The sequence below is a fragment of the Mobula hypostoma genome, chromosome 20, assembly GCF_963921235.1.
Source record: "Mobula hypostoma chromosome 20, sMobHyp1.1, whole genome shotgun sequence".
In the NCBI taxonomy this organism is placed as follows: domain Eukaryota; kingdom Metazoa; phylum Chordata; class Chondrichthyes; order Myliobatiformes; family Myliobatidae; genus Mobula; species Mobula hypostoma.
The window spans coordinates 12,436,505-12,580,683 of NC_086116.1; the positions used below are offsets into that span (position 1 = coordinate 12,436,505).

At 39.4% G+C, this 144,179-nt stretch overlaps 1 protein-coding gene across 6 annotated transcripts; it reads right to left on the reverse strand.

Annotated features, from left to right (window-relative positions):
* Window positions 1–28,441: 28,441 nt before the first annotated feature.
* On the reverse strand, window positions 28,442–109,953 carry aebp2 (AE binding protein 2). 6 transcript variants are annotated; one of them, XM_063072400.1, is made up of 9 exons: window positions 109,315–109,953; window positions 88,695–88,899; window positions 82,439–82,546; window positions 80,181–80,367; window positions 74,191–74,315; window positions 57,620–57,687; window positions 41,362–41,475; window positions 32,432–32,521; window positions 28,442–29,818 (listed from the first exon to the last, which is right to left on the reverse strand). In XM_063072400.1, the coding sequence occupies exons 1-8, from the start codon at window positions 109,926–109,928 to the stop codon at window positions 32,470–32,472; spliced, it is 1,473 nt and encodes a 490-aa protein (XP_062928470.1). In that variant the 5' UTR covers window positions 109,929–109,953; the 3' UTR covers window positions 28,442–29,818; window positions 32,432–32,469. The 6 variants fall into 6 exon arrangements, 4 of the variants coding, with proteins under 4 accessions (XP_062928470.1, XP_062928471.1, XP_062928472.1 ...); XM_063072402.1 differs by lacking the exon at window positions 28,442–29,818 and adding an exon at window positions 36,259–36,404 and having other exon boundaries at window positions 32,463–32,521; XM_063072401.1 differs by lacking the exon at window positions 32,432–32,521.
* Window positions 109,954–144,179: the final 34,226 nt, after the last annotated feature.

Here is a 144,179-nt window from a genome sequence, read left to right on the forward strand (position 1 = left end):
CTTCTAGGGAAGACACAGTTCATCGATATCTTCATTATTCCCCTTAACAGTCGTGGATATCTCTTACTGGCATTAATTTTATCTCTCCTAAAACACAAATATCCACAAGGTGGCCAAGAAGCTTGGAGTGAAAAGCATAGCCATGAGAGTTCAGTCATCAGCTAGAGCAGGATTAAAAAGAACTTTTCCTGCCCATCTTCCTATGTTCATCTGTTTGTAACCTTAAACGATAAAATGAACAATAAACTGAAGTCTTCCAAGTATGTTTACCATAAGTGCATGATCACAACTTTGCTCTTAGCCAAATTCAATCAGGGTCCTTGGCTGGAAAGAGACCTTGTATCAGGATAAGGTTTCTTCTAATGCTTACTTGGATTTACTTTTTCCCTGACGGAAGCAACATAGGAATGTATGATCGTGCAGTAACAAGTATAAGCATAGTTCACAAAAATCTCTCTGAAAATGGTCTTGGAGAATACTGCTCACTTGAAAATATCAAATAGAATAAATACATACCTGAGATTTGAAATCAGAATCTAAAATAGGTCACTCAAAGTAACAATTTATTTTGGAGAAAATGGCATATGAAATAATGCTCCTGTGGCTCTTCTATTTAAATTGTTTTTAATTCACTACAGAAAATATTCGGTAAGACTTTACAATCAAGGCCATCTCTTTATTGGTTAACACTTCCTTGCCCTTCTGGCAGAATAAAGCTACTTTTAAATTTGTTCCTGACCTGTTTGTTTAGACCAGGGGTTCACATCCCGGGGTCCACAAACGCCTCGGTTAATGGTATAACATGCTGCAAGGTTTCACTGCTAACGTAATGGCCTCTCTGTAATGTTTCACTGTTGAGGTAATGGTTTCTCTGTAGCAGCAATGTTTGGGTTATGACTACAGATAACAGAGTTTTGGAATGCGGGGATATCCAAATGAGAGAAATGTTGTTCCTTCTTGTGAGTCTGGAAGAGAGATTTTTGCGGTCTTTTGCTGGGGAGAGATGAGGAGAGAAAACAAAAATAGAGAGAGCTGGTAGACCACTGGACGGAGTGGACTTGGAGCGCGGGTCCGAAGAGCAGCGACGATCGGAGGAGGTCGATGGTGGATGACCGGTTTATCAGTGAGCTCCAACATTGCGCAATAGACTGTTTCATCAGAATGGGCCCTTTTTTCTTTTTTTTTTGTTTTCTTTTCTAACCATATAGTCAAAATAAGAATTATAAAGCTCAATCGTTTAATCGCATATTGTGTATTGTTTGTTATTTCAGGGTACTGATTTGTAACAGGGGACACATCGCGCAGCATCCACCCAAACGAGATTTCTTAAATTTGACCGGGCCGGGGGCTATCACCCCATATATTAAGCCGCCAGCCGAAGCAAGAGTTACAATTGTTAGGCTCCGTGGCATAAAGAAGTTTGGGAACCCCTGCTTCAGACAATTTCTTAAGTGATTGCCAATATTTTAATTTTGTTTTAAAACAATTCTACACCACTAAATAACTGAACACTTAAATTTCTCATCATAGCACCTCTCTTGGAATGGATCTACAATCAGCAAGTGCTGGATAGAAGTTAAGAAATAATGACAGTGGATATCAGTAGCACTAAGAAATAAGAGAGGCTGCTTGGTGCAAAGGACATTGACAAAACTTAGAAGATCAAAATTGTTCAGGATGAAGCAAGGTGTTTAATTAACATCTCACTGTGCTAAGCATTCATTCTACAGAGGCATAGGAACTATGGGCATGCACAAATTTGTCAGAGATGCACCAATTTATCAGAGATTCTCCGACAGCATCTCCTGGCAGGAGCATAAAGACACCACAAATTCAAGATTCCCTGTCAAATTAAAATTTAAAATAAAGTCTATTATGCATTTTAGGTATGCTTATGTAATAAATAATTTAGTGCTGTGAAACAGCACGCTTCATATGTGCATCACTGGAGTGAAAGAACTGTGTGAGTAAAGAGCTTGTGGGATTTAAGGGACACTGCAATGTATCAAAAGAAATTTCTATGTGAGAGGTAACACCTTGGTGCCTCCTTTTCAAGACAATTCATGCCCTAATATGTAACTTTGTAGTGCACTCTAATGACAGAACTTAAAGTGTCTTCAATTTGAGCTGACAGATTAGAACGTATCAGTTATTTACTGACATTTTGACAGCAATTGAAGGAGCCCCCAATGTCACGGTCTGCATTGACTGAATTTGACAGTACAGACAGTAATTATTATAGAAAGTTAAAAATCAGTAATCCAAGAGATGACAATAGCAATGAAGTCCCAAAGGTGAACACAGAGCAAACTGGTCCAGTAAATGTGAAATAGACTTGATAGCTGAGACATCGTGACAAAACACTTCCAATCTACTAGCCCATCTATAACCACCCCAACCCTTCCAAATTCAGCAACCGTGTATCTAATTCCCTGTTGGAGACAAGAACACAAAACACCCATAGCCATTAAGGGAAAAGTACCACTAAAAGCTATCACAACTACTCTACTAACTTCTACAACTCCATACTACTTCAGGTGAAATTGTATGTTTATTTGGAAAGTGATACTGAGCATGAGGAGAATAATTAACAATATTGTGGCTCCTTTCATTTTGGAGAAAGCCCATTGCTTACTGTGTGAAGAAAGTTCAAATGCAAGCTTAGTAGGGCAGCGATGCAGCTGGGTGACAAAGGGCATCCACAGTGCAGGCCTCCACTCTGGGCTTGAAGGCATGCCCAGCTATCGAGCCTGGAGTTCAGTGCCCAGGGGTTGATACCAACGATTGGAAATCCAGCTGTCCAAGCCCAATGACTGAAGCCTGAAGACTGGAGACCTGTCGGGGGGGGTTGGGGGTCAAGAGGTATGTGTGTCTGTCCCTCCATGTGACACCTCCCCCCTCCCTGTGTGTACATGCCATGTTGATGGCAACCCTTGCAAGATGCCTCCAGTAAATCCCTAGGCTGTGCTGGCTATTAACGCAAATGATGCATTTCACTGTATGTTTCGATGTTCATATGGCAAGAAAATCTGAACTGAACTATTCATTAATGCTAAACACTGAATAAGGTATTAAGACCAAAAAAGTAGTAAAATAATACCTGATGCAACTGTAATTCATTTTAAATTGGCCTTAGCTCAACCCTTTGATTGCATGCATGCTCAATAACTCAGCTAACTGAGGCTTCGCCAATTAACTTTCACTTCAGATCTCTCATTAAAGTTGATATTGAATGATGAGGATTCAGCAGAATCCATTGGGTCTTTTCCCTTTGCAAAACATCCTTGCAAATTGAGTGGCCAGCCTGTGCGCCAGTGACATCCACAAGATCTTATCCTTACGCACATTCAGCGATCAGCTCACTGAACTCCCTGTATTCTATGCAAAATGAAATCAGCGTCATAGATCTTTTTCTGAACAGTCACATCCAGGAATGCAGTGAAACCCGAAATGCTTCCAAGAAAAGGTATAGGATGCTGCTTTATTTGTGGCAATTCAAATTGTATCAATTGGCAAACTATAATATAAGCAATTTAGCTTGAGGCCACTTTATGAAACACGGTTCTTTTAAAAATTAACATTAAGCCAAACTAACAAAGATAGTTATATCATTTCTTTTCCTGGCTACTTGGAAGTTCCTACCCCTTTCCTCAAGTAAGATAAACAAAATTAATAAGCTGCATCCAATTTTATGTTGAAGGTTTTGATTTGGATCGGCCAGTTATTTGAATCCATAATTCATTGCACTATTAGCCTGTTTTAAGCAAATACTTGGCCAGTAATTTGTCACATTCCCTTCAGAAAACTCCTCTTAAATCCTCCTTTAAAAAAAATGAACTTCAGTGTTCAATTTTATGGGGTTTAGTGAATCATTAGACCAAGGATTTCTCACTCAATTGAGTGGTTACTTAAGTAAATCTGATAACTTTGATAAATTACTATTTACAGAATAGAATTCTCCGATCGTCTATGGAGTGATGGGACTAAATAATGCAGTGGTCTATGAAACTTCAACAAGGAACTGAAAAACTGCGTACCAGTCCTGATGAAAGGCCTTGCCTGAAATGTCGGCTTTTTATTCCTCTCCATAGACGCCGCCTGACCTGAGTTCCTCCAGCATTTTGTATGCTACAGTATTCTCGATTTCCAGAATCTGCAGAATCTCTTGTTTACCTTAACATCCATCAGCAAAACAAGTGAAAAAGCACACACAGAAAAAATTGCAGGCAAGATTACCAAGAGAACATCTTCTCAAGCATAACGCAAGACCTGAAAAAGAAGCCATCTTAAATAAAATCTGACATACTTGGATCAGAATGATAGATCAGATAATAGACCAATTTATGTAAAGGTAGATGCCTCGAGTAGGAAGATTGGTGAGGCATAAATGCAGTCAGTTGGATGGGTTGAAATATTTACTATAATGCAAGAATCAGGAACTAGGACAACGGACAAGCATTTATCTGTACTTGGAGCTACGATGTTGTGGTATTACAGATTTGCCTGTCACAAGGACAGGAATGGCTGTTGGATATTCTAGGGTTTAGATATTTCAAAAGAGACAGGGAGTGAGGTAAAAGAGGTGGAAGAGTGGCATTGCTAATCAGGGTTAGTATCATAGCTGTAGAAAGGGAGGATATCATGGAGGGCTTGTCTATTGAGTCATTGTGGATGGAGGTCAGCAAAAGGGAGCAAGCACTCTAATGGTCAATTTCTATAGGTGCTCCAATAGCAATAGGAACGCTGAGGAGCAGAGTTAGGTTGCTGTCATGGGTGACTTCAACTTCCCTAATATTGAATACACATCCTTAGTACAACAGGTTTAGATGGGGCAGAATTTGTTTGGTGTGTCCAGGAAGGATTCCTGTTACAATATATTGACAGGCTGACTAGAGGAGAGGCCATTCTGGATCTAGTTCCGGGCAACGAACATGGTCAGGTAACAGATCTCTTGGTGGGACACCATTTTGGAGACAGTCATCACAATTACCTAACCTTTAGTATAGCCCTGGAGAAGGATAAGAGCAGATGGTATAGAAAGTAATTTAATTGGAGGACAAGTAATGATGCTGATACGGCAGGTACTTGGCGTGTAAATTGGGAGCGGTTGTTCAGATGGAAATATACAACGGAATTGTGGAGCACTTGCCTGGGGTTCGGGATAGATTTGTCCCACTGAGGCAGGGAGAGGATGGTAGTGTGAAGGAACTGGCTGACAAGAAATGTGTAACACTTATTCAAAAGAAGGGCTTTGAGATTTATAAGGTAGCCAGGAAGAAGCTTAAGAAGGGACGTAGGAGAGCCAGAAGGGTCACAAGAAGGCCTTGGAAAGTAGGATTATGGAAAACTCCAAAAAGGTGTTCTACAAATAGATGTGAAGCAGGAGGATGACTAGAATGAGAGCAGACTGATCAGGGATAAAAGAGGAAATGTGCTTGGAGTCAGAGGGGAGCTCCTTAATGAGTATTTTGCTTCCATATTCCTCAGTGAGGGGAACTTGATGAATGTGAGGTCAGTGTAAAATAGGCTAACGTACTGGAATATGCTTAAGTTAAGAAGTACTGTTGGAAATTTTGAAAAACATTAGTATAGATAAGTCCCCAAGGCCAGACTAAATATAGCTTAAGTTACTAAGGGAAGCTAGAGATGAGATTATTGGGCCACCAGCAATAATCTTTATGTCCTCAGTGGCCACAGGAGTAGTACCAGAAGATCAAAGGAGTGAAATGATATTCCATTGTTCAAGAAAGGTTATGAGGATAATCCTGGGAGTTATAGACCAGAGGCGAGACCGTGCAGGCACATGACGTTAGCCAGTAGAGCGTGAAAGGTTGAGAAAGAAGACTGCCATATCCAGCGGGCAGCGGAGTGAGAGGCGGCAGAGTGATTGGGCTTTGGCTCAACGGGCTTAGGCGGTAACGGGAAGAGGTGAGGTAGGTTTACCTGAGTTAATTGCGGAAAGGAAGTAGTATGAGTGTGAAGCCAGTTTTCAGTGCTCGGTGTCAGATGTGGGAGGTCCTGGAGTCTCCCAGCCTCCCGGACAGCCATATCTGCACCAGCTGTGTCGAGCTGCAGCACCTAAGGGACCGAGTTAAGGAACTGGAGGTGCAGCACGATGACCTTCCCTTGGTCAAAGAGAGCGAGGAGGTGATAGAAAGGAGTTATAGGCAGGTGACCACACCAGGGCCATGGGAGACAGACAAGAGGGGGAAGGGGAAGAGTCAGGTACTCGAGAGTACCCCTGTGGCTGTATCCCTTGACAAACTCCTGGTTGAGTACTGTTGGGGGGACAGCCTACCTGGGGGATGCGACAGTGGCCATGCCTCTAGCACAGAGTCTGGCCCTGTGGCTCAGAAGGGTAGGGAAAGGAAGATAGGGAGCAGTGATAGGGGACTCTATAGTTAGGGGTTCAGACAGGTGATTCTGTGGACGCAGGAAAGAAACTCAGATGGTAGTTTGCCTCCCAGGTGCCAGGGTCCAGGATGTTTCAGATTAAGGATTAAGGAAAACCCCAAGGCATTCTACAAGCATGTGAAGAGCAAGAGGAATAGACGTGAAAGAATAGGACCTATCAAGTGTGACAGTGGGAAAGTATGTATGGAAACAGAGGAAATAGCAGAGGTACTTAATGAGTACTTTACTTCAGTATTCACTATAGAAAAGGATCTTGGTGAATGTAGTGATGACTTGTAGCAGACTTAAAAGCTTGAGCATGTAGATATTAAGAAAGAGGATGTGCTGGAACTTTTGGAAAGCATCAAGTTTGATAAGTCGCTGGGACCAGATGAGATGTACCCCAGGCTACTGTGGGAGGCGAGGAAGGAGATTGCTGAGCCTCTGGTGATGATCTTTGCATCATCAATGGGGACGGGAGAGGTTCTAGCGGATTGGAGGGTTGTGGATGTTGTTCGTTTATTCAAGAAAGGGGGTAGAGATAGCCCAGGAAATTACAGACCAGTGAGTCTTACCTCAGTAAGTTGTTAGAGAAGAGCCTGAGAGGCAGGATTTATGAACATTTGGAGAGGTATAATATGATTAGGAGTAGTCAGCATGGCTTTGTCAAGGGCCTGTCATGCCTTACGAGCCTGATTGAATTTTTTGAGGATGTGACTAAACACATTGATGAAGGAAGAGCAGTAGATGTAGTGTTTATGGATTTCAGCAAGGCATTTGATAAGGTACTCCATGCAAGGCTTATTGAAAAAGTAAGGAGGCATGGGGTCCAAGGGGACATTGCTTTGTGGATCCAGAACTGGCTTGCCCACAGAAGGCAAAGAGTGGTTGTAGACAGGTCATATTCTGCATGGAGGTCGGTCACCAGTGGAGTGCCTCAGGGATCTGTTCTGGGACCCTTACCCTTTGTGATTTTTATAAATGACCTGGATGAGGAAGTGGAGGGATGGGTTAGTAAGTTTGCTGATGACTCAAAGGTTGGGTGTGTTGTGGATAGTGGGGAGGGCTGTCAGAAGTTACAGTGGGACATTGATAGAATGCAAAACTGGGCTGAGAAGAGGCAGATGGAGTTCAACCCAGATAAGTGTGAAGTGGTTCATTTTGGTAGGTTAATTATGATGGTAGAATATAGTATTAATGGTAAGACTCTTGGCAGTGTGGAGGATCAGAGGGATCTTGGGGTCTGAGTCCATAGGACATTCAACACAGCTGCACAGGTTGACTCTGTGGTTCAGAAGGCATATGGTGCATTGGCCTTCATCAATCGTGGGATTGAGTTTAAGAGCCCAGAGGTAATGTTGCAGCTATATAGTACCCTGGTCAGACCCCACTTGGAGTACTGTGCTCAGTTCTAGTCGCCTCACTACAGGAAGGATGTGGAAACCATAGAAAGGGTGCAGAGGAGATTTACGAGGATGTTGCCTGGATTGGGGAGCATGCCTTATAAGAATAGGTTGAGTGACTCAGCCTTTTCTCCTTGGAGTGACAGAGGATGAGAGGTGACCTGATAGAGGTGTATAAGATGATGAGAGGCATTGATCATGTGGATAAGTCAGAGACCTTTTCCCAGGGCTGAAATGGTTGCCACAAGAGGAACACAGGTTTAATGTGCTTGGGAGTAGGTACAGTGGAGATGTCAGGGGTAATTTTTTTACTCAGAGAGTGGTGAGTACGTGGAATGGGCTGCCGGCAACGACGGTGGAGGCGGATATGATAGGGTCTTTGAGGAAACTTTTAGATAGGTACATGGAGCTTAATAAAATAGAGGCCTATAGGTAAGCCTAGTAATTTCTAAGGTAGGGACATTGTGTTGCCCTTAAGGCATTTATTTGACTTTGTTGGGTCTACGCTTTAAATGATTTGTTTGTAACTATTTTCTCGTCAAAGTTAAAGGCTGATAATTATGTTACAGTATAACAAAGATAAATTCATTGTCTATGGTATATCGCGGCATGTGATGACGTCACTTCCGGTTTCGCCGGGTCTTATGTGTTACTTTCGGTTTGGAGAAGGTGTAAAGGTGGGTGCCATGGGTGCAGCATGATCGCGGGGAGCTTACTACGACCCCTTCGCCCGCTACTCGGGGCGGCTGGAGACGCTCGCTAAAAGAAGAGAGCGCACGTGGTCTCCAGAATGAAACAGACGCTGTATATGTTTGTATTTTTTTATCAACAGTTTTCACCATACGATGTTAATGTGGAAGAGTGAACAGTAAATGGTTAACCTTACTACGACTCTGTCTTCATTGGCTCCAGTTTAACTTGCTGTTTAGTCAGAGTTTTAACACACTGCACAAGAACACTATAGTGAAAAGGCGAAATCTTCGGCATTTCGACAAGTGGTACGATGGCTTTGCGATCAAGCATCAAGCCGTTTGCATCCAGTGCCGAGAGCAGTAGGGCGTCAACAAGTGTGGCTGCCCTCGCAGGAGCTGAAGCAGAAGCCGCCAAGGTGCAAGCGTCATACGCTAACCAAGAAGCAAAACTGAAAATGGAAAAAGCTGCCAGAGAAGCGGAAAACCAGTTGGAAAAGGCAAGGATAGATACAGAGTTAGAAGTACTGATGCTACAACGAGAAGCTGATGCGGCCGCGGTGGAAGCACAAGAGTTGGAAAACACTGAAGAAATGCACGTTCTAGACGAAACAGGAAAATCTATGTCAGTAAGGGCCAAATTGGAACGCACCAGCGAATATGTCCAATCTCAAATTGACCTGCAGATTCATTCTCCCTCTCCATACTTGCCTGTTGGCGCCCCATCTCATGTGAAATCACAGGGAAGCTTTGTTGCATCGCGTCCACCTGGGGAAGACAACTCACAATTGCACCTTGCCACAAATTCAAGTATGAAAGGGCTGACTACAAACACTTCCCAACACCAAATTTATCAGATCTGGCGAGATCAGAGACAAAGGCTGAAGTCAGAACATCAAATCACATCATGAACGTACACGCTCAGTCACATGTTCCCCAACATATTCCCCCAGCTAGCACACCACCTGCGGCAGAACTCTTGGCACAGTATTTAGTGCAACAAGACCTCGTCAATTTCAGGACTGTACCAGTTTGACGATAAACCTGAAAATTACCATGTGTGGTACTCCCCATTTACCAGTGCCACCGGCGGAGTCCAGCTCACAGCAACCCAAGAGTTGGTCCTTATGACTAAATGACTGGGAAAGGAATCAAATGAACAGGTGAAACGCATACGCTCAGTGTACGTAAGCAACCCCAAGCTAGCCTTACACAAAGCATGGGAGAGACTTCAGGACTGCGATGACTGAGAGGGTGCTATTTCAATGGCTGGACAATTTTCCTAGGGTGTCAGCCAAGGACCACACTAAATTACGAGAACTCGAAGATTTACTCGTGGAGATCCAAGGTGCTAAAGAAGATGGCTATTTAACTGGCCTGTCGTATCTGGATACTTCACGCGGAGTTGGACCAATTGTGGACAAACTTCCATTTGGGCTGCAGGAAAGATGGGTGTCTATTGGCTCAGAGTACAAGGAAGAGAATGGTGGTCGATTCCCTCCCTTTGAGTTTTTTTAGTACGTTTGTATGCAATGAGGCGAAGAGGCGAAACGACTCTAGCTTCATGAATCAAGGCAACACCACAACTCACACCAAGCCAGTCAAACCCATTTTGAACAATTTTGTCATCAATAAACCCGTCTCAGTGCATAAAACCGAAGTCTCCGCAATCAACAATGACCCTAGCAAGAATTGTCCATTGCACAACAAACCCCACCCCCTCAAAAAATGCAGAATGTTTCGAAACAAACCTTTTGACGAAAGAAGGGCCCTTCTCAAGGAAAAAAGAATATGTTTTAAGTGCTGTTCCTCTACCTCCCACCTCACTAAAGAGTGTACGTTCCCCGTAAAGTGCTCGGAATGTAACAGCACTAATCACGATGGAGCCATGCATCCCGGCCCGTCACCGCAAACTGCCAAGGCTCCTCCGTTCCTACAAGAGGATGGTGGGGAGGGAGAGCATCACTCTGATACAACTATTGTCAGCTCGAGCTGCACCGAAGTTTGCAGTCCAGGTCAGTCGAGTCGTTTGTGCTCAAAGATCTGCCTCACTAAGGTATACCCTAAGGGAGCCAAAGACAGGGCCATCAAAGTCCATGTGATTCTGGACAACCAGAGCAACCGCTCACCAGTGAGACCAGAGTACTTGGAGTTGTTCAGCGTAAAGGGTAATCCATTCCCATACTACCTCAGAACTTGCTCTGGCATCGCAGAAACATATGGCAGGAAGGCAGAAGGCCTCCAGCTCAAGTCGCTGGATGGCAAAGTCGTCATCAGTCTCCCTCCACTCTTAGAGTGCAATGAGATCTTAAATAACCGATCCGAGATTCCGAAGCCAAGCGCAGTGATACACCAGCCCCATCTCCACCACGTTGCCAAGCACATCCCAGAACTGGATCGGGAAGCAGAAATACTCCTGCTACTTGGAAGAGATGTTCTTAGGGTGCACAAAGTCAGGCAGCAGGTCAATAGACCACACAACGTCCCCTTCGCCCAACGTCTGGATCTGGGCTGGGTGGTGATAGGAGAGATGTGCCCTGGCAACATACACAAACCGACAGTTAACACACTCAAGACTAACATGCTAGAGAGTGGCCATCATTCAATTTCTCAGCCCTCCACAAGTGTTGCATGTATCAAGGAAGCACAACAAAGGCACAAGCACAGTAAAGTAACTGAGAAGACACTGGGACAGTCAGTTTTCGCTCAAACTAAGCATAATAATAAACTTGCTCCATCGGTGGAAGACGTCATCTTCTTAAAAATAATGGACACAAAGGTCTTTAGAGACGAAGCGAACAACTAGGTCGCCCCACTACCATTCAGAGTACCGCGCCAGCGCTTACCAAACAACAAAGAGCAGGCAGTCAACCAGTTCACATCTTTACAATGTACCCTGAAAAGGAAACCTGAGACCAGTTACAGAGGTTGTTCTACTTCTACCTAAAGACTGATCTAGAGACTAAAGTTCTATACCATGTTTATAGTGACCTTACAAAGGTCAGGCGGGGAGTGCATTGCCCTTAAGGCATTTATTTGACTTTGTTGGGTCTACACTTTAAATGATTTGTTTGTAACTACTTTCTAGTTAAAGTTAAAGGTTGATAACTATGTCACAGTTTAACAAAGGTAAATCCATTGCCTATGGTATATCGCGGCATGTCATGACGTCACCTCCGGTTTCGCCGTGTCTTATGTGTAACCTCCGGTTCGGAGCTGTGAAGGTGGGTGCCATGCGTGCGGCATGATCGTGAAGAGCTCTGTTTCTACCCACGAAGAAACATTATAGAAGCAACGCCGTAAGTTCATAAGAATGTATTTGAAGTAAAAATATTAACGCGGTTTCTGTTAAGGAAGCGGTGGTTGGGGCGGCGTGCGTGCCGGCTTTTCAATTTCAAACGCAGGGTGGGCTCGGGCCCGATGGCAGTTTGACAGGATCCCCTCGCCCTCTACTCGGGGCGGCTGGAGACTCTCACTAAAAGAAGAGGGCGCATGTGGTCTCCAGAATGAAACAGACGCTGTATATGTTTGTATTCTTTTATCAAGTTTTCACCATACGATGTTAATGTGGAAAAGTGAACAGTAAATGGTTAACCTTACTACGACTCTGTCTTCATTGGCTCCGGTTTAACTTGGTGTTTAGTCAGAGTTTCAACCCACTGCACGAGAACACTATAGACATGTTCGGCAGAAATCTGTGGGCCGAAGGGCCTGTATTGTGCTGTAGGTTCCTATGAGTCTTGCATCAGTAGTGGCCGAACTATTGAAGAGGATTGTTAGAGATAGGATTTATGAACATTTGGAGAAGCACAGCATGATTAAGGATAATCAGGAGGCAAGTCATGCCTTATGAGACCGATTGACTTTTGAGGAAGTGACAAAAAAAATGAAGGTAGAGTGGTGAATTTTTAGCAAGATATTCGACAAGGTTCTCCACGGTAGGTTCATTCAGAAAGTCGGGGGCATCAGATCCAGAAACACTTGGCTGTGGAGCAGAGGAGGATGAGAGCAGACTTGAAGATAGATAAAATGATAAGAGGTATAGATAGAGCAAACAACCAGATTCTTTTTCACTGGAGCTAATACGAGAGGACATATTTTTAAGGTGAATGGAGGAAATTATGGGGGATGGTGGGGGGGGGGCGGAGAAGAAGAGGGACTGTTACAATTAAATTGTTCTGGTTTTTTTTTGAAAAACAGACTGACAGGTGCATGGAACAGACTGCCGAGGTGGTGGTACAGACATACACATTAAGGATATTTAGACTCTTAAACAGGCGGATCAATGAAGGAAGCATGGAGGGCTATGTGGGAGTAAAGCGTTAGATTGACCTTGGAGTAGGTTTAAAGAGTTGGCATAACACTGTGGACTGAAGGGCTGATACCATACAATACCGTTCCATGTTCAGTCTTAGTTTGTTATACATCAGGAACTGGACAACTGTCGGAAATTTACCCCAGTTGATGCATCCAGGTGCTTCAAATCTCAACATTTGCAAAATAAATTTCTATTTATTATCGTGCAATTTGTAACTAAATGATTTAACCTCAGCCACTACTGTTTAAGATATAATACGCTGTAAGCATTTAATTAATACATTGAATTTAAACAAAATGCCTAGCAAAATAATTTGTGCTAAGTAAAATAATTTTGATAAATCCACACAGTAATCCTTTATGATTCGCCTAAAATGGATAGTTTGGAAAATACAAAACAGTCAGAGTGGGCTTGGAACTAATACTTAAAATCTGTGTGTTTTCATTCAGTTTCCAACCTTTACAATACAAGTTTATAAATCCATTCAGCAATCAGGCAGCGTTTGTGGAATTCCAGTCGCAACAGCTTCAAAGAAACCAGACTAAGCACATTTGGAACTTTGAGATAGATACTAATGCTTGCAACACCATCATCTGTTCCATTACATTTCTTAGTTGTTAAGAAGTCTTCAATAATTCAGGATGTAAAGGGCACAACCTACAAGATATCAATCAGCAATTTAACAGCATGCCAGCATATTGTGCTTTCACTTCAATCACTTTCAATATGAATTGTTTGGTAATTGTTAAATACATCTTCTGTCACTGAATTTTTCTTATGGAAAAAGACTTGAACACAAATGCTACTGTAAAATACGAGGAATAAACTGATGGAGTTAATGGCATCTCTATGGGACTCAAATAATCCAGTTTTGCATTAAGGGAGAAATCAAATGCTGATGTTGTGATGTTATGAAGCCCTTCTATAACAGATCACTGTAGCTTTACTGTGAGTGACCTAGAACTGTGAAGGCAAATCTCCTCAGGCTCTAGGACTGGAAAGAAAGCAAGCATCTGGACTGTGGTGTCTGAAATGATTAAACATTTAAGGCCATCAGGAATGATGCACATCAGTTTGTGCATGACAGTAAAGCATCAAAGGACAAGGCTTTCTTTCTTCACATCACAGTCCCAGCAAAGCTTGTTGGGGGGGGGGGGGCAGCGAGGCAACTCAAGGTCTTCCAACTATAGAACCAAGCTCTTTCAAATGCTGTCAAGGTTACTTGCCTTAGTAGTAAATGACTGCCCCGTTGACAAGTTGACAGCATTATTGAATTAATGCTAACACAAGTTACTGCCTCAGATTCAATATTCTCCACCACAATGATTCAACAAACAATTTATATGCAGTTAACTTTAGGTCATATAGAAGGCATTGAAAAGTGTATAATTACAAAGGCACTTTGCCAGGAATAATTGATTTTGAGAAATAATTCTTCTTTTTGTTGTTGCAAAGACATGCTCTGTGTCAGGTGAAGGCAGCCACTGTGAAGCAGGAAGGAATTACATCTCACAAGTCGCAGCAGAATGCTGCTGGTCCTCTGAAAACATTATGCAAGATATTTCAGCACAATCAGTTAGGAACCAAATATTCACTACCCTGTGCATCAATTTTATTTGCAGCTCTCACAATGCAGTTACATACAACTCAGTCCCCTGCCGCATTCAAATAAGGCTCTGCCCAAGTGACTGGTGCAGTCATAAGGCTCAGCTTATTATCCTACATATACATCTCAGATTCCATTGTTCGCTATTATAGGGAGAAATTTCTCTTTTCTGGTGAACATTGAACCAAACTCGCGTTAATCAATGTAGAAATAGAATATAGCTCTCATTATTCTATAAGAATACAAAACCATGCCAGAATTTTCCAAAATTGTTCGAGGTGGCAACAAATCGGCATACAAGGGAGGTATTAAAAAATATGGTTGAGTGGTGCCACAGCAATATGCTTGCACTCCACATTACGAAAATCAAATGCTGATTATTGACTACAGGAGGAAGAATCCGGAGGTCCATGAGACAAACTCCTATAGATGCACGTGGACAATATATTAACTGGTTGCATCATGGCTTCGTATGGAATCACCAATGTCCAGAAATGGAAAAGGCTACAGGAAGCGGTGGACTCTGCCCAGTCCTCATAGGAAAACCCCTCCCCACTACTGAGCACCTTTTCATGCAGTATGGCAATAAGAAAGCAGCATACTTGATCAAAGACATCCACCATCCAGGCCATGCACTCTTTTTACTATCATCATCAGACAGAAGTTATAGAACCCTTAGGTCCCACACCACCAGGTTCAGGAGCAGTCATCACTCTAAAACCATCAAGCCCCTGATGCAGCAAAGTAGTCCAGAACCAGTACAGCGGTGGATAATTTCACTGAACACTACACTGGACTGATTTTATGACCTACACGCTCACTTTCCAAGGATTCTTTATAACTCATTCTCAGTATTATTTTTATTTGAATATTGTTTACTTCTTTTACACGTTGGTCATTTGTCAGTCATCCATATAGCCTCAAATAAGGAATGCTCCATTTACTTACATACAGAATTTGAAAAGATCGCACAATGCTCTATGTTTTCTCCTCAAAATATTCATTTTGTACTTTATTCTGCCTCAGGTAAGCGTGAAGATTTAGAGTGAACTATGGAAACAAAACTGGCTTTACAAATCACAGAACATGGAATCTTGTCAGGAGCAGGTTACTGTGGAAATCAAATACCTCCTGCCTCCAAGTAGCTTATATACCCTGCAAACCTCTTTCAAATCTCTTACTAACTCTTCCTTCAGTTAGTCCTGACGAAGGGTCTCGGCCTGAAACGTCGACTGTACTTCTTCCTAGAGATGCTGCCTGGCCTGCTGCGTTCACCAGCAACTTTGATGTGTGTAGCTTATATACCGTTATTATTTGCCTATTCATGCCTCTGTCTATATGCCTCTTTATTGTTGCTGTTATATCTGTTTCTACCACTTCCCTTAGAAATGCAGTACAGGTACCTCATCACCATCATCATCAGGTGCCGTGCCCAGTTTGAGCTTTGACTGCCATGGCCCACACACTCCTGTTTTGGGTCAAGTGGATCAATTCATTGGTATTCATTTCCAGTTCTCTGGCTGCTGTCTCCATCATCATTTGTCTTTGATTTCCTCTTGCTTTCTTCCCTTCAATCTTTCCCATAATTACCGTGCATCCTAATTCCTCTTTCCTAATCACATGTCCAATGAAGTTACATTGCCTTTTCATGATCTCATACATTATTTCCCTATTTGTGTTTGCTTTGCTCATGACATCCTCGTTAGATATTCATTTTGTCCATGATATTCTTTGCATCCTCCTCAAAAACCACATCTCTGCTGCTTCAATTCGTTTCCTCATGTTACTAGATATTGTCCAACATTCTGAGCCATATAACATAACTGGATAAACGTAACATTTCAGTACTCTGAGGCAGGTTGTCATGCCTAATTTAGTGTTGGTCAGTATATTCTTCATTCTCATAAAGGTGTCTTTTGTCATCCCTATTCTTCTTCTGATGTCCATGTTGCACCTGCCATCTGATGTCACTCAGCTTCCTAAGTAGCAAAATTTCTGCACTTATTTATGTCTTCTCCATTTATTTTCAGCCTGCAGAAAGGATTCTCCTTTTTGGATATCACCATACATTGTCTTTTTGCAATTGATAGATAGACCCATTTTTGCACTTTCTTCAACAACTATATCAATTAGGTTTTGTAGTTCTTCCTCCGTACTTGCAATTAACACAGTGTCATCGCATATCTAAAATTATTGGTTTTCACCACCAACTCTGATTCCCAAGATTTCTCTTATTTTTTGTAATATTGTTTCACTGTACACATAAAACAAATCAGGGGAGAAAACACACCCTTGTCTAACACCTCTCTTGATTTTCGCAAACTGACTCACTTCTCCAGCTATTCTTACAGTAGAAATTTGTTCCCAGTACAGATTTCTCTTTAGGCGGTCTTTCGAATCTAGATCTAGTGTTTCCTGTAATATTTCATCTAACTTTGTGCCTCACTTTATCAAATGCTTCTGTGTAGTCGATAAAACAAATCTCTTTGCACCTGAATAACTCGTTCTGATGGTATCCTTAACGTCAATATCGCATTTCTTGTACCTTTGTCTTTCACAAAACCACATTGTTCTTTACCTATTTCAGCTTGCATCTTACTTTTAGCTCTCGTCATCAAAATTCTTAGAAGTATCTTAGTGATATGACTCATTAAACTTAAGGTCCTATGTAATTCACATTCTATTGCTCCAGGTTTCTTAGAAAGAGTGATAAATACTGATTTTTTTCATCTCTTCTGGTATTATTCCAGTCTCATAAATGTCATTGATTAAATCAGTAAGTTTTTCAATTCTATAATCTTCAAGGACGATAATTTGTTCTATTACTAATTCATCAGGACCTGCTGCCTTTCCTTTCTTCATCTTATTTATAGCATTACAAACTTCCGATTTTAAAATACTTGGACCTTCAATGTTCTTCTTAATTTCTGGTTTTTCGCCTCAATTGTCTTCAAACAATTCCTGAACATGCACAGTCCATCTGTTCGTAATCTCATCTTTTTCCTTAATAATAGTATCATCATTTGCTTTCAAACATCCACCTGAAGAACAGAGGAGATTTTTACCAGTAATATTCTTGATTTGTTGATTTAACCTTTTTGGATCAGTAATAGGGATTCTTTCTAGTTGCTCACATTCCTGGTTTAACCATTCTTCTTTGGCTTTTTGACATAGGCTTTTAAATTTTTTTATCTAAGGACTTATATTCTATAGGATTTGCTTTTTTCAGTCTCCTTTCTTCCATTAGATTTTTGATTTAATCTGTCATCCATTTATTCTTTGTGCTTTTTTTCTTTTTTAGGAATCTCTGACTTTGCTGATCCTACCAAGACATCTTTCAGAGTTAAACTTAATTTCTACATGATTGCTATCATCTTCAACAGATTCTATTTCTAGACTTTGAAATCTATTCCTTACTTCAATTGTAAATTTTTGTCTTAAGTTTCCTTCTTTAATTAATTGCGAGTAGTCAAGGGATTTTTCAGGTTTTTGTTTCTTTAGTTTAAGTTTTACTTTTACATGACATATTACTGGATTATGGTCATTATTACAGTCTGCACCTGGATATATTTTGCATTGAGTTACTAAGTTTCTAAATCTTTGGTTTATAGTAATAAAGTCAATTTGATTTCTGGTGTTATCACCTGGACTTTTCCAGGTCCACAAGCGTCTTGGATGGTTTTTAAAGCAGGCTTTCATAATTACCTGATTATTCATCTTGCACCATTCTACCCATTTCTCACCTCTTTCATTTCTTGCCCCTAGTCCAAATTTTCTTATAGTATTTTCATCAGCATTTTGTCCTACTTTAGCATTCAGATCTCTCATGACAATAACCATATCTTGAGATTTGTATCCACTCTTTGTTTGTTCAAGCTCTTCATAGAATTTATCTATATCATCATTTGTTCCATCTGTTGTTGGTGCATATACCTGTATGATTGCTAAATCAAATAGTTGTCCTCTGAATCTAACAAGAGGCACTCTTTCTGATATTGCCCAATATCCTAAAACACTTTTTGCCTTGTTTTCAACCATAAGAATTCCTACTCCATTAGTATGGGATGTTCCACAAGAATAAATTGTGTTTTATTTCTATTCTGACATGTCCCAGCACCTGTCCAACAAACTTCGTTAATTCTCATGTTAATTTTTAGTCTTTCCATTTCATTTATCACATTGTCCAATTTTCCTGCTTGATATAGGGTTCTTACGTTCCAAGTGGCAATAATTTTCTTTTGTGTTACTTGAATTTTTATGAGCAGTAGCTTGATGACGGTCAGGGATCCCCTGCTGCCCAGAATCCACCCTACCGACTGAAGCAACTTCAGAATTGTCTTGAAGATCCTCTTTACACTGTTGTTGTGCGATACATTTTGAGTTTGACCATGGTTTTCTTAGCACATAGATTCTAGGAAACCTAGTATCTAGCAACGGTGGTTTACTATTGCCTTCCGTTGGGCGAACTGAAGAAATCCCCATTTCTCTTCCCAAATATCCATCTGCCTGTACTATAGCCGTTGTCATTTGAGGTCATAGCTTATCCGCCTTCTCCATCATAAGTTCTGTTACTGAACATGCCAGATCAGGTACCTACAATTCTTAAAACAAAACTTACCTCACACGTTTCCTCAATACCCCAACCAATGAAGGAGGAGTATGCTGGGCATTTTCTTGATCAATCTATCCACTTGTGTCACCACTTTCAGAGAACTATAGACTTGTACCATTACATCAATGCTACAGGACACCCTATTTAGTCACTCTTCCTTCAGTTAGTCCTGACGAAGGGTCTCGGCCTGAAACGTCGACTGCACCTCTTCCTACAGATGCTGCTTGGCCTGCTGCGTTCACCAGCAACTTTGATGTGTGTTACCCTATTTAGTGCATGTTCTCCCACTGCATTAGACCTCTCAAATTACAACTCTACACACTTGCTTTAAACTGTAAATATATGGAAATCCAGAATGGGAAGCAAAGCAACAAATGATACTGGATAATTCAAGATTTATTTCAAGACCTGAGGGATTTTCGACAAGACGAGGGGAGGTGGTGTCTGCCTACTGATCAACACTGCGTGGTGCTCGGACACAGTGGCACTGACAAGCTCCTGCAGCCCGGGCCTGGAACACCTGAAGTGAAGTATCTGCCACGGGAATTCACCTCGGTCATACTGACAGCGGTCTACATCCACCCACCCCCCCCCCCAAGCGGATGTGGAGTGTGCTCTTAACATACTGTATGCCAACATCAGTTAACTTGAGACCAGGTATCCGGAGGCTTTGCTCATTACAGCCGGGGACTTTAACCAGGCCAACCTCAGAGAGACGCAGCCAAAGTTATACCAACATGTCTCTTGCCCAACTGGAGGCCCGAATATACCTGACCACTGCTACACAGCAGTCAAGGATACCTACCGTTCCGTCCCACGACCTCACTTTGGAAAATCGGACCATCAGGCCGTACTCCTCCTCCCGGCTCACAAACAGAAACTGAAGCGGGAGGTCACGGTGTCAAAAGTAGTGTCGCGTTGGACAGAGGAAACGGATGAGGTCCTCCATGACTGCTTTGAATCGGTGGACTGGTTAGTATTCAAGGACTCGGTAGCTAACCTCGATGAGTATACCTCAGCTGTCACGGACTTTATCTGGAAATGCACAGAGGACTCTCGCAAGAAGGCTAGAGCTGCGGCTTTTAGGTCCGGGGATACCAGTCGCTACACGGAGTCCAGGCGTGAACTCTGACAAGCCATTAAGGGCGCTAAGAGGCAATATCGAGCCAAGTTGGAAGCCCAGGCTAACCAGAGGAATGCCAGTAGACAATGGCAGGGTCTAAATGAGATCACTGGGCGCAAAGAAAAGGCTGGGAATATCAATACCTGTAGCGCTTCTCCTCCTGACAAACTTAACATATTCTACGCAAGATTTGAACAGAAGAGGAGCGTCCCGCTCCCTCCAGATGAACCGGACCTGGTGGCATCGAGATTCATAGTCACCGAGGAGGACGTTAGAAGGGCCTTCCTGAAGATAAATCTAAGGAAAGCGACGGGCCCAGATGGCGTCCCGGGACGGGTTCTCCGGGCCTGTACAAGTGAGCTAGCCGGAGAAGAGCAAGGTGGCATGCCTGAATGACTATCGACCTGAGGCTCTGACATCAATTGCTATGAAGTGCTTCAAGCGATTAGTTATGGCACACATCAGCTACAGCCTACCGGTCAACCTCGACGCTTTGCAATTCGCCTACCGGAGCAACAAGTCAACGGCAGATGCCATCTCTCTAGCCCTACATTCCTCCTTAGAACACCTGGAGAATAAAGACTCATTGGCTACAGCTCTGCCTTTAATACCATCATTCCAAATAAACTGATTCCTAATTTCCGGAAACTGGGCCTTGGCTGGATCTTCACTCTCCTCACAGACAGGACCCAGGCTATAAAAATAGGGGACAAGCTCTCCCCTACAATCACTGAGCACCTGTACCCCACAAGGCTGTGCAGTCAGCCCCCTGCTGTACTCACTGTACATCCATGATTGTGTAGCCAAGTTTCCATCAAACTCAATATATAAATTTGCTGATCACACAATTGTAGGCTATATCTCGGATAATGAATTTGAGTACAGAGAGGAAATTAAGAACCTAGTGGCATAGTGTGAAGACAATAACCTATCCCTCAACGTCAGCAAGACGAAGGAATTGGTCGACTTCAGAAGGAGTAGCGGACCGCACGACCCCATTTACATCGGTGGTGCGCAAGTGGAACAGGTCAAAAGGTTTAAGTTCCTCGGGGTCAATATCACAAATGACCTGACTGCCAAGAAGGCCCAGCAGCACCTTCCTGAGAAAGCTAAAGAAATTTGGCCTGTCCCCTAAAACCCTCACTAATTGTTATGGGTGCACCGTAGAAAGCATTCTTCTTGGGTGCATCACAACCTGGTATGGAAGTTGTCCTGTCCAAGACCGGAAGAAGCTGCAGAAGATCGTGAACACAGCCCAGCACATCACACAAACCAATCTTCCATCCATGGACTCACTTTACACCACACACTGTCGGAGTGTGCTGCCAGGATACTCAAGGACACGACCCACCCAGCCAACACACTTTTCGTCCCTCTTCCCTCCAGAAGGCTCAGGAGCTTGTAGACTTGTATGGCCAGATTTGGGAACAGCTTCTTTCCAACTGTGATAAGACTGCTGAACAGATCTTGACCCAGATCTGGCCCGTACCCTCCAAATATCCGGACCTGCCTCTCGGTTTTTTTTTTGCACTACCTTACTTTCCCTTTTAAATTATACATCATAAATAGAAATTTTTGATATTTACTATCGATTTGTACTCCAGGGAGCACAAAGCGCAGAATCAAATACCACTGTGATGATTGTACACTCTAGTATCAATTGTTTGGCGACAATAAAGTATAAAGTATAATTCAAAATTGCCTGCTTTACAGAAGGGAGGAAAAAGTGAAGCTTGGATATTTTACACCTTTTTAAAGTGGTAGGAGACTAGAACAACATAAATTGTATCCCAGTAGCCTAAGAGCCTTTACCTCGGTGTCAGGAGCGAAGGATCAGTGAAGTTGACAGTCCATTTGCCTGAATTGACAAGCTGCATGTTCAAACCTCAGTCCACAATGCAGAACACTAATGTCTGGATTGATTCACTGAATGAGTTCTGCTACATCCTCGAGGCTACCTCTTACAAGAGATTTTGAAACTAACTCCTCTCTTAACAGATTGTTTTGGTCTCATTTACAATCTCATGGATAGCTTTATTGTTTTTTAAAAAAAACAAGGTTGATATTTAGCTCTCGGAAAACATTTACAAATAACGTGATAAAGACCAGAAAATAATTTATAAGTTGACTGCTATATTACCCAAATTATAACAGTGACTACTCGGTTGCTGCAATTTGGAATCATGCCAAAGGCACTCTCAGTGCATTCTTATTCCCATTGTGACAACAATGTGATATCCTGTTTCGGAGAATGGTATTTAAACTTGAATGATCATAGTTCAGGTCTTTAAGTATTGGCACACTATTCTGTGTAGAAAAACAAATTTACTTCCAAAATATATACCCAGTTGTTACAAGCACATTTTTTTAGTATTTATACTTTAAATACTTCCTGAGAAGTAGTTGCATCTGCCGTTGACCTATCGCCACAATAGGTCAATGGCAGATGCAATCTCAATGGCTCTTTACATGACTTTAGACCACCTGGACAACAGAAACACCCATGTCAGGATGCTGTTCATCCACTATAGCTCAGCATTTACTACCATCATTCCCACAACCCTGATTGACAATAAACTGGACTGGTCAAAGAACACTGAGGCCGTCTGCAAGAAGGGTCAGAGCCATCTCTATTTCCTGAGGAGACTGAGGTCCTTTAACATCTGCCGGACGATGCTGAGGATGTTCTACGAGTCTGTGGTGGACAGTGCGATCACAGTCATAGTCATACTTTACTAATCCCAGGGGAAATTGGTTTTTGTTACAGTTGCACCATAATTAATAAATAGTAATAGAACCATAAATAGTTAAACAGTAATATGTAAATTATGCCGGTAAATTCTGAAATAAGTCCAGGACCAGCCTATTGGCTCAGGGTGTCTGACCCTCCAAGGGAGGAGTTGTAAAGTTTGATGGCTACAGGCAGGAATGACTTCCTATGACGCTCTGTGTTGCATCTCGGTGGAATGAGTCTCTGGCTGAATGTACTCCTGTACCCAACCAGTACATTATGTAGTGGATGGGAGACATTGTCCAAGATGGCATGCAACTTAGACAGCATCCTCTTTTCAGACACCACCGTCAGAGAGTCCAGTTCCATCCCCACAACATCACTGGCCTTACGAATGAGTTTGTTGATTCTGTTGGTGTCTGCTACCCTCAGCCTGCTGCCCCAGCACACAACAGCAAACATGATTCATGTTTGTGGGCTTTAACCTCACCCAATTAGGCTGTAGAGCACCTATATTATGGCCTTGATTACGTAATGCTCTAACTGCCTTCTGACATGAGAACCCCCTTCCATTGTTTCCAATCAAATAAATTTAGAAACAGCCAAAGGTCAAGATTAGAGAAATAGAGAAACTGTTGTAAATTATTTACGTTAAAAATTAACTTACCCAATTTAAACAATTAACTTACCAGCACTTTCATTCATGTATTCTATCATTCTGCAAATAGTTTTATTAATACATGCTCTAGACATCTATTCATATGCTCTGTGGAGTAATGTTTTAGTTGATATATAAATGATTCTCAAAACCTTCTTCTGGCATTAGTCTGAAATTGATAAAGTCTGTTTTTATACTAAATGAAAATGCTGAAAGGGTCATAGTCTCCGGGTTCGTGGGTCGAGCCTATCGTCAATCCCCCTCGATGTGGGTTGACTTTAGGATTTATGGAGTCTATTATTAATTTTGTCTCCTGGAATACTAACGGTCTTAATCATCCTATTAAAAGGAAAAAAGTTTTTAAAGTGTTCCGGAGACTTAAAGCACAAATTTTATTTTTACAAGAGACCCATGTACGGAGGGGGGACAGACTACGTTTTTTTAAATTCTGGAAGGAGCAACAATTTCATTCGAACTCCAATGCTAAGATTCGAGGCGTCTCTATTTTTATAGATTCCTCAGTTACTTTTATACAACAGGATATTATTTCTGATCCGAATGGTAGATTTTTATTGGTTAGTGGTTTACTATTTAATAAAAAAGTAGTTTTGGTTAATGTTTATGCTCCTAATATGGATTGTCCGGAATTTTATAAATCATTGTTTAATCAGTTTCCGAATTTGAACGAGTTTTCATTGATCTGGGGCGGAGATCTTAATACCTGTTTGTCTCCAGCTTTGGACCGTTCAGCTCCTTTACGGACCTTACCTAATGAATCTGCAACTTTGATTAACTTTTTCCTTTCTGATTCTGGGTCGACGGATATTTGGCGTTTTCTGCATCCTCAGGAAAAAGATTTTTCCTTCTTTTCACATGTTCATCATTCCTATTCAAGAATTGATTATTTTTTTATTGATTCTCGTCTTATTCCTTCAGTGATTAAATGTGATTATGATTCTATAACCATTTCGGATCATGCTCCACTTAAGCTTTCTATTAAAATTATGGCCAATATACAAAATAATAGACAATGGCGTTTTAATTCGCTGTTGCTTCAGGATTCGGACTTTGTTAACTTTATGAATGAACAGATTGAGCTTTTTTTTACAATTAATCATACAGAGGATATCTCGGTTAACACTCTTTGGGACACTTTTAAAGCCTATATTCGTGGTCAGATTATTTCGTATTCTGCTGCTTTGAGGAAGAAACAGAAGCAGGAGGAGATGGCAATTGTGGACAAGATTAAAGAAATTGATAAGAAATATGTTATGGCTCCTTCTGAGGAGTTATACAAACAAAGAACTGAACTTCAAATGGAACACAGTTTATTACTATCGTCCTCGATTGTAAACCAATTAAAGAAAACAAGAAGTGAATTTTATGTTCACAGTGACAAAATTGGCAAGCTGCTGGCTAATCAATTGAAATCTAATTATGTTAAATCTCAAATCAATCAGATTTATGACCAAAATGATCGATTGATACTGGATCATGTGGGGATTAATCAAACCTTTTGTGATTTTTATTCTTCTTTATATCAATCAGAGTCTCCTCGAGATTCTAAATATATGAATGATTTTTTTAGATAAGTTAGACTTCCCTAAGATTTCACAGAATATGTCTTTTATATTAGATACTTCCATTACTATGGATGAGATTAAGAATGTTATTTTTTCTATGAATCTGGGGAAAGCTCCTGGCCCGGATGGGTTTACCGTTGAATTTTATAAATGTTTTGCTTCTTTATTGATCCCTTGGCTCTGTAGGGTCTTTGAGGCTTCTCTGAAACTTGGTAAACTTCCTGAATCTTTTAATAGAGCGTCAATTTCTTTAATACTAAAGAAGGATAAAGACCCTGCTCAATGTGCATCTTATAGACCAATATCTTTATTAAATGTTGATTCTAAAGTTTTTTCTAAGTTATTAGCAAATAGACTAGAAAAAGTACTTCCTTCTATTATTTCGGAAGACCAAACGGGTTTTATTAAAGGTCGTTACTCTTTTTATAATATTCGTACATTGTTAAATATTGTTTATACTCCCTCACAAAATGTTCCTGAGTGTGTTATTTCTTTAGATGCCGAGAAAGCTTTTGATAGAGTAGAATGGCCCTATTTATTTAAGGTGCTTGAAATGTTTAATTTTAGCTTGAAATTTATATTCTGGATTAAACTGTTATATCATTCCCCTGTAGCCTCGGTCCGTACTAACTCTTTAAACTCACCTTTTTTTCCTCTCTTTCGAGGTACTCGACAAGGCTGTCCTCTCAGTCCCCTATTATTTGATATTGCATTAGAACCTCTTGCAATTGCCATTCGAGAATCTTCAAATATTACTGGGATAACTCGGGGATTAAAGTCCCATAAATTATCACTCTATGCTGATGATTTACTGTTATATATTTCTAATCCTGAGAAATCCATTCCTGCTGTTTTAGAGTTATTAGCACAATTTGGTTTTTTTTCAGGTTATAAATTAAATCTTAGTAAGAGTGAACTCTTTCCGATTAATAAACATCTTCCCTTATATTATAAATTTCCATTTAAATTGATTGATAATTATTTTTCTTATCTTGGGATTAAAATTACTTGTAAATATAAAGATTTATTTAAGATTAACTTTTTACCATTAATAGACCATATTACTCAACTTTCATCTAAATGGTTTCCCTTATATTTAACTTTGGTCGTATTAATGCAGTTAAGATGTTTTTTTTGCCAAAATTTTTATATGTGTTTCAGGCATTACCAATTTTTGTTCCAAAATCTTTCTTTGATAAAGTTGACTCTAAAATTTCTTCATTTATTTGGCAGAATAAGAATCCGAGACTGGGTAAAATACATTTACAGAAAGCTAAGAGAGATGGAGGTTTAGCATTACCTAACTTTAGATTCTATTATTGGGCTATTAATATTCGACATATGAAATTTTGGTTACTTGATCAGGATATACAATCTATTCCTAAATGGGTAGCATTGGAACTACAATCTGTTCAGGGTTATACACTTGGCTCTATTTTAGGCTCCTCTCTCCCTTTTGATTCGAAACGCCTTAAGCAGGTCTCTAACCCGATAGTTAAATATGCTTTGCGCATTTGGTTTCAATTCAGAAAATTTTTTGATCTTAATCAATTCGGGTTAGCGATTCCTATTTTAGGTAACATTTTTTCCTCCCTCTTTTACAGATCGCGCTTTTCAAACCTGGAAGACTAAGGGTATTTTACGGTTTTTGGATTTATTTTTAGATGGTTCCCTTATGTCTTTTGAACAATTATCTAATAAATATAATTTATCAAGAATACATTTTTTTAGATATTTACAAGTTAGAAATTTCCTAAGTACTATACTTTCTTCCTTTCCAATGCTTCCTCCTACATATATTTTAGATTCGATAATTAACCTCAATCCATGTCAGAAAGGTGCATCGGCTATGATTTATAATATTATTATGAAACTTAGGAAAGCTCCATTTGATAAGATTAGGGTAGATTGGGAACAGGAATTGGGGCTCACCATTTCTGTGGATGATTGGGGGCAGATTTTACAATTAGTTAATACTTCCTCTATTTGTGCTAAACATTCCCTAATTCAATTTAAAGTGGTTCATAGAGCACATATGTCCAAAGATAAGTTAGCGCGTTTTTACTCGCATATTAATCCTTTTTGTGATAGATGTTCGGGGCAGATAGCCTCTTTAACTCATATGTTTTGGTCTTGTCCTACTTTGGAAACTTTTTGGAGAGATATTTTTAATATTATTTCTAAGGTATTAAATATAGATATCTCTCCTCACCCTATTACTGCTATCTTTGGACTTCCTAAAATTTCTAGTAATTTTTCCCCTTCAGCCCGTAGAATGATCGCATTTCTTACTTTAATGGCGAAAAGATGTATTTTACAACATTGGAAAGAGCTTAATGCTCCAACTACCTTTTTTTGGTTCTCTCAGACGATTTTATGTTTGAATCTGGAGAAAATTAGAAGCAACCTTTATGATTCTTCATTTAAATTTGAACAGATTTGGGGACCTTTTATTCGATACTTTCATTTAATGTAATACATACCCTTCTTGTTTTTTTTCACTGTTTTTAATGGAGGTCGGGATTGAGGACGTGATTTTAAGTTTAACTCTGTTTGGTTTCAAGTTAGCCCATTGCTTTGCTTTGCTTTTAGTTAGTTGCACGGTGGGTTTTTTTTGGGGTTTTTTTTTTTCTTTTTTTTCCATTGATATATATATAAAATTTAGTATACTATTATGTTATCTTGGTTTTTTATGTTTAAATTACATTGTTTGTAGTATTTTTTTTGGTATTGATACCTTCTGGAATTTTATTATATTTTAACATTGTATTAATGTTTATATGGTTTACCTTTTTGTATACTTATTCAATAAAAAGATTTAAAAAGAAAGAAAGGGTCAGAGTATGATTAAAGATCACGGGCTGCCACCACAGCATATCCTCAGGCCGTGTTGGTTGTTACTGCAAACACAATTCACTGAATGTTTCAATGCATGTGATAAGTAAAAGAAACTTAAAATATTAATTTTTAAAAACCTTCATTCTTTGAACCATTTAATGAAAAATTTGTAGCAAGTAACTGATTCATTTGAAGAGAATTTAGGTACTTACTCCTTTCTTACAAAAGTTGTACTGAAAGATTAGATGAGATGGGTGGGGATACAAGAAAGACTCCCATGTAATGTAGAGGGAGATCACCTTGGCTTAATACAATCTACATTCTACAGCATAAATTGGCCAACTCAGTTTAAGAGTTTCCTCTGTCATTGGATAAAGTGCATTCCAACTGTTTGTAATTGACCAGATTTCACTTAATAGTGTAACTATTTGATTCAAATTACACAAGTACACATCAACTAAAGATAACAGGAAATACAAAACCTTCCAGTTGGTACTTTATTATATAAAAAAAATAGCTGATAAAGCAGTGGCATTGATTTAGACGCAGAACAAAGCAGTGGATACAAATGAAGTGCTCGGGTGAAGATACGTTACATGAAGGGCTTACAACTGAATGAAACAAGGATCCTTTACAGAAGGCCTTTTTAAAGAAGCCTGCATTTGTCAATGAAAACCAGCCTTCTGTACAGTTTAAGGACAAAATCCAAGTCATGTTGATTATATCCTGAACAAAACTTTAAGACATGAGCAGTAGTATTAGACATTTGCAGCAAACTGCAAACGTCCATTTATACTTATAATTAGGAAAGGTGCTATTTTTTCTGGGATCCAAGGAAGGTTTGTTAACAGGTATTCTGCCAGTTCAAGTGAATTACATTATCCTTCAACATTTGTTCTACCATAATATATACATTTCAAAATTTGCTTCCATGCTTCTAAAAGATAAACCAAAATTAAAATCTACAGTACATTTTAAAGTATAAAAATATATTACAAATCTGCAGAAATATTTACAGGCAATTTACTATTAACTATATGCAACTCTTTACGCCTTCTGAAACTATGTCTAGGATGTTACAGAATATTCTAGAAATCTCATTTTCATACAAGTAAAAATACAGGCTCTTTTCATGTGTATACATAAGCATGAAGATTAACAACTATGCAAACAGTTGGTTAATTTCGACTCTAAGATCTTCTATGCAGCAAGCTTTGGTGCATTGAATTAAAACATTCCAGCCTTTACTCCCCCAGAAAATTGGCATCCTAAATTGGTGGTGGAAAGTAATCCACTTTCAATGTCCGAGATCAGTTCCATTTTTAAAGACTGATTTCAAGTTTAAATATTCACGTATCTTAAACTTGTGTCCTTTTACCATCAAGCTGTTTGAAAGATACAGATTAAAGAACAAAAACAATACAGTGCGTCCAGTTACATTGAGGCATTTCTCCATACGTAACAACCAGGGAAAATAATTCTCTGCATTTCAACAAAGAGCTACATGTTTTTTGTTTGGAAACCCTTGTGAAAATTGAAATCCTGAATTGAGATTAAAAAGCCTGAAACAGCGAGCAAACAAGTCTCTGGAGAAAGTTCCTCATTGCTCTTTCTCCCAATAGATGTCAAGCATTCCCTGTAGTTTTTTTCCATTGTATCGTCGAAAAGGGTGGTGTGCCAACCCAACTGAAGCTTCAGATCCATTCTCCCAAAATCTGCTTTTAGTACAATAACGAGTTAAGACTGGGGGAACAACTGATTCTAATGTGCAATATTCTATCCCAGTCTTGGCGGCTAAATTGAACACCATTTTGGTTCCTGGATCTGATCTTACCTCCTTTTCAGCCTCTTCTGTGGCATCGTCCTGTGGGAGGGGTTGTGGGGCGAATAGGAGGGGGAAAAAAAAGTTATTTTAAAAAGTAAAGAACTGCAGAAGAAAAAAGTCACTTATTGCAGGAACAGAAAATAATTGAACTTTTAATTGATTTTAAATTATTTAAATCAGTGTGTTGTTTTCTTTTATACACACACACATATACACACACACACACTATTAGATAAACTGTTCCCATACTTAAAATTGATTACTGATGCACACTTGTGCCTTTATCAATAGACTGCTTTGCTACAAAGTTGTTGATAATTGCATTCATTTAAAAATATAGTGCTTAAGCACCTGAATCACGAAGATACTGTTATCAGGAAGGAGCAAAGCAATGTACTGGATTTCTCCAGTAAAAGGTCAGCAAAGACAAAAAACCTCAAATGTTCATCTATGCCATAAACATCTGCGGATCAGTAACAAAACAAAAAGTTGGATTTTGTTCGTCATGTTGTAGTGTCACAAATCTTAAAGTAGAAATCAAGGGGGAAATGTGCAAAATAATGGTGAAAAGAAATGCAGAAAGAATATTTACTACTTAAAATTTCCATCCACTTTCCCCCAAAACCCCTCCCAGAAAAAGCCAAAAGTGACCACGTCACTACTGGGTTTCTCACGCTTTCCAAAATGTACAAGTGTGCATCCGACTCCAAAATAGTCAGTTTCCTGCTCATAATGAATAGCCTTTAATTAACAAAATGCAATACCAGAAATATCGAACCATATTGTAGTGGTCTCTTCTGAGGAAAGTTATTTATTTTCTTCGAGGAAAAGAGGTCTGACAAGAACATAAAAAGACTAGCTGTTCTCTTATGAAAAATTTTAGAAAACGGGATATGATTGTCTGGCCAAAGCACACTATTTGTGCTGATCTTGATCAAATTCAAAATTGTTCCCAGTTGGGTGGGGGGCAGAAATTACATCCTTGAATTTAACAACTTCTAAACCTTTCAGAGGAAGACTCGGTCCCTTACACTTGCTATATTCTTCAAAGAGACCATGACCATACTTAACTCCATCTACCTGCTTTGCTCCATACATGAAGCATATTCCAGCAAAAACTATGGTTTTAAACTAAAGTAAACGTAAAGACATCTACTTTTGTTTTGAGGAAGTTTCCTAAATTCTCTCCTGAATGGCCTGGCTCTGATGTTTCCTTAACAAAAACAACTTCTTCAGTCAGCAAAACTTATTCACCAATTATCAATTCATTTCAAAACACCAAACTGGGGCGGGGGGGAACAATCAAGAAATAAAAAGCTTTGTGTTTTGGAAACCTCTCCTCATGAACTACTCTTACTAACCTTGGTACAATTCTAGTGAAAGTAAAACACACAAAAGAACAAAATACTCACAAGTCAAACAGCTTTCCTGGAGAAAGAGAGCTACCATTTAAGTCAATGATCTTTCACAGGTACTGAAAAAGGCGATCAGTCTGAAAATGTTCACTGTTTCTCCCTTCAGAGACACTGACTGCCTTGCTTAGGATCCCTGTCAGAATTTCAAATTTCTAGCACCTGCAATACTTTGAGCATTTTGAATCTGTATTGCACTCTAACCATATTTTCATTCCAATGTCTCATAATTATTCATGACAGTACCTGACCAGTACCTTGAATCAAGCAAAATACATTTTCTTTAACATTTCAGCTTCCTAATAAGATTTAAATTTAGATTTGATTTGCCTCGCAGATATTTTCTGTATCCAACCACTATACATTTGACATCTGTGTCAACTGACGTTGAAATCTTTAGACCTCCAAAGGGGACCAGGTACAGAAAAGGAAAGGTAAAATTGGCAAAACCAAAACCTTGCTACTTGAAGTTTGGAAGGGGCAGTATTATGAAAAGAATGCCACCATCAAGATCATGGTTCACCTTGCAGTATTGTAATTTTCTGGTGTTTCTGCAAGACAGGAATCTAGCAGAGGGAGAAGAGTATTATAGAACAAGCTTTTGCTAAGCAATGCAAAAAAAAGGTAGGTCGCCTGATAAAGAACATATTTGCCATAGTCTAAAAGAATTATCATTCTGCCCTTTTAGTACAAACAGCAAAAACACAATGATTTCAAATCAGTACATCAGCATGACAGACTTTTTAAGCCTCAACAATGAACAAAAAAAAGAGCCTAGGATCAGCTTTTATACGCCTTGTATTCCCTTCCTTGAATTTATTTCACTAAGAGCTATTCAATTGCAAGTAATAAATACAAAATTGTTATTTTAAAATAATTAAATAGGCTGCCTTACAAGTTTTCATTATGCAAAACAATAAATGCAATCCAAAATCTCAAAGTTGATGTGGCTTGGGTCCATTTTGAAATTTTTTTTCTTTGATGTTGTTGAAACTATAATGTTATTTTCCTGTACTTCGATTTATAGGTGGCAAAGGGGTCAAATGGAAAATTCAAACAAAGGATAGATAAATATATATTACGATTCATTGAAGGCTGTATGTGACACACGGAATTTTGTAAAATACTTCTACTTTAAGGATTAAAAACAGAACTTCTCTGTAAAAAAATGTGACCTGCCTTTTGGGTACACTTGTAACAATACTAGTAGAATGCAGATCGAGTTTTATTTTAGCCCTACCTGTGCTGCTTCTTCTAGACTTATATGAAGTTTAGTTGTCATGTGTCAACCATGGAGCCATGTTCATAATGTTGTAGGAAGCCAGTCGGCCTGTCAGCACAAGTAAAAACAGCTCAAAGCCGAATTATTCAGAAGTACAATACACTGCTGCAGCACAAAATTGTACTATTTGATTTGCAGTGATTAAGACCTCATTCTATTTGTGACCCACTGAAAAGACAGGCTCTTAAAAGGATGCCAATATATATCATTTAATAAATCTCAAGGTTACGTAATCTAATGTAGCATTATTCTTAAAAAGTCTTTTAAGACAAATTTAGGTAACTATTGATAAAAAGCTTTAAGAAAACTCAAAAGCATTTCTATCAAGCACAAATGCAGCATTTTAAGTGCACAAAAACTATAATTAAAATAAAACAATAAATGTTCCTATCTATTGCAGGGGTGAAGCAGGAGACAGGTAAGATTGATGCTATTAAAGTGACATGCCCTGCTCACGATGAACTTCTACATACACAGCAAGTAGAAATGCTAGGAGTACTATGTTGCCCAGGATGCTCATCTTTCAGAAGTCTGTTTTGCAGTGTTTCCAGATCAATGTTGGGTGATGGTGTCACTGATACAAAACATCTTTGCATTATAATCAATGAAAACCAGTCTTTGGGAGAGTTCTTCGAGTAGGAAGCAAAAAGAAACTTGATTTTGCATTTAATTAGCAGTAAAAGGTTTACAAACAAAACATTAAAACATAAAGGAAATATGGGAAGGATGGGAAGAAAAAACATGCTTCTACTACTCGAAGGTTAACAAAAATTAGTGAAAATTTGATTAGCTCAGTTTCAATGTAACAATAACAGAATGTCAATGATCAATAGTCAGCAGTGGAAATCTGGTTTTCTCAGATCCGTTAGCACCTTGGTCAATAACTTAAGTTTACCTCCTGCAAGTCAAACTTAAATTGTAAAAAGAGATGTAATGTCAAGGGATTTTTGGAGCTGAAATGTTTAAGATAAGAGTGCAATAAGTGAGCATAATTATACATTGATTGCACATCTGAAATTCACATATCTTTGAATACTCTCCAGTATAATTAGCAAAATTCAATGAAATTTGTGAAGCAAAGTGGGTACACTGTTGAATTCATTCAGCACAACCAGCTGAAGAGTTAGGAGGTGCAAAAGTAACAAGCACCATGGCATCACGACTGGCTTAAGCATGTAATACATGCCCAGGGGTGCATCAGCGGATTTTTTTTTATAAACAGGCACAAGAATTGGGATAGTAAAAACAATGATACAAGGATCATAATATCAGCATTTGTAGACAGACTAAGTTTTTTTTTAAAAAAGAAAGTTTAAAAGGCAAATTTCATCTATACCCCAGAACATTCTGTACCTTGTTCAATGTACCCTGAACATTCTACACTTTCAGAATGCTCAGGAAAGTGCTTTCTGCACGGCTTAATAATACCAGCCTAACTTTTTTTTTTAAAAAGCATGCCTCCCACTTTCCTGAAATAATGGATACATGAATGTATTTTTTCTCTCCATCTTTGCTTTAAAAAAAAAACTCATGGAGCAGACTAGAAATGGAAAATGAGCCACTGTACATTATTTCCAAACATTTACAAAATTGCCATTACAGCCAACAAGATCACAGCTGATCCACCAGCCAAGCTGCTCTCAATTGCCAATCAAACAAGCTTATAGAAATCTATCAACCTCAGACTTGAAAATACTCAACTACTTAGCCTAATTTCAGATCTCTCCAACCCAAGGGTTCCCAAAGAATTTTGCAATACAAGTGCAGAACAAGGTCTGTAAACAAGAATGTTTTCACAAACAGATTTATTATAGTGATGTTGATTTTCGATAAATGTTTGTCAGGATAACAAAAATCGCTGAGGCATTTCTCCTCGTTTGTACCATCAGATGAAACAGATCTATTACTTAAAGATGGCACCTCTGACTGTGAAGCACTTCATAAGTGCATTTGATTTCTAACCTGGATTGTTTGTACTCAAGTCTCTGAAAGTGGACCTGAATCCACTGCATTTAGATTCAATGTTGAGTAAACACTCAGTTGGCCAAATCCAAATTTCGACCACAATCCATCAGGATATTCATACAAGACAAATTATTACAATTTCCAGTAATGGATTCCAGGCCTGTAGGAAAACCCAAGCACCAACTAGGAAGAAACACATCTCCTATGCAGCATCCCGATCTCTATTGTTTCATTCCCCCATTCCAAAAAGGTCATCTTTGCGATTTAGTTCCAAGACACTAACCTTGAAATGAACTAATTCAGGCATCAGATATTGTAGGGTTGGCAAATGTATGCACTTTGCCAGTCAGGCTATCAAGAGAAAAACAATGTGGGGAGAAAGATCAACGAGTTATCAACAACTGGCCAGTGGATGAGCATTCTAGCACTGAAGCAAGTTGAAGAGCCATCTTTACAGACTCTTCTGGAATGTTTTCTCTTCGGAAATGCAAGAAAGCAATAAAAAAAGGAAAAAAAGAGGCTCTTCAGCCAAACTGATCCACGCCAACCACGGCATCTTTCCTGCTGTTGCCTGTGTTTGGGACTCAAGACATTCACCTCCAGGTACCTAAACAAATGTCTCTTAAATTTTACATCTGTATCCACTTCAACCACTTCCTCTATTCCTTCCTTCCAGATCCTCACTACCATCTGCGTAAAAGAAGATGCTTTGGGTGTCTTTTAAATCTGCCCGTTCTATCTTGTATCTGCACCCTCTAGGTTTGGACTCCCAAACCCAGAGCAAAATCTCTTCTGTACCCTTTCCAACTTGACAATATCTTTCCCTGTATTAGGGTGACAAAATATTTACCATGTCAGCCAGCTTTCTTTTTCTTTACTAGTTTCTTATTTGTAAGCACTGTCTTTTGTTAATTTTTTTAAAAGTATTTTCTAGTTATGACACAATGTCAGTTTTATAAAATGTAAAAATATTTTGCAGGTGCAACTCAGTAAATAAATAAAATTACATTCTCTACCTACCATTTTCCATTCTGCTTGTATCCACGCATTAGTTTATGATTTTGGAAACTCGACAGTTTAATTTACTAGCGTGCTCAAACTAAAGAAAACATGAGATGTGACAGTATGGTTTTATTGACACCCGTCTAGCAAAACAAAAACCATGTTTTCAGATGACCATCTGAATTTTGCTCAAATATTACAAGTGCTTGCTTGGTTTGCCACATCCTAAGGCTCAGTGAAGGATCTGGTTTCTCAGGGAAGCATTCTTTCCCACATATTATAATCTCAGAATCAACCAAAGGGAAACCCCAAAGTGCGTCACACCAGCGCAGGTCTCATTCTTACTTCCTGCAAAAGTTAAGCATTACTCTCTGTAGAATGGACAAGATCAAAGATCGGATTTAAATTGCCATAAACAATTCAGTCACAAATCAACTCAGCCTGCATTTGGCCATAAGCACTTACCATATTTCACAAAATACACCATGCCAACACCGCCCAATCTTATTTCTACCAAGCAATTTCAGCCATGAGCATGTTTTCAGATTGCAGATTTGACATCCAGGCATGACTCCAGAACTGGTCACTTTTTTTTTTTCGGTGATACCCAACAAGTCCCTTACACAAATGAGAGTGGCCTTATCATGGCAGAAGAGGAGGCCATGGACCGACATGGCCACTGGGCAATTCCTCTTTTGGAAGATGGGAAGTTCTTGACAAAACGATCCCCCAATTTATGTCATCTATCACCAATATAGAGGTCGCATCACGAGCACTGGTTACAATGAACAACCCCAACAGATGAAGTGTTACCTCACCTGGAAGGTCTGCTTGGTCCCTGAATGGAGGTGAAGAAGGTGGTGAATGGACAGGTATAGCACCTCTGTGGCTTGCAGGGATATCTGCCAGGAGGGAGATTAGTGGGGAGAGACAAATGGACAAGGGAATCACTGAGGGATCTACCCTGCAGAGAGTGGGGGTGGGGAGGAGGTAAAGATGTGTTAGGTTCTTCCCCTCTGCCATCAGATTCCTAAATTGACATTGAACCCATGAAAACTACCTCACTATTGTTTTAACACTATTTCTGTTTTTGCACCTGTGACCAAGTTATCAGAAGATGCCAATAAGAGAGATAAGCGAGAGACAAATGGGGGAAACATTCAAAATGCTAATAAGAGAGAGACAAGAGGGATTAACCAAAAGGAGACACAGTTCCGAGTATTGTCAGAGACCGGTTGCTTTGAACCTGAACTATTTGAAGTTTGATGGACAGGCGATACCCCAACAGGGGGATAAAAGGAACAGGTTCGCTAAGGCAGGAGACACACCACGACACCACGAGACAACGAGACCCTGGAAGTGCGGTGTGCCCCCACAAGTTGGTGAGAGTTTTGGAGGTCTGGTCGCGGGACCAACCAAAGACACACAGGGTGAGACGGTACGGTCGGTGGGAACCTGGTGTGTGTGTCCACCCTTGCCTGGGTGTCGGGTTCACCGCAGAAGAACGATTGTATCCGGAACGGAGGGGTCACAGTCGGTGACCTCAGAAGACATTAAAAAGGGCTCGCGCTGAAAGCTAACCGAGGAATATCAAAGGTCTGTTGAATCCCATTTGAATATTAGCATTCGCTCTCTCTCTCTCTCTCCCCAACGGCACGACGGCGATTACTGCGAACTGAAACTGAACTGAAATTTTACCCCTAGACTGCGATAGAGCTTGATTGATCCTATTATCCTAGTTCTGTGTACATGTGTGTTTATTCATTACTAACCTGTTGCATTTATATCCTTACTATTAGAGTACTGTGTTACTTATTTCTTTAATAAAACTTTCTTAGTTCCAGTAATCCAGACTCCAACTAAGTGGTCCATTTCTACTGGTTTGGCAACCCAGTTACGGGGTACGTAACACACCATTTTAAATTTAATTATTTAATATAAATACATACTTACTGCAATTGATCTATTTTTTTTTCCTATCTCATGTATTGCTTTGTACTGTTGCACTAACAAATTTCATGGCATATGCCGGTGATATTAAAGATGGGGTGAGCAAGGATGTCTGCGAAATAGAGGAATGGGGGTGAGGGCAACAACAATAGTGGAGAAAAGAAAACTCCGTTCTTTGAAGGAGGACGGCTCTTATGACCTGGAAGCAAAAGCCTCGTCCTGGGAACAGATGCAGCTACAATGAAGAAACTAAGAAAGGGGAATAGCATTTTTAAAGGATTTCCGGTGGGAAGAGGTATAGTCAAATTAGCCGTGGCAATCTGTAGTTTATGGGGGGGGGGGGGGAAGAGAGAGAGCGCAAGAGAATATAAGATCAGGGTGGAAGTTGGAGACAAAGTTGATGAAATTGATGAGCTCAGCAGCACAAATACAATGATTAATGTAGCACAGAAGAAATTGGAGAACATTACCAGGACTACTCCACAGAGTCAACTTAAATCATTCAACAATTGGCATTGGTAAAACATGTTTACTTCTCGGAATGGTAAAGTTAGCAGTTGAAGGACATGAAATATACATTAGGATCTACTTATAACCCCCCCCCCAAATACTTTGAAAACTGCATAATTCCATTACTTTGTGCTTCAACAGACCGTAAAATAAAAATGGCAACAATGAGCTACTCCTCTCTACCTCCACTGTGCTTCAAATTTACCCTTTGAACTTTAAATGATCAAAAAGATCAAGAATCTGCACCCAGAAGGCAGCATTCCAAAAACTTGTAATTGTACCGAATACCCAGTGCAATATTTAATAATAACCTCCAATAATGTTATGTACCTGAGCCTCACAATGTCATTAGTGTATCTGACAAAGTGAAAATTCATGACAGAAGATCATTTACAATTATTTTTTACCACAATGCAGATTGTCATATTAAATGCGACTTTACCATTTTCTGTTGGTAGTTTATTTGCATGGACAAGGAGTATTTAACCAAGGTGCTAGGCATCTTAAGGATGTAATATCATCTGTTTACTTCCTTCAATAATTCATGCCAGGTGGTTATAGGCAGTACAAATGCAGTTTCTCTGGTCAGCAGTTCCTCAGAAATCAGATGGACTGCAGATTATTCTTCTCCACTTGAAGGATCCATCCAAGTGAAAGATAAACTGCTGAGTTAAAGGTTCTAGATCCTACCACTATATGGCAAAAGATGGATGACCCAAATAGTGAGACAGCATTCACTTTAATGGGTTCATTGACATTGACTAAAACTTAGCAATACTTTGTTCACTTGCAAATTCCAAAATTATTCTCTTGTGCTTTAAGCTATATTTAATATTTTGACCTTAGTAGTTCATAAAATAATGAGGGACAGACAAAGGGAGAATGCTTGAATTCCCCCCCGCCCCCCCCCCGGGAGTAGGATCAAAAAAAAACTAGAGGGCATAGTTTTAAAGTAAGAGTGGAAAATTTTAAAAGGGCCTGAGGGGCAACTTTTTCATGCATGTGCATATGTATGTGGATGAGGCTGGTTCCAAACATGGCAGTCAGGCGAAACATCAAATGCTCATCCATCCTACCAAGCCCCATAAAGAGTATTGTTCTCTACAGAACTTCACATACTGCATCACTATGGCCTATGAAGCATTATATTACCCACAACTAGTCTTGGGATGCTACAAATCAAATCAAAATAAACAATTTTTAAAGAATATATCAAATCATTAGTTAACTATGAAAACAACAGGAATTCTGCAGATGCTGGAAATTCAAGCAACATACATCAAAGTTGCTGGTGAACGCAGCAGGCCAAGGACAAACTGCAGCTACAAAGGCAGTTTTACATCCGACTCAGACCTTTTCCTTGGCCTCTCACTAACCTGAAAACCAAATGGGCTCACCAAAAGCTTATCCCCACAGCAACCAAGCAGGTATATTCCTTCAAATCTATCCATCTCTCATCCTCATTGCTATTTAAAACCTTTCTCTCATTCCCAAGTCAGATAAATGGTCACTTCCATGAAACTAACTGTTTCTCTTTCCACTGCCGAGTCTTTTGTTTTTCAGACTGAAGGCCAAGTATGCTCTGATCAACTTACAAAACAACTCTGTAACAACTTTCCATTATTTAAAAGGTACAGGATAGGAGTGTTATGGAATACACTCCCCTTGTCTAGACAAATAGTGCTATTCCAACACCATGTTTTGACCCATCCTGGACAAAGTAGTCTGCTTGACTGGCACTCCTTTTACATAAAAGGTATTCACTCCCTCTATTGCTGGCACTCTGGCCACAGCACATTTCTCAAATATTACAGCAATGAACCAAAGCTTTGCTATAAACACCAAAAAAGGACGACCACTAACTATTTAAATGAGAGGACACCACCCATCTTTCTCCAAGAAATAATACAACACCTCATAGGTTATTACTTTTATTTTATTACTGCTGCATTGAAGTTCTCTAGTTTCTTATCCAGCAGCCCTGTGACTGCCCCTTTACTTCATGGTGGCAGCCTACCAATAAATTCATGTCAATAAATTTTGGGCTTGCCTTCAAAAGTCCATATAAAAGATGCTTCCACTCAGTCTCGTTGCTTTACTCTCATTTCTGTGGGGTAAAAATGTATCGCAAATTTTAAAATTTGGTGTCTTTACTCCAGAAGAATGATAGTCAGTTTACTTAAGAAATTCTTTTGAAATGAAAGCTAAAATGCTGAGTATAACAATGGCAAGGTGTGCCAGCTACAAGACAGCTGACTGGTGCATTTTTGATCATAACTGCAGAAAATAGTGGTTACATTCTCAAATCTTCCAATTTCAATCTGCATGAATTCTAGAATTTATAAACTAAATATACTTAAATGGTAAAAGAGGTCCAAAAAGCTGTGAGCAGCATTTAAAATTGCTCATTCCTTTAAGTGCAAATCCTCCAAAGTTCCCTACTCAAATATTAAATGCCTGTAGACAATATTCAAACACCTATATTCACTACCCCAATATATAATTATAGCAGTCAGTTATTATTTCAGCTTCACAAAATAAATTTCACGTGGACATTGATGAAAATTGTAGGTGATATTGCAGAAATGTGTGTAAAAAAACACACTGGATTGTGGAAAGAATGCAGAAAACTTCAATGCAGTTTGTAAAAGGGTGGTGGAGAAGACAGGAGGAGCAATTGAGACACTGTAGGTTTAGGATAAGTAATCATAAATATTAAGGATGTTATGAAAAAGGAGGGGAGTCCATGGGGCTTGGAGGCTGCTGGATATGGCAGCAGGTGCAAATTAAATCAAATTTTGAATCAGTGAAGTGATTAGTGGAAGTTTATCTTATTAATTGCTACCTTAAATTTGAGGCACTTGTTGTTCCCAAATGTTTGAAATCCTCATTTTTAATCTGCTTGACTTGGTCATTCAGCACTTTTTTCCAGCTAAATTTAGCCAACAAAAAAACTGCAATCTAAAATATCAGAATGGGAAGCTTCATTGAAAAATGCTTCACATTGCCTTATCCTCTCACATTTCAAAGAAAATCAAATTGCCACCTCATTTCAAAACAGGAAATGCATGTTCCGCTGGATACAAATATGATACATCTTGAAATCAGGGTGATTTTAGTCCATTCAAACTCATTATGATATCTCCACATCATCTTCACTGATTATGAAAATGGAAAACAAATTTGCTGAGGTGCCCTCAAGGCAAATTGAATGAATTCTCACGAAGTACTCACATTTTACCCAGGAAATCAGATTACAGGTTTTAGAAAGTGATCCAAAACAAACTGCTCATACCAGAAGAGATGGGGAGACAGTAATTTGAAACGGAAAATTGGGATGTTTATCTGAACTACTGTTCCCTCAGGCAATACATACATTGGCACATCTTGCACCAAGAACACAAGTTTACTATACAAGGTACAATGAATTAGATGCATAGCTTAAGTTACTTCAACCGTACCGGTATATGTTTGGGTCAAGTAGTAAAGCAGCATCCTGTGGTAATTTTGATAAATGAACTGTTTTTGTCCTTAGTTGAGATCTGTCATTTTCATTCACCCATACATCAGGCAAACTGTAAAAGAAATCAAACAATTACTACAAAACAAATTGCTACAAAACATATTACTACACAACACATTAGCTTTGCCTAAATGCATAGTAATATACCTCAGTTGCATTATCAGACATCAGTTCTGCTGGCGAATTACCTCAGCCTAAGACCCCTATTATATTATTTGTTTTGAGGGCTTCCATCTTTCCATCAAATTTAACCATAATGTTTGCAGCTATTCAGCAGTGTTTCGAAATCATTCAAGGTTAGTGTTAAGCAAAACTTTAATGTTTAAAGTCAGCCTTGTGGGAACTGTTCACAACCACAAAATAGGGTCCTGATGTGCATGGTATTGACTAGAAATGTTAACCACCCTTTGGTGCCCACGGATGTTTTCGGACCTGTTGAGTTCCCCCAGCACCAATATAGATGGGCTGAAAGGGCTTCTTGACTCTAATTATTACCTTTCTGGTAATTTCCACAGACCAGCTACTCAGAGTCAAAGGAAGTGGTTTCAAGATAGAAATGGACATCACCATACTTGTGAGGGCTAACCATGAATTCTGGAGAATAAATAGAGTTTAAACATTCCCCTCACATTTATTGACTGGGAAAAATTAATTTAGCAAAGGCATTTCAGAGACAAGATTAAAACAAGGTTTAAAGTTGTAGTGCTTGTTGTGAAAGCAATACAAAGTTTTAAAAATCTGATTTTGTAACTGAAAGTAAACTGTGCGTTATATTCTGGTGACTGTATGGAACTCTGGTTTTTAAATGATGTTTTAAATATTAACCACTTGATTGGAAATTGGGGTAGATTTTAATAATAGCTTGGTTTACTGCATCCAAACTTAAAAGCACAGATTTAATGACTTGAGAAGGAGATTCAGCTCAAAGTATTTAAACTTGGGCCTTTACAGAAAACAGTGATTAAACTATTTTGATCCTTCACTGTTATGAATTTGTTTCAGCATCACAAACACTAATGATAAGATTTCAACTTAAAAGTAGCATGTACAGTGTACTTAAAAGAAGTTTGCCCACTTCTGGCAGAGGACAAAAGAAAGATTAACATCCAGTCACTGATTCAGTTCTCAATAAATCAATGATGGATAAAGTGGGAAATGGATTGTGATCGGTGGTAAGAACAGGGATGAAAAGCAGCTACAATTTATTTTTTAAAAAAGTTAAGGAAAACACTCCCCACCCCCCAGAAAATACAATAATTCACACACCCAGATCAGTAGCTTCAACTACAGTGTACTATAACTTGTAGATCTGGCATATGGGCAGTATCCTTATTCTGCCACTTGATGTCTCTGTAGTCCTTCCTGCAACACAGGTGTTCATGTGGCGGCACAAATGAAAGTAGTTAAGTAATTTTCATTGAACTTGCGTATATTGATTTTCACTGGAAGAGCATACACAACCAAAGTGAGGGGTCTGAGTTGAGGGTGGTGGACATCTAAAACCACAGACAACTGGAAGCTGATCATCCTTCCAAACTGAATGGAGATGATCTGTAAAATAATCCTGCATCTGCACGTGGTTTCCTCAATGTGAAATAGAACATATTAAGCATTATTCGCAGTAGGCTTCTTCTTCTTCTTCTTCTTCTTCTTCTACAACAACACCTAAACTGTCCTTTCACCTGAAAGTGGTTGGGTTCCTGGACAAAATAAAAGATGTTTCATTACATGCATTTGTAGAGCAAGATGCCATAAGAGTGGTACTGGCAGAGATGAAGAGTGGAAAAGCGGACCACAGCACTGTGAGCACCATGGAGCATAGTGGCTAACGCAATGCTATTACAGCTCAGGGCAGAGTTTGAAGTTCAATTCCAGTGTCATCTGTAAGGAGTTTGTATGTTTTCCCCTTGGTATGCGTAGATTTTCTCTGGATGGTCAGGTTTCCTCCCAAGTTGGAAGCTGTACCTGTTAGTAGGTTAAATTGGTTATTGCAACTTGTCCCATGATTAGGCTAGGGTTATATCGGGAAGGGGAGGGGGGGTGCTGAGCACTGCAGCTTGAAGGGACAGAAGGGGCGATTCAACGCTGTACCTCTAAATAAATAAATAAAATAATAAAAATCGGTTTCTTTGGCATGTGGGGGGGGGGGGATGACGAGCCTTGTTCTTACACCACATTATAATGCAGTTTGAGCAACTGCAGTACTGTGCTTCTAGACAGTCCAGTGAAGAGCAGGAAACTGTTCAAGATACAAAAAGTGGAGATGTTCAGGCTATGGTTCGGAACGCGTTAAGCAGTTCTCCAAATGCGCACCCTTCAAAAGTAATTAATACAAGATCACTGGTAAATTTGTAACATTAACTAGCTAGCCTATTGCTCCAGGAAACCAGTGATGCTCATGGACAGGCATTTCCTTCCATCCTTTCCTTGTCATCTTTGCATGAATGGAAAATGGAATGCATCTTTATCGAAAGTTACTGCTGACCCAACCTGGAATACCAAATGATAAAAGTGCAGACCCTTTCATCTACCAAGAGAACCACTGTTGCTTATGTTACAGCAGTTTGCATACCTCAGCGGGCCAGCACCAAGTTAGCATCAACTGCATAATGCTAGTGTTAAACAAATGGCTGCTCATCCAGATGGCGCCTTTATTAATCAGGTCAACCTTAAAACAGTATTTCCCAAATTCCATCCTACAAGGTCCAATACACACCGGTGCCTATCGGGCCTCCCCATGCCCTCACCTGGGATTGTCTTTACATCTGATCCTAAGTAAGGAAGGAGAAACCAATGATAGTGCAGCCTGAGGAAACCACCACCAGTCTTAAAGATTGTTTTTAGAGCACTGATGGGAGTCTGTTAGCACATCAGCTACATAGGACTCAGGCATCGATTTTTAGAGGAACACACAACCACAGTTAGGCACTACATCAAATTCTGCATAGAATATCATCACCACCAAAAACATCCGAGAATTCCTGAACCAGAAGTCATGGAGGATCAAACAGACACAAACCTGCTCGAAGCTTGTGATGCTGCTTACAGATCTAGTGATGCCAAAGTGTACAGTGAGGTCAGATCAAATCCTGGACATAAAGTACAGATTGAGACTTCTATAACGCCACCGATCCCCGATGTGTTTGAGAAGGCATCAGATCCATCTCAGATTACAAAGGAAAACTCTCCTGCGTATAGTGATGCCAAACTAGCAGAAAAGCTAAACTTCTTTATTCGCTTTCATATGGACAATAAGGAACCAGTGATGAGGGTCTTAACATCGGACAGAAGAAAAGCGCTGACATTAAACATACATGAAGTGAGGCGTATACTCCATAATGTCAACATACTCAGAGTAGTGGGACCAGATGGTGTACCCAGATGGTTCCACAAGGACTGTGCTGACCAGCTGGCGGAAATTGACAGGTATTTGGAACTTCTTGCTGCCCCAGCCTATGGTTCTGGCATGAGTCAAAGCAACAACCATCATACCAGTCCCTAAAATGTCAGCTGAAACATGCCTTAATGACTGCAGACCGATGGCACTCACTCCCCCATAGTTGCCAAGTGCTTGGAAAGATTGGTCATGTCCCACATCAGGGATGTAATTCCGGCTACCTTGGACCCGCACCAGTTTGCCTACAAGACAAATATTTAAACTGAAGCCATTTCTACCACCCTTCATACTGTCTTGGAACACCTGGAGCACCAAGACACCTACATCAGGATGCTTTTCATTGATTAGAGCTCAGCCTTTAACAAGCTGACTCTCAAGCTCCACAATCTTCAACCTATAATTGGAACTTGGACCTCCTCACTAATTGTGCGTAGATGGTACTATCAACTCCTCTAACCCTGAACACAGTGCCCTGCAGGGGTGTGTACTGAGCTCACTTCTCTACTCTTCACCTATGACTTATCAAACTTGCAGGTGATACAACTGTAACTGGCCTAATCACAAACAATAATGAATCTGCATATTGAGAGGAGGCGCTAAAAAATGGTCCGATTGATATAGGAACCACAACCGTCACTCTACATCAAGACAACAAAAGAAATGATAATTGACTTCAGGAAGGTAAGCTCCACTATTAATAAATGAAGAAGCGTCTCCAGTCTCAAGGTTTGAGGGATGAACTTCACCGAGGACCTCTCAGTCCGTCAACACACCTCGATAGTACAGAAGGCACAATAGTGACTATATTACTCGATGCACTTAAGGAGAGCTAATCTACCCCAGAAATTGCTGGCCAACATTTATTGATATGCGATAAAGAGCATACCGGCATATGGAATGACCTTGTGGTATTCTAGCTGCAGCAATACAAATCACAAAGCTCTCCAGTGGGTGATTAGTACAACTCAGCACATCATTAGGACTCAATGATTGGACCTGGAGACAATCCACAGCTCCCAATGCCTATGGTACGCTTGTGACATCATTAAAGACCCATCCCATCTCAGACACTGTCTGTTTAATCTTCTGCCATCTGGTAAGAGATGCAGAAACATCAAGACAGTGAGACTGAGAAACTGCTTCTTCCCAGGGGCTGTTATGCAGCTGAATAATGCTATATCCCTGCTTGCCAATGGGCTTGGTGTGTTATGGACTACTGCATAATTTTTTTTTAATTAAGCCATACTGCATGCATTGCAAATATCTGTTTTACACAGACTGGAGCAGCACTGCAATCTCATTGTCTTGAGCAACAACAAAAAAGATCTATTCTATTCTATCATTGTGTCCTCATGTCCGAGACCTGTCACACCCTACAAGGAGAAAGCAAATAAGGATGGTGGGATTGATTTTCTCACAATTTTCCATTCTTGGTCTTCACTAAGCAATTTCACTAAGTATCTAGATCAAAGTTTATGCCACCACAAGAACTACTCTGGATTTTCCAACTGTACACTTTTTACACTCCTGTACATGCACTGGCTTTCTATACTAACAGTGAGAGAACTGTTGTTGTTTCTGGAAAAAACAACTAAATTTAACTATTTATTACAGAGAAATGGCCCATCCAAACAGTAGGCTTGTGCTGGTGTGTCAAGTAAGTACTGGATCAAACAAATCATAATAGTTGTCCCCACTCTCTGATGCAATATCTCACTCTTCCATAAATACACCTTAGCCAGTAACCTTAACAACTTTTGCTGAAACTCAAAGGGAAAGTATATTCTGAACCACTTACTGAATTTATTAGTGCATAAAATTTCTGGTATACTGTTGCTTTTTACTGCAAAAGTAAAAATTCTACATTACTCCTAGCATGGTACCATCTCACTTCTCAGTCTTTCAAATAAGATCAAAGAACTGCAGATGCTAGAAATCACAAATGAAAACAGCAAACAATGGAAGCATGCAAGTTGAACATTTTGGGTTGAAGATTTTTCCCACAGATGCTACCTGACCTGCAGTGTTTCTGACTCGAGGACATCTGCAGATGGTGGAAATTCAAGCAACACACACAAAAAACACTGGTGAACACAGCAGGTCAGGCAGCATCTATAGGAAGAGGTACAGTCGACATTTCGGGCCGGGACTCTTCGTCAGGACTAACTGAAAGAAGAGATAGTAAGAGATTTGAAAGTGGGAGGGGGAGGGGGAGATCCAAAATGATAGAAGACAGGAGGGGAGTGGTGGACCTAAGAGCTAGAAAGTTGATTGGCAAAAGGGATACCAGGCTGGAGAAGGGAGAGGATCATGGGACAGGAAGCCTGGGGAGAAAGAGAAGAGGGGAGGGGAGCCCGGAGGGTGTTTCTGACTGACCGCTTCTTGACTTTCCAAAAGCTCCGTGCCAGTTAACAATTCACATTTAGTCTGACCTATGCTCTGATATAACTGAATTTCTTTGCATTCTGTCTTTTATACAAAGAATCGGACTGCAGTATCGTATCGTAAATGCAATCTACCCACAGTTTAATAAATTGGCTTTTTCCCCCCAGTTCTAGACCAATGGAAAGGAATTCAAACATTAAAAAAATACATACTTCTTGGCTTTATTAACTTGCATCACTGCTTCTACCAATTTGGTATTTGGAATTCCTGAAGTTTATGTTTTCTCTCCATTCAGACTTTTTCCAAGTCATGTATGACCTTATTAATCTTTTCAAAATGCAGAACAACAGTACAATGTGCAATAATACTTCATATAAAAGTCTCAAACACATGCAGTATCAAATCCCTTTACTTTCCAAACATATTTCTGCATTTCTGTCAAAAAATGTGAATTTCCCTTCCCAAAGCTGTCATTTGAAATCATTGAAATATAAAAATCATCTTCAAATGCATGACAATATTCAGCAATGTCTCTTGCACATTTACCAAATTCATTCCTGCTATCAGTTGTTATATTATTACTTCCACAACCAATCACTTAATACATGCATGCTGCCAAGATGTTGTTTTAATTTCTTTCAATGGACTGGCAGAACATCAGGAAAATGGGTGGTTTTCAAATCATCACAAGGAAGCATAAAAAAAGTAACCTCTTATCCAGAAAATTCCTTAAGGGAACCAGAACAATATGCTCTTTTATTAAAGTGTTAGAGCAGTATCAAACTAAAGGCAGTGTTAGCAATTATTCAAACAAAGAAATCAGAAGGAAAAACTCTGGGAGAATATCTGCGATGCAACTGATGAGAAAAGTGGTGTTGATCCACTTAATTACCTTCTGGAGCCTAGAATTCAGTGTTTCATCTTCTATGTTCCAAATATGTTTGTTAGCATCTTTCAGAAAAAAAGAATACGAAAGCAAAATACTGCTGATGACAGAAATACTCAACAGGTCAAACGCATCTGTGGAGAGAGAAACAGAGTTAAATTTTCAGGTCAATGACCCTTCACCAAAACTGGAGAAACAGATGTACATGATTTGAGATGCAGAGAAAGGGGCAAGGGGTAATAGAGAAGATTAGTGATAGGATAGCTCAAGGGAGAGATTAAATGACAAGGAAAATAGCACAAAACGAAAGAAAATAGCAATGTATAGAAACAAGCATCAGTCTGGAGAAGAGGTAAATGGGAAGAATAATCTGAAATTGAACTCAACGACAATCTGTAAGGTTGTAATGTGCTGAAAATAAGATAATATGCTGTTTCTTGAGCTTATGCCAAACTTTATTTGAGCAAAATGGGGGGGTTCCCAAGGACAGAATGGGAGTGAACAGAGAATTGAAATGACTAATTCTCTGTCCCTCTTGCAAGCTGACCTCTTGCCTCAGCTTCCCGCAGATCCTGTACAATGCAAGCTCGTTGAACAGCACCTCATCTTTCAACCGACACATTGCAACCTTCCACTTATGTTGAGTTCAGTTTCAGAGAAGCCTTTTATCACCATTTACACTGCTTCCACTATGCCTTTGTTTCTATACTTGTTCAACCTTTCGTCTTGCGCCATCCTTTTGTTACATTAATCTTCCCGCCATTCTATCCTGCATTGTTCTTCTCTTTCATCCTGTTCTCCCTTTGCCACTTTTGCTGCATTTCAAAGCTTATCTGCAAAACTTTATAGTTTTGATGAAAAGTCAATGACTTGAAACTTTTGCCTCTCCATAGATGCTACCCATCTTGAGCGTTTTCAGAAAGCTACCATCACAGCAAATCAGTGCACAGATTTACAGCAGGGCAAATATCAATACTTTAATCGTAATTTCATATTCAAAGCTCAGAGGTATTAGTAAGCAGGAAGGTGATCTCCAAGGAACAGGGTTATAGAGTTCCCACCATCACCAGCTCATAACATTTTAGCTGTAGAATCTCAGTGCAAACTAGTAAAACATAGATGAAGTTGGATTGAGGACAAATGGCAATGTTGCCTCATCTTGAAATGAATCAAATAATATGAAAGGTCACTTTTCAATGACAGTTAACATATGAGCAGCAGCATATGAAAAGCAGACAAGGAACTATGTGGATATCTTGTGACTCTTATGTTAGGATAAACTAGCTAGAAATAATAAACTATTTTACTCTGTATTTTCCAACAACTGCAGCACAGAAGCAACCAAAATGCTGAAACTGAGAAAGGTAAATTCTGAAAAGTGAATTTTAAATTCGTCTTTTATAATAGCCTTCTACATAGTACCATTATATTCCTGTGTTGTGTGGAGTTTGAATAAAATCTTCTACAATTAGAATGTTTAACTGAATAAAGAATACTTGTTGCAACTGCGACTTACATTTCAACTTAAAATATTCCTTGACAAAAGATGTGGTTAGAACAGAAAGCAAGCTTTTGTTATGCTTAAGTTTAAGGGTGGCAAATGATTAGAGACCAACTTGTAATCCATTCCTAATATCAATAACTTGGCCTGAAAATCAAGTGGTATGTAGGAAGAGGAGAAAAGTACAGTTGTGTAAGTAGGAAATTTCAATGACAGATGAAAACTCAGCTCAGAGACAAATTGTAATATTTATGACTCAATGTGTTGACAAACAGATCAGGAACAGTAATTTTAATACAAACATACCCAGATACCAAACAAGAGAAAATATGCAGATGCTGGAAATCCAAGCAACACACACACAAAATGCTGGAGGAAGTCAGTGGGACAGGCAGCAACTATAGAAAAAAGTACAAAGGGTCTGCCGAAGGGTCTCGGCCCAAAAAGCCAACTATACTTCTTTCCCCCATAGATGCTGCCTGCCCTGCTGAGTTCGTCCAGCATTCTGTGAGTAATACCTAGATAGCACCTGTCTAAAGGAAACTTCCAATCACAAGATACTGCAGTTGCTTCAGTAAATAAAAGAAAAACTGACTTAATATTCTTAAGTGCCAGCAATTTCATGCAGAACTAGAGGAAACAGCCAACCAACCCAATGCGTACACTGCCGACAAAAATTGAACTCTTTTTCAGGAGTTCTTTACCTTGCTCCATGGCATACAAAGGTTGGCAAGCCCTGCCTTAGATCATTCTATTTTTGTACTATGTATTTACTTTTGTAACTTGTAATAATTTTGTTAGAGTGAATATTTTAGGTAGATGATTTGTTTACATTTAAATGACTTTGGCCATCAGACTTCTATTTGACAAAGTAGTGTGGATTGAGTCCATAAAAATGCGCTTCCTAAAAAGGTGCGATTACCAGTTGATTCTGGCGCCGTAGTTTGACTTGATGCTGCAGTTTCAAAGACAGTATTATCTACATATTATAAATATTAATTGTCTATGTTAGCACGCAAAATGCCAAATAAATATATCGTAGACTACACTTGCATTCCTAAAGGCTATGGATACCAACCCAGACATGTTGGCATCAGAAGGATGGTGTGATATTTTGTCTGTAGCTTCAATAGGAAGCATTGTCTACAACGTTTTAAGTAGCGATTGCCTTTGTGTTTCGCAATATAAATATCGAGCCCACATTGAGCTAGCAGATCTTTCTGCGGAAAGCAACTCCATCCGTATGATGCCTGCTTGTTGTGTCGAATAAAGAAGCTGCTTTGTATCTACCAGTGACTCTGTCTCTCCAGTGATTTCATCCACGCTACAACAAATTTTATATCTTACACTACGGTGTTGCAGCAATACAAACTTCACGACAGTGATAATAAACCTGATTTTGATCCACTTCTCAGCCTATAGTTTTAGCATTATGACTCAGTCATCTGTTTAAAGTGATGAGGGATTCTGCCTCCACCACCAGGCAATTAGATCCATTCTCAGCAATCTTTTGCATGAAAGTATTTTAACTTGCCTTAAAACAATTTCCGTCCAAAGAAACAACTATTCTGTTCACTCCAAGACACTCAGTTTTGGATACTTTAATAAATCTAACTCAACTTTTAACCTGTTAACTGATATCCTCCTTTAGTCAATGACTTCGTTCCTCCATGTCAAATTGCCTGCATTTTCACTACCTACAACTGAAAATCATGCCTTCTGCATAGAAGTCTCAGGTGAAAACACAGCAACATGGAATTTGATTACAGTTTTCCTATCAGAAGTTTGAAAAACACTATTCAGAGTTGTCTCCATTTCCTTTCTAGCTGACATGTTGAGGCCTTGTGATGGATTTACTTTTAAAGGACACTCTATCTCTTAATCTGCTCTTTTATTGCATACAAGCCCATCAAGTTAACCCCTACTGTCACTCTCCACTTGCCCAGGTTCATATGCACCAATGCAGTCCCTTCTCACTGAGCTTGCAACTTGCCAAATGAAACAGTTTTAGTGCACTTTGAGTTATTTATTCTGTCTATACGTTTTTTTTTAAACTGCTTAGCTAATTTTAGGATCACTAACATTGTTACTACCTAGTCATAGAACACTACAGCACAGAAACCCTATTCGGTCTGTGTGCTAAACTGTTGTGCTGCTAGTCCCATTGACCTGCATCCAGACTATAGCCCTCCATAACCTTCCCATCCACGTATCCATCCAAATTTTTCTTAAATGTTGAAATGCAACCCGCATCCACCACTTCCAAGGCAGTTTATTCCACACTCACCACCCTGAGTGTAGATCCACCCCCCCCCCATGTTTCCCCTAAACATTTCACCTTTCACCCATGGCCTCCAGATCTAGTCTTACCCAAACCTCAGTGGAAAAAGCTTGCTTGCCTTTACTCCATCTATATGCTTTGTAATTTTGCATACCTGTAACAAATCTCCCCTCATTCTCCTATGCTCTAGGGAATAAACGTCTAACCTATTCAACCTTTCCCTATAACTCAGGTCAAGTTCTAGCAACATCCTTGCAGATTTTCTCTGCACTCTTTCAATCTTATTGATACTTTTCCTGTAGGTAGGTGACCAGAACTGCTCAGAATACTCCGAATTTGGCCTCACCAACGTCTTAAACAACTTCAACACAAATCCTCTATTCAATATTTTGATTTATGAAGATCAATGTGCCAAAAGCTCTCTTTACAACCCTATCTAGCTGTGACACCATTTTCAAGGAATTATGGATCTATATGCTCATATCCCTCTGTTCTACCACACTCCTCAGTATCCTACCACTCACCATGCAATTCATGATTTGTCCTCCCAAAGTGCAATACCTCATACTTTTCAGCATTAAATTCTAACTGCTATTTTTCAGCCTATTTTTTCCAGCTGGCCCAGATCGCACTGCAAGCTTTAATAGTAACACACATAAAAGTTGCTGGTGAACGCAGTAGGCCAGGCAGCATCTCTAGGAAGAGGTGCAGTCGACGTTTCAGGCTGAGACCCTTCGTCCTGACCTGGAGATGCTGCCTGGCCTGCTGCGTTCACCAGCAACTTTTATGTGTGTTGCTTGAATTTCCAGCATCTGCAGAATTCCTGTTGTTTGAAGCTTTAATAGTCTTCTTCACTGTCCACTACATCCCCAATCTTGATACCATCCACAAATATGCTGATCCAGTTTACCACATCATCCAGATCAATGATATAGATAACAAACAGCGGACCCAGCACTGATCCCTATGGCACATCAATTGTCACAGGCCTCCAGTCAGAGGTACAACAATTTATTACCGCTCTCTGGCTTCACCCACAAAGCTAATTATCTAATTCGATTTACTACCCCATCCTGAATGCCCAGCGACTTAGCCTTCTCGAGCAACTTCCCCATGCAGGACCATGTCAAAGGCCTTGCTAAAGTCCATGTAGACAACATTTACTGCTATTCCTGTATCAACTTTCCTGCTAACTTCCTTGTAAAACTCTAAGATTGGTTAGACACAATCTACTACAAAAAAAAAGCTATACTGACTATCCCTAATCAGTCATTGTCTATCCAAATGGTTATACCTGGTCCCTTAGAATACCTTTCAATAACTTAACCACCACTGACATCGGCTCACTGGTCTATAATTTCCTGGCTTATTCCCAAGAGTCTCTTAAACAATGGAACAACATCAGCTATCCTCCAATCCTCTAGCACAACATTTGTGGCTAAGGACGTTTTAAATACCTCTGCTAAGGCTCCTGTAAATTCTGCACTAGCCTCTCAAACCTATTATTTTCTCTCCTCAGAAATTTACCTACAGGCTTTCTTGACTGCCCCATTGTTCATGGCTTCAATATAAATGGCGTAAAATGTTGATTATTCTAGTGTTTTATCCTTCACAACTGTAAGTTTTATTAATCATTATGGCTATACTCGGAAAAACCTGAGATACTATCAGCCAGAAACATCTGTGTATAACACTTTACAGTAAAAACAGGTCCTTTAATCTCTCACCATTTCCACCTTTTTGCCACCTACACTAATCCCACTTGCCCATAATAGGTCTGTATCCCTTGCTAATTTAAGTACTTGTCTAAATGTCTCTTAAAACTTGTGACTATCTAATTCCAGCAAATCCTCCATCAGAAGGATCCAGATTATCAACAAATTTTTTTTAAAAAATCAAATCACCTGCAGAACTCTTTCCTCCCACCTTAAATCAGTACCTTCATGTTTTCATACCCCTACCACAGTAAAAAGATTCAATACCTCTTGCAATTTTACATACCTTGACCTTGTAACCCCCCCTCAGCCTCCTTCACACTAGCTGACCCAACTGCTTCCCAGAATCAAAACCATCCAATCTGAATGATGGTGAATCTCCTCTGTACATACCCCACCAACACAAACACATTCTTTCTACAGTTGGTGATCAGAAATGCACATAACACTCCATGTGATGTCTAACTGATGTGTTGTAAAGTTACAACAGAATGCCCCATCTTCTATATTAATGCCAAAACCTGTGAAGGCAAGCATACCAAAGCCTTCTTCACCACCTGCATTTGATTAAAACAAACTAAAGAGCCCAACTCCTATTTTGTTTCCTTTCCTCTGTCCCAAATACCTTTTTGCTGCTTTATAGATTTGTTTACTTTACCTTTCATGTGAAATTAATGCCAGGTTCCTATTTAACTGCTGAGATATAGATAGCATACAGTATAATATCCCCTTGAAAGAGGATCTCCTTACAACAAAGGATCCCAAACAAGGCCTTGCTTCACTCAGAATGGGTCCCATCATCAAAAAAAATTTCTTCTTGATGTATTCTTATCTGCACCAACCCCTAGTACCAGGAATAATCTCAGAATCACAATCTGGTTTATAAATCACTGACATTGGTTGTGAAATCTGTGGTTTTATGGCAGCAGTACAGGGCAAGACATGAAAAATTAGTGTGAATTAAAATAGGAAGTAATATATAAATAGGACAAAAGTGGAATAAGGGCTAGTGAGGCAGTGTTCATGGACTGTTCAAAAATCTGATAGTGCAGAGGAAGAAGCTGTTCCTAAAATATTGAGTGTGCATCTTCAGGTTCCTGTTGCTCCTTCTTAATGGTAGCAACAAGAGGGCATGCCCTGATAGTTGATAGTGAGGGTCCTCAAGAATGGATGTCATCTTCTTGCGGCACTGCTTTTTGAAGATGTTCTCAATGGTGGACTGAGCTGGCTGAGCGTACAACCCTCTGTAGCCTCTTTCGATCCTGTACATTGGAGCGTCCATACCAGGTGTTATGAAACCAGTCAGAATACTTTCCATGGTACATCTGTAGGAATTTGTTGGTCTTTGGTGACATACCATGTCTCCTCAAACTCCTAATGAAGTGCAGCTGCTAGTTTGCCTTCTTTGTGATTGGATATTGTTGGGCTCAAGATAGTTCACCCGAGATGCTGACACCTGGGAACTTGAAGTTGCTCACTTTTTCCACTACTAGCTCGTCAATAAGGACTGGCATATTTTCTCCCGACTTTTCCTTCTTGAAGATCACAATCAATTCCTTCGCCTTGCTGATAGTGCAAGGTTGTTGTTACGACACCACTCAACCAGTTGATCTATCTCGCCTCCTGTATGCCTCCTCATCACCACCCAAGATTCTGCCAACAACATTGGTCTCATTGGCAAATTTATCAATGGCATTTGAACTGTGCCTAGCCAACATTCATGAGTTTAAAGAGAGTAGAGCAATGGGCTGAGCATTCATCCATGAGATGTACCTTTGTCAAATGTCAATGAGGAGATTTTATTTCTAATCAACACTGACTGCCATCTCCCGATGAGGAAATCAAAGTTCTCGCTGCAGAGATACAGAGACCCAGGTTTTGAGGCTTGTTGATTAGTACTGAGGAGACGATTGTGTCGAATGCCAAGCTGTAATCAATAAAGAACAGCCTGAAGTAGGCATTGCTGTTGTGGTCCAAGGCCGAGTAGCATGACTACACTTGAGGTTCTATTTTTTAAATACAAACCCCATTTCCAGAAAAGTTGGGATATTTTTCAAAATGCAATAAAAACAAAAATCTGTGATATGTTAATTCACGTGAACCTTTATTTAACTGACAAAAGTACAAAGAAAAGATTTTCAATCGTTTTACTGACCAACTTAATTGTATTTTGTAAACATACACAAATTTAGAATTTGATGGCTGCAACACACTCAACAAAAGTTGGGACAGAGTCATGTTTACCATTGTGTTACATCACCTTTCCTTTTAATAACATTTTTAATCATTTTGGAACTGAGGATACTAATTGTAGTAGATTTGCAATTGGAAATTTTGTCCATTCTTGCTTGATATAAGACTTCAGCTACTCAACAGTCTGTGGTCTCCGTTGTCTGATTCTCCTCTTCGTGATGCACCATATATTTTCAATAGGAGATAGATCTGGACTGGCAGCAGGCCAGTCAAGCACATGCACTCTGTGTCTACAAAGCCACGCTGTTGTAGCCCGTGCAGAATGTGGTCTAGCAATGTCCTGCTGAAATAAGCATGGACGTCCCGGGAAGAGACGTCACCTTGATGGCAACATATGTCGCTCTAAAATCCTAATATACGCCTCAGAGTCAATGGTACCTTCATATACATGTAACTCACCCATGCCGTGGGCACTGATGCACCCCCATACTATCACAGATGCTGGCTTTTGCACCTTTCGCTGATAACAATCTGGATGGTCGTTTTCACCTTTGGCACAGAGAACTCGACGTCCGTTTTTTCCGAAAACTAGCTGAAATGTGGACTCATCTGACCACAGCACACGGTTCCACAGTCTTTCGGTCCATCTGAGATGAGCTCGGGCCCAGAGAAGTCACCGGCGTTTCTGCATAGAGTTGATGTATGGCTTCCCCCTTGCGTAATAGTTTCAAGTTGCATTTCTGGATGCAGCGACGGACTGTGTTGAGTGACAATGGTTTTCCGAAGTACTCCTGAGCCCAGGTGGCTATAATTGTCACAGTAGCATGACCGTTTCTTAGGCAGTGCCGCCTGAGGGCTCGAAGATCACGCGCATTCAACAGTGGTTTCCGACCTTGCCCTTTACTGAGATGTCTCTGAATTCTCTGAATCTTTTCACAATATTATGTACTGTAGATGTTGAAAGACCTAAATTCTCTGCAATCTTGTGTTGAGAAATGTTCCTTTTGAACTGACTAACAATTCTCTCACGAATTTTGGCACAAAGGGGTGAGCCATGACCCATCCTTGCTTACAATGACTGAGCCTTTGATGGACGCTACTTTTATACCCAGTCATGATACCTCACCTGCTTCCAATTAGCCTGCTTAATGTGGAGTCTTCCAAACTGGTGTTACTTGAATATTCTGTGCACTTTTCAATCTTATTTTAACACTGTCCCAACTTTTGTTGAGTGTGTTGCAGCCATCAAATTCTAAATTTGTGTATATTTACAAAATATAATTAAGTTGGTCAGTAAAACTATTGAAAATCTTTTCTTTGTACTTCTGTCAGTTAAATAAAGGTTCACGTGAATTAACATATCACAGATTTTTGTTTTTATTGCATTTTGGAAATTATCCCAACTTTTCTGGAAATGGGGTTTTTACTATCCATTTCCTTGCAAAAGAACAAGACCTCGTTGTTCTTTTGACTTTTATAATTGGTACCAAAATAAACCACCATGTATGGTTTGTACATGTCCCCCCTAAATATTTGCTGATTCTTGTATGTTATTCTTGACCCCATTACCACAAAGGAAACATAACTATCAGCGACCATTCCTATGGGTGTAATGTTTATTTGCATTACTAACTCATGAGTGTAGATCCCCTGTCCTTTCTACCCCCTATGCCTTAAAGCTTAGTTATAGCTGTACCCTAACAAAGGATCACTTTCTTTTGTCTTAAGGTGTTTACAGTAATATGACTCCCCTCCACAGAAGTCTTAATTAAACTAGTATAAATATACATACGAATACACAAGTTTTCAATCAAAAATATGGTAGTTCGATAACTTACATGTCTTCTGGTGTCCAGTGAAGCAGCACTTTCACTTTTCCAGAATCCTCTTTCCTCCTCGCTATTACCTGAAAAACACAATTTAGTAGTCTGGGAAACAGCCAATGTAATTTCATAATGAGACAACAAAGGTCCACAAGATTAAGATAACCCAAAATAAACCCAATTGACATCTCCATTTCAAGCTCAATCTCAAGAGAATAGTGCTGATATGACTCAAGCCTGTGTGGTGTGAACTTCTGTTTGCAAGGCAACAATATTTGACACGAACAATGCCCAAGAAAGAATACTTTCCTAAATCTCCCAGTGCTCACATTAATACACTCTAAGCATCCATGATGAGTGTATTGCTCACTATCGTATCCATTTAGTGATTGAAATCAGGCAAACAAAGGCGATTTAATGACAGTTATGGAGTGTGCCCACAAAATATCACGCAATACAGATTACGTCATTAGAATTTCAATGCGTTAATGATTTTCAAAACCCCAGTTTGTGACAACCACTCACACCACTAGACTTAGACTTCAAAGTTTGAAGTATGGAACAACTTTTCCACTTTAAAAACTCTCCTGCAAAGGTGTCCTGTCATTGTTGGATACAACAACAAAACAACTGATTATTTTTAACATAGCAAAAAATGGATTATCACAATTTTGTTCAGAATTGCATAATTGGAAGCAGCAATCAGTAGACTGCTGTAGAACAGTGCTGATTGTGGATGATGCATTTCAATTGAACCACTGGTGTTTCGCTGTTACCACTGAGTCCAGTGTGGGTGACTGTGGGCCACAATGGTGTCCTGGAAAAAAAACACAACCAAGTCTAACATTTATTGCACACAATTAAATTCATGCATACAACATTATCTATGATCAAGTACAAGATCAAAAAGCTCTCAAAACAATACTGGCAGTGAATAAAATACATTTTCATCCCCAGGTTTCCATGTGCAATATTAACAAGATTATTTATTAAAGTAAACATTCAAGTGTAAAATTCTCAATATGAGAATCTGAGATTGTTCATTTCCTAATACATGGCCAGAAGCAATGCTATACCATACGTACGTTACGTGATCTTGGCACAGAAATACATCAATTTGGAAAAGGCAGTGCAAATATCTATGTATAATTACAGATTATATTTTAGCCAAATTAGTGGGTCTGAATGGCAAACCACTGCTGTAACTTGTCTCGTACGCGGTCCCCCACTACGCCAGAGAGGCGTGGCGGGAAATCGTTCACTAACCAGAGAAACTCCAAATGTGATGTACCTTTCCTTTCCTATTCCATATAATGGAATGCAAAGTTCAAAGGTCTGTTGAAATTATTTTGGAAAAATAAAGTTCTACTTCAAAAAATAATTTAATGCCTTGTGGAAAAACTGATTAATTATTGCTCCAAAATCCAAGTGCCTTATATTAGACTTCATCTCAAATAACTGTGTCATGGACTACAGGAAAGAGATATAGAACTTAGTGAGATGACAACAACCATTCCCTTAATGTCAGCAAAACAAAAGAGCTAGTCATTGACTTCAGGATGGGGCACTGCACATGCTCCTGTCAACAAACATGGTTTTGAGGGTGAGTGCTTCATGGTCCTTGGAGTGAACATCACAAATATCCTGCCCTGGTTCAACCACATAAACGTCATGGCCAAGAAAATTGACCAATACTTCAACTTCCTCAAGAGGCTAAAAAAATTTTGCATGTCCTTATCAAGCCTTACCAGTTTTTAATTGATGCACACAGAAAGCATCGTTCCTGGACACAAGGCTTGGTGTGGCCTTTGCTCTGTATCTCTGTAAATATGACAATTTATAAAAAACATACCAATTAAGTAGCCTACAATTACCAAAAATCCATTCATTAACTTATCTGCAGTTGGTCTGCTCTAATTAAATAAAATAGAGCAGCAAACAATCCCTTCTGTTACCTGTACCAATTTCTTTTTTTAAAAAAAAGACATTTCCCCATTTAACCTTCTTAAAGTTTTTTAAATATAATTTTTATTGAGTTTTCGAAGTGATTACATAGAATGATATCTACCCTCCCCCCTCCCCTTAACCCTTCCCCCCGACGTGTACCCCTACCTGAAAAAAAAGGGAAAAAAAGGAATAAAAAAGAACTGCCTGGATATTGGAAGGTTTCCACATGCTCCATGGGATTCAAAATAAATTTAGTATATTTATTTATTACTTTCCCCAAGGGACCAACATCTTTATTATCGGAGCAACTAAATATGCCATCCTATCTTTTGTAAATAAGGGCGCCAAATATTCAAAAATGTATCATATTTATCTCTTAAACCTTCTTAAAGTTGATCCACACTCCTCCTCTACCACCAATCCCCCACCTGCAATAGATTTATCTTTCATTTTATCTCCAGGTGATCATAGGCTGTAAATAATATGTTCCTCTAAACAAACAATACCATAAACATGTCCAAGTGACATCAATGATAAGGGCACTAGCACCAGCCTGATCTAACCACCTAATATCCTCAACAGTCATCACTACTGACTGTGGCATGAATTAATCCCAACATGCATCAAATTGAGGGTGTAACCTTTCTAAGTATAATGGCTGTGCCCTCACCAATGCCAGCCAGGCTGCCTACACAAGAAGTAAGAGTACTTTGACTCTACTGACCAATTATTTTCTGGGGTTTCCCCAGAGTGGAGAATGGAGTTTAAATTATTAAGAGGCTCAATTTAAGCAATGTATGGAATGCAATTGACATTGCCTATGTCCATGAGGTGCAAGCGTACTGGTAAATCCCAACTACTTCACTAAAAAGTTGTGCTGCAGCAAAATATAGCACTGTTGAGCAGGAAACTCATCATAACCATTCGTTACACCATGGGTATACACATATACAGCCCTCAGCACAACTCTCTCAAAGGTCCATGTGATATAGCTACTGAGCAGATATGCCTGGACCACATGACAAGTCATTGGGTCCAAATCTGAACTGCTGACAATTCATAATGGAATCATTAAAATAGGAGTAGCAGTGCTCCTACGTTGGTTGTACGGCCATTTGGCTGTGCCATACAACTTCCTAATTAAGCAGACTGCTCCTGACAGCTCCCTGAATAATGACTAGCCTCAAGGATTTCACCACAGATGATTGAAGAACGTTCTTTTCATCAGAGTCCCAAATGGCAACTCCCAGCTTCTTTGCTCTCATTTCCTCCAACTTCACCAACTGTGTGAAGCTCAACACCTCTAATATTATTCGGTTGCCTGATATTCAGCATGAACCAAGTATAAATTTCCTTAAAACCATAGTTTCAACTCCAATCATCAAGTCCATCATCTGAGCAATAAAACTGAAACCAAGCTTTAGAACCTTAGCTGTACTCAACTCCAAGAGAAGTTCCATTTAATATAATGAAATCAGCTAAATTTCTCATTTCTACTCCATTCATGTTTTAGCAACTTGCTGCGGAATTCCACATCTATGCCTTGGTTATCTGTAAACTTATTTTTAGTAATTTTTCTGTCACTAGCCCTTCGGTGGATACGGGGAGAGTACTGGATATACTCATGCTCTAATTTGCAACAAATCACACACACACACACACAATATTTATACCTCTTGATTTATACCAGCTTCTGGCCTGCCAGAGATGTTGGATATCTAGAAAGTGCTGCAAATACTCAAGTCAGGTCACATGTGATAGAAGAAAGACAAGGGCAATGCCTCAGATTGTATTTTCAAAATTTTGTTTTTATTTTATATTTCTAGTATCTGCAGCTTGGTTTTGGATATCCTGAGACCAAGGGTGCCATTTCAATTTTTTTCAGAAGCTCTTGAATTATATTACTGAATGCAAAGTACTACAACTGGAGAATATTTTGAAACATATTTATTAAAGATTGGGAGTGGGTTGCCATCTTGTGGACAAATGAACAGATTTCTGGCTGAAACAAATTCTCAGGCAGCTAAAGGTTATAATTCACTCATTTCTATAGTTCACCATTTGGTAATGCAAGAAAATAGCTGTTACAGGAATATAGAAGGTATTGCAGATCAATGTAGAACATGACAAGAGACGTTAAGTAAAAATTTAAAGCATAACATTTCCTCATCAACTTCAACGAGAACCAATGGCGGTGTATGGTGAGATGTCATCTCACTACTGACTGTGCACAGGCTCATTTCAATTGATAATCTATATTGCTATCAGATGTAATGTTTACAACACCACATATCAAATATTAGCCAAACCATTCAGAATAGATATAGGAGTTTGCACATGCTGCCAAAAGCAATTGCTCAGCATACTGGGAGTAACTGTGACAAACAAAAGCAATCTGCACCAACAATGCTCTCTTCAAAATACATCCAGCATGTTTTATCTTCAAGTCAAAATAAAAATAAGTTTTCATCTTCGATTTTTGCTGAGCAGCAGCTTGGAGTTTTAAGTTGCAAAATAATTTATGGACAAATCTGGAGAAAGAACATAACATACCTTTCAGGATGACAAACAGCTTTTTCAGAGCCAAACCGCTCTTTATGTCCTCAGCTCTTAAATTCTTGCATCAGTACCGCTGCATTCTCCGCGAATCACGGGGTGGTGGGACACTGGGGTGTCATCTCGTCGTTTGTTTCCATTAGAGCAGGTAGCTCATCTTCTCCTATGACTGCCTGCCTCGATGTCGAAGGTCGAGGTTCGTCGTCTGCTGTGGCTGATGTGGAAGGCTTGCCTGACTGCTGAGCCTCGTGCATTTTTCTATCATACAGTTCTTTGTAAGGACTCAAACCATCCTGCAAATATCCCCTAAACCTACGTACCCTTTCAAAATTAAAGTCGTACTTTGTCATTGCAGCGAAAATCTCACACAGTTGCTTCACGTTCAGTTCGCTACTGCATTCGGTTTCGATTGTTATCCTTTCTTCTTCCAATTGCATCAGCTCTTCATCTATCAGTTCTTGGTCATGGGATGCCAAAACCTCTTCAACAGCATGTTTGTCAGCTTCCACAAGCCAAACTCACTGTCCTTGCTTTGTTCACCACAATCTAAACGCTTAATTATGTCTAGTTTTACGCTAAGTGTAACACCCTTACGAGCTCTTTTAAACAGCTGCTCACAGGCATGTGTTTAAGCCTTGCCAGTTTGGATGCAGTTCCGAATCCCGGGGAGAGCGGCTGCTCAGGGTGTGCGCTGCCTTTTATCGCGCACTGATTTTTTCGCACGCTGATCTTTTTCCGTAACAGTGAAAACATCTTCTGAAAGCGAAAACAGGGTACTAATGTAGGTCTTTCGCAACAGTGAGGTTTCGTAAGGCGAATGTTCCAAAAGCGGGGGACACTTGTATCAATAGTCTTCAGAGGTTGTCTGGCTGGCGTCAGTGGTCACATAACCAGGACTTGTGATATGCACCAGCTGCTCATAGGACCTGTGACTTGCAGGCTAGTGGATGGAAGGAGCAGCACCTTACACCTCCTTCAGTGGAGGTATATCTTCACTCCGCCACCCAGAACTATTCGAAACATCTTCCTTAACACAGTTATCTTCTGGGTTCAAAGATAAACAGAATAGTGTTAACTGATTTGGTTCCATAAACAAGTGGCCTTTCAGGGCAGTTTGCACTTTGAACTGAAGAATATTCAGCAAAAGAGAATACTCTAAGCTGCACAATTACTTGTAGTCATGCTGTTTTTGCAAGATGTGTACTGCATGCATTTTGCTGCACCTCAGCCATTCTCACATACAGTATTGTGACTTTATAGAACAATAGCTAATTAACTTAAACAACACCTCATTGTGAAATGAGAAGAAACGGCAGAAAGCATACAAACTTCACACTGACAGCACAAGAAATCAGGATTAAACCTGGGCTACTGGAGTTATGCAGCAGTAATACTATAAGCTTTACCACAGTGCTACCCTGCTGATGGAATGGAAAGCAAGTTTGTCACTACACCAGGGACAAACAACAAAGTATCAAATATGAATTTTTAAAACTTTCAAAAAAAATCCAACTTCAAGTTTTCCTTATTGCTAATTTGATATCTTGGGTGAGAGCACCTGGCCATAATAAGCACTATAGATACTTGGTATACCAGCTCACTTTACAGATCAGGTTTCTATGTAAATGTGGCTCAGCAAGCTATCTAGTTTTTGTATAGATTTACTATACATGCTGGAAACATGTCAAGGACAGATGGATATGAAACATAGGTATGAGAGACGACACTTCTTAGCTTACTTCCATCCAGTATTTTGTTCACATTAGGCATTCTCTAGCAAGCTTCAGGATTTGTTTGCTGACTACTACATCTACAAATGCATCTCATATAAAAGTTGTAATTACTTTGGCAATTCAATCATTTGACTCACTGGCATTTCACATTTATAAGCTTCATATTTATAACACAACCATTTGCAGCAGCTTGAAGGCCTGGTAGTGCCCACTCCACGCTGTATTGCTGAATAAAAGTAATAAATTTTGACATGGATTCCAAAATCCAAGTCATCACAAGCAGTACAGGAATGGTTCCTACCCAACAGGTTGACAAGCTCAGATATGCATTTCAGGGACAGTGATGATGATCAAGATCACAAACTGTAGGTTCCTAATCTTGTCTTTGTTTTCCAGCAACTTAATATCTTGTGGCAATCTTAATATCACACACATGTGGAATCCCTATGCAGAAAGATCATAATGACATCACTACTTACTCCATTGTTGAACAGAATGTTTCAGATGACCCTATGAGCAAACATTCCATTGCTGAATTAGTGAACAAGCCATAAATTGCCAAAGGTTCCTTAAATTTCACTATGATGTTCTTGGTTGACTGCAAAATGCTTTTTGTCAGGCCAAAAATTGTACAAGGATTAGAGTTTCATCCCAGTTTTACTTTCTGAAAGTGCATAAGTTTGAAATACATTGTCTGTGGTGGAGCTAAGATGGTGCCAACTGGCTGCTTCTTCAAGCTCATCTACGGAGACGGCTTAAATTCCTTTCTTACATGTCCCTTTCCTCCTTTTCAAGGTGGCTGGGATTCTGTTGAGGTCTATCATCTTCAGCTACACTCAAACTACAGCTCTCAAATGGCGGCTGATTTCTCACATCTGGAGCTCAATGACTGGCCTTTTTTCTGACAAATCCAGGAGCAGCCTGGAAGAATGCAAAGCCACCAAGGTGTGGTCCTGTGAATGGCCGATTTCAGGCTGGAGATGCCTGCTGAGGCATCGTGGGAGAAGGAACATTAGAAGATTGCAGCAGTGGAAACAGCTGACATACGTCTCTGAACTCTCAAGTGGTGTCTCTCACTCACAATGGTGGAGGGAGTTTGCTGCCAATTCTTGAGTTGGAGGATCTCAGAATAAAAAGCGACATGGCATATTGTAACACCATAAAGCAATTGTTTGAGAGTCTCCCCTTCGCTGCAAAATGGGTGACATCTCTCTGTTCCTTGTTTGGGGGGGGAGAGGGAGGGAGAGACAGACAGACACATGGACACAGACAGAGAAACAGCGCACCTGTGGCATGTTGAACCGTTAGATAAACAATAGTTTTTGGTGACTGCAGATCATGGTCTCTCTTTGGAGGCTTTGCTATTGCTCGCTTGGTGAGTGGTGGGTGCTGACACTTTCTGCTGAATGGGTGGGGGGATGGTTGAAGCTGATAACTTTGTCCCTGCTGGTGCATGGGAGGGGGGAAGAGGGGTCTCTGGGGTTCTAATGCTTCTGTAATTTATTCTTTGGGTGCTTTTCTGTTTTTGTGGATGTCTGCGAAGAGCAAGAATTTCAGGTTGCATATGGTATACATTCTCTGATATTAAAATGGAACCATTTGTATCCATTCTGAAGGCTTACATGAATAGATGGACTCACAACCTTATCCTGCTGGGACAGTGATAAAGTGTATATTGACAGAAAGAGTTCAGCCAGAATCAGTAATGTAGATTTCCGTTGGTCTTGCATGTGCTTCAGTTACTTTGTCATTTGATATCAGGCAAGTTATATTCAGTTTCAATAAGCAGAGTGTTGATGATTACCTCCTGCAGAATATCAATTGCTCCCCGACTAATAGCTGGTTCGTTTATTGACAACATCAGTCGTGCTTGCTCATTTAAGTCCCTAAATGAGAAGAGGGTTAAGGAGAACCTCAGAGGATAAGAGTTTAAGACCAAGGTTTGGCTCAGAAAATTTCAGGGCTGAAGATGCTGCCCACCAATAGTAGCTAGCACACAATACCAGAATAAACACACATCTCCGAATTTCTGGACAGGTTTCAGCAGCATTATCAACTGCAATTGCTTCCCCTTTCTCCACCACTTCTTCATTATGAGCTATTTTGTGTAGTGGGTGATATTAAATGTATTAAAGGGAACAATGATGCACAGACTCCAACTCAATATCCAAGTGGTAGTGGGCAGTTCACATCAATGCTAAGGTTCAAACTCAGACATTAAAAAAATACAGATGGGGGGGCGGGGAGGGGTGCTTTGACTGGAATTGAAGATATTTTCATGACAAGTTAACATTGTTTAATTTTAAGATTTTACATTCACAATATACAGTGGATTTTGGATTTTACCAGTACATTTAAGCAGCTGCCTCAGTTAGCTGAAGTCTCATAAAAATAGCTAAAAATGTATAAAATCACAAAGTACTCTTTACCTGAGTAACAAATTATGTATTTAAATGAAATACAGAACAAGCTTGAACACTACCAACACAGTACCATAAAACTCTATTAGTACCTAATAGTTATCAATGGAGGAGTTCATCTCGGGTATGCTGCCTTGTCCTTTTGATAACTAAATTAACAAAACCAGTGCAGATCATCAAATGCTTTCGACAATTATATCCTCAAAATCTTCATTTTCACTGTAACATTCCAGATGATCATCCATAGTTCCAAACACGTTGAAATAATGAAATAGTTTCATTTGTACTCCTAGCCGTTTCCGGCATCTCCAAACCCGAATGCTTGAAACTGCACTGAGCAAAACAGTTCTAAATTGTCTGTTTATTTCTTGCCAAATGCTGATGACAAAAATCACTGGCTTTTGAACACAACACATGCAATTGACACTATTTGAAACAGTTCGCTCTAAGCAGAGTGTAATGTCTAATGGCCATGCAAGTGTACACAACTGACGCTAGTTAGAAACTGTTTGGCAACAGTCTCCTGTCCCAATTAAGCGCCAGTGTCCCAAATAAACAAAGGGAGTCCCACACATAAAATGCTGGAGGGACTCAGCAGGCCAGGCAACATCTAGGAAAAAGAGTGCAGTTGGTGTTTTGGGCCGAAACCCTGGGTTTCCCTGCTAAGTTCCTCCAGCATTTTGTGTGTGTGGGTGTGTGGGTGTGTGTGTTGCTCAGATATCCAGCATCTGCAGATTTTCTCTTGTTTGCGAAAGGAGTCCCAGTTATTTTTTGGATTAGATTTTGTTCTTGAAGAGTTGTCCCAAAAAAGCAGCTGCCCCGATTAACCAATGGCCCAATTAACCGGAATCTGGTGTATTTGTTTGTAGCTCTAAATAAAAGTCTGTGCACCCAGTTAAACACAGCACTTGAACTGACACCTCAAAGACAGCACTAACTCTTTCATACAAAGGCTTTATAAAATTGTGCAGTTCAAAATTTGAGTAAGATACTTGTCACACCTAGGGCATCATTAGAGTTTTGTGTGGCAGATACCTAGCTCAATAATTTCTAGTTTGTTTCTACATCCCTCCAATCTCTTAACCACAGCAGTGACTTTCTCTGCACCTGTTCGCCAAAAAGACTGACAACTTAATGCCATTTTCTACTGAGTTAGTCAGAAAGCAATGGAAAAAGCAACAGATGGCAAACAACCCCTTGAGAAAATAAGTACAGAACTTCATAAGTTGTTAGGTGGAATTAGATTGAAAAGAGGGGTGTTATTACAAGCTTTATATAAAAAAAAAAACAAAAATTGGTTTAACAAGATGAAGTGCCTTTCACTCACACAACACACAAATTAAGCATTATTGGATTCCTGGCTCTTTTCCAGAATGCTGATTAATCCTCAAAGGCAGCAGCTTGATTCACACCACCACTAGATGGCACCCAATTAATTTTCTCCAAGTAACTAAATGAAGGTCAAAAGAATGACTAATTTTTCAAGTTTTATAGGAAGGCTTTCAGAGCTGTAAAATGGCCCCAAACTGAAGAATGATCATGAAACACCTCACAAGATGAAGGCATGACATGTTACTCACACACTTTGTAGACATGTTGTATCATTTAACAAAGAGGAGAAAAATAGAACGCCTTGTAAATCTTGTGAATTAATTTTCTTAAATGATCTTGCCAAATTTTCACTTTACGTGCACTTTACGCTCCTGGAACTCCTCCTTGATGGCAGTGATGAGAAGACATGGCCTGGGTGATGGGGTCCTTGATGTTGGATGTTACTTCTTGAGGCAGAGCATTTTGAAGGTGTCCTGGATGCTGTGAAGGCTGCTGCCCATGATGATTGTTGCTAAGCTTACAACTTTCTTCAGATTTTTCCGATCCTGTGCAATGGCCACCCATACCAGATGGTGATGCAACCAGTTAGAATACTCGTTACTGTACACCTATAGAAATTTTAGAGATCTTTGGCTCTTCAAAATCTTATTAAAAATCAAGCTGTCGTCACGCTTTCTTTGGAATTGCATTAATATATTGGACCCTGGACAGACCTTCAGAGATGTTGACAGGAACTTGAAACTGCTCAGCCTTTCCACTGTTGACCTGTCAATGAGGACTACTGTGTGTTCCTTCAGCTACTAAACCAGGAACTTCCAGACTTTCAGGTTGGTCATATTTAATTAGGAATTCGACAATAATGCGAGCTTAAACCTCAACCACTATTTTAATCAATAACTTGAGGGAGATATGTGTATTATGTACCTTCACAAAACTATGTATACTTTGGAGATAAAGTAAAGACTAGAAAAGAAAGTGACAGTGAAAGTGTAGCAAATAGGCCACTATGCTTTATTAAAGACAAATATTTTTAATTAAATGGTTGTGAAAGTTCAGTTCCCAAAATGAAGATGCATGCCTCTGGAAAAGGATCTTAATTTTCAACTGAACTTCACAGAAATTGATTGTCAATATTTAATTCATTGATATTAAACATCTGTAGTATTTTTTTAAATTTTGACTATTAAATGAATTGAGATCTCCCCAAAATTCAAAGTAGAAATCTACTCTATAGGTATCTAGGTAAGCAGCTCGTCGGCTCCCAAGAAACTTGACGATTGAATTTTTTCTTATTACTCCTCTCATGAGCCAGACACTAAAATCACTATGAATCATCTCATAATTTTAATTTCTCCTGTGCTTCACAATATCGTCACTAAGCATTACACATTTTAATAATTCCTTTCAAAGGTCAGCCTGCAAATTTTCGTTTTGAGAGTAGCAGACTTAGTAAGCTCAGCAACGCAAATAGCACCTTCAAATATATTGAATATACATCAAAGTCCAGACTTACCTCAGAGTATATAGCAACACAACCGGGTTCTTTTGACAAACTGAATTTAAAGCTGTGTGTGAACTAGTGGCTGGGGCACAACATCAAAATTTCATCATGTGCAACTTCTAGCAATATGCATATAGTCCAATAAAGTCAAATCAAAATTTACTTGTCTGACCAATGCAACCATAAAATCATAAAATATTACAATAATGGAAGGAGTAATTTGGCCTATTAAGTGTTTAAAGCTTCAGCAGAGTGATGTCACTCCCATTCTTTCTGTCTCTCAAGGTCTTACCATGCTCCCTTTTGAAAATGTATAGCCTCTTTCCAGCATCCCACGAGACAGTGAATTCCAAATCATAAACCACCCACAAAGCCAACTGAGCTGGTTTTAAATGAAACATGTAGTGTTTTGTTCAAAGTATAGTTCCTTACTTTAGCATTGAAATATTTTAAAAATTTGGATTTACTCAAAAGCTTTTAGGTGGTTCAAAATGCCTAAATATTATGAAAGCTGCCAGAATCAACTATCTTGCACTATCAGTGTTCCAAATATTACTCTATTTCACACAGCGTATGCTGAGATATATTGACAGTTTACATGTCATTTTGTGTTATCCCATGTTACTACAAAATAGACTTCACAGGGCTCAATTTACTCCACAAGCTGATTTGGCAAATGAACTGCCATTTAGCAAAGTGGGGGAGGCGGGGGGGGGGGGACACAATTGAGAAAAATCAAGAAATTCATAGCAGATGGACGAGTTCTTAAATGAATACTTCTCATTTATGATCATTGTGGAAGCCTAGGAATTCAGTAAGAAAACAGTGACATCATGAAATACATTGACATTACATAAGGGGTGTGGAAGTTTGGTGACAAATAAAGGTGGATAAATACTCAGGCCATGATCAAATGCATCCTAGCACACTGGAATGCTAAGATAGATGTTTCTGGGACCCTGGAAGAGAACTTTCTATCTTCTTAGAAGCTGTATCAGCAGAATGAAGAGTGGTTAATGCTGTTTCTTCATTTAATACTGGCTGCAATGACAAACCAGGGAATTAGAGGCTTGCGAGACTAAGATCAGTGGGAGGAAGGTTACTGGAAGGAACTTGCTCTTAGGTAGTATTCAGTCCCCACAACTATTCTCACATTTTACTACCCATTTTTTCTAAATTTAAAGTAATATTGAGCTAACCTACAAAACACTGTGCATGTCAAATCAAGAGTTCTAAAACACGCCAACAATTTCCTAAAATTCAAAAAACCAAAATTGAGAGGCTGAAAACATATTCATTCCCTTAGTCATTACTACGCTAACTTTTCTCAATAGCAATATATTACGTTACCAACTCATCCAATTTGTTGATGTAGGAAATTGGAGGATCACCTACTTTAAATGAATTCATAGGAATACTGTAAATACCCTATCTCTTTGTAAGGTCCAACAGTATGGCAGATTTTCAACAGACAAAACCAAAATGAAGACAAAAGAGCATTGGAAGACAAGTCAGAGAAATAATTGAGAAGCACTAATCTCAAAAGGTACAGAACATACCTTGGAGCTCAGGGCAGTCCATTGTGAAAAAGTCAAAACTATAAAACCACAGACACACTGCCTAGGTCAAGCCGCCCTTCTAAACTTAGGCTATGTCCACACTAGACCAGATAATTTTGAAAACGCTGGCTTCGCGTAAACACATTAGGCGTCCACACCAGGCATTTTTGAAAATACCTCTGTCCACATTAAAACGGGTATTTGGGTGAATCTCCTCCTACTGGGCATGCGCAGGACACACAGAAAACAAGCGAAGAGGAAACGGTATACTTAGTGCGCATTTGTCCAGAAACATTTCCTACAGCCATAGTCTCTTCACCAATGAAAGGGACGACAGCTACAACTAAATGCAATAAGGCTTGTTACTGGGCAAAAGTAAAATTTACTGTTACCTCATTTGTTTGCTCTTACTTTTGCTGTGTCTTTGGGTATTATTCTGCTGTACTGTATTTAACGTGCAATAAAATGAGTTACTCGGCAAAAGTGGCAATTGCATTTATTGAATGTTTGCACAAGGAATACATTAATAAAGCACCTTGTTAAACGTATAAAACATGTCTGCATCAGTGTTATCTTGTATTTCCATACAATGTTACATTAGGATGTTACACATCTATTGTCAGATATTGTTGTGTTGCAGGTCGCGTTCAAGAAAGCAATGAAATGGGTGCTGTCGTCACCATTTGTTCCGGCACGTCATGACAGTGTTTTTAAAATTAGCAGGTTACCCCGTACACACTACAACAGCCAACCGGCGTTTTCAGATTTAAACACTCTGGAGAATGTTTTAGAAAAGCTCCATTTTCAGGGGAGGAAAACGCCGTTTCAGTGTGGACGGAGGGTCAAAACGGAAAGAAAAGGCTTTGGTTACGGATTTATCCGGTCTAGTGTGGACATAGCCTTAGTTGCCAAAGAAGAATGGCACTAGTAAGAGAGACTACTGTGACATCAACAGACATTGAGTGAGTTGCATAAATCAGTGGCTGCAACAGGAGAGGAAATTCACGGCTCCATAATCTCTAAGGTCTTGCACAAAAAGGAAATTTATGGAAGAGTGGCAAGGTAGAAAACACTGTAAAGATGTGAAAGAAGGTCTTGTGGTCGATGAGACCAAGTGGAACTTTTTGGCCTCAACACTAAGCAGCTCATATGGCATAAATCTAATATTGCACATCAGCCAAGTAACACCATCCCTACTGTAACGTATGATGGAGGTAGCATCATGCTATGGGCATGCTTTTCAGCAGCAGGGACTGGATTGATGGGAAGCTGAATGCTACTAAATACAGAGAGATTCTGGATAAAATCCTGCTAGCCTCTGCCAGAAAGCTCAAACTGGGGGGTGGGGGTTGTCTTTTAGCAGGACAATGACCCAAAGCATACTGCCAGAGCAACCATGCAGTGGCTTCAAATAAAGGAAGTCGATGATGTCTTCAAGTTACTCATTGATCCTAACCTATTCAACCATCTCTGGCAAGACATCAAGATTGCTGTCCACTGCCACTCCTCAACTAACTTGGCACAGCTTGAGCAATTTTGCAATATACAAATTTTGCTTCATGACATGCAAAGCTAATAGAGACATATTCAAAATAACGATGGACTGTAATAGCTGCAAGGAAGTGGTTCAAGTAAGTACTGACCAAAGAGGGATGGATACTTTTTGAACTGCTCACGTCTCAGGTTTTGAATTTTTAGTTTTTCATGCTTTACAATTTTCCCCTTTTTTTTGGCTCTAGTGATTCTCAAAAATTCTTAGTTAAAAATTGATCAAAATCCCTGCTTGTAATATTTACGTGAACAAAGAGCGGAAGGGGGGGGGCCTAAATATTTTTACAAGGATAAATACAGTATATACTTAGATGATAAATAGTCAGCAAGAGACAAGGGTTTAAAATCTGCAACACTACCACGTAAGTCACTATACACTACAGTTGTACAAAACTCTTCACACTAAAGATACAAACCTAAAGGGATTTTGTTACCCCTACAATTATATTCAGAACCAAGACAGATGGATACTTGAAGTTACAAATAAAATTTAGTTTTATGCATGAATAAGAGGTGAAGTGCATTGTGTTGGATAGCAATCATGTCACAGAATGGTGCTGCAGGATTGATGGACCCATTCATGCCCCAAATGACAGTAAGCAGGCACTTATGGACCTTCAGGGCAGAAACAAGAAATCCAAAGAGCAGATGAGGGTGTCAGAGATATCTTTCTCAGGACCACAGCAACATAAGACAGACCAAGATTGTTCAGAAGAATCGTTTTATGATTCTCAGTCATTTTTTTAAAAACTGATACTCATACTTTCTCACTTTGTGCCTAATGGCAAACTTCCAACTATTTTTTCTACTAATCATCTCAAGGTCCTCAGTAAAGTCAAAAATCAAGCATTGCTGCTCTTTTTAGCACGAAAGATTAAGTCAACTATACTGCAGAAATGGACTGTGTGACATCAAAAAACAAATTACTGTAAAACCAACCAACTCAAGTTTTTGCCTTTGAACCAGATGCATCATGTATGTGTAAACATTCTCCCTTCTTTCACCACTGCCCTTATTTTGGCTTAGTCTTTGGTTAGCAGTTAAAAAGCATTACCCTAGTACAGATCGATTTGTAATCCTCCATAGGGAACATGGGAAGGCATTTTGAATGAAGGCCAACTTACTCAAAAAAATTCTTCATGTATCAGAAGTTTGCTGTATTGAAATGCTGGGAATGATCCAATCAGACAATTGTCTTTACGTCAGAACAGAAACTTTCCCCAGTTCTGATGAGAAGCCATTGCCCGAAATGGGTATACACTTTCTTGCCAGCTGCTACTGAACCTATTGAGAGATTTAAACATTTTTTTCCTACTTAAACTTTGAGGCCCAATTTTATCCTTACCCTGTGTGCATTTTTCCCAATGCAAAGGGAATGTTATAAATTGCTATCCCAGGGATGCACTGAGTAATTAAGAAACCGAAATGGCAAGTCCCAAAACAAATCAATATTTCATTTGGTCCTGACGAAGGGTCTTAGTCCAAAACATTGAATGTTTACTTCTTGCCACAGAGGTGCCTGACCTGCTGAATTCCTCCAGCATTTTGTGTTTTGTGTGCAGCATCTGCAGAATCTCATATCAATATTTCATTTTATAAGTGTTACACTTAACAAAGGTTAACATAGAAAGCCAAAATCTTAAAATTTGTGTGTCACTCAGTAAACATGAGAGCATAAACAATTCTTTATACACTTTCCTGGACACGATTTTCAGAGCAACGTAGCTAGTTTCCCAGTATGAAAATACCAGCATGCAACAATGTGTAGGGAGACAAAATGACCAGGACAAGCATGGCCTTACTGATGTGGCTGTATCATTCTGGCTAATGAGCAGAATTGTCTCAATAACAAAATCAAAATATTGTCTAAGCTTTCTTTAATCATGAAGCCATTTCTATTTATAGCTAAACTTAAATGAATGGAAGGATAATTGACAGCAATAAATTACTTTAATAATAAATGAGCTATTTGCAAAACTTTACTCACTGTGCTATGAAACACAACACTATGCCCATTTCCATGACTTTCAATATGGGTCGACAGATTAAAGCAGATGGCACGATGTCTTATGGCATCCATTGTTTGAGCATCAAAAAAGTCATGTGGTCGCGCTGTTAAAACAACATCAAAAAAGGGACAGGTCACCAATATTGTAACTGGAATATTTGTTTAAAATTAAAGTTATGGTGAAATGCAGCAAATGAAAATGTAAAGAAACAATATTAGAAAACTGGTCAATATTAATGAATTCTACCACAAATTACAAATCACTACCTACAAAAGCTGGGCAAGCATATTACCATACTGAAGGACACACAAGTCATTGCTTTGCTCAGGATAATGAAATGGAGTGCAAAACTGATTTTCAACATTAGTTACTGAGTGCATTTTTATGTCATATGGCTGAGTATTTGAGTAGCCCTCAAAACATTAATTCTCAAAACTCATTTTATTGCAGTCTCTTCAGCCTCACAAGCCAAATGCAGCAACCTAAATTCACAAGCTTACAGCCAGCTTCTGACAAAAACAAACCTTTTACCTCAACCAAAACATACCTCATCTTCTGGACACCAACTCATGTTACAAAACCTGTAATTCATCTCTCTACCATCTGTTGCTGGTTAGTTCGGACTGCTTTCCCTTTTCAATTGTGAACATGTCACAAACTGAGGATGCAAGACCAAATGTGAAACACTCATTTGAAAACTATTGTTATCATGAATAAACATTATAAGATTTAATTTAAACGCAGATTACATTCAAGCTCCAATGGCTAATGTAATCAAGAGAGCAAAATATCAAAACCTTAGCAATTCAGCAATCAAAAACCCTTCATCCCACTGAGTCCAAGTCACCTATCAAGCAACCATTTACGTTAATACTATAGTTAAGTGTCATCAATTTTACTTGATCCCACTAATCACATGACGGGCAATTCAATAATGTCCAATTCACATCACAATTGAAAGGAAGGCATACAGTGAAAGTGGCAAACTAAATTAATTAAAAGGAAGATACAATAAAGCGTAAGAGGACAACAATGGGTCAAGAGACAAAAAGTCAATTTGGAAAAGCCACAAATAGAATTTCAAAATGAAAATAATACAAAAGCAGCTTATTTGAGGTTGATTTTCATTAAGTCTAGAAGGCTGCAGTTTGCCTATGCAGAAAATTTGCTGCTTCCCAATCTTAGGTTACACTTCAATACATCAAGTGAGGAAGCAAAAGACTGAATTTACCCTCTCACTATACCCCTTGCCCATCCTCTGGGTTTCCCCCCTCCCCCTTTTCTTTCTCCCTAGGCCTCCTGTCCCATGATCCTCTCATATACCTTTTGCCAATCAACTGTCCAGCTCTTGGCTCCATCCCTCCCCCTCCTGTCTTCCCCTATCATTTCAGATCTCCCACTCCCCCTCCCACTTTCAAATCTCTTACTAGCTCTTCTTTCAGTTAGTACTGATAAAGGGTCTCGACCCGAAACGTCGACTGTACTTCTTCCTAGAGATGCTGCCTGGCCTGCTGCGTTCACCAGCAACTTTGATGTGTGTTGACTGAATTTACAAGTGGAGACTTCAAGTTACAGAGGGTTGGAGGCTTTTGCGCTTAGTTGCAAACAGAAGCAAGCAGTACTTTTTTTTAAACAAGGTGGTTACCCAACTGCAGAGACAGATACATCAATAGCATCATTACTACTCTCAACTATTGAAAGGACTGACTGCTTCATCGGGACAGAGGCAAGGACGATGGAAAAGCGCTGATGACTGCAGCACTGCCTTCCTCATTCTTTACATTGTATCCTTCAGTCAGCCTATACTTGATTCCTGGGAAGATGAGAAGGGCATGAGAGTGCAAGGAAAGTAAAGTAGTTAAGGCCGCTGTATCTTTGGAGAGTAACAGCATTAAATGAAAGGGCACATCAGGAATGAAATCCAGTGACTCCATTTTAAACAGGTGGCAACAATGCTAAGTTCTGTCTGCTGTCGCTACCCGAGCTTCAGAGGAGAGAAGGCTGATAAAATTTTGGTGCATATATCCTAGAGTTATCCCACTGAAATAGGTGTGCAACAATGGTGCTAAGCAGGTAAATCTATAAAGCAACTTGATCCATTCAAGACAAACTATTCAGGAGCCTAGCTCCTATCAAATAAATATCTAATTTGTCACCCAATCCTCATTACACTGATCCTAGTGCTTATTTAATACCTGCAGCAAAATAAAAAACAAAAGAGTACTTTACTTTTACTCATTCATGCCCTTTCATAAAAGAGTAGCAACACATAGGCATTTCAAAGATTTTGATTTTGATATACTGATGTTATTCAACCCTCTGAGTTCTCAAGTATAGGTAGGATGCAATTTAAACTTGAAGAGAAACCAATAAGAAGCCAATTCACATGAATGCAGTGCAGTGGGCACAGTAAAATCAAGAACAGAACATTTGAATAATCCTGATTTACGGAAATCTTCTATAATCTTAGTTTCAATTATGGTCAGTTCTGAAAGAGATGTATTACTTGTACCATTATGGCATATGTTGCTATGGTGAAACGAATTTCCAAAATGAAAGGTAAAACCAAATTATCTCTAAAATGTACATGGCAACAATCAGTGGAATATACCAGTGAGAGCTTACTTGATAGAGTGCAGGCAATTCTAAGCATAGCAAACACACTGACCAAATGTATAAACTACTGCCTTTTCCACTGAGCCTAAATGATTAGTGCATTATAATAATTTTCTAGCTTCAAGATTCGGATGAGGTTCACTTGATTACCATCCCATGACTGCACAATTGAATAGAATACAAAATTAAACTATGGCTAAGAAATTCCAGATTTGTAGGTACTGTCTACTGTGCATACTGCTTATTCCTTTGAAGTTTCATGTTACTAGACAACTTCTGGTACTAAATTCTAGTATATAGTTTAAGCTGTTAATCCAAAACAAGATTCCGTATATAGGGAGGAAAAGGGCTAGGCACCAACACTTTTATAGGCATATAAAGAAGAGACTGCTGAGACTGCTCCTTGTAGACAGACAAATTAAACTTTGGGAATAAGGGAAAAGGCAGACAAATTAAACAAATGTTTTATGCTTGAATTCACAAAAGACACAGAAGCTGCTCTATACATCTGTAAATCAAAGATTTAGCAAAGCTGAGAATGGGATGGAACATTATATAAAGATGTTCAAGACTAACTGTTGAGATAATAAATTTCAAAGACACAATGATGTAAAAAAAAGGAAGATCTGGCTATCATATTTCAAAGTTTTATGAATTCTGGAATTTATCCCATGGATTGGGGGTAGCAAATGTGACATGACTAATGGGGGGGATGGGGATGCAGCAGACAAGAAAACAAGTCAGACTTTTAACCTGTTAGCCCCATGTCAATGGTAAGGAGAAAGTTAGAATCTACTAAGATATAACAACAAAATTCCTTGAAAAGAACAAAGGGATTTAGCAATTGAGTAAAGCCTAACATGGATTTATGAAAGGAAAATAATACTTGATTAATATGCTGGAATTCTTTGAAAATGTAACTGGAATAAAGAAGGTTGAAACAGCAACTGCAGCCTATTTGAATTTAAGGAATTTGTTTAATAAGGTCACATGTAGTTTAATCAACAGGAGTAAATTGCATCATAGTAAAATGGCTTGGGAATTAGTTATTGAACCAAAAAAAAACACAGAATGTGAATAAATAAACTCTTCTCAGGCTGGCAAACTATGAATGGTAGGGTACCATAGACAACAGGCATAATTTTTCATAATTCGTACAAACCACTTGACTGAGAGGACCAAATATTATTCTTCTAAGCTTGCTGACAATACTAAATTAGCCAAGTAGAGTGAGAAATGGAGGAGGATAGAGAGTCTTCACAGTGATACAGATAAGCTAAGGGGTAAGAACATTGCTAATAGGAAACACTAAAAATTACCTCTCAACAGAATACTTACTAATTGCTAATGGGGTGGTGTTCATGGTCAAAAGGGATACAGCAGCATTTGTACCCACTTTGAATGGCAACACTGAGGTGCAGAATGATTATGAGGGCAATATTTTAGTTTTTATTACACAGGGTTCTGGATTAAGGAGTACGGAAACCCTATTGTATAAAGGCACTTGTGAAACCACACTCAGTGGCATTTTATGTAGGTTTAGTTTCCTCATAAAATAAAGGATCAACTGGTCATAAAAAGGATGGCAAGTTTGCTGTGCAAGGAGACATCAAAAAGTCTGGGTACCTTTGAATTTCAGAAGTATGAGATATCAAAATACCAGTTTTATAGGCTCAAGACAAGGAAAAATGTTCACTATGACTAAGGCAGGTATTCAGAATAAGGGACATGCCACTTAGGAAGAGAAGATTTGAAGACCAACTTTTACTTCCTTTAGCTGCTAGAACATCAATATTAAGTGATGAAAGTTCCAACTCCAGAAAAATAACCAAAGGTTGAATTTTTTTGCATATAATTTAATATTTGGAAACACCAGATTTTTAATGAACATTATAAACAACGAATTATAACAAGCCATTGTTTGCAAAAAAAAACATGCATGTCTAAATTCGAGGTAACCTTGTGGAAACCTGGGTGAACTAACTACAAAGATTTCCACATCACAGACAATAACTTGGTGTTACTTCATTTTCAGCAGTGTTCAGCTTAGTCTTATAGCATCAAAGTAGATATTTAGCCCATCCTTCCTGCTCTAAGAAAGAGGTATCCCAGTAACCTAACTCCTTGTTTTTTGTCCAGAACTCTACAAATATTTCCATTAATACTTATTTCATCTAATTTGGTTGAATCTGCTTCACTAGCTCTTCATGCACTATATTCTCATTCACTCCTTACTGTGTAAAAAAAACCTTTTTATTTTTAAATTGTTTTAACATTTGCCTTTGTGAATGGAAACAGTTCCTATCAATTATTCTATCAAAATCATGTTTAACACTTATTTAAAGTTTTCCCTTAACCTCCGTTTCTTGAAGGAGTGGAATTCCAAATTTTCTACTCTCCCCATTCAGCAGAATGACAATCATTAGTACCATTCTGCCACATTTCTTTTACATCTTCCAAGGTCTTGATTTATCACATTCAAGTTCCCAACCTCATTAAATGTTGATCATATTAAGACTTGCCTCTCATATTCCTTGTGCAGAGTTTTATGAACAGTTTATCAAAATCTGAATCACTCCCATTAACAGATGTTCTACTACTTCATTTGAGGAAGGATTTTTAAAACATCCAGGTCTGTTCGTGCTATAAAGATGATCATAATGTTAAAACTCCAATTCAGAATTGACTGTCATTAGGTTACATGCCCAAGTACAGCGATCCTGATGAGCAATAAAAAACTATATGACAGTTCTCAGATAAAGCTACATTACTTTTATACCATTCCACAAGAAACTTAACTCACAAGACACAAAACAATGTAGAACTGTGTGGTATGTTAGCAGCTGGCTCACTTCTCAAGGCATTTAAATATGAACTATATAAAACGAGTCTTAAATCACATGCCAGAGGAAGGCACCCACAAACCAGTAGTTTAAAAAAAACAGAAGATTGAAATGAGTAGGGAAACAAACCATCCAACCAAGAACATGCATATTCGATCTTCTTAGTTCTATCTGTTCCCAGCACCGAAGCATTCTAATAGAAAATGAATATCTCCTTCACCAGCCACTTCTCAAATCACTGGCAATATTATGTCCAAATGGCATTGTGTTGAGAGAACCTAAACGTCCATTGTTCATGACATCTAACTACAAAGAACAAAAAAAAAACACTTCCATCTTCAATTCAGGAAGTTTACCCACACAGTAACTCCTTCAGCTACAACCATCAATTCAGCAAGGCATCAAATGCTGAATACAATAACGCAGCACAAAATTGTATTACAAACCACTAATAATGGTAAAAGTTTGAAACATTGGCTCACGATTGCAGACAGGCTTGAAAAACTTACGTAATGACCGTCGGCGCTTATTTTTTAGCCTCCTTCGTTTATTCATTACTGCTTTAGAAGGGGACTCTTCTTTGACCTTCGGCTGATTAGTGACCTTTGCAGAGTTTTGTTGGCTAAAGTGAGTGGGGACATGCCGAGCAAGGCCACCTTGAGATGCAAAGCTAGCAGTGCAACCACCAACAACACACTAAAAAAAAAGTGAAAATACTTGTTAAGAAAATATTGTCACCACAAATCCTGTACAAAATACTTAATGTTGAACAAATGAAACCATTATGGTTAGCTAGAGAATGAAGCGTTGCGCTTCACCCCATTATGATTTAAAATAAAAATCACTTCAGATGTTAAAGTTAATTTAGATAAAATAGTTTATGAAGCACATGTGCAAATTTTGAAGATACTAATTAGGCATCTGGGTGTTAATTCATATGCATGTAAACATCCACAAAATCAGTTCGCACTCAAAAAGTGACAAGCACGTTTCAAATCTAGCAAACAATGGGTAGATATTTTTTAATTGAATGCCTTGGCCTCAATTAGCAAATTGGAAACATTAACTTTGGAAGAAAATGTAAGGTATAGCTTTGTAGAGTGCTGACTGCTCAATGTTCCTGCAGAACATAATCAAGGGACAGGATAAAAATACATTGGATTTCCAAGGCTACCGTACAGATTGACAAGATGACAAGGATATAAACTGATAAGATACAAGAACAATTTGTATGGTCAGTCTTATTCTTTTGGGAGTGCGAGAAACTATGAAATCACAATCTGTAGACAATGTAAAACTATGTCCCCGTTAAGGTAATCTAGAATAATTGGGTAAAGATCTTAAAATTAGACACAAGCTATACAACAATGTAATCTAGAAACATGATCATGCAAATACTAAACAAAATCTGCAACCGACTAATCAAAGCCTCTGACTTCTGGGGTCAAAGAGATTAGTTATTTAAAAAAAAAATCATGAAGTGATTTGAAGCAATATTGAAATGTGCATTGGTCAGAGAATGCAGAGGATCTGAAAAAGAATCCTCCCTCTTATGGAAAAAGGCAGGCAGTAATACCAGTTTTGCCTATTCAATAGCAAAATATGATGAGAGGGCTTGATTTATTGAAATCTGAACCAGTAACAACCAGCCTGATCGGTTTCAGCTACCGTGCATTTAGGTTTCTTTTTCTACTCCCGGCTTCAATAATAGCTTAACAGCAATAACTCTGTGGTTTTAACAGAAATGATAAAAGCAAACTTATTAAATGGCTTACAAATAGATGTTTTGACTTCAGAATTGTAGGGATATTAATGAAGTCTGTTGACAAATTTTACAACTAACTTAACCATACACATTTAAACTATTACCCATACTACTGGAGAACACTGATAAAATAAATAAAATTCCAGTAAAATTTGACCGGTCATGATTCTAATTTATGATAAGCTTCATTCCAGGGATCTGTTTTTTTTAATGTAATGCCAACTTCGCATTTAAGAATGTTAATAATCCACTAGGATCTAATCTTCAACTGGAGAGCATCTGGTGAAACAATGTGCAGTATAAAAACCTTCTTATTGTCTCTGTGCCTTTCACAATAACATGATGTTCCAGAAACAGATTCGGTTGTCGTTCTCAACTTTTCATTTCAATGCATGGCAATGCAATTCAGCTTGAAACATGACCAGAAAGGAGAAAAAAAAATTGAGATCCTAACAACAGATCTTGCACTCTCTGAATACCAAAATTTGTCAAAGACAAGTCCATTTAAATATCACACTGTACCATACCATTCAGACCGCAAAATTTGGCTCAGCTTTTTACACATTTTCAAGTTTCCTGACCGGAAGCTCCTATGTGGGTAGATCATGTGCAGCCCAAACAGGAGTTTAGCCAGAAGTATTACATGGAGTTTTACAACATCCACAAATATGCTCACCAGCATAATCAGGCCACTTGGCCCATTGAGTCTGCCCTGCCATTTCCCTCTCAGCACCAATCTCCTACCTTCTCCCTGTATTCTTTCATATCCCTGACTAATCAAGAATCTAGCAACCTCTGTCTTAACATTATGATCTGCATATTTATTCAAAAGGAACAACTGAACCTAATACTATTTGCTGAGTTAAAGGATAGCCTTTTGGAATGTCTAAGGGTTCATCAATGTGTAAACACATACAGGACTTTTGGTTCAGCTTCAGGAAAATAAATGATTGTTGTACTGCATTGTGACAGGGTAGAATATGCACAGGTTTTCAGACCTACCTTAAATGGCTTGTCTCCGCTGTGTGTAAGCATGTGCCTCTGCAACCAGCTCTGACTAGTAGATGGTGTGTTGTACACTTTGCACCCTTTCCACAGGCAAACAAATACCTGAAAAACAAATTTACAATGTTTGAAAGATTCAAGGAACATGCCTTTTATGCATTTTAGCAAAATGAAAAAGGATGTTAATCCTCAGTAAAGAAACATCTTTTTACCATTACCATAGCACCCCAATGAGTACAAAATAAAATGTAATCTCTTCAGTCTTTGGTCACAATGAGCTTTGAAACCCTAAAAAGGCCACTGAAGTTGACTAATTACTTCCAATGGAAAAGGCGGAACTTAGGAGGAATTATGGCACCTAATGGTTGCAACTTCGGAAACAGCTCTATTTCTACCTTTAATATCTTTATTTTTCCCTTTCAGGGTTCTTTTGAAGACCCTGACCTGGAGTTACACGCAGGCTTCGGTTCTTTGCAGGAATGAGACCCATTCACGGGGTTCCACGACTGGCCGCTATTCCACACGCCAAGAGTTTGGCCTGAGAATCTCGATCATGTTCAGAAGCCTGAGATCTCAGGGCTCTGGAGATGGGCAGATCGAGGGTCAGTGTCATGGCGGGAGATTCGTGTGTCATCAGGGAGGCTGGAAAATCTTCTGCAGTGGGCCCGAAGACCCGAGGTCTTTGTAATCTTCAGACACAGAGCTCGAAAAAAGCGACAATAAGGACTTATAACATCATAAGCCAGCCGGTTGCTGTTATGTCTCTCGCTGTGAAAATAGGGGCCACCTCCCTCTCCCTTGCCAGGGAGAGAGAACCTGTGGGTTGCCGAATTTTGGATAAAATGTGAAGCCTTTGGGGTAACTTTGGTCTGTGTCTTTGCTATCGCTTAGCTCATGCTTGTGTTCGGTAGCGGGTGTGCTTTTTTTGCCAGTGGGGATTTTTTGCTCACCGCCACTTACACACAGGAGGGGGAGCTGGGGGGGGGATTTTGGGGTTCTCACACTTAACTGTCATTCATTCTTTGGGGAACTTCTCTGTTTTCATGGATGCTTGTGAAAAAAAGCATTTCAGGATGTATATTGTATACATTTCTCTGACATCAAATTTGACCTTTGAATCTTTGAACATTCAAAACTGAACATCTAACATTTTATATATAATCAAATGAGTGGCCTTTTAAAATATTTTTATCATTACAAATTCAAATTAAGAGATTTTAAATAAATTTAAATTTCCCACACACTCAATGCTAATTAATTTTAGAGGACCTTAGCAAATTGTACATAGGTTGTACAGCAAGGTAAAATCAATCATGTCAGGCAGGGTCACTTCAAATAAGCATTGAAGAACCTATTATCCAAGGCTCTAAATGAGTCACATAAATACAGAACGAACCCCGAATAACAAAACTCAAATTTCAGTACACACATTAGATATTTTAAGAAAATTATTATACATTAAAGGTGGATGACAGATACAAAAACAGAAGAATTCAGATTGAATGCCTTTTCCACAAACTTGCCAAGGAAATTTATCTCACTGCTCTGGATGAGAAACAAAGATGCTGCAGACTCAAGCAGTGAAGATTTCAAAGTCAGCACAAAATTTCTACCAGGGTTTGTTATAGAACAAGGTTAAATAGCACTGACAAATGCATACTGACCATTGTCAATGATGGACTTTATGAAAGCAGAATCAATGGACTATTGGGTAAATAATTCCCCAACACCTTCAGTGTGAATAATAAACAAGATGGACAAAATATCACATCACTTCAAATCTCAAAAGCATTTAATCAATTATGTAGTCCCGGCAAATAACCTACCAAAAGTTAAAAGGAAGCCTACAGACACCATGCTTACAGACAACCATAATGAAAGTAATATGGAATCATGAGGGATGAATTGGAGAAATACACTTCAAAAACTGAGATTTTATGACACACAAGTGATGTAAAGATTTAGGGCCTTCATATCTGCTTGCATCAAGAAAGTCATAAATTTGGAATGACTGATTTGTAGATGACAATTTTCTTTATATAGCATTAATCCTTAGGTTTCAAGAACAATGTTAATATCAGTACTATGTATTATTGATGCTGAAACTAAGAAATATGGACTCGTTTGTGAAAATATGAAATCAATTAAAATGAAAGACAACATTGTAATACTTAGGCAATTTGTAAATTGCTCATGGAAAAATATCCTTTAGCTATCCTTGAGAACTAGGGGTGAAAGAAAAAAGACAATTTCAAATAAAATTTTACCATGGAATAACGTAGTTTTTTTGGCAAGCAACAGTAATAATCTAACTACTCTGTAAATTTGAGTGAGCAAGCAAAAAACATCTGCTGGTGGAATTCAGCAGACCAGGGAAATACACAGTTGATGTTTCCTTGTATAGTTGCTGCCTGACCTGCTGAGGTAGTTCAGAAGCTCGTTTTGCTCCAGATTCCAATATATGCAGTCTTGTCTCCATCTGAGTGAACAAGGCTGACCTTTGATTAGTGTCACTCCAGTAACTCAAAAGCCAAAAGTTTGATGTGAAACACTGCATTTGAAGCAGTTATTTGTATTTCAATCTGAACAGATAGACAACAGCTAATCCTTTACAATTTAGCCATTTCTAATCTGTACAAGAAAAATAATGCATCATGTTGGTGTTAGAAAGCACCAAATGATTAATTAAATTTTTTGTTATACCCTGTTCTCCAGAATAAATTTAGCAGTCAAACTCTATGTTTTTGTTTTAAAAAAAAATTAGAACTGACTCCGTCAAGTAAACACTACCCATAGCTTTGTACCAATTAAAAAAAAATCTCAAATGAAACTGCAGGACAACAAAAATGAGTAATGGATGGCCAGACATTCATTCTAGGCTAGGATTAAGTATTCATTGAGCATAACACAGTTGACTTCTCTCCTATGTCTCCTACTCTGCACAACTTGATGTGCTTTTTGGTATGTCACAGGCAACAAAATTAATTTCTAGAGACAAAAGGATAAACACAATTACAATGAACCCACACCCCCGCCCCCGATCGTCCACCATCTGACTGCAGAAATCCTGATGGTCTTGCATCATGAGTTGTGGGTCTGGACAGTGGGGTGAGTATTCCGCTGGAGCTAGGACCAAAGGTACTTGCATATTTCCCAATTCCTTTAAACTTAACATGTTAATTGGAAATTTTATATTATACCTTAAACATGTAAAAACGGTGAAAATCTGCTGATCTAGCCAGATCCACCGAAGTTCCAAGAATGCTGGATTATCAGACTTTTACTGTACGAAAGATAATTGTCTAATTAACAACCATCACAATTAGATACCTAAACTGTTATGACCAATGTCAGACCAACTTGATAACCCTTAAGTTTTATTTCCCCTCATTCATGTTTTGCTTGTTCACCAGAGCCTTTGCAAAATTCTTTCTTCCACAGTATTGTTCCATTATGCTAGAACACAAATACCAGAGAAATGCAAAATCCATTCAATTTACAATTAAAAACATGAAAAGAAATTCAAACTCCAAGGTGCATTAGATATAATAACAGGCTTTTTGAGCCCATTCCAAAATACAGCCTCATGGCTAGCCATCTATATATCCGTACTTCCCAAGTACCTATTGATGCCTTTAATGTCCAGATATTTTTCTACCTCCTCAAATATTTTCACTTTGCTGTCATAGCAACCATAGTTATCTTCATCCCAATCTTAAGTTATTAAGTATCCTAAGATTATCAACTCTGGTTCTCAGCACTCCAGCTAGTGAAAACTCTCTCCTCTCATCCAGTTTGCCTGGCCTCATTAGAATTGTGCACCTTTCAATTAGAACCCATCCTTCCCCATTTTTCTGAATCTCTAGCAAAGGAAAGCCACGTCAACTTAATGTTTCATATGGTAGTCCCACCAACACTTTATTACCATCAAGACATGTGAAGAGATTGAAACTACATACAAAGTCTCACCAAGGCCTTGTAAATTTAAGCAATACATCTTTGTTTCATACAAAAGTCCCTTGTCATGAAGGCCTCCGTTTGATTTGCGATCTGAACTGCCTGCTGCACTGGAATATTTGTATTCACTGACCAACACCTAAAAACGCTTTCTTTTGTATATCGATATTTCCCAATTGAACATTATTTAAGTGACTTCTGTTTTTCACTATTGAAGTACTATCCATATTTATCTGCAGTGTACTATCCCTTTTCGCCAATTGCACAATGAATGGAGTCACCTCTGTATCCGCTTCACAATCCCACCTGGTTTATACAAAGACTTAAAATATTAGTGTTCCCTCAACTGAAATCACCGCTAACAATGCTAGCACATCTAAGGAACTAATAAAACATTCAGGGCAGAGGGAAACAAATGTAAAGCCAAAATGTAAATGTCCTCACATTACCTTATTATTTTAACTAGGAGGATCCAGTTCACCAATACATTTAACATTAGTGCTCTCTCCAGATACAAAGTACATTTGAATACATTTATGAATTATTGAAAAGTACCCCAAGCATACAATTGAAATACACATTAACTATCAGTACATGTTAAATACACACAGCACTTAAAATCAAACATATTTAAACAACTATGTTGTATCCAAAATATTTCAAGGAGTTCAACTTTGCCAAAGCAATCAGAAAATGAATACTTCATTGTTATTTATTTTTAAATTCAACAAACAATAACCAGTTTTTTGGGGGAACCATTTATAACTCAGTTGCCGGTTAATACAAGACAGTGTGCCACAAGTAACAAGTGGCACAGCTAAGTATTCACTTTGCCTACAGCAATGTGAATTACTTGTAACTGTAATGCAAACAATTACGCCATAATCTGCATCAGCCCCACAGATCTAGAAACCAAGTAACTTCCAAATGCCATACCTACAAAAGGATTAAGGTTGGCTGCCCTGTGGTGAATGACTTGCCATCTGACTCTTCAAAGGCTTTCCACCACCTATAAAGGGACAAGTCATGAACACACTGCTTGCCTGTTTGTATTTCCCTGACACTTGAGCAGCTTCTATCCGTGCAGGCATATCAAGATATATATTCCAGGGAAGGAAATTTTCAAATTAAGTTGACCAAGTCTTCATAGAACATTTGGCAGTTAATTTAGTCTGTGTGGGCAGCTACAACTTAAAAGACCGCAACCAGAAACTAGTTAAGTAGCTCGGGTTAAAAAAAAGGTTATGGAAAGAAAGCAAGTAAGAGGTGCAAGTAGCATTTACACAAACATCAATTTATAACCATAATTTTAAATGAAATAGCATGCAATATTAAACAAGATGAATCAAAAATACTACAGTACATTGGAGTTACAGTATGAAGAAGGTGCTATTAAAAGAATTAAGTGTTGTAACAATTTTTAATTACTATTCTAAGTACTTAAAAGTCATCAAATTCACTTCAGCTTTGATGAAGAACAGTGAAGTTTCATTCACTGTTCCATAAAGACTTCCAATGGTGTACCATGCAGCAAACGTTCAACTTCACACTCCATTATCAGTACAATTAAATAGGAAATCAGATTCATATTGTTTTAAAACACGTTTTCTATATGGACCACTACATTAAGAAAATGGGATGGAACAGTAGGATAAAAACTGAAGAACACTGAATAGGGAGAATGAATATAGAAAAACATCAAACAGACACTTAGTAGCTCAGTGGACGACTAATGATACTGTACAAACACAGACTTCAGTTTGAAATTGATGGCACAAAATTTGGAAAGTTTATATGAAAGTAGTATGTGAAAGATTACTTGAAGTTTAATCTTTCAGTTTGATTAACAAGATGAGATTCTTACAAGGGCATTACACATCCCGCATAGAGCATGCTGTTCACTAACTCATGACACATGGCTACAGGGCCCTAAAATATATGTTTTCCTGTGCAGGGAAAGGAGAGGATAAAGAAAGTAGACACAGCAAAATCAGTGCCTTGGTTAATCGCTTAATATCTGAAAAACTTAAAGCAATCAACTTGGCCAAGATTTCAATAGCAGATGTAAAATATCAAATCAGAAATAAGACTAAGAACCCATAATCATTAACGTAGGTTCTTCCAGTACAACATCCAAACTGAAGAATCAAGCAATTTATACTAAAGAACATAGCTGGCGTCAAAATTGACGTCGAAAAAAAATTTCAAGCAACCCCTACTGAACCTTATAATGAGCCAGTTATTACATTTTGATACTTAGCTATCCAAATGCATAGGAATAAGGAGAAAAACAGACCCCTCCACGTTGCCCATCCACATGAATTGAACGGATGTGATCTGCCAAATCTGGACTGGAGCAGAAACTGGTCTGGCATTGGTCCCAACAGCAGTTGTAAGTGATATTCTTTCCTGAAGTAGTGCTTCCATGACCGTTTATCAGCGCAGGAGTAGAGCGTCCACTGGAGATAGTACTGTCCATATCCATTAAGGTGCTGCTGATACTTTGAAAAGAAAGTAGTATTTTTAGTAATATTGCAAGGTAATCAGATCTATAATACAAAATGTAATAACCAATTTATTTCCCCTTTCTTTGGGATACCTCCCTTGATCAAACCGCACTAAGCTAAACTGAACAGCTACTGTGGGTTTCTGGAAAACTTGCCTTAATCCCAGCACAACCTCAAAAGAATTGAATTAGTAAAACCCTGTTTAAAAACACAGCACATCGAACAAATTCTATGGAGAGGAATAAACAATCAACGTTTCAGGGTGACACCCTGCATTGGGACTCAAACCTTATAGAACTGATGATGGGTCTTGGCCTGAAATATCAACTGTTTATTCCTCACCACAGAAGGTACCTGACCTGCTTAGTTCCTCCAACATTTTGTGTATATCAAGCTGTTAAAAACATGGGTTTAACTCCAGGAAAACTAAAATACAGAAGTCAAATTTGTGAACCAATATAAAGCCAAAGCATTGTGTAATTTTTAATCTCCACGCAGATGAAGTATTCAGATTACATCGAAGGTACACAGCATATTCTGGTTTAGCTGTTTTCTGAACACTTTCATTAAGTCCATTAGCATACATCTATAGTTCCAGATGTTTTTCCATTCTCTACTCCAACACTATTCTCATGGAATTTGAGGAAATGCATCTAAACTTTTAAAGCAGCTTTTGTGATGTATTTGATGAAACCCATGCAACTAATCATGCATATTTCCCCTAACCCACAGCTCATTTCTTCTTTTATCCTATTCACAATTCTCGACTTAGTAAATCTTTGAATTAATGACTCCTATAATCGACCCCATATTCTTTTATCTCTTTCCCATCTGTGCCTTTGGATTTACTTTATTACATCTGAAATGCTAACCGTTTCTTTCTCCATAGATGATACCTTGGTAGAGTTTGAACACATCACTTCACAAGGTTCCAGATGTGAACTAAGCAGATGCTGATATATCTACATTGTTACTCCTGCGTCCTTTTACTCTATCACCCCCCCCGTGTTTAATAATTTACTTAATAATTGATACAATAGTACTCAACACGATGCTTTCTGAATGATAAACAGAAGTTCAGAGAGTATCGTGTTGTAACTATAAAAGTTCCAAGTGCAACAGCTATTTGGAAAAAAATCAAAATATATTTGCCACAAATCTGTTTTATTTGCTGAACATCTAATTCAGTACTGTGATATACGCTAATTACAATTGGAAATCAGTGCATTTCCATGCCCCCCCACGTTAATAAACTAGTCCCTTGCATGGGCCTATGAACTGCCTTTTGATAGTAGACATGAAGCACAGTAGGGAATATATAACTGAAGCAAGTACATCTACAAAGTAAAATAAAAATGATCATTTGAGAAATTAAAAACTTCAACACATTTCATCATGCACTTAAGGAGCACTAACCCATGTAAATTTCTGAGCTCACAAATGCAGGGCAGTGCACACCAATGAAGTCTAAGTGTCCCAATGGCATTTTATTACTGATTCCTGGAATCGCCCTCATCTATGTCACCCATATAAATGTTGTTACAAGAACAGATCATAGGCTGGTTACCCGACAGCAAATCACAGCAAGGGGTGGCCATCTGTGAGGCTGAAGCCTGGCATGTGATGGAGAACTTTCCACTTGCCTGAAGGAAAGCAGTATCAGCAATATTCAGTGACCATGACACCAATCAGAACAAAACAGCCAGCTTGTTTAGTATCTCACCTATCATCCAAAACATACATGGTATCCAATAACCATGTATATAATTTTTTTTACACAAGCTGCACTGCAGTTGCTTACACAGGCTACATCAATGCATCTCTCATATTGATGACGCAAGGACTAGGGCAATGGGCACATGGGAAACCTACACTTGCAGTCTCCCCATATGTAGCACAACCTCCTCATATGGAATTATATAATAGACCCTTCATTAACCGACCCAAATTCTACAAATCTCTACTCTACAAATTTGAGCAGTCATTGGAAGGATTCCAACAATTCGAAGTGGCAGTTCACCACCTTTGCCCCAATGATAATTAGGGATGAACAATAAATACTTGCTGCTCTCATGTTGCCCACATCTCCAAAAATGAATTACAAATTCAAGCAATTACTCGATGAGTTAGCTAACAGTTTCCTTTTAAATCTAAGATGATTATACAAGCACCTTTCCAAACTAGATGTGTGCAAGATAGTTTTAATTAAAGGCAGCTATGATCAATTCATAACTTCCTTAAAAATTCTAGGATGGAAACTCAAGTCCTGCGAACATAATACTTCAGCAGCTTATTTTACTGACATTAGCTCTGGCTAGTCTCCATGGTCAATATGATTTACTCAAGTTGTCCAACACGCCATCTTCTTCTGTAACTGCATTGGATCAATTTGTATGACACAGCTTCTTGCCACCTTAGTTGCAATTTTTAACAACTGCAACACTGGGTTTCCTGCAGAGTCCAGTAGGGACAGGTGTGGTACTATCAGTTACTTAGTCTCAGACTGCTTTCCTGCTGTCCTGTTGAAAGTCAATACATTTGACAACACCCCCCACCCCATTCATCTCCACGTTATGGCATTCAGGTTACAGATATTCACCCTTGTGGAATTGATAAATCACAACCCAGATGCAGTACTCATTGTTATTGCTGAGAGAAAAATCATCCCATAGGAACACATTTCCACTTATAACATGGAATTCCTGGGAAATAGAGCTTCAGATTTTAGAACATGATACAGAGAATTTTCCATGAATGCAATCCCCCTCTACACAGGGGTCAATTCATTCAAACAGAAATCAAGTCAAGAAGTTCTTTGGGCAACGGCGAGCTAAGGAAACTATTTTGATTTCAAGTGCAAGATCATGGTGCAAGTAATTTCTTTCTTCCAAAAATATTCAAAATTGAGCTTGAAGACAGCTGAATGTGCAGATATGACAGCATGGAGTTGATGCAATTCTTGAACTCTGTTTCATACTAACTCTGGAATTTAAATCCAGAACTTGTATGCCAAACCATAAAACAATTTACAATCTAATCAAGCTCCAGTTCCTACATTGTCTGATAAGTGTTCAGAATGTATACAAATGGGATTTTTATTTGTATCCAAGAAACTACACTCTTTGGATATAACACATCTGATTCCTATATTTTCTTCAAATAAAAAAACAGAATATTATCCAGTTCCACCCTGGCAAAAAGTGTCTAGCTGCACATATGATCTATGCCTGATTTCATCTTGTACACCTTAATCTTAAAACTTTGAATGGGAATAATTGAATAATATGAATAATGTGCAATCTAATCAGAAACTCGCAGCTAGAACCATGAACCAACAATTCCCCACCTCCTGCTGCTTAAAGTGTCTACACTGTGAAAGTCCTTCAAGCTTTTCAGGAGGTTGCTGTATTTGCAAATCAATTGAGTTTTTAAATAGCCACAAAGTAAAAGTCTTGTCATTGACAGAGTCAAGTACACTTAACAATAATGATTAAAATTGTCATTGAATTGTAGCATGTATAAATATGTTGACACCTTCCTTTGAGAACTGTTGTAGCACAACTTGTGTCATTTAAAAAAATATCCATTCCACAATTTCTAATACTGAAGGTTTCTAATTGGTTAAAAAGCAGCAGCACTTAGGACCATGCAGATCAGTCTTGCCAGTAACTAGCCCAGCAACTTTGCTGCAAATTAGATGGTGTTCAATTAAATGAAATGTATATTGTTGCTTTTCAGGTACTGTGCTAAAACATGCAGATGTTGAATGAAGGGGAAGAAAAAGGAAAATTTAATTATGGACAGCCAGGTTAAACTATCATACAAGGCAATTAAAAATGATTTTCCTTTTCATTAAAAAAAATGAAGCAGCAATTAAGCCAAATGCACATAGAATCTTGGATAGACTGTATGAAGTCTAGTCTGGGTCCAGATTTTTTTTTTACAGAATGGAAGAACTGAAGAATGTGCTGAATGACACTAAAGAGGATATACCCATCACCAAGTAGTTGGGCTTGTTATCCACTAAAATGGACTGCACCCTTTCATAATCTTAAAGTTAAAGGTGGTCAGGAAGGAGATGGCACCTCTACAAGTGCAGCCAAGTGGGCCTGTATTTGAGTGACAAACTCCATATTTTGCAAAAGGTAGGATACTTATACTTAACTAAGCTGATGTTTAACACCCATCCCAACTGCACCCAAAATGATTGTGCATTTCAGAGAGCAGCAAGATCTATAGCACTTTCATGGATCGGGGTACACATATCGGCCAAACCAGAGACCGGCAGATTTCCATTTCTGAAGGACAGTCGTGAATGATAGATTGTTTCTGACAAAGCAGCAGTTTCATACATCCCAATGTAATGTTTGTTGATGCAAATAACACATTTTACTGCACATTTTGATGTACACATGACAAATAAAACTTTGAATCCTATATTAGCCTCCCATGCTAGGTTTTGAATTTCTCAGAGAGATCAGAATCAGAATTCAAGACTCAGAATCAGGTTTAATATCACTGGCATATGTCGTGAAATTTGTTAAATTTACCGCAGAAAGATGAAATACATGATAGAGCGGGGAAAAATGAGTTACATTAAATAAAAACAATTAAGTTAAAATAAGTAGTGCAAAAGACGAACGGAAAGAAATAAAAGTAGTGTTCATGGGTTCAATGAACATTTAGAAATAAAATGGCAGAGGAGAAGTTGTTCCTGAATCACTGATTGTGCACCTTCAGGCTTCTGTACCTACTTTCTGACTGGAACAGTGTGAAGAGGACGTGTGCTAGGTGGTGGAAGATTCAAACATCCCCAAATGAATCGTCCAGCAACTTTGCCGAGAATTCAGAAGTCAAATGTCTGGTATTGCTTGTCTTAGTTTCTTATTTAATTTCCAAGATCAACACTCACTCATCTTTAATAGCCTTTAAAACCACAGTTGGCTTTTCTGAAATTTTCTCATTCACACCAACTATAAAATTTAAAGTAATGATCTTCTTTGGACCACATCACTTAATACATATGACCACATCCAGCTAATTCCAAAGTTGGTTCTACAATATTGTACTAAAAGGCTTTTATTCATCTCATCCTCAATTTAACTTTTGCTAATTTGAGTTGTTCAATCTACATTAAATTTGCTGTCTATTGTTCTAGTACTTCTCCTACATACCCCTATTTGTTGACTTGTACTATCTTATGTAGCCACCATTGGGCAAACTATTAGCTATCATTTCCAGCAATTTATTTCCTTGTTACTTTCAATTTACCCCAAGTGATTCAACATCCTCATCCATCAAACTATGGCACTAACTGCATCCTTTTAATCAACCCCATCTTTTGCTTTCTGACTACCTTCCTAAATATGATGAACCCCAAAGCATTCAGTTCTCATCAGATTACCTCAAAACCATATTTCTGCAAATATCGTCATACACTTTTTTTCTCCTGTGTTTGACATCAATTCACTCATGTTAAAAATGCAGCTTGTTTTAAACACACATTTATCCTTGCACCATTCCTTTGACCCTATTTGAGCTACACAAGTTACTTGATTTGGTAGCTTATTTCAACTAAAGCCTGCTCCAACAAAAATACAACCCTGACCCTCTTAACATAATCCATTTTAAAAAAATTATGTAACCACAATCCAAAGAGGTCTTTTATTTTTAAATTGACATCACAATTCAGCAAACCCATGACACCCCTCTGATATAGATGAACTAGACAGCATAAATAGAAAGTTTACAATCTTCACACCCAATTTTACAAAATCTATAATTTTTCTTCTAGTGTATGTTGTTTGCTACCTACTTGAGCAATTGATTTGAATAAATTACAACAGATGGCTCTCACACGTGGCTGAACTGTTTGTTTCCTAAAGAAAGAAGTATTTTCCCCTGAAAAGTTAACCAATGCAGTTTAGTCTCATTCCCTGAAAGAAACACCATGTGATTTTTTTTGGGGTGGTGGTGTAGGAGGAGGGAATAAACTTTGAAGCCGCGTAACACTGTGTCAATGCTTTTACATTCTATAGACAGTTCAATTCAGTGTCAATGTTTAATTACAAAAATTATAGTTAACATTCTCTGCCCCTATATTAAATGTTTTAGAGCTTATTGCAACTGCTAGGTGTAATAAATAGAAGCTATTTTCAATAGTATTGCATTGAGTCCAATGTCAAGCAGAGATTAAGTTATATTAACCTGACTCCTTGAAAGTGTCAAGGAAAATACAGATTATTCCCTGGCACAAAGATATGATACCCTTTCCCCCCAAATATTTTATATCAGCTACCCGCTGGTTACTTATTTGGATAGCCCACTGGTTATTTATTTGGATAGAGCCATTTTAGCCCTGGTACTCAGGAGACTCTGATACTTCCACTGAAAATGCAGGATCCTGAATTTTAGTTTTTACCCTGTAGCAACAGAATTCATCTTTTTATATTATTTACATTACTCTTACACTAAGTGTACCCTTCAATTATTCCACTTTTTGATTTCTTTGTTATGAATATTTTAATACTGACTGTTATTGAGAAACAGCTTCCAATTTAAAACACGCTAAGAAAGACTTCAGGATGAAAGTTTATGATCAAAAAAAGGGAAGTTTCCAAGGTCATTGCCCATCATTTCACCAATCTTATCAAGTCCCCCCAACCCACAATCACCAGGCTGTGCAGTAGGCATTTTGGTTCAGAAACATTTGCCAAAAATATTAACATTAGCTCTTAGTAAAAGACTAACAGATGATCGATTAATACCCTCATTACAAAATAAAATGCACTTTTGCAAATAGGTGAATTAAAAGAACAAATTTCCTTTCTGGTGTATTGCAATTATTCTGCTGACACCACAGGCATATGCTGTGTCACAATCACGCCAACCTTAATGAACCAAAAATCAAAGGAAAATGTGCTGGCACACAAGAATTCTGGAATGATAATAAATCAACTTCTTGTACTTATTGCAAGTTGTAGTTACAGGTACATATCAAATCAATGATACTTAGTAAACATTGTGCACAAAGATACAAATGGCAGTAAGAATGACTGAAAGAATCACAAAACTTGAAAAAAAATCAATATTAGAGGCAACCCACACCACCTAGCAAATGGCCTACATCATGATTCTCTACAACATGAAGCAGTTATTTACATATTCATAAGAAATGGGAGTTCTAAAACATTTATTTTTTCACAAATTCTACATGAACAAAAGTTATTCCGTCTTAGAATCAGGTTTAATATCACTGGCATATGTTGTGAAATCTGTTGTTTTTGCAGTCTATTTTTGGGTATTTGTGAGGAAAAGTTTCTCCAACATGATTGGCCATAACAGGGGAAATCACCCATAGACATAACTGCAGCAAGACCAGTATTTGCACTGTATCTGATCAGCAATGAACAGGTTTCAACACAACCGACAGTGTGTAAAAGCAGTCATTACCTGTAAGGTTTGATCCAAACTGATTAGTTGCTCACTTTGAATGTGTGTGGATGAAAGATGCTGAATGGCTATTCTTCAAACTTGTTAGGCTAATTCATTGAACTAGTTATCAGCTATTTCACGGATAAATTCTACTTTGCCTTGTAGCAGCAGGTTGGCAAATTTGGCACTTTTACTTCACCTTTGTCACTATATTTCCCAGGTGTTACCCATGCTACAAGCCAAATATAAAGCTGCAGGATTTAGTAACACAAGCTGGCAGGAAAGTGAGTTTCTAAACCAAGTCTCAGGAGTTCCTGTTGATGACCCCAGCAGTTTACAGATTCAACCCACAGCATTCACTGACTGGCTTTGAACAATACCTTGCCTGTTTTTTTTGAGTTAATTCTGTATTTTTTCCTAACTGATTCCATTTCCAAGTCAGTAACTTAAGCTCTGACTTCTAGCAGTGCCAAAAGAAACGTGGAAATGGTTAATGAAAGCAAGTAGGGCAAGGTAGTACAAGAATGTCACCATTTAGACTGGTAACAAATAAACCCAGTCGCAAAGGAGTTCAATGGAACATGAAATGCCTACATAAAAAAAATCTCAAAATTATTTGAATTTTCAGTACCTCTTTCATGTCTTCCCATTATATATAGTCACAATGAAAGCAATGAAGCAGAACACCTGATTTGTCATTTGATACTAAAAATTGTTACAAATCACAAAATAAATTTGATTAATTTAGTAAACCAATGCTGTGTCCAGAAAGATTCTTAGAACCTAGCTCATAGATGTTTTAACACAAAGGACAGGGAATCGCTGGATGACAGAATTAAACTTTCAAAACTAAGTTCAGAATATTTGCATCAAGAAAAACAATCAAGCAAAATGAGAATCTTGCTTAAATGTAAGTAGAAAAGTTTTTGAAACTGCATGTATAATACAATCACAAAAAAATACCAGTCATCTTTTGCCTATTCAAACCTATTTACTGATAACAATTTAAACGGAACAAACATATTTTTACCAGTACTGTTACTCACTAAAACCACAATTCCAACCAGCATTTTCAGAACCTTTAATATTTCACAAGAGCAGTTCTATCAATCAACATACGCAATGTTATACAAAGATTAAAACAAAACTTAAACATTTTCCTGAGTTGGTTTTTAAGTTTGCAATTGTGTGATAAGCTTAAAGCTTGCATATAAAGAAACAAAGCATCCTGCATTTCATTATGTGCAAACATCAAGAAACTGGGCAGCAGAGTGGTCAAGCTATGATAGCGACAATCTCAAATCACTGGAGAACAGGGTTCAACTCTGATCTCAGTGGAATTTACACTTCGTGGTGCTGCACAAGTTTTTGTTGAAGTAAGTGAGGGTTGTTCAGTTAAATGGCTAATGTAGAATGCCCCCAGTGCATAGGTAAGTTGTACAATTGGTTGGGGGGTGGGGGGGGGTGGGGATAAGAATGTGGAGAGAATAAAAAATGGACTGGTGCAAGAGTAATGGTCAGCACTGACTGTATGGGCTGAAGAGCTTACTTCTGTGATGTACGACTCCATAACCAGTTGCTCTGTTGTTCTGTTCCTTCAGAAACTTGCTTTTCTAGAACAATATTAACTTAAATAAATTTTAAGGAAGGGACAGTCTTTGATAACTAAACAGTGACAAGCTTGTCCATTTAAACTTAGATATATTTTCTCAAGAACTGCACAATTTTCTGCAGTTTCTACCAAACAAGTCTTCTGGTACTAAAATATAAACTTTTCTAAGTATGAAGTCTTATCGCAGATTTAAGCTATGATAAAATGTAAATTGTTAATCCCATGGAAACTTTCATTTTTCTGCCATTCGATTTTAAACTGATTATAAAATTTCTTGGCTCTAACAGCACAAGACTCAATATGGCCTCTTCCATATGACTAGCTACAGTAAGAAATGCCAAGAAAAGCCACAAGCTCAGGGAACAGAATCACCAAATGGAATACTCTTTCACATCCTTCAAATCATGACAGAATTAACTCGCATGTTCAGCCAGAAGTAGTGCTAGGTTAGATATGATCTGCTTATAAGACAAGGATCTGTAGAGTACAATGAGACCAAGAGGCATTTCCTCTTTCGAAAAAAAACACCTACAGCTTTGTCTGAAATGAGAAATTTCCTTTGTTTTTCAAATCTTTGGAATTCTCTTGGTTTAGACAATTCTGTCCAAGCATATTTTTGGACACCATGGGATTGGGTTATAGTACAATGGACTCATAAGATCGGCCATGATCTTACCAAGCAGCGAGAGTAGGCATGTCTAGCTTCATGGCCTACAGTACTAAACACTGTGCAAAACTATCAGACCATAACTAAAATTCTGGCCATTACACTATTAAGTTGGACCAGCATTAAGGTCAGAGGGAATGCAAGGGTGCTGCCAGGCTGAAGAATTGCAGTGACGAGGCAAGTCAAGTTAGGGCAGTTGATGTCATCTTTTTAAACAAAGATTTACTGATTTAATTTGACTGATGTATGTGAAATTACATAAAAGGTCCAGAGAGACAGTGTAGTCAATACCAGAGAACAAAGGCAAGTTAATTGGTAGGATTAGAAGGCAGTTAAAGACAATTTGATTCAACAAAATTTGAATCTGAGATTTGCTCCTGGAAAGTCTTGGGAGGAAGAAACCCCAAGGAGAATCCCGAATGAGCAAAGATAAAGTCTGAGGGAAGTATGATCACATCAAAAAAATAATTTCTGGGAAGCATGGGACTTGCTGGACTGCAATTTGAAGTACTGATGTTGGGTCACCTGACAGCTTTGGGATCCAGCATTTACTAGTGGCACAGGGGAGATCAAGCATGCCCCTCTGCTGATCTTCAGATTATTGCTAAAAGGTCCTCACTACAGTGTTGAATGGCCATGGGGTTAATCAACTAACTGGGAAGACTTACACTTGAATTGACCAAAAGCCTTTGCTACCCACACAAAACACTGGAGGAACTCCAAGGTGAGACTGCATCTATTATAGAGGAATGAGCCTTAGCTATCTGCAACCCCAATACTGTTGACAAGCTGACACGTGGATTATCAAATAGCCAGGCAAGCCTTGGGTCCAACAGACCTCCAGAAGAGACCGTCTCTCTAATTCAGTAATTGTTCATCCTGGTCTTAACACTCCCAGCTTGCTTAAAAAAATGTAGAGCTCCGAACTGTCACACAAATTCTGTTGCTTCACTGTTTAGTCAACTTGTTCACTGTTCACAACTTTCTGATGCACTGGATGAAAATGCTATTCCACCTCAGGCTAGTCATCTAGCTATGAATAAACAAGGTCTAAAAAAATAGTTTTGCTCTTCACATTCAAATGACCATATTCACAAATGTTAAGCTGCATTACTTTCTCAGTTCTGGTTTGATTCCATGATGCAATGTTCTCTGCTTGGGACATACCCTAAAAGATCCCCTTATTCCAGATAATAAAGCCCAAAAGCGTAGAGAGGAAAAGTGGAAAGGAAGAGCATCAATTAAATCACAACATCTAATTGCAATAAACAACATTGTCTGGAAACATATCTTTCATTGCACTCAATAGAAAACAGGATCAGGAGGTACCATTATAACCTTGAAAGTCAAGGGAAGGTTGAGAGAATAGTTAAAGCACAAAGTGCCAGGACTCAAAAAAAAAGTACAAAAACAGGTAATTTAATTTGCATAAACCACTGATAAGACCATGACTTGAGTACTGCATTATAAATCTGCTCATCCATTCAGCTATATTTTTAAATTTAGAGATACAGCATGGAACAGGCCCTTCCTGCCCAACAAGCTGCACCACCCAGCAACACGCCTATATTTAATCCTAGCTTAATCACTGGATCATTTACAATGGCCAATTAACCTACTACTGGTGTGAAGATCCTGGTAAGCATACAGAAAATATTTTCCAGTACGATTCCAGGGCAGAAAAATTCCAGCTACTAGAGAACTGGAGTTCTAGTTGAAGCAGAAAAGATTTTGGGAGATACTTAAGACTGCTTACTTGGTTTAATAATGAAGAAAAACTGTTCCAAGATTCAAAGATCAGAAGGCAGAGATTTGAAATTCTGGCATGAGATATAAAAGCAACACAAAAGAAAAGCATACATTGTAGAGACAATAATGAACACTATCTGTCAAGGGTACAAGGAGAGTATCAAATCAGGTCCTTCCAAAAAAAAATGAATAGGAATGTGAGGAAAAATAATTTGCAGAGCAATTGAGGGGGAGGAAATGGGAGTGCAAGGGAATTATTTATAGGATTGTTGCTCTTGGAGCTGGCAAGGGTTTGTTGAACCAAATGGCCACTTCCCTAATAACCTTATTATTCTTAACAGTTGATGCCTTATCCCAAGACCAATTCGAAATTCTCACAAAGGAAATTTGTTCAGTATCTACGCTTAATCCTTCCAAGCCTTATTTCAGTGACATCCTCAATCTACTGAACGCCAAGGAGAATAACCCAATCCTACTCAATCTTCCTAGATCGATCTTCTCAATCCAGGGCCATACCCACTGGGGAAAAGTTACCACTTCACTGCTTCCATGCATATTGATCTATGGACAGGGAAAGCTGTTGCAGCAGTAAAACATTTTCAATCTTTTAAACAATCTTTTAGTGAAATGCTAGCTCAAGTTTCAACTTTTACGTATTTATTTATTGAGATGCGGTGCGGAATAGGCCCTTCTGGCGCTTTGTGCCACGCTGCCCAGCAACCCTTAATTTAAACCTAGCGTTATCACAGGACAATTTACTTACCAACTGGTATGTTTTTGGACTACAGGAAGAAACCAGAGAACCCGGGGGAAATCCACGCGGTCACAGGATACCACAGACAGACCACATGTTATGAAAAGACCAGAACTGCTCTACCCACAATGATATCATATTCCCCCCCCCCCAATTATCTATGTGCTGGTTAAAGGCAAATATTATCTCTCTTCACAATATTAGGTAGTAGATATGATTAAGTTCCTCATGGCCATTTTTAAAAAACTTCTGTTAACTAATACCAATTTACTAGCTTGCGTTTGAATATGGGAAGAAAATATGGAGAAGTAATGCATTTGCTATTTTACAATTGGCTCCAGGTTCTAAGGAGTCCAGGAATGCTATTGTTTACATATCTGCTTCTTCTGCAGCTACCTCCAAGTCAGAGACTTAAGGTACAAGACTTGGTCATGTCTCTTTACTATTACAGTAAATAATTCACCCTCACTTTTGGTGGATCATAACTTGATATAGTTTCAACTGGGACGGCAAAGAAGTCAAAAAAGAATCAGTATTCTGATGTATACATTTTAAATTCCTACTTCAAAAAGATCCATGTTTACTGTTGCTCTTCTTTACATAACTCTTTCACCAACAGCCTCTTAATAATATGAGCAATATCAATCACGTCCTTTGAGACTGTGTCCAAAGTGAAGTTCTATGCAGTTCTGACAATCTACCAAATTGCTCTTTACTATTTCAGAAAAAGACATCCACCATGCTACTGCACTAATAATTAATCTGAGGCTGGGTGCAATTGACAAATACACCAAAGTGGAAAGAGCAGTGAAACATTAGTGAAATTACGTTTTCCAATTTGTCTCTATACATTGATTACATATTTGTATGGATGCATTAAGAGGCAAGGAGAATTCAACCGCAACAGTGCTGATGATTGTCATGCAAATAAATCTGATATCATCACTTGGATTCCTTATCAGTATTTAAAATACCACTTTATAGAGTTCTACTTGCACTAAACATTTTTTTCCTTCCTTGTCCAAGTTTTATTTCTGTAGATCTATATTGAAAAAATTAAATCAGAAGCATTCTTTACAAGCATTCTGCTCTATCTTCTTCAAAATTCACAAGAATTTCTTTTGAGCCATTCCTGATCACGTGGTTTGAAAAGCTATCAAGCTAATAAAACTCAAACAGACCTGGACGAAGAAAGGGCACATTGTAATAGGGCTTTTCTTAACCATGGTGATTGAAGTAAACTGTATAAATCTGTTACATGATAATCAGAAAAACAAATTATTCTTTGCATATTAAATGCACATCTAAAACACATCGTAGAATACACAGGTATGACAAGTCAAGACCATGTAGCATTAAAATCCTTAAAGATCAGGGTTTTCAAACAGCTGCTATTGCAGTTTAATGTGGGCTAATAAGCATTCTAGACATTTTGTACAAGCCAACATTAGAATGACAGGCAATAAAGAATGTAATTTAAAACCATGACACTGCAAAGCTTTAGTATTTCTCAAATCTCAAGGAACAAAAGCGCTTAATTCTGTTGAGCACTGCTAGGTGCTCTTACAGATGTGTTATGTTAAACAAATCATTTGGACTGAAGAAAAAAAATCCAACTTTGAAGACGCTTTTGTAGAAACAAGCATGGTCCATTGGGCAGACAAGTCCAAGCCCTTGCAGACTTAAAAAAACAGCCTGTAACCTACTTCCTCCTACAATTAAACAACAAAACTACAGCTGAAAGAGATCCAAACAAATATAAATGTGCAAAATGACTTTTGCTCTGCCATTCTCTACAGCTGTAAGACAAAAAAGACAAAAGACTACATGCACTTTAAAACTGTAACAAAAAGTCAAAGCTGATATCATATACAAGATAATTATTTCAAGATAAAATCTTGACAATATCTGATAGTTTACACTTAACTCATTATTGCATCCTCCTGCATCAAAACATAATGTAAAAAACTACTTATGTATACTTGTCAAAATAATCCAGATTTAAAAGAGACTGCATTACATACATATGAAACGTTAAAAATGAAACTGAAGCTTTTTTTTCCCCATTTTACAACTGAAAATGTAATCTTCCAGACTATCTCAATGCAAATAGAATATTAACCATGGCAGAATTAATGAAAGGAAAGTTAATGAAAATAAAAATAACAACAAACTCACCAAGATGAAAAGGCTAACTGGATTTTTGGGACTGAGCAATGAAATAGTTAGTACCAAATGAAATGAAGAAACAAGATGTGGCCAATTACCATCTATAAATCTGAGTCCAGTCTAAGCCTGCAGTAACTGGAAATCATGCTGGGGCACATTCTAATGGAGAACTGGGATTATAATGTTTTCCTTCTCTTGTACCTCAAACTTCCTCCAGTGGATTTGGAGCTTCAAATTGACAATTCTAAATCACATCAGTTATCCACATTATGTTAAAAGCTGCAATGACTCAGAATTAAGATTTAAAATTCTTTTCTTAGAAGATTTACACACTCCCTCATAAAATTTCAAGTAAGCAACTGCATAAAACACTTGAACGTAAAGAAACCATACATACGAGTCTGAAATCAAAACACCACACTGAGGATACTTAAGCAAGTGGGCACAGTCCCAAAGTAAAATATGGCTACATATTCCACAGTGCCTGCAGGAATAGCCATACCCCATTGTCATTTTAAATTACTGACTATCGTGGAACATGGGAAATGTGTCTGCTTTGTTCAAGAACTTCTGCTCACAATTCACATGCAATTTTAAGCATTCCAGTCTAATGTAATCCCCAGACAGAAGTTTATTCATCACATTGGACTGTGAGCAGAGTTCTCCAAATGAGACTCAGATAAAAAAAACCAAGTGAAAAGCAAATAACAGATCACTTGAGTTAAACATGAAATACCCAAGATCATTAAGCCTCTCCATAAGTGACTCACAAGTAAAAATGCATGTAAATCTGAAATCAAAATGAAAATTTCTGGAAACACTCCAGCATGTTACCCAAGACAACAGTGTAGTTCAATGATGCTTAATTATCATAATTCTATTCAATAAACCACTTACTTGCTTCAAAGTTACACATTTACCAGTTTATTAAAAACCATTAACATCTCTTGCAGCAAAGACTGCTGAAATCTGGAGCAGCACGAAGTTAGTGGGCTTGTGTGTTAGCACTTTCATTGTGCAAACAACTCCCAGGATATAAATCATGAGGAGCTGGCAGCAAATAGCAAGAAAAGCTGCTGTAGCCAGAGAATACCATAAGACATTGGTGCAGATTTAGGCTATTCAGCCCATTGGTCTGCCCTGCCATTCTATCGTGGCAAATTTATTACCTCTCTCAACCTCATTTACTTTCCTTCTCCCCATAACCTTTGATGCCCTGATGCCCTGACTAATCAAGAACTATTCAACCTCTGTTTTAAATGTACCGGATGACTTTTAACTAAGCAATTATTTTTTTAAAAAAGGACCACTGGAGTACAAAGTAAATCACACTTTCCTTTCTCTTAAAACAACTCAGATTACTGGCAAAGAAGATAGGCCAAATAGTGTCATTCTGATATCAAAATTTCAAGGCCATATATAAAAACTGCATAATGGCTTTGCACAGGAGTACATTGCAAGCATAGATTTTAAACTGTATGCTCAGGAATTCCATATTTTAAATGCCATGAATATTTTTTATTTTGAAAGAAAAATTGGTGTAATTTTGTGACTGCTACCCACAAGATAAGGGTTGCTCAAAGACAACATCCCAAAACAACCACTTGTTGTCACAACACTTGGTCACATCTTGGCTTCATTAGAAATATTAATCTCAAACCAAATTCTCCCATTATCCTTGCTTCTGATTTCAGTAATTGATATTTTGCATCAAACAGGTAAATTTAATCTTTCAATGGCCTCTTGCTTTTAAAGTAATATCTGCATTTTACACTAATAAGATGTTTCATATACGGGGGCATGATTTATATATTTGAATATATGGTTCATTGTATCATTTACAGTAATTCCACAACAGGTTATTCACCCAATCTTTAAATCGAAGCAATCAAATCTTTGAACTAGAACGCAAACATTCAGATAGCTTTTCAAGTGACAGGAGGAAATTCACTCCCTCCTCACTCTGTGATGGTTACATTTTATAATTATTTTTCCAAGTACTTACATCATTGCTTTGCCCAATTTTTATAAACATTTCAAAAAAACATCTTCTGGAACTAGATTATTGTACTGATGTTTTTGCCCATACAAAAGTTATGGAGAAAATTTTTGTACACTTAGGTAATTAACATAGCAACTGAGCAATGCATCATATTAAAACACTAAACTGTTCCTACAGTCAATACCAAAGGAAAGTGCTTGATATTAAAGACAAGAGGTTGGGGAATGCACCACTTCAAGCACTGTATTAAAAATTATTTGTCGTATATAATCTTTAGAGCACTTAAAAAGCTCTGGTACAAAAAGCCATCCAAAGTGCAAGAGTACTGATCTCCAATTGCACAATCAACTCAAACTGCTATTTTCAGATTCCAATTAGTCACCATTTCCATTGATACTTTAATTAACATATTTAAAATATGAAGGACATTGACCACACTAATAGATTGTTCAGTAAAACCTTCATTCAACATGGCTTATGTCGGCAATGCCACTATTTTGAAATGGGTAACTTCGTTAAATCAATGTGCCCAAATTAATTCCACAGAAAGTGTCCTGAACTTTCCAAGATATTTGCAACAATGACTTATTAAAAAGGAAGGTAACATGATAGTTATGAAAATATCTCCCTACCTACATCCATCATAGAGGATAGCTTGAAATTAATCAATCTTTTGCCTTCACCTTTTTGTTCATGAGTCTATTCTTCTTGTTGACTGCTTGGGTGCAATTTGCTGACAGGCCTTGGCTTTCATTAATTCAAAAAAAGGATTCATTTAGTGCAGTCACATGGTTTACCATCACTTTCTTGTTGAATTCCCTCAAAACCTGAATACACTGAACATCAAACCTTGTTTTCTATTGCTTCCTTGTGGTTCTCCACACTAACTCAGGATTTGTATCTTAATGACAAGAATCAACATAATGCTTAGGATGATTCCGTCTGAAACACAGCAAAGTTCAAAAATTATTATTCCTTAGAATGAGAGATCTGAAATTTTAACTCAATAACTAGTTCCAAAAATGTTTCATTTAGGGAAAAAAAACACAAGTATTTAAAACTATGCAGAAATAATGAACGATGCTATGACCGATCAAGATATGTCCACCTAAATTTGTATCCTCATTTCAACTTTACACAAGCTCTGGATAAAATGGAGGTTGGAGGGAGAGGAAGAGGAAGAACATCTCACCTAAATGCATAAATTCCTCAGTATTTTACTCTAAAAAGGTGGTTTAAAAGAAGTTATAAAGAAGGCAAGACAGCAGCTATTAGGAGTTTGAAGAGATTTGGCATGTCAACAAATACACACTCAAAAACTTCTATAGTTGTACCATGGACAGCATTCTGACAGGCTGCGTCACTGTCTGGTATGGAGGGGCTACAGCACAGGACCGAAAGCTGCTGCAGAAGGTTCTAAATCTAGTCAGCTCCATCTTGGGTACGAGCCTGCAAAGTACCCAGGACATCTTCAAAGAGCGGTGTCTCAGAAAGGCAGTATCCATTACTAAAGACCTCTAGCACCCAGGGTATGCCCTTTTCTCACTGTTACTATCAGGTAGGAGATGGTCAAGTGGTTAAGGTGTTCGTCTAGTGATCTGAAGTTCACTAGTTCGAGCCTTGGCTGAGGCAGCATGTGTGTCCTTGAGCAAGGCACTTAACAACAAATTGCTCTGCGACAACACCAGTGCCAAACTGTATGGGTGCTAATGCCCTTCCCTTGGAGAGGGGAGACTTGCAGCATGGGCAACTGCTGGTCTTACATACAACCTTACCCCGGAAACTTTCCAAGGTGCAAATTCACGGTCTCATGAGACTAACAGATGCCTATAAAAGGAGATACAGAATCCTGAAGGCACACACTCAGCAATTCAGGAACAGCTTCTGCTATCCAATTCCTAAATGAACATTGAAGCTTTGGACACTAGTTCACTTTTTTTTAACTATACAGTATTTCTACACTGTTTAAAAATCTATTCAATATACGCAATTGATTTACTTGTTTATTTATTTTTATCATTATTTTTCCTCTCTGCTAGATTATGTATTGCATTGAACTGCAGCTGCCAAGTTAAAATATTTCATGTCACATGCTGGTGATAATAAACCTGACTCTGATTTTCTCTCCATATGCTCAGGTGTATCAGCAATTTCCAGAATATCCTTGAACATTCTCTAAACTGCCCAATCAGCTGTTAGATCTAGTTCACAACTGCCAAACTCAATATCATGTTTACATAGTAACATCGTCTCACCCTCCGAACAAAAATAATCTTTTATTTACACTGCATTGTCATACAGAATGAAAACCTGCAGAAAAAAGACACTTCTGAATGCAGGTAATAGCCTCATCCAAAATATCCAGCTGGAAAGAATGCATAATAGAAACTGGTTTTTGAAAAGGATGTAAATATTTTGCACTGACAACCAAGTCAATAGCTGGCAACTTCAGCAAACCTGTGTCAAAAGTTATTGTAAACCATCATTTTACATCCTCCCACCCACAGCTGCACACATTAAAATATTCAATTTGATGAATGAGATGGGAGGGAATAATTTTCACATAAATTATTTAAGTGGGATCAGTCTGTAAGTTTCAAACTTCTACAACTGTTTAAATAATGAGATTAACAGAAGCGTAGTAAACCATATTAAAGATGTAAAACAATTTGATTCAATTTCAAAATAGTCAATCACTTCTTGCAATCACAATTTGCAATGACTAATTATGATCAAACTCCAAATAACAGGTCACAAATGTCAAAACTTTTTCTTTGGAGATTTACACATGTTTATTTACTAGCCATTGCAATTATCTGCATAAACTGCACCACATCCCAAAAGTTAGAGATTAATTAAATTCCCTACCATGTCAAATGCCCAGAATGCCGGTAACTTTGAAATTCTATTTCTCCTATTCCAGGCATTCAAGTCGATTTTCATTGCAGGCTGTAACACTTCACGATCTGAGCATTATTCCTAGAATATGATTGCTTACATAGAAAATCAAATAAGCTACCAGGTTAACAGTTATGTTTTAACTGCCAGCCAGGGAGGAAACTTAATTTGGCTAAGAGTGAAATCCCTCTTCCTGAAGAAAGCCGATTTTTTTGTTCAGGGTCTCAACTAAAAGAGGGAGGTTCTGATAATACAGCACTGGCTGAAACAGATGCGAAATTGGATTACATACTTCTATACTGTATTTAGGCCGCTACCTGAGCCATATGCAAGTTTATCTTATGCAGAACTGACAATCACACTCGTGTTCAAAATGCAAAACAGAATAACTCCAAAATGAACATAACTAATTACACTAAATGCTATTTCAGAATTCTAATCCCACCCGGGGGACCAATGATGCCTGAAACAACACTTGCAGCATTTTGATCTTCGTGTGTACACAGTGGGCAATTCTAGGATAAACGATTGAGACCTAAATCACACTCACATGCTCATTTAGTACAAACTTGGGAATTTCCATTCTACATCGAAACCGCCATTTCATCTGAAAACTGCGTCTCAAAACTCCATCTCAAAACTCCATTACCAAATACACGAATCGCTAAAGTACAGCTTCTAAAATCAGGCTTCCAAATCTATTTACACTGCCTACAAGTGTCCACTCAGACAAAATGACGGAAGGAGATAAAACTTTCCACCCAGAACACGAAAGGGAAAACACAAGGGGCATTCAGAGCAGAGTCGGCTCTTGAAAGTCGAGGAGGGAAAGAGTTGGCGTGGAGCCGAGGAACAATACAGAGCGTGGGGAAAGACTGCTGCATCCTCTCAGGAAGCTGGGTGAATGAGTTTGAGACAAACTATTGAACACGGTCTCGTCACACTGAAGCTTAACAGCGAGGCGAAGGGGAACGCTGGACCGGGTAGGGGGACGGAGGGGTGGGGAGGGGAGCGGAGGGGGTGGGCGCGGCTGATTTTACACCTGTGGATGTCCTCTCCCCGCACCTTCATCCCAGAATCCCAAATTGTTCCACAGAGCCCGAGACCGAACCCCGACTTCTCACCTGTCCTCCGAGTCCATGCGGCTGAGCGGCTCGCCGTCCGACGAGTTCTCCAAACTCTGCCTCCTGTTGCCGGAGGCCGGTGCTGCCGTCTCGTCCCGTCCGCGCTGGTGCTGCTGTTGCTGTTGTTGTTGTTGCTGCTGCTGTTGCTGCTGGCCGCCCCTGGCTCCGGTCCTGGACGCCGCGTTCGCCGCCTGCTGGTGCTGGGGGCCGCGGACTGGGCCCTGGGGCCGGTGCGTGTTCGGGGACGTGGGCTGTCCACCGGCGGAGTGGGCGCGGGCCCTGCGGGGACCGCCAGGTTCGCTCTCTTCTTCGTCGTCCTCCTCATCCTCTTCCTCCTCGTCGTCTTCCTCCTCATCCTCGTCATCCTCCTCCACCGGCTCGTCGTCCTCGTCCTCCTCCTCCTCCCGCCGCCGCCGTTGCTTCGAGGCCTGGCAACGACCGCCGCTCTTCGCTTCCGCGCGGCAGCTCTTACCACCTGATGCCATTACCGCCGCGCCGTTCATCAGCGTGGCTGCCGCAGCCGACTGCTCGCTCTGGGCGCCGGGGGACAGGTGAGTCTCAGTCAGAGGAACCGCGGGGCCGCAGGCGGCTGACGGAGCGGCGGCTGCGGCCATTTCTCAGCGCGGCTACAGCTTTGGCGGGTCACGTGCCGCGCCTGCGCGACAGAGCACGACGGAGGCCCGGCCGCCAAGGTCGACCGCGCAACGCTTTCAAAACAGCGTGGCCAGGCAAGAGGAGAGGTGAGATGTGAGCGAGGAACCTTTAGAGCTCGTCCACTATTTTGATCAAGACTTGCCCAGTAGTTACGGCAACAGGCAATGAGCGTAATTAATCGGTATTAGTGACTATTTGTGCAACATTTTATCAAATGATATTAAATTTTGTTTGCAACACACATCAAAGTTGCTGGTGAACGCAGCAGGCCAGGCAGCATCTCTAGGAAGAGGTGCCGTCAACGTTTCAGGCCGAGACCCTTCGTCAGGACTAACTGAAGGGAGAGCTAGTAAGAGGAATTTCTGTTTGATTTGTTTTCATTGACACAACACGAGTTGTAGCCTTCCACTTTGTAATCGTGGTTGGCTGCTTCGGTAGAAACTGAGCTGAACCTGTTTAATGGGAGCCAGCAACCCTTTTTTAACCTTTTCCTTTGGACCTTCCAATAAGTCCTCACCGACAGTATGCACCCGAGCCCACTGCTCTGTTCTGTCTACACCTGCAACTGTTGCTATGGCCAGCTCAAGCGCTATCTGTAAGTTTGATGATTAGAAGCTCAGATGGCGACGGGGTATACAGGAGTGAGATATGTCAGCTGTGTGCGGTGTCACAGCAACAACATGGCACTCGATGTCAGCAAGACGAAAGAATTGATTGACTTTAAAAGGGGAAGTCTAGGGAACACACACCAGAACTCACTGCGGAGTCAGCAGTGGAACGAGTGAGCAGCTTTAGGTTCCTGGGCATCAACATCTCCAAGGATCTGCCCTGGGCCCAACACATAGATGCAATCACCTCAAAGGCTGGCCTGCACCGATATTTCATTAGATGTTTAAGGTGATTTGGTATGTCACCAAAGATTCTTGCGTGGTGGACAGCCTCCAATGTACAGGATTGCAAGAAGCTGGGGAGTTTGTAGACTTGGCCAGATCCACCACAGGCATTGAGGACACTCTCATGAGATGGTGCCTGAAAAAGGCACCATCCATTATTAAGGACTGTCACAATATGGGACATGCCCTCTTCTCATTACTACCAGCAGGGAGGAGGTGCAGAAACCTGAAGACCCACACCCAGTAACTCAGAAACAGTCTTCCCCTCCACTGTCAAATTTCTGAATAGTCTATAAACACTACCTTCCCTTTATTTGTTCTATAGTTTGGTAATTCATAGTAATTTTATGTTTTCCTGCTGTACTGTTACGGTAAAACAACATACTTCATGTTATATAAGACAATGACAATTAATCTGAGTCTGATTCAACCCAGACTGAATCTCATCACAAATGGTTGCATTTTCCCCTCAGGAAAGAGCAGTTGTGTTCACTTTTGACCATAAGATATAGGAGAAGAAGTAGGCCATTTGGTCCATTGAGTCTGCTCCATCATTTCAACATGGCTGATCCATTTTCCTTTCAGCCCAATCTCCTGCCTTCTCCCCATATTCCTTCATGCCCTGACTGGTCATGAATCTATCAACACCTGCCTTAAGTATACTCAATGACTTGACCGCCACAGCCTCCCGTGGCAACAAATCCCACAGAATAACTACTCTCTAGTTAAAGAAATTCCTCCTCATCTCCATTGTAAATGGATGCCCCTAAATTCAGAGGCTGTGTCCCCTCGTCTGAGACTCCCCCTACCATCGGAAACATCCTCTTGACATCCACTATATCTAGGCCTTTCAGCATTTGAAGGTTTCAATGAGATCCCCCTCATTCTTCTAGATTCCAGTGAGTACCGGCCCAGAGCCATGAAGCACCTCTCATATGATTAGCCTTTCAATCCTGGAATCATTTTCATGAAGCTCCTTTGGACCTTCTCCAATGTCAGCATGTCCTTTCCTAGATAAGGGGCTCTCACCAGGGACTTACCAAGCTCAACACTACATCCTTACTGTTAGATTCTAGTCCTCTTGAAATGAATTGTAACATTGCATTTGCCTTCCTCACCACCAACTCAACCTGCATATTAACCTTAAAGGAATCCCGCATGAGGACTCCCAAGTCCCTTTGCACCTCTGATTTTTTGCATTTTCTCTCCATTTAGGAAATAGTCTATGCTTTTATTCCTTCTACCAAAGAGCATGACCACACACTTCCCGACAGTGTAATCCATCTGCCACTTCTTTGTCCATTTGCCTAGTCTGTCTAAGTCCTTCTGTAGATTGTCTAATTCCTCAACACTACCTGCTCTTCCACCTATCTTTGTATCGTCCACAAACTTGGCCACATAGACATCAATTCCATCATCCAAAATATTGACATATAACCTAAAAAGAAGCGGTCCCAACACCTTTGTCTATCCTACTTGTTATTTTTCAAAGAATTCCAGCAAATTTGTCAGCAAGATTTTCCCTTAAGAAAACCATGCTGACTTTGGCCTGTTTTGTCATGTTCCTCCAAATACCCTGGAATCACATCCTTAACAATCCACTCCAAGGTCTTAGGAGGATTTTGTCTTCAAGTTAATGAGGATTTAGTATCAATTGATGCTGAGAGACTTTCTGTTTTACCCTAAGTATCCAGGAAATTTTGCTCAAAAATGGAAGTTTTTATGAAGTATATATGAAAGTGAGAAATGACATAATGATAACTTAAATTAAAATCATTATTAGTCATCAAACTAACTGACAGGGATTAGTTTGCTGCATCCCAAAGTACCAGTCATGCCTTTTTTTTAGTATGTAGTACAAGCTGATCAGCTCAGTTTGAAATGTGGTACGCCTTAAAGACCATCCCTGTGAGCTGTCTAGGCTTGTACTGAGTGGATGCAAATAAATGGATGAGCCCTGGCGGAAAATGTTGTGAGTGAAGAAATTTTGAAATAAAACAAGAGTAACCGCTTTCACGTAGCTGGGGAAAATGTTAAGCAAACTTGGAGCTTGTTTCACACAGACTTTGAAGCTGGCAGGGTTGCGTACATTTCTACTGTGTTCATCATATTCGTAGAAACTTTTGCAGCCGCTTTAAACATTGAGCATTGATTGAGAAGATAGATGGTGAGGAGGAGCAATGATTAGAAACAGGAACCGGAAAAGTTCTTAGCTTTTGAAGGTAGAAAAAGATGTGCTACAATTGTGTTGTTAAATAAGATAAGCTCTTCAGGTTGAAGAGAATTACCAGCATTACATATGGAAGTAATATTATTTTTTGTGCTTTATGAGCAATCAAGTAATTTTTAAACATATTCACTGTGGTCAGTATTCAATGTGTAGCCATGTGGCCAGAGAAAAGAGTAGTTGTTAGCATTTGTCCCCTCGCCTTTTTATTCTCGTATCTTCCCCTTTCCTTTCCAGTCCTGAAGAACAGTCTCAGCTGTAAACGTCAACTGTTTATTCACTTCCATAGACACTACTTGACCTACTACTCCATTGACCTACTGAGTTCCTTTAGCATTTCATGTAAGTGGATGGAGATCCCGTCGGAACTGTGAGGAATGGATCCATGGGACAAGGAAGAGGGCATGAGAATAAGAAAGAAAGGCAACTGGGGTTGAGACTGGAGCAGGAACATTCAAGGGAGAAGAACAGGGATCAATGAGGTTCAGTGATACTGATAGATTAGATGAGGGGATCAGGAAATGGGAGGGCAAACCATTGGAGGATAGGATGCAAAAGAGAGCAGAGGGTAACAGAAGGAAAGGAGCAAACTAGGTATTGGAAGAGGGGATGGGTACAGGTGTCCCCCGCTTTCCAAACGTTCTCTTTACGACATTTCGCTTTTACAAAAGACCTACATTAGTACCTGTTTTCATTAACCGAAAGAGGATTTTCGCTTTTACGAAAAAGACGCTTGCTTTAAACTTGTGTTTACCCCGAGAAAGACTACCATGACCATGAAGCCTTGCGCAGCAGGTGTGTGCGCGTGCATGACATGCAAATGCGTATATGTGTGCATGCATGACATGCGTGTACGTGCGAATCCGTGATGTGCACGTGTGTATGTGCCGATTTTTTTCAACAAATCGACTTTGGCTCCAACTTCCCAATTCTAGTAAGTGAATAGTACACTGTGCATACATTATTTCTACTTTATATAGGCTGTGTATTTATCATATCATTCCTGCTTTCACTATATGTCAGTGTTATTTTAGGTTTTATGTGCTATTTGGTGTGATTTGGTAGGTTATTTTTTGGGTCTGGGAATGCTCAAAAAATTTTCCCATATAAATTAATGGTAATTGCTTCTTCGCTTTACGCCATTTTGGCTTACGAACTGTTTCATAGAACGCTCTACATTCAGATTGCGGGGGAAACCTGTATTAGAGAAGAGAGAAGATGGTTTTGGAGTGAAGCAAAGACTGTCTGTGGGATGAAAGTGGGTTCAGGCTACTGGGGAAGGAGAGGATGAGGTATCAAAGAGGGAAGCAGGAGGGAAGAGAAGGAAGAGATAATCAGAGTGGAAAGACAGGACAGAAAGAGAGGAGGTCAACGTATTAGAAAGCAAACTAGATGTGGCATTATCTGAACGGGGCAGAGAGAATACAAAGTATTATAGGGGTGAGAAGGTACAGTGTTGGAAGGGAGAGAAATGGTAACAACAGAGGGAGGAGGGAGGGTATCGGAGGAGAGAGAGAGGGGTCGTATCCGCAAGGAACGAGGCTGGCATAGGTGATAGAAAATGTGAGCGGGGTCCTGGATTGGAGAGAAAAGTCAAGGTTTGAGCAGGAGTACACGGTTTATTAGATGTAAGGAGGTAGGTCAGTGTGAGGGACACAGAACCAATGCAACTGACTGACCCCTTAAACCTCACACTGCATATAAATTGTGCACCTTGTCATCTTACAACACCCTCTGACAACTGCTCGAATGAGTCTGAACAACATTACTGTATTATTCACGCACAATTTCTGTGGTTTCAATTGTATGATATCACACCTTTAGTAATTATGTGCATATTTGATATACATTCAGTGGTCACTTTAAGGTACTGTACTTCTTGTACCTAACAAAGTAGCCACTGATTGTATGTTTGTGGTCTTCTGCAGCTGTAGCCCTTCTGCTTCAAGGTTCGATATGTTGTGTGTTCGGAAATGTTCTTCTGTACACCACTGTTGTCACATGTGATTATTTGAGTTGCTGTTACTTTGAACCTGTCTGGCCATTCTCCTCTTACCTCTCTCATTAACAACATGTTCACTCACAGAAACGCCGGTCACTGGATTTTTAAATTTGGTTTTCATACCATTTTCTGCAAAGTCTAGAGACGGTTGTGCGTGAAAATCCCAGAAGATCAGCAGTTTATGTGATACTTAATCCACCCTGTCTGGCACCAACAATCATCCACAGTCAAAGTCACTTATATCACATTTCTTCCTCATTCTGATATTTGATCAGAACAACAACAGAACCGTTTGACTATGCCTGCGTGCTTTTATGCATCAAATTGCTGCCAAGTGATTAGCTGATTGCATTAATGTGCAGGTGTACCTAATAAAGTGGCCACAGTGTATCTTAGTGGTTAAAATCCAGGCTGTTAAAGATTTCCCCTTTAAGACGTGGCAAGTTCTAGATTTCCAATCCTGGTAATTTAATATGCTGACACTCCATGTTTTTGAAAACACAGTCACCTTATGCTAACGATTTTATACAGGAACAAGATCAGGCCTTAAACTGTTTCACAAAAGTGATAGTGCTCTCAGGCTCCAATATTTTGTCTATTCCCCACAACCTCTGACTCACTCCTCTGTAGACAAACAAATCTCTCTCAGCCTCGACTTCATCAAGCGATACAGCCTCGTTGCCCCTCTGGAATGGGGTTTTAATGACCTTCTGAGAGAAGAAGTTCTTCCTCAAATCCACCTTCTATGGGTGATGCCTTATTTTGAATCTGTGTTGGTGTAGTTTGAAATTCCAAAATGATGAGAAATATTTTCTCAGAATCTTATAAGTAATATGCAGCCTCTAAGGAGTGCTTCTGGTCACTGGAGACCTCAGAATGTTCTGGGAGGGGAATTGGCAATGATAATGCCGTGAATGCCATTTCCACTTGCTGGATGTCAACATTACCAGCCACTTACCATTCAAAGTCCACTTATGGGCAAGGTCTAGCCACAAACTGATTCCCGATGCTGCCTGATCCACTGAGTTCTGTTGTATATTTAATATTTCAGTAATAGTTGAGTAATATTGTAAATATGTTTGATTATCCATGCATTGTTTATTTAAATAATTAATTGCTGGTTATATGTAAAATTACGTGAATGCCTTACGTTATTATGCCACCACATCGTAAGTGCACACCTCACTAAAGTAAAAATGAAGAGTATACGTTTATCCCGGTTCCTGTATTTTCCTTTTCATCGGTATTGGACTTATAAAACATAATAGTGGCAATGACCAAGTTTTAAAATGTACCTGAGATGACTACCTACCTGTTGAGGTGCAGGGAGATGTTCAAGTGAAAAAAAAAGAGAGCAACTTGTTTTTATTTCTTTGCAAACGGAGAGGTATTCATGTAAAAAAATTTTTTTTGCTTCAGAAGTGCAATGAGACTTTGAGTTTTTAAAAAAATGTCAGAAAACGGATGAAATTCAGGTTTCACAAACAGTGAGTGATAAAGGTTCAAAGTAAATTTATTATCTAAATACACATATATCACCATGTACAACCCGGGATTCATTTTCTTACGGGTATATTCAATAAATCCATCATAGAATGAATGAGAGACCTCACCAACTTGAGCATTCAACTAGAGTGTGAAAGACAATCAACTGCGCATATACATAACAAATAAATAATAATAATAATAATAAAAAATAAATAAACAATAAATACCAAGAACATGAGATGAAGCGTCCTTGAAAGTGAGTCCATAGGTTTTGGGAACAGTTCAGAGATGAGGCAAGTAAAATTGAGTGAAGGCATCCCCTTTGGTTTAAAGGCCTGATGGGGTTAAGGGGTAATAACTGGTGGTGTGGTACCTGAGGCTCCTGTATTTCTTCCTGATGGCAGCAGTGAAAAGAGAGCATGACCTGGGCAGTGGGGATGATGGATGCTGCTCTCTGGTGACAGCACTCCTTGTAGATGTGTTGTAGGATTTTCCATTCAATGGCATTGGTGTTTCTATACCAGGCTGTGATGCAACTAGTCAATATACTGTCCACCACACATCTATTGAAATTTGTTCATGTTTTAGATGTCATGCCAAACTTTCACAAACTTCTCAGGAAGTAGAGGCGCTGCTGTGCTTTCTTCATAATTACACTCACATACTGGGTCCAGGAGAGTTCCTCTAAAGTGATAACACCAAGAAATTTAAAGTTGTTGACCCTGCCCACCTCTGATCTCTTGATGACATCTGGACCTCCTCATGGCCCTCTGGTTTCCTCTTCCTGAAGTCAATAATCAGCTCCTTGGTCTTGCCAACATTGAGTAAGAGGTTGTTGTTGTGGCACCACTTAGATTTTCAATCTGCCTCCTAAACATGCTGATTCATCACCACTTGTGATTCAGCCTACGACAGTGGTGTCATCAGCAAACCTAAATATGGCATTGGGGCTGTGCTTAGTCACACAGTCATAAATGTAAAGCCAGTAAGGCAGTGTGTGGTGTACATGTGCTGAGGAAAATTGTGGAGAGATGTTGCCAATCTGAACTAACTGGGGTCTGCAGGTGAGGAAATTGAGGATTCAATTGCACAAGGAGGTATTGAGGCTAAGCTCTTGAAGTTTATTGATTAGCTTTGAGGGGATCATAGTATCGAATGCTGAGTGTTAGCTGATAAAGAGCACCCAGATGTATTCATCTTTGCTGTCCAGACGTTCCAGGGTTGAGTGAAGAGCCAATAAGATAACATCAGCTGTTGTGCTGGTAGGCAAATGGGAGTGGATCCAGTTGATACGTTTCATCACTAACTTCTCAAAACACTTCATGTATGTAAGTGGTCCTGGATGATAGACATTGAAGCAGGTTACCATGTTTTTTTTAGTCAGGAGTATAATTGCAGAGTGCTTGAAACAGGTGGGTACCTCGGACTGCTGATGCAAGAGGTTAAAGATGTCAGTGAACATAAAAGATAAATCCTGTGGGAATGACATTCATAACAGTGAAATACAACAACCAATAAGCCACATTGGGCTTATTTGGTAAAGACAGGAAGGGCAGCATTGTGGGGCAGTGATTTGCTGAGACAACTAAAACTTGAGTGGAGATCCAACCACAACTTGCATGCCACATCCCCTGCAACAGAGTCAACTGACAGCAAATTAAGATAGCTACTGGGGGGTGTCACAGCAGTATTCATGGATGGCATTAGAAAACTCAGACTTATCAAAGGTAAAATAGATTTAAATGAAATTGTCACTCACAATTTTTACAAAGCCCATCCGGTTCCTTGTACCATCTGTGATAAAGTAGCCAGTGTGCCAGATCACATGGAGGCTGGAGGAATTCTTTCCAAGGTTGTGTGTAGCCCTAGTAGCCAAGAAGAATTGGTCTGCCAGGGTCTGTGGTAATTTTAAGATCACAGTCAACCCAGTACAGAAAGTAGATCAATACCCTCTGCTTAGGATAGAGGAGATCTTTGGAAACCTTTCCAGAGGGAAACACTTCTGCAAAGTGAACTTAGTTGAGGCCTACCTACAGCTGGAATGAAAGAAGAGTCCAAAGTGTTGCTCACCATCAATATTCACGGAAGGGTTTATCACTATAACAGGTTTATTGTTGGAGTAGTTTCTTGACCTGCACTCTGACAGAAAGCTAAGGACCAGGCGCTGCAAGGATGCCCAGGTCCATTACTGGACCTGGATGACAAAATTTGTTACCAGTGGGGATGACAGGGACATCTGCAAAATCTCGAGACAGTCTGTAGGCAACCAGTGTACTGTGCCTATAAAAAGTATTCAACCCGCTTGGAAATTTTCGTGCTTTATTGTTTTACAACATTGAAATCAGTGGATTTAATTTGACACTGATCAACAGAAAAAGACTCCTTTGAGTCGAAGTGAAAAGAGATCTGTATAAAGTGATCTAAGTTAATTACAAATATAAAACACAAAATAATTGATTGCATATGTATTCATCCCCTTCAAGTTAGAATTTAGTTGGTAGATAGATACTCTATTGATCCCAAAGGAAATTCGTGTCACAGTACCATTACAAGTGTGCAGATATACATATATTGGAAGAGAAGTAAGAAAGAATAAAAAATAAATATCTGAAATGTCTAACGGAAGGGGGCCATCACTTCCCTGGCAATAGGTTGACTCATTATAGAACCTCATAGCTGAGTGTAGGAATGACCTGACAGAGTACTATTTGAAGCAATGCAGTTGTCTTAGAGCGGTGCCTTTGGCAGCAATTACAGCCAAGTCTATGTGGATCAGCTTTGCACATTTGGACCCTGAAATCTTTCCCTATTCTTTACAAAACTGTTCAAGCTCTGTCATGGGAATCATGAGTGAACAGCCCTTTTCAAGTGCAGCCACAAACTTCAAACTGGATTAAGATCTAGACTCTGATTTGGTCTCTCCAGGACATTAACTTTATTGATTTTAAGCTATTTCTGTGTAGCTTTGGCTTTATGCTTCAGGTCATTGTCTTCCTAGAAAATAAATCTTCTTCCAAGTTGCAGTTCTCTTGCAGATGGCATCAGGTTTTCCTCCAGGATTTCCTTGTGATTTGCTGCATTCATTTTACCCTCTACTTTCACAAGCCTTCCATGGCCTGCTGCAGTGAAGCATCCCCACAGCATGATGCAGCCTCCCCCATGCTTCACAGTAGGGATGGTGTGTTTTTGATCATGTGAGGTGTTAAACATAGTGTTTAGTTTGATGGCCAAAAAGCTCAGTTTGGTTTCATCAGACCATTGAACCTTCTTCCAGCTGAATTCAGAGTCTCCCCCAAGCCTTCTGACAAACTCTAGGCAAGATTTCATGTGAGTTTTTTTTTCAATAGTGGCTTTCTCTTTGTCATAGTTCTCTTGGTGACCTCCCTCACTGGTCCACTTGCATGGTCACTCAGTTTTTGAGATGGCCTGTTTTAAGCAGATTTACAACTGTGCCATATTCTTTCCATTTCTTGATGACTGAATTGACTGTACTCCAGGGGATACTCAGTGACTTGGAAATTTTCTCATATCCATTTCCTGACTCGTGCTGTCCAATAACCTTTTGTGGAGTTGCTTGGCATGTTCTTTTGTGCTGATGGCATAGTTTTTGCCAGGATACTGACTCACCAGCAGTTGGACTTTCCAGATACAGGTGTATTTCTACTACAATCAATTGAAACAACTTGACTGCACTTGGTGATCTCCATTTAACTAATTATGTGACTTCTAATGCCATACTAGATCTAGTACTAGGTAATGAACTGGGTCAGGTCACAGATCTCTCAGTGGGTGAGCATCTGGGGGACAGTGACCACCGCTCCCTGGCCTTTAGCATTATCATGGAAAAGGATAGAATCAAAAAGGACAGGAAAATTTTTAATTGGGGAAGGGGAAATTATGAGGCCATAAGGCTAGAACTTGCGGGTGTGAATTGGGATGATGTTTTTGCAGGGAAATGTACTATGGACATGTGGTCGATGTTTAGAGATCTCTTGTGGGATGTAAGGGATAAATTTGCCTGGTGAGGAAGATAAAGAATGGTAGGGTGAAGGAACCATGGGTGACAAGTGAGGTGGAAAATCTAGTCAGGTGGAAGAAGGCAGCATACATGAGGTTTAGGAAGCAAGGATCAGATGGGTCTATTGATGAATATAGGGAAACAAGAAAGGAGCTTAAGAAGGGGCTGAGAAGAGCAAGAAGGGGGCATGAGAAGGCCTTGGCGAGTAAGGTAAAGGAAAACCCCAAGGCATTCTTCAGTTATGTGAAGAAAAAAAGGATGACAGGAGTGAAGGTAGGACCGATTAGAGATAAAGGTGGGAAGATGTGCCTGGAGGCTGTGGAAGTGAGCGAGGTCCTCAATGAATACTTCTCTTCAGTATTCACCAATGAGAGGGAACTTGATGATGGTGAGGACAATATGAGTGAGGTTGATGTTCTGGAGCATGTTGATATTAAGGGAGAGGAGGTGTTGGAGTTGTTAAAATACATTAGGACAGATAAGTCCCCAGGGCCTGACGGAATATTCCCCAGGCTGCTCCACGAGGTGAGAGAAGAGATTGCTGAGCCTCTGGCTAGGATCTTTATGTCCTTGTTGTCCACGGGAATGGTACCGGAGGATTGGAGGGAGGCGAATGTTGTTCCCTTCTTCAAAAAAGGTAGTAGGGATAGTCGGGGTAATTATAGACCAGTGAGCCTTACGTCTGTGGTGGGAAAGCTGTTGGAAAAGATTCTTAGAGATAGGATCTATGGGCATTTAGAGAATCATGGTCTGATCAGGGACAGCCAGCATGGCTTTGTGAAGGGCAGATCGTGTCTAACAAGCCTGATAGAGTTCTTTGAGGAGGTGACCAGGCATATAGATGAGGGTAGTGCAGTGGATGTGATCTATATGGATTTTAGTAAGGCATTTGACAAGGTTCCACATGGTAGGCTTATTCAGAAAGTTAGAAGGCATGGGATCCAGGGAAGTTTGTCAAGTGGATTCAGAATTGGCTTGCCTGCAGAAGGCAGAGGGTGGTGGTGGAGGGAGTACATTCAGATTGGAGGATTGTGACTAGTGGTGTCCCACAAGGATCTGTTCTGGGACCTCTACTTTTCGTGATTTTTATTAATGACCTGGATGTGGGCGTAGAAGGGTGGGTTGGCAAGTTTGCAGATGACACAAAGGTTGGTGGTGTTGTAGATAGTGTAGAGGATTGTCAAAGATTGCAGAGAGACATTGATAGGATGCAGAAGTGGGCTGAAAAGTGGCAGATGGAGTTCAACCCGGAGAAGTGTGAGGTGGTACACTTTGGAAGGACAAACTCCAAGGCAGAGTACAAAGTAAATGGCAGGATACTTGGTAGTGTGGAGGAGCAAAGGGATCTCGGGGTACATGTCCACAGATCCCTGAAAGTTGCCTCACAGATGGATAGGGTAGTTAAGAAAGCTTATGGGGTGTTAGCTTTCATAAGTCGAGGGATAGAGTTTAAGAGTCGCAATGTAATGATGCAGCTCTATAAAACTCTGGTTAGGCCACACTTGGAGTACTGTGTCCAGTTCTGGTCACCTCACTATAGGAAGGATGTGGAAGCATTGGAAAGGGTACAGAGGAAATTTACCAGGATGCTGCCTGGTTTAGAAAGTATGCATTATGATCAGAGATTAAGGGAGTTAGGGCTTTACTCTTTGGAGAGAAGGAGAATGAGAGGAGACATGATAGAGGTGTACAAGATAATAAGAGGAATAGATAGAGTGGATAGCCAGCGCCTCTTCCCCAGGGCACCACTGCTCAATACAAGAGGACATGGCTTTAAGGTAAGGGGTGGGAAGTTCAAGGGGAATATTAGAGGAAGGGTTTTCACTCAGAGAGTGGTTGGCGCATGGAATGCACTGCCTGAGTCAGTGGTGGAGGCAGATACACTAGTGAAGTTTAAGAGACTACTAGACAGGTATATGGAGGAATCTAAGGTGGGGGCTTATATGGGAGGCAGGGTTTGAGGGTCGGCACAACGTGGGCCGAAGGGCCTGTACTGTGCTGTACTATTCTATGTTCTATGTTCTAAAACCAATTGTCAATTAGTGTCAAAAAAGCCAAATTAAATCACTGTGATTCAATGTTGTAAAACAATAAAACATTAGAACTTCCAAGGGCATGGATACTTTTTAAAGGCAGTGTGTGTGTGTGCGTGCGTGTGTGTGTGTGTGTGTGTGTGTGTGTGTGTGTGTGTGTGTGTGACACACATACATACTGTGTACAGGTACATACCTTGAGATGCATTCTATATTGAATTAGAGTTTACAGCTAAGCAGGGAAGAGTGCTGTTTATTTAATATTTGAGTAATATTGTAAATATATTGTTTGATTAAGCATTCTATGTTCTTTTAAATAATTCATTATGGGTTGTATGTAAAAATATGTAAATGGCACATGTCATTACGCCATCCAGACATAAGTGTGTGCCTCGTATTGACAAAATGAAAATTAAATGTTTATCCTGTTCTCCCGTGTTTTTCTTTCAAATAACTTTGGAGGTACAAAACATAACATGTTCCTCCAGCATCTTGTGTTACTCTAGATTCCAGCATCTCTCTTCTCTGAACTTTTGCTTTGTCTGAACTCTTCTTCTGATCTGCTGTTTGTTTGAGCTTGTATTCTGTAGAGTAAACCTCAGCTGAACCAAAAACCAATTATGGCTGTGGGTGACAAGACCCACAATCATAGGGTCTTTCTCCTCTTTTTTTATCCTCCCCCTCCTGAAGTGTGAAGGAGCTGTAGTGCATTGTGACCAGATTGTGATGGGTACAGCAATTGACAACCAAATGAGGGATCCTGTCTTGTGTGTACTAATTAACCCACACAATAAAATCTCTGTTTGAGGATCTTGAAGATTATTTTCACAATGAGGACCTTGGGCATGGGTTGTAATTGTGCTCCCAGTATTGCAAGGAGTCTGCATTGTGATGATGAGTAATAGACCCAAGAAACAGGATTTGTCCCTCAGCAATGCTACCTGACATGTGGTGGGTGCAATACAATGCGTGAGACTGAATAAGCTCTGCTAGATTCTTCGGTGTGCAGTATTGACCGTGAGGATTTTAAATGGTGGCAGCACATAAGTGTGGTACTGAGGGAGGGTCTCGGTCTGAAACGTTGACTGTTTATTCCCCTCCACAGATTCCGCCTGACCTGCTGAATTCCTCCAGCATTTGGTGTGCATTGTTTGACATCTAGAATGGGCTGCCAGTGGCAGTGCAATGAGATACAATCATGACCATGTCAGAGGCATTTAGAAAGACACACTTGAATAGGCAAGACATTGGTGGATATGGCCCTCATTCTGGCATGACATGAGTTTAGATGGTGGACGAAAAGGTCAGCATCAATGTAGTGTGCTAACAGGCCTGGTTCTGTGCGATATGACACTATGGTCTGTATGTACTGGTCTGTACTCTATAGCAGAAAGAGATGAATTCCCTTCTCCCCAAGGAGAGAGCCTGCTGATAATAACTGCAAACTGTGAAGGTGGCACCAATCAGCTGTGTCACATAATATGATCCATAGTTCAGGGTAATTGTGATCTTCACATTGATGTGTGGAGCTGTACATGGCGTAGGACAAGACCTGCAACTCCAAACAGAAAATCTACCTGCTAGAGGTAATCAGTAGGTCACGCTACACCTGTGGAAAAGGGAAAAGAGTTATCATTTCAGATCCAAACCCCTTTTTAGAACTCAAGGGGAAAAAAGTATCTTTTAAAGTGGGAGGGAGGGGGCGAGGGATATATAATGTCTCTGAAAGGGTAGAACTATATTGCCATGGGGATTAGCTATAAGCAAGGTTATCAGGTCAAAGAGTGAATTTCAGCTTTAACTTGGTTTGTGAACCGTGACCTCTAGCTACACGAGTTTTTCAATAAAAGCATTCAGTCATATCGGCTGCTGCTTCTCCTATTATAGAGGCCTACTGGGACCAATACCAGGGCAGCGTTACTCGCGCAAACATTTTGCAGCCTACATCCTGGCACTGAGGGTAAATCTCAGCAACATTTGGATACTATAGCCCTGTAGAGCAAACAGCTCACCCCCCACGTATTTCCTCAAAAAGCTTTGCAAGTAATTGCGGGTCCCTTGTACTGGTGCAGCTGTGGGATGAGTTCTGACATTCAGATCCAATTTCCTGTGGGAGTTCTCATTTTATATTAGGTGCACACATATGGGCTGTTATGGCAGAGAATACATCAAGATGTACATCATGTTGATATAATCCTGTGTGTGTGTGATGCACAGAGAAGTGCCTCATTCAAGCAACGTAAAGCACAATGTAAGAGTCATACAACACCTTCAGTCTGTCAGCTTGATGGTTACCATCAAGTAACCACCTACACCGATCCCATTTACAGGCACCCAGTCCATAATGTTTACGCCTTGGTAATTCATGTGCACACTGAGGAACTTCTTCAATGTAACAGTACCTGCCTCCACCTCCCCCTCAGAGAGTATGTTTCAGGATCCAACAACCTCTGGGTGAAAAGTAATTCCTTCACTTATCCTCTCTAAACCCCTTGCCCTTTACCTTAAGCTTGCTCCCTCTGGTTTTAGACACCTCTGCTGTTATTACATACCCTACCTATGCCGCTTGTAATTTTGGATAGCACTGTTCATCAGTCACTGAAAGTAAGCATGCAGGTACAGCAGGCAGTGAAGAAAGCTAATGGCATGCTGGCCTTCATAACAAGGGGAATTGAGTATAGGAGCAAAGAGGTCCTTCTGCAGTTGTACAGAGCCCTGGTGAGACCACACTTGGAATATTGTGTACAGTTTTGGTCTCCAAATTTGAGGAAGGACATTCTAGCTATTGAGGGAGTGCAGCGTAGGTTCATGAGGTTAATTCCCGGGATGGCGGGACTGTCATATGTTGAAAGATTGGAGCGACTGGGCTTGTATACACTGGAATTTAGAAGGATAAGAGGGGATCTGATTGAAACATATAAGATTATTAAGGGATTGGACAGGCTAGAGGCAGGAAACATGTTCCCGATGTTGGGGGAGTCCAGAACCAGAGGCCACAGTTTAAGAATAAGGGGTAGACAATTTAGAGCGGAGTTAAGGAAAAACTCTTTCGCACAGAGGGTTGTGGTTCTGTGGAATGCTCTGCCTCAGAAGGCAGTGGAGGCCAATTCTCTGGATTCTTTCAAAAAAGAGTTAGATAGAGCTCTTAAAGATAGCGGAGTGAAGGGATATGGGGAGAAGGCAGGAAAAGGGTATTGATTGTGAATGATCAGCAATGATCACAGTGAATGGCTGAATGGCCTACTCCTGCACCTATTGACTATTGTCTATTGTCTATTGTTAGGCCTGTACTGCCCACTCCCACTGTAAGGTAAACAGACCCAGTCTATCCAGTCTCACAAGTGAAACACTCCAACTCAGGCATCATCCTGATAAATTTCCTTTGCATCCTCTCCACTGTCCTCATGCCCTTAACTATAGATGTGTCAACCAGAATTGTACACGCTGTTTTACAAAACTATACTGTAATCTCCCAGCTCAAATATTATGTGCACTGATTAATAAAGGCAAGTAACCCAATACCTCACTCATTACCTTGTCTACCAGTGCAAACCACCATAATATTACAATCACCAATCACAATCCCATCTACATGGGGACATTGGTGGATGCAGAGTTAGATTTTCACATGGTTAGATTTCCAGGACCAAGGAGGACCAAGAAGAAGTGATTTGAATTACTCTGCTATTTAAGTAGATGATCTGATTGCTTACTATCCTGTTGTTTGGGGAATTTCCAGTGTTCAAATTACCCATTGTTTACTAATCACAGTCACTACATTTAACATACTTGCTGCAAATTGCTTTGGGAAGTCCTACCATCATCAGTGCTGCTATATAAACGCACGGTATCTATTTTCTTTTACAGATGTATACACACATGTATACACATAGATATATATGCAATTAGAGTTTATATGAGCATTTCAATTCAGTTTTTGGTGAGATGGTAGGTTAGTTCACCAGCACCTGCTATTCTCTGCAGACTCTCACCCGTGGTGATATGGTTTCTTCTTGTGGATTGAAGGACTTCTCCACATGCCTCTCAGGATTGCATCTTCCATTCTGAATAATCTTTATTCAATTATGACTTTGCAGCACAAGTCATTATTGTGTAACTAATTATACCAGACCTATGATCACTTACATGAGCTCAAGACAAAGTTAATTATTCCACTTTTTTCCCTAACTTGTAGGAAATATGTTCATACAAGATTTGTTTTTCACTTGGGATCACTGAGGTTGAGCCATGCAGCTGAAGAATTAATGATATTCCCTGAGCTTGCAAGTTGGAATGACACTTCAGTAGATCAAAACAAGCTACTAGCCTATTCCCATTCATAAAAACACCCGTTGCTCATTGCTCCATCTATTGGTATCGCTAAGCAACAGGAACCGAGACTGGAATCCAAATTCAGGAAAACTAAGATCTCAAACACTGTTAGCTTGTGAAGCCTCTAACAAAAGCTTAGTCCCAGTACTGCCAACATTCCTTGCTTTTTAGTTGCATAATTTGATACAATAGGAAAACAAAAAGGAAAATCTGCAAAAGTCATCAGAATTACCCACTGTAAAATGGGTAATTATTAAAGAAATCGAAGAGGATTATTGGGGTGACCACTTAAGTATTCCCTACCCCATGGATTCAAAGCTTGCAGTTTATTGAATCAATAATGCATTAATGTCAATGTCAAACAGTATATTATTGAAAAGGGAAACACACCTCATGCTGGGAGAAGAAATAAGTCTTTCCCATCATCCTCTGAGTTTTGCCTTGCCCATTGGGAAAAAGTTCATTATTCATTGATATATTGCCAATAAAGTCAATCAATTCTCAAACTGACAAATTCATCAAAATGTAACATTTTCTCAATAAACCAATTACAAAGGAAATATATTTGTGATCACTGAGCATAATTTACATGTAATTGGACTCTTAAAACAAATCATAAATTAATTTATTAGATTGTACCAGAGGAACCAAACCTTTGCACAGAGGACCATTTTCAGGTTAGAACAGAGTAATAGCAAAAGTATTATTGTCTCTCTGTCTGATTCCACTATCTCTGATCATTTTTGTGTACTTTTTGTTGCCCTCCTGCCCGTGACCTAGACCACAATAGAAATTAGTTTAAAAATAGTTTCTTGCTATGGCAATGCAACTTAAGTTCTCTGAGCTGGTTAGTTTATCTGACCCATGTGACCTAAACTGCTCAATAACTGAAACAGTTGATTCTTTCAAAAATAAGTTGGCAAATATACGAACACAATGGCCCCACTCTGTGTTAAAAAGAAGAAATCATTTATTAGAACATTGCCATAGTTAAACAATGCTGTCCACCAACTCAAGAGACCATGCAGGGTCGCTGAGAGAAAATGAAAGAAAACTGGACTAAAAGTTCACCGTAATATTTTGAAGGAAAAACTAGCTTCTTTTAATGCGGCTATATGCACTGCAAGAAGAGCCAATTTTCACTATTATAGGGAACAGTGGTGATTCAACGATATTGTTCTCAACTATAAACCAACTATCGAAGACAATAATGTTCTCAGTCAAGCATTTGCCACAAAATAGGATGAATTCACAATATTTTTTATCAATAAAATTACTTCCATTGGGGAGAGTATAGCTACAGATGCTGGTAATTTCTACAGCCAACCTCATAGGAAAACAGCAACCATCTCAAAATTTACAAGTATTTCTGATTCAGAACTCTGTAAGATTGTAACAAAGTAAACCGTTTACTTGCTTTCTTGATCCTGTCCCTACTACACTTTTTAAGGACTCTTTTCAATTCTGTTAGGAAAAGTATTAATATATCCCTTGAAACTAGAGTTTTTCCAGATGCCCTCAAAATTACAGCAGTTAAATCCCACTTATAAAGCTAGACCTTGATAGTAAGGTAACTACAGGCCTATATCAAATCTTCCCTTCCTGGGCAAGATTCTTAGAAAGTTATTTTCAACCAACTTAACAACTTTCTGAATGAGAAAAATATTCTAGAAAAGTTTCAGTCAGGTTTTAGAACAAACCACAGCACGGTGACGGCCCTTACCAAAACTGTCAGCTACCTTAGGCTCAGCACTAATGCCAACAGAGTCTCAGTTTTAATTCTTCTAGATCTACGTGCAGCCTTTGATGCAGTTGACATCAACATTCTCCTAGATCGCCTTGAGAACCAGGTTGGCCTCTCTGGTAGTTGCCTTAATTGGTTTTACTGTTATATCTTGGACCAGGCTGGTGGCGTAGTGGCATCAGTGCCGGACTTCAGGACGAAAGGTCCCAATTTCGAATCCAGCTGGCTCCCCTGCATGCTTTCCATCTTTAGAAACTCACCTGGTAGAAGGCAATGGCAAACCACTGCTGTAACTTGCCTCATACATGGTTCCCCACTATGTCAGAGAGGCGTGGAGGGAAATCGTCCGCTAACCGGAGAAACTCCAGATGCGACGTACCTTATATCTTGAAGAGAAAATTTTTTGTCTTATTTTGGAGACCAGCTTTCTAAGAGATACGACATGACTTTTGGTGTCGCTCAGGGAAGCTGTCATCGTCCCCTACTCGTCTCCCTATACCCGCTCCCCTTAGACAGCATAAATTTAATTTTCACAGTTATGCGGATGACACACTAGCATTTATCTCCGTGATGATGATAATACCTTAGCTTCTCTGACTTATAGTATGGCTGCAATAAACAAATGGATGAGCAATAATTTCCTAAAACTAAATGAAGATGAACTGAAATACTTTTGTTTGGTCCCGAAATCAGAAGTGTTGTGTATTTAATATTTTAGTTATATTTGAGTAATATTGTGTATATAGGTCGATTAAGCATTCTTGTTCATTTAAAAGAAAATTACGGTTATATGTAAAAATATGTTAGTTGCATGGGTTATTGCACTACCACGTGATATGTGTGCACCTCACTTAAAGTAAACCCATAGTTAGAATCACATTTCACACTCCTATGTCTTTATTCGAATTAGTTTAATATTTTGAAGATACAAAACATAACATTGGCGATGAGGTATTGTTAAAAATGAACCCTTGGCGTCTTCTGACCTGTTCAAGCGCGCGGCAAGACATACAAGCTAAAAAAAAAACGCAAGTGAGGATTGCCTAAATAGAGCAGCACGTGTTCTTCGGAAGGGAATACTGTACATGATTGAGTTTAAAAAGAAGTTAGTAAACGGAAGAATCCAGGGCTCATAAAGATTGAGTATCATGTACTCACCTTCTGTCCTATCAGATTCCCCCTTCTCCAGCCCTTTATTTCTTTCACCAATTGACTTCCCAGCTCTTTACTTCAACCCTCCCCCTTCCTGGTTTCACCTATCAACCACTATCTTGTATTTCTTTTTCCTCTCCCCCCACCTTCTTACTCTGATTTCTCATCTTTTTTCTCCTGATGAAGGGCCTCAGGCCAAAATGTCAACTGTATACTCTTTGCCTGCTGTAGGTGCTGATGGGGCGCCCATCCAGTACATGGCTGAATTGAAGAGATTATCTGAGCACTGTCAGTTTGCTTAATGATGCACTGAGAGATCATTTAGTTTGTGGAATCTCAAAAGAAAGCATTCAAAAACAGCTCCTAACTGAAACACATTTAAAGGAGCAGCAGAAATTGCTGTGTCAATGGAAACCACAGACAGAGACGCAATTGAGTTGCAGTCATCAATGAAAGCAAGAGTGAATAAAATTGCATTGTCTAAACAGAATCTGGCTTGGTGGAAGAAATTGTGTCGCCGTTGTGGCAGGAGATCAAATTCACCTAACAAGTGCAGGTTTAAGGCGAAACTTGTAGAAAATGCAACATAGTAGGTCACATATAAGGAGCATGTCAGGCAGACAAAAATAATGGGCTCCTTAGCAGAGAGAAACAGCTCGAAAGTCAAGTTGCAGTTTCAAACAGAGCACTAATCTGTAAACTGTTGATCAAAAATCTGATAAAGATGAGAGACTGTGGAGCCTCAATATTTACAGTGTGAAAATTTAACAATAAACAAGCAATTTAGCTTACGCCAGAAGTGAGCAGCAAATTATTGAGAACGGAATCAGACACTGGCTGATCTGTTTCAGTCATTCCACAAAATGAGTTTGAATGGCATGTCAAGATATCCAACGAAGAATTTACTGTATACTGAAAAAAAGATAACTCCTGTGGGAATTACATCCATATGGTGAAATACAACAACCAACAAACCACATTCAGCTTGTATGTGGTAAAAAACAGAAGGACCAACATTGTGGGGGTGTGATTGGCCAAGAGAACTACAATTTGATTGGAGATCCATCCACCATTTGCATGCCACATTCCTGCAATGAAGCCTTCTGAAAGTGAATTAAAAAAGGTACTGATGATGCCGCAACTGTCTTCCTGCCGAAAACCATGAATTGTTGCCCAATGGAAGACAAATAGGTGTTGGTGCCAAATCTGTGCCTCTGGATGGAAAGCATATTGGGCCAAGGAAGGACTATGCTGCTCAGAGGAATTATAAAATTGATGAAAGCAATGGTCTGGCTACAATTGTTTTTGTAGGCAACCTATCTGAGAAAGTTTCTGGTATATTAATCAGGTAGTTACTTGCGAAATGTAGCTTGGTTTTAAGCTGGAAGAGAATTCAAGGAGCTTCAGGAAAGTAGCAAGCATTCAGCTTTTGTGAGTACAAGGAGCCAGAATCTACTCTGCGTGCATTAAGGTTATTGCATGAACTTCAAGTGGGAGGCAAAAAGCTGCTTGTAAAAGCAGATGCACAAACTAGAAGAAGAAAAAGGAAGGAGAAGAAAGCTGCCCAGAGCTGTCAGAACCACTTCCTCCAGTCTCAGATTAAACTCCGACCACCACCACAGAGGACGGCCCAGAACCTGAGATTGTTTTGGCAGCCTCAAGTCTCGCCTGCCAACCAAGTAGAGTGACCTCCCTTGTCAGGAAGGACATTATCCCACAAGAGTAAGAAAGCCTCCAGAACAATGAAATCTTTTTGCCTGAATGGGACAATTTAAAAATTTACTACGCTGTGGATGTTTGAATCTAATAATTGTATTATATAGTATATTGTCATATACTTGAGATGCATTCTCTATTGAGTTGGTTTATAGTTAAGCAGGGAGGAGTGTTCTGTATTTAATATTTAAGTTATATTTGAGTAATCTTGAATATATATTGGACGATGAAGCATTCTTGTTCTTTTAAATAATTAATTATGGGTTATATGTAAAAATACATCAATTGCATTCAGTATCACACTACTACACGATATGTGTGCACCTCGCTTCAATTAAGAGACCAATGAAAAAAGACCTAAGAGCTCGAGTAACATTATAAAATGCAAGCAATTCGGTGATGTACTCTGGTTCCAAACCAATAAGAACTTCAAAAACAAGTAACAGAACTTCAAAATCAATTCCTTAAGGTAGAAGAAGCCATGCAGATTAGCTAGGATGAGAGTGATATATTCCCTCATCCTGGTTTTAGTTAAAAGTCTAGCAGCAGTGTTCTGAGTGAGTTGAAGTTTGTCAATAGCTTGCTTAGAAGGCCAGTAAAATATGTATTACAGTAAACAAGTCTATTTGGTATAAAGCTGTGAATTAGTTTTTCAGCATCATTACATGACAGAAATGGACGTGCCTTTCCAATATTTCTTAAGTGTATAAATGCCGCTGTGGTCACCTTTAAGTGGAATTTAAAATTCAAACCTGAGCCATGAGAACGTGGCAGTTAGCACAACGCCATTACAGCTCGGGCGTCCCAGAGTTCAGAGTTCAGAGTTCGATTCTGACGCCATTCTGCGAGGAGTCTCTGTGCACCCTCTCTGTGGGATGCGTGGGTTTTCCCCGGGTGTTGCTCCCGCAGTCCAAAGACATTCTGGGTCGGTTAATTGGTCATTGTAATTTGTCCCGTGATTAGATTAGGGGTTAATTGGGGTTCTGGGGACGCTGGAGCAGTCTGGCTCAAATGGCCGGAAAGACCTTCTCCGTGCTGTATTGCTAAATAAATAAAATCAAGGATAACACCCAGGCTGGTTCCTTCTGACTTTACAAGGGGAGCCAAGTTTCCGAAGTTTATCGAGAAGTTTATCTCTTTTTGTTATGTTTTGTATCTTCAAAATATTAAACTAATTTAAATGAAGATACGGGAGTCCAAAATGTGAGTCTAACTACAGGTTTACTTCAGGGGTACTCAACCTGTAATAATACTACTAATAATAATAACTTATTTATCGAACACTTTTCATACAGACAATGTAGTTCAAAGTGCTTTATAATTGGATAAAGTGCAAATACGAAAATAAAATAAAGAATAAAAATAAACATGAAAATAAAAGACAAAAAGATGTTAGTAAAAGCAAGATTAAATAAGTAAGTTCTGAGTTGGTGTTTAAATGTGTCAATTGACTTTGCACCTCATATAGTTTTAGGTATTGAATTCTATAGTTTAGGAGTGTAGCTCAAAAAAGTTGACCTTTGAGGGAAATTGTTTGAATTAAAGAACAAAATCCCCTAACACGTCCAGCCTTCCAATGATCCTCTGCCCAGCCAGTCTGGCTTCACAATTCCATGGGCCTTTAGCCATGGCAACAATGGGTCCAAACTCTGATCAATGCTCAGTTTTGGTTGGAGCAGAGGGCAGCATCTTTGAGCTTGCACTTATGTGTCTATTACTTGTCAGATTCTGTCATGAGACAAAAATTGAATTCTCCTTCAGCAGTGTCTGACTTAATTCCACAAACTTTCCATTTTAATGCCAGTTATCACATTGCTTTACAGTGGAATAGGAGAGAGGAAAATGAATTAAGGATGTATTCACACTACAGTTGTCATATTCATGTGAAGTAGTCAGATTTGTATACTGCATACATACTTTGGTAATAAATGAACCCTTGAAACTTGGCATCAATGGTAAATGCAGTTACCCATCATGCACATATCGTGCACACAGGCGTGAAAAGAGTTAATCCTGAGAGAGCTGAATCAAGCTTTGCAGAGAGATGTAGGATACTGTGTGCTTCAGGTGAGCAATATCTGTTTTTGAGAGACACTGCAATAGAATCAAATTAGCAACACGTGGATCATTCTGACAGCACAACTGTATACCTCTGGATCTTTCAGAGTACTAACGAATGATTGGAAGAGGAAAAACACAAGGATAGGATGCTCACTTCAGGCAGACGATTTGCAGTCTTTTGGCCAGGTGCCGGCAAGGCTACCCAAGGACATCACCAGTAAGGGGAATAGGGCTGGGTGGGAAACAATCTTTAAGGGATATAAGTTAAAGACTGCTTCTACCAACAGGTTAAGTTGGATCCCAATACCTGGTGGTTCAGGCAAACTTCAGAATTGAAGTCATGCATCTTTTGCATTACACATCGTACTGATGCAGTTGTTCAGTGTGTTAGATTTTCATCAGCAATGATCTTGGCAAACTTATCAATGAATTTCTCTGCTGTTTCGTGATCAGCGGACACTTTATCACTGCAAATCTTTATAAATTTAATGCCGTGCCTTTTCTTAAATTTCGGCAACCAGCCTGCAGAATATTCACAATTACCTTCAATTTTCAGTTTGTCGTGTTAGATCTTTGCTTGCTTCATGATCAGCATCCTGTTAGGTGGCGCATGTTTACTCTGATGCTGATGAATCGACTCTTTCAATACACAATCGAGATTCTTATTTTTTGCTTTATGCAGCATTTTTCTATTTTCATTAACTTCTGTTCTGTACATATGTGAGGTCACTTCACAGAACTGTCTGTGATGCACAGAGACCTGCGCATTGACTGGGAACCTTCCAGGTGCTTTGCGGAATTTTCCATTTGTGACCTCAAAAAAGTTCAGATTTTGGAGGTTTTCAGAATTTGGAATTTTGGATACAAAGTACTCAGACTATTTAATTACAATGCTGGGTCTGTTTGGATGTTCTTAAGGGGGCTTGTTTGACACTTTACGTTGGTTAGCAAGTAATTGTGGGTGTGTGCTAATTACTTATAATACCAACCAGGTCTCCCAAAACAAGCTGCCGGGGGGAATGTCCCATGGAAAACACAGAATGCACTTTTCTAAAGGTGGCCCAAATTAGACAAAGTCCCTATAGAGTGGTTTCAAACTGATTTGTTGCCAGATTGACCCACATGTGAAATTAGGCAAAGAAAGTAATTGCCATCGGATGACCCAGGATACCAACGAGTTGGCTCAATAATCCAAGCTAATCCTGAGTTAGAAATGTAGTGCCCACATTGGCATATTGCCACAACTGAATTCAGACAAAGCAACTTTAACTTACCCAACATCACAACATATCATCTCAAATTTATAATACAACCCAAGATTCTTTACCTTTGAATCCATGTTGATTGTGACATTGACTGAAATATCACATTATCCTCAGACTCCCACATCTCCAAAGTGATGTAGCCCCTGCAAACCAATCAACCACAAAGCACCCTCCTCCCTCAAACAAAAAAAGCATCGAAGCCAAGTGTCAACAGGAGATCTAGACGACAGACCACGAGGTGGAAGAGGCTGTACCAGAAAAAACAGCAAACTACTGGGCTTTGGGCAGGGTCATTGTTACACAGGGTAAAGTTGCAGCAAAGGGATTAATTTATCAGCTTACTAACACAGAAGCTTGGACTAAAAATCCAAGGGCCAGATTTTGAAACTCACCCTAGCAGTTGTAGACTTTAAGTATGAAATTGAAAAAAAAGTTTGTCTTTATGATGATCATCAAAACCCATCTGTTCTTGGTTTTGCAAATCTGTACTGGATAGAGTAGAATAGACAGAGAACAGATCTGGCAACACTGAATAACCATAAATCGCTGTGGACGATACTCTTAAGTAGCAACAATGTACCGCACACCATCATAATCATGACAGGCAAAGAAAAATATCAAGCATTCACAATCAAATCCAGCAATAGTGCCAAGTAAATTTTCCACCTCAGCTTCCTTTTGAGATATGTACCATCACAGAAGCCAATCTACATCCAGTTTGACTTACTTGCTATCAAGAAATGGCTGAGGGCACAGGTGAGAACAAAGGCTTGGGGCAAATACATCCTGGTTATCGTACTGAAGAACTGTGCTCCAGAACTAATTGACCTCATTTATCCAAGTTATTCCAGTACAATTGCATCACTGTCATCTTCTGGATCATGTGGAAAATTGCCAGGTACATCTTGTTCATAAAAAGCAGGTCAAGTATAATCTAGCCAGTTACCAGTCACTTTATTTTCAATCATCAGCAAAACATCCACAAAATTGCTTTCAAAAAGTACTCATCATAACCTCTGGCCAATGACGAACTTGTGTTTCACCAGGACCACTTGGCTCCATACTTATTCTTGTTCTAAACATGGACCAAAGAGTTGAGGTGAAATTAACTGTCCCTGACATCAAGATAAGATTTAACCTGTTCTACCATCAAGGCACACTGGTAATATTGTGATCAATGGGCATGAAAGGAAAATATTCCAGTGGGTGGAGTCTTACCTTGCACAAAGAAAATGGGGGTGGTTGTCGGAATCAATCATCCCAGCCCTAGGACATCACTGTTGAGTGTCCCGGCTCAAGCATTTTCAACATGTTGAAGACAGAGATATTAGATTATGAGAACACTCAATCCTCTTTTATTGTCATTTAGAAATGCATACATGCATTAAGAAATGATACAATGTTTCTCTGGAGTGTTATCACAGAGAACAGGACAAACCAAAGACTAACACTGATAGAACCACATAATTATAACATATAGTTACAGCAGTGCAAAGCAATACCATAATTTGATGAAGAACAAACCATGGGCACGGTAAAAAAAGTCTCAAAGTCCCCGAGTCGATTGACTCCCGAGTCCCTGATAGCAGGCGGCAGAAGGGAGGAACTCCCCACATAAACCTCCAGGCACCGTCAACTTGCCGATGCCTTGGAAGCAGCCGACCTCAGCCAACACTGAGTCCGTCCATCAGAAAACTTCGAGCCTCCGACCAGCCCCTCCGATGCAGCCTCCCAAGCGCCATCCTCTGCCAAGCATCTTTGACCTAGCCCCAGCCGCTGAAACATGCAAAGCCGAGGATCTGGGGCCTTCTGCTCTGGAGATTCCAGTTACCACACAGTAGCAGCGGCAGCAAAGCAGGCATTTCAGATGTTTCTCCAGATGTTCCTCCGTACTCTCACGTCCCTCTCCATCAAATCAGAATTGCTGGTGATTGGCAGTTTTCAATTCTATTAACAACTCCTCAGCAAACGAAGATGTCAATGCCTGCACAAAGCAGGATTTGGACAACACCCAGGCATAAGTCATACATGGCAAGTAAAAAGTGTCAGGCAATCAAGAGAGAATCTAACCATCTACACTTGACATTTAATGGCATTACAATCACAATTTCCCCATCTCATGATCAATCTCAAATGGGTGGGGAGAAGGGTGTCACCATTTACCAGAAGCTCAGCTGCTCCAGCCAGACTAGGTATCACGGTGATAAGACTAGATCAGAGCCTTAGCATCCTGCAGCAAACAACTCACCTCTCAAAACCCTTTCCGCTGTCTGCAAGAACAAGCCAGGAGCATAATGGACCATTTTGCACTTGATCCAATGTGTGTAGTGCCAACAACTTCGAAGCTCGACACCATCCAGGATGAAGCAGATCACATTACTGGCATGCCATCATTCAACCAGATCATTGATTCTTCACGCCAGTGGTGCACCGTTGTGGCAGTGAATTCCACCACTGCCACAACGGTGCACCACTGGAGTGAAGAATCAATGATCTGGGTGGATGATGGTGGGCCAGTAATGTGAGCTGCAGTTAATCACCTAGGCTATTCCAAACCTGGTGCTGTCCAATTAGAACCGTAAAATGCAGGCTTCTCCACAAGTCACTCACCACCCTGACCTGGAAATATATTGTCACTTCCTCATCGTCCTAGGGTCTCAATCCTGGAACGCTTTACAACAACCTTCTCAAAGGCAATTGGGAATGGACAAAACAATGCAGACCTGGCCAATGATGTCCATATTTCAAGAATGAATGAATAAAAAAGATCAAGGCCAGTGCAGCAAAATGAAAGCCAACGTCAGTGGAATAGTGGAAACCACCCGAGGATCCATTAAGCCAGTAAAAGAGGTGGAGGTCAGTGTGGTCACCAGTAAATTATTATAACCCAGGAACTCTGGAGGAAGAAAAGATTCATTTTTGCCAGCATGCAAACACACTTCACTTTTTCAGAGACAGACTTTGAGCCGAAGCTGAGCTTTAGTGAACAAAGCCTACAATAATATATTTTCTCTCTAAATATAACCTTTAAACTTGCACGTCAGACCAAGAGCTGAATAATGCTTATATTGAATTTCTTTGGCCGTGAGATGTTTGTTCTACGATTGTCTCTAGACAGGTTAATGGTTCAGTGCAGACTAGATGGGCTGAAGGGCCTGTTTCTGTGCTGTAGTTTTTCTTGTAGTTTTAGATTCTATCTAAATGAAAGTTAAAGCTGGCTTTGCCAGTGGGTCACATATCGCCAATAGATAGTTATTTTCCTTTATCAATTTCTTGTGCATTTTTTCACAAAATTAATATTGCCTCAGTTATTAGGCTTACTATTTATCAGCAATGTAAGCCTCTTTTGGACATAATATAACTGCTAACTTCCCAAGTTATCCATAGCAATGCCATAATTTCAGTGGTTTTTATTCAAGTGGGAAAAATTTAAGATTTTATTAATTGTCAGGAAATTGTAGGAAGTACCACATGAATTTCTATTACTCTTCCTTTGTGAGGAAGGCACCCTGAGGGGGAGAAGAAAAAGAGAAATGAACCCTTAAAGACAAACTAAACCATGCTGTTTTATCTATGAACTGGGCAGTATTTCCTGTTACTTTAATTTAACTTCAAATTAAGGCCAGATGACTGGAGCTTTCAAGCAGAGATTAACGGAGAGCAGGACTACAAACAAGTTTAAGAGGCCTGAACTAGTTTGATTAAAAACGGAACCCATTTAAAACTTTATGTCCAGTTTGGAACTACAAAGAAACCTACCATTGTTGCTATTACCTTTATTTTCTTCCAGGCATAAACAGCATTTGAACTGAGCCCTAATCATACAGGAAAGACTGTTTCCTAATGTCATCCTGATAACAAATGCATAGGAATCTGATTTTTAATTCTTCTGACAAAAATATAATCTATAGCTTCAAGTAAGCTGCTGAACAAATAGGCTGAACTGGATGAATTGCAAGCAGTGAAGTCACAAACAAATATGCTCAGATTTAGGATTAAATTTCACAGGAAGTGCGAAAATGCTTTGTGAAAATGGGCACCATGGTATTGTTAGTGGTTAGCATGAAGCTATTACAGCTCGGGGCATTTCAGAGTTCAGTTCCAGCGCCATCTGTAAGGAGTCTGTATATTATCCCCATGGAATGAGTGGGTTTACCCCGAGTTCTCCGGTTTCCACCAACAGTTCAAAGATTAGGTGATTAGGTTAGGGTTACTGGGGCGGCGTGACTTGAAGAGCTGAAATGGCCCATTTCGGGCTGTATTACTAAATAAAATAAACGATGGGTTTTTCACTCTATAACAACTTAGCTGATTTTCTTTTAACTCCTCTTCCCTGAGAAGTTAATATTGTTTTGATTTGATGATATAATTATACATTTATTTTTATAAGATCATGTGTACAGTGTAAAGATTTTTGGCTTTGATATTGGAACATGAGGAAAGTTGTGTTATTAATAATGATAATTGAAAAATAGTATGCTATTCAAAAGTAGCATAAAATATGAATTCCTATTAATACCACAAATATTAGCTGAATGCGCTGTGCAATATTGAAGAATGACAGACTTTCAAGTTAAATTATCAAAAGCATTAACAACCAAGCTAATATCCTTTCATTATTGTGACCCAGATAAAATCCAGCCCAGAGCAATGAAATGAAAATCTGTTCCATCTGCTGACTTTCTATATTAAGAGACTGGAAGTCTCTACCCTTTGGCAAAATCAATATAAAGTACCTTTGGTAAGTATCATTTGGCTTCTAACTTATAAAGGTGAAGATAAGTATTTACTGGACAGCAGTACACATGATCCAACATTATTTCAGTTTTGTTGAGTACACAAATGATTTTGGGATGATTTAAAGTGACATTGATTTCTATTCTTTAATAAATGCAATATTTCACACAACTTGAAAATCTTCATCTTACCTGCCGTTTACTCTGGCACTTCTGAGTGATGATGAGGGCCACATACTAAAAGCATTGTGGCTACTCACCGGTGCTATTCCAACAATATCTCCCAAATCTGTGACATTTAGCACACGATAAGAAGAAGGGCAGAAAGAACCTCAGGACACTAACTCCTGCATGTTCTGCTCCAAATCACAATATGTTGTCTCGGAAATATATTGGCGCTCCTTTATTGATGCTCATTCGAAACCTTGGAACACCCTGGCAAGCATTGTGGGAGTGTCTTTTGTAGGACAGTTAGCTCATCACCATCTTCTTGAATGCAATTAGTGATGCATGACAAAAGCTGGCTAACTCGGTGTTACCATATCTTATAAAATGAATACATTTTGAACTCTCATCTGAAGTGTGCAACAGTTGCCAAATTTGCCTGGTCCATTTCCGACACTTTCCTCCCCTTTCTTGATCTCACTGTCTGGAGACAGCTTATCTACTGATATCTGTTAAAAACCTATAGACTCTCGCACCAACTTTGACTATACCTCTTCCCACCCTAATACTTGTAAAAACGCCATCCCCTTTTCTCAATTCCTCTGTCTTTGTGGCACCTTTTTTCAGGATGAGGGTGTTCATTCTAGGATGAAGGAGATGTCCTCCTTTTTTAAAATGGGCTTCACTTCCTCCACGATCAATGTTGCCCTCAACCGCATTTCTTCCATTTCATGCACGCTTGCTCTTATCGCATCCTTCCGCCACCCTACCAGGGATAGGGTTCCTTTTGTCCTCAACTCCCACCCCACCAGCCTCCACGTCCAGCACATAATTCTTCGGAACCTCCGCCATCTCCATGGGATCCCACCACCAAGCACATCTTTCCCTCCCACCCACTTTCTGCTTTCCACAGGGGATTGCTCCCTATGCGACTCCCTCGGCCATTTGTCACTCCCCACCAATCTCCCTCCTGGCACTTATCCTTGCAAGCAGAACAAGTGCTACACCTGCCTCTACACCTCCTTCCTCACTACCATTCAGGGCCCCAAACAGTTCTTTCCAGATGAGGCAACATTTTATTTGTGAGTCTGTTGGGATCATATACTGTGTCCAGTGCTCCTGGTGTGGCCTCCTGTATATTGGTGAGACCCAACATAGATTGGGATTCCATTTTGCCGAGCACCTACGCTCCGTTCATCAGAAGAAGTGGAATCTCCCAGTGGCCACCCATTTTAATTCCACTTCCCATTCCCAATCCGATTTGTCAATCTATGGCCTCCTCTACTGCTGCAATGAGGCCACACTCAGGTTGGAGGAACAACACTTTATATTCCATCTGGGCAGCCTCCAACCTGATGGCATGAACATCGATTTCTCAAACTTCCGGTAATGTCCCCCCCCCCCCACACTTCCTTTCACCATTCCCCATCACCTTTTCCCTCTTTCACCTCATCTCTTGCCTGCCCATCACCTCCCTGTGGTGCTCCTCCCCTATGTCCTTTCTTCCAGGGCCTTCTGTCCTCCCTGATTGATGCCCCCGTCTCTAGTCCTGTATCTCTTTCACCAATCAACTTCCCAGCTCTTTACTTTACCCATCACCTTATATTTCTCTCTCCCCTCCCCCACCTTTTAAATCTACTCCTCACCTTTTTATCTCCAGTCCTGCTGAAGGGTCTCGGCTCAAAATGTTGACTGTACTTTTTTCTATAGATGCTGCTTGGCCTGCTGAGTTCCTCCAGCATTTTGTGTATGTTGCTTGGATTTCCAGCATCTGCAGATTTTCTCTTGTTTGTAATCTTAAACTCACACTGATTTCCTACCTTAGCCCCTGCATTCTTTATCCTTAGAACTGAAGTCTGTACTTCAACATACTTCAAACTTTTCTTCTTAGGCTTGTGTTCATTCAGTCCAATTCTGCATAAATTCCCTGTCTTTATCCATGCCCTTTCCAGTGGCCTCTCTGTTACAAAGGTCTCAAATATGGCAATCAAATCTCACCAACAAACCCTTCAAATTTACCATTTCTTCATGGAATGAAAACTGCCCATTTAAAGCTCAAAGTAAATTTATTATCAAAGTAGACAGTGTACAGTATATGTCACCATATACTACCCTAAGATTAATTTTCTTGTGGGTATTCACTGCGAATAGAAAGAAACACAATGAAAGACCACACTCAAGACAAACACCAATGTGCAAAAGACAACTAACTGTGCAAATAGAAAAACAGAGAAAAAATGTAATAATAATTAAATAAGCAATAAATATCAAGAACATGAGATGAAGAGTCCTTGAAAGTGAGTCCATAGGTTGTGGGAACAGATGGGGTGAGTGAAGTTATCCCCTCTGGTTAAAGAGCCGGGTGTTGAGGGAGTAATAACTGCTCTTGATCCTGGTGGTGTGGGTCTTGAGGCTCCTGGACCTCCTTCTCGAGGGTAGCAGTAAGAAGGGAGGATGGCATGGATGATCGGGTCCTTGATGACCATGCTACTTTTCAGCGACCGTACTCCATGTAGATGTTCTCAATAGTGGTTAGGGCTCTACCCATGATAGACTGGCTGTATCCACTACTTTTTGTAGACTTTTCTGTTCAGGGCATTGATATTTCTATACCAGTCTGTGATGCGACAATATATTCTCCACCACACATCCATAGAAGTTTGTTAAAGGTTCAGATGACATGCCAAATCTTCACAGACTTCTAAGGAAAGTAGAGGCTTTCTTTGTAATGACACTTAAGTGTGGGTCCCAAGACAGATACTCTGAAAATCATACATTTCTTTCATTTGGCCCTTCAATTAATAACATTTGCCAGTCTTCAGAACAGTTGCAGCAAGACATTTGATGCCACAACTGAATAATTAGATGATATTATTTTATGCCTATGTTCAGAAGTTTCAACCCAGAGGTAACCAAATGCATGCTATTAATTTTGCCATTCATTACCCTATTTTGGCATGTACTTAACGTGTTTATTTTTCCTCACCTCAAGATCTCAATGAAGGGGAAATATTTCCTGTAGTTTCTCTTTTAATGGTTACATGTACTTTCTGTAAACACATTCACTTACCCTTTCCACTCTTACTTTGAAAGATTATCTGTCCAGCAGGCTTTGTGGTATCCTTGGTGGAAACCAGCACTCAACTTTGAATGTTGCAGTTAGTATCCCAACACCTCCCCAGCCTACCACCATATTAGTAATCTATCTTCTCTATACCCATGTCATGCAACATATTCATAATAGATTGATATATCATTGGATATGGGATTAGTGCAGGAAAATGGGGCTGATAAAAGATGAACTGTGATTTAAACAAATGTCTCATCAGATGCGAGGCAATAAGTGCCCTGGTCCTGCTTCTGTTTGTGTTCTTATTCCATCTCTTAGCTCCTCCCATGTCACTTTGAAGGAGGAAGTGCACAAAGAAAAGGGATAAGAGGAAATTTCGTAAGTGGAATGATGAATCAGAATCAGGTTTAATATCACCGGCATGTGTCGTGAAATTTCTTAACTTAGCAGTAGCAATACAATACATGATAATATAGAAAGGAAAAAAATCAATACAGACATCAATTACAGTACATATATACATATCCATATTAAATATTTAGATGATGGATGCCACCTTTCTGAGGCATTGCTCTTTGAAGATGACTTGGATACCATGGAGGCTGGTACCCAAGATGGAGCTGACTAATTTTACATCTTTCCGTAGCTTCTTTTGGTTCTGCCCCCCTCCATACCGGACAGTGATACAGCCTGTCAGAATGCTCTCCATTATAGATCTATAATAGTTTTCAAGCATTTTAGGCTACAAGCCTAATCTCTCCAAAATCCTAATGAAATAAAGCTGCTGTCTTGCCTTCATTTATACATGCATCAATATGTTGGGACCAGGTTAGATCCTCAGAGATCTTGACACCCAGGAACTTGAAATTTCCACTTTTTCTTCCTCTATGAGGATTGGTTCGTGTTCCCTTTTTATTACCCTACCACTCAACAAGCTGGTATATCTCGCTCCTGTACACCCTCTCATCTCCATCTGAGATTCTACCAACAATGGTTGTATCATCAGTAAATTATAGGTGGTATTTGAGCTATAGCTAGCCACACAATCATGAGTATAGAGGGAGTAGAGCAGTGGGCTAAGCACACACCCGTAGTGCACCAGTGTTGATCATCAGTGAGGAGGAGATATTATCACCAATTTGCACTGATTGTGGTCTTCTGGTTAAGAAGTCATGGGTCCAATTGCAGAGGAAGGTACAGAGGCCCATGTTCTGCAGCTTATTCATAAGGACTGTGGGAATGATGGTGTTAAACACTGAGCTATAGTCAATGAACGGCAGATGATTGCTTTGCTGAGGTGATCCAAGGC

Bases quoted from the DNA above. Each gene is read 5' to 3' on its own strand.
- aebp2 (XM_063072402.1), bottom strand. From the start codon at position 109,928: ATGGCCGCAGCCGCCGCTCCGTCAGCCGCCTGCGGCCCCGCGGTTCCT. The intron at 41,476-57,619 runs GTAAGTTATCGA...TTTCTTTTACAG, and splicing joins CACTGGACACCAGAAGACAT to TTTGCCTGATGTATGGGTGA. The intron at 36,405-41,361 runs GTACGGTTGAAG...CACTCTCTGCAG, and splicing joins CTTGACCCAAACATATACCG to GGTAGATCCCTCAGTGATTC.